The sequence below is a fragment of the Accipiter gentilis genome, chromosome 3 (genome assembly GCF_929443795.1).
Source record: "Accipiter gentilis chromosome 3, bAccGen1.1, whole genome shotgun sequence".
Classification (NCBI taxonomy): domain Eukaryota; kingdom Metazoa; phylum Chordata; class Aves; order Accipitriformes; family Accipitridae; genus Astur; species Astur gentilis.
The window spans coordinates 33,813,335-33,957,513 of NC_064882.1; the positions used below are offsets into that span (position 1 = coordinate 33,813,335).

At 40.0% G+C, this 144,179-nt stretch overlaps 2 protein-coding genes across 4 annotated transcripts; one reads left to right on the forward strand and one right to left on the reverse strand.

Annotated features, from left to right (window-relative positions):
• Nucleotides 1–45,955: 45,955 nt before the first annotated feature.
• CLNK (cytokine dependent hematopoietic cell linker) lies at nucleotides 45,956–75,936 on the forward strand. Its single transcript, XM_049797889.1, has 15 exons — nucleotides 45,956–46,030; nucleotides 48,460–48,622; nucleotides 50,394–50,473; nucleotides 50,780–50,825; nucleotides 53,607–53,635; nucleotides 53,977–53,996; nucleotides 55,474–55,602; nucleotides 58,729–58,756; nucleotides 62,429–62,447; nucleotides 63,642–63,717; nucleotides 64,891–64,931; nucleotides 69,034–69,167; nucleotides 69,541–69,618; nucleotides 69,747–69,902; nucleotides 75,458–75,936. Exons 1-15 carry the CDS (start codon nucleotides 45,956–45,958, stop codon nucleotides 75,602–75,604), a joined length of 1,221 nt encoding a protein of 406 aa, XP_049653846.1. The 3' UTR covers nucleotides 75,605–75,936.
• A 1,615-nt stretch (nucleotides 75,937–77,551) lies between these two features.
• ZNF518B (zinc finger protein 518B) lies at nucleotides 77,552–89,676 on the reverse strand. 3 transcript variants are annotated; one of them, XM_049797836.1, is made up of 4 exons: nucleotides 89,576–89,641; nucleotides 88,817–88,996; nucleotides 87,108–87,183; nucleotides 77,552–82,743 (listed from the first exon to the last, which is right to left on the reverse strand). In XM_049797836.1, the coding sequence occupies exon 4, from the start codon at nucleotides 82,533–82,535 to the stop codon at nucleotides 79,296–79,298; it is 3,240 nt and encodes a 1,079-aa protein (XP_049653793.1). In that variant the 5' UTR covers nucleotides 82,536–82,743; nucleotides 87,108–87,183; nucleotides 88,817–88,996; nucleotides 89,576–89,641; the 3' UTR covers nucleotides 77,552–79,295. The 3 variants fall into 3 exon arrangements, with proteins under 3 accessions (XP_049653793.1, XP_049653790.1, XP_049653794.1); XM_049797833.1 differs by lacking the exons at nucleotides 87,108–87,183; nucleotides 88,817–88,996 and having other exon boundaries at nucleotides 89,576–89,676; XM_049797837.1 differs by lacking the exons at nucleotides 87,108–87,183; nucleotides 89,576–89,641 and having other exon boundaries at nucleotides 88,817–89,114.
• Between the last annotated feature and the right edge of the window lie 54,503 nt (nucleotides 89,677–144,179).

A 144,179-nucleotide genomic window follows, 5' to 3' on the forward strand; every position in this document is an offset into this window, starting at 1 on the left:
AGCATGTAATCTGTTGTAAATAAACTTTCCAGATTTTTCTTCCAAATATTGAAGACAAATAGACATCTCCTACCAGACCTTTTTAATGCCCAGTTTCTCGTCTGTCTTCCTGTTTCACAAGCAACAAGTTATCTGCTTCACATTAGCAGTTAAACAGGTACTTAACTTTTCTGTGAAAGAGCAGCTATCAGAAAAAATAAATTGTTATAACATAACCCACAGTTTGGAGGATAAAATATGCCTAAAAATTTTCAGTCATGGTACAGCATTACAACTCAAAGCCAATGACATTTCACGCAAGCTTAAAGATGTGTCTGTGTTAAGAGTGAGCTGAGACTGGGACCACAAACTGCAGGACTCTGAATCTATTTTAAAATGATGTTCAGAAGAAATTAATTTCCCCTGTGATGTTCACATAGGTTGAATATGCAAACAAACCTTGCTCAGCATGAGCTCCACCCACATGCAACTAATAAGAATGTTAAAGTTGAACATGTTTCTTTCCATATATTCCTGCTAGATACTTCTGTCTCTCCTGATTGCAGGATATAGGTTATTTCTATCCCTACCGTTCACTACAGATAAACTTGACTAACATGGCAGCTTTTGGGGTGAAGGTATATCATGGTATTTAAACCATCAGCTGTTTCAATCTACAGCTCTATGAATTTGTTTTCTATCCGTTCTTCAATTAGTTGTCCCCCTAAAGTCAGCTTCCCAACAAGATATGATTCCAGGGAGAATTTAGTACAGAAGCCTCACCCACAGGAATGCAAGACTACTTCTTGTGGCTGGCTCAACAGAACCTCATTATGTTCTGACAGCTCCTTAGGTACTCTTGTTTTGAAAACACTGGGAGATAGGTTACATTTAAATATGTAGCAGTGGCTGTAAATGCAAGTTATCCAATTTCAACCATCTCCGACTAAACTCCATTGACTCCTGGAGCACTGTGTTAATTTATCCGCATTTTGAAGTCTTTGTGAACATTACTCCAAAATATGAGAAGACAATTCTTTATGAATATTGTATCAGGCATGGTCTCAAGTAAGAGGAAAGCCAGAGAAAAAAAAGAGGGAAAAAAAGAGCTACAAAGCACATCCTTCTACCTCAAAGCCCATGTCTGCATTTCCAGAATATGCCTTTTCTCAATAAGAGTACATGAGCATTACAGCTTTTATCAGCCTGATTCAAAGCAAAAGCAACAAAATGTCAAAGCCAGCTAATTTTAGTAGAGGTAAAACTGAATAGTTTTAAACTTCTTATCTTTTCAATGCTAGTTTTTCAGTTTCCAGCTCAGCCTAGATCCATTCTTCACCCTCTTTTTCCTTCTCCAAACCTTTACTCCTGCTTATCCCTGCCCTTTTATTTAAAAAACACCCACAGAAAAACCATGCTAACCTCAGCTCCAGCACTAAACTCAAGCCCCAGTGCCACTCCTCACTTTCTTGACAACTAGGAAGCCCAGTATGGGCGTATGCAGTACGTGTCTGTTCACCTGTAGGTAGCCTCACTGATCTTCATATCTGGCCATTCAAAGCAACATTGCTAGATGAGACCATTCAAGAACTGAAGCATTTGGAAGGATTTTGGATGGCGAACAAATCACTGAATATTCAAGGCTGCTGGAGTAGTTTGTAATCCACTTCAAGAGAATAGTTTGTTGAGGGTTTTAAAACATTTTTAATTCAAGTCTCCAAGTTAGTACACCGTCCCTTTAACAACCACTAGCCTGATTCTCTGCTCAACCCATCTGCATACAGCATTTTACTGCCTTTTTGCATAGCTGGAAATGATTTAAGAGATATGAAGTAGTAGAAAATCAAGCTCCATAGCCCAGATTTCTTCACCTATCTATACTAAGAAAAACTTAAAGATGAAGTAGAAAGAATATTATTTCTGCTGTGAGTTTATTTTCCAGATTTCTCTGTAACTGAGCAAATTAATCTTTTTAATTTTTTTATTTTATTTTTAGGGTCTCTCTGTGGCTAGCCTCATGACTGTAAATATGTCTGTCACTAAAATTGTATTCCATTGCCTTTAAAATTTTAAAAAAAAAATCTGTATTTTTTTTTTATTTTAAGAACCTTCATTATTTAGTTTGGGGTGTGTTGGGTTTTTTTAAATAATATAGGCTTTCCCCTGAGAGTTAGACACATAATTCCCTTTTAAAGAAAAGCTGAATCTCTCATAACCACATGACTTTGGGGCTATGGCCTGTTAGAGAAAAAATAACACATATTGCAAGACTCACCCGTGAGAATTGGCAGCAGTGAGTGCAATTCTGGTCTTTCAATCATCATAACAGAATGTTTGGAATCATATATATAAAATCAGAATTAAATGTGATAAATATTTCTATCAGTCTCAATTGTATAAAAATCTGTTCATATGCAGTCTACAAGCCAAATCTAAGTTGGCATAGTCCCTGAAAACCAGAATGAGGAAGAAAGTTGTAGACAAATATGAATAATATTTGTTTAAGAGGAAAAGCCTCTCTGAATCTCAATAAAAGAAATTCTGTTGGAGACAAGATAAACATAATTTCTTATTTTATTTCCCTCATGTCATGTATCTCTAGTGATTATTTAGTAAGCTGTAGAAATGGATTTTTAAAGACAGCAGTATTAACATGTAAAAATGAATAAGAAGTGTGAGGCTTTGCTATGCTTCTTTTCATAATATAAAACATAGTCACACCATAAAATAATAATTGTAAGCCATAACTTCTAAGAAATTGAGAGTCACACTCTATCTTTTTGTCCATAAGATAATGATGTTTTTCTTACAGTACTTAACACCATGATGCCTTATTGCGGCATGCAGTAAGGAGTTCACTTTTCAGTGATTTCAGTGTGCTGTGAGCTAGGTTCTACTTGAGAATCCCAACAAAATACATTACATTATCTGAAACAGATGTATCTGTTGTTTTGGAAATTCCAGCCACTTATGAAAGTGATTATTTGAGTGCCCAGAAGCAATAATCATTGTCTGGGAAAAATATACTGAAAAAGATTGGTATTATCCAAATCAGTCTCTTGCATTCACACACAGCAGTAGTGGAATGAAGTATTTACTGGAAGTTAGCTTGTGATCAGCCTTCCACCAGTAACACTGTTCATTGCTTTAACTCAGTTCTCATTCTGCAGGCTACTATTTCAGAGAAATCTTCATAGAGTCATCTGTCTTAAAACACCTGCTCTTTTCTATCACTATTTCGTTCCATGCACTTTAAGGAAACATTCCGTGGGCTATCTGAAGTAACCGTCTGCATTTACACTATATAGGTAGTGGTAAAGTATGCTACTGCTCATTGGTGTATATTCCTGACGTGCATATACATACACATGCTGCCCAATTAGTTGACACAATCATTCAACTCAAAGCATCTGACATCAAGGTCCTAGAAAACATTTGCAATAAATTTGTCTCCTCAGCAGCCTTGTGAGGTTCAGAAATCGCTTGTTATTTGGGAAAGGTTGGCTTTAGGTGGAGGATGCTGTTGAATTACACCCAGTCAGCAGGATGGACTGTGGGTACACTGGGAAGTCTGGTCCAAGATGAAAACTGCTGCGGTAACTGCACAGAAGCAGAGTCTTATGTGATCAGTAGTGATAAGTAATCCTTCAGTGTCTTGAAGGACTAAACTTATAAAAAGAAATCTGAAGAACAAAATAAAAACTAAAACCACATATGTGACATCAGCATATGAAGACACTGACACACTCATTATTCTGGTTTATACTGAAGAACTCATTCTCCTTTGGTTTGCTAAATGCTTTTGATCTCATTTAGTATGATGGTAGGCATTTTTAGCTGTTGCACTACCATGTTAGAAAAAATACTTTTCCTGTAGTATACAGGAGGGAATTATATACTGGAGATTAAAATAATTTACAGGCTAATTTTAACATATTAAATATATAAAGAAAATATAACTAAAGCAAATGCAAAGCAATAATAAATATATAAAGCTAACCTGTAGATTTGCTTGCAAAATAGTGAATACATTGCATACAGCTAGACCCCTAGAGTGGTATTTCCTCTATATTTTAAGAGAGGAATATTATAGAAAAGTTAACTTGGAAATTATTTTATGTAACAACACTAACAGTACATAGGAGACTCTGCCAACAGTGACAGACTAATTAGAGGCTCTGTCGCCAAACAATTATGGACCAACACCCAGTGTTAGGAAGACCACTGCTAGCAATGCTGTACCTTCTCTGTTGTCCACAGATGATGGATGTGAAAATACAAAGGCAGTTCAAAGGAGGGCCAAAATAATGAACTAGGGGATAGGAAAAATAAGCCCCATGATATGAGACTTAAAGAGCTCAACTTACAAAATAAGTGCTTGATCATGAATACATGAAATAGCTTCTTGATAGTGGGAGGCCTTTGAACCTTGCTGACAATGACATAACAAGATCCAATGACTAGAAATGGAAATTAGACAACTCGACTTCAAAGTAGCTGAAATTTCACAAAAGATGAAATTTCAGAGAAATGACAGCGATTAAATACTTCAACTTAGCTTTACTAGCACCTTGAGCCTGTAAAGTGAGATTAGATATATTTCTCCAGAGCAGAATTAATTTCTCTTTTGGAAGAAATTCCTTGGCTTGTGATGATCGTATGAAAGGAAGAGTAAGGCTGGAGAATCTTTCTGGGTTTGAACTCTTTGGATTGGATTAATATCAGTCATGTCTTTTATTTCTGAGCCCCAGGGAGACCAAGACTTGCATGCACATCCCCCACATGCTCTGTAGTTCTGCATTAAGATAAGGATTACAAATTTCATGCTTTGGGATTTGTCAAAATGCCTGTAAAGAATTGAAAATAACAGTTTTTCCTTGACACGTTATTTGTTGCCAAGGGAGCAAGGGTTCTTGCCTCCGTCAGAAGCAACAGAGTTTAGCTATGGGGAAGGGTAAGACATGGAGAAGTATGAACCTCTGAGGCTCCCAACTAGTATACTTTATAAATAAATAAATAAAAATAATTTAATTTGGTGTAGGGAAATAAATTTCCTCTCCAGCAGGACTGGTAGAAACCTTCATTTTTCACAATTTCTGACTTAAGAAGAGTAACTCTACTCTCTCCATGTCCTTGTCACTGCAGAAAACTGACTTCATTCTTAAATGTGGTAAACATTTATTTTCTGAGTACTGAAATACTTGGTCTCGCCTGATGATCTGTAAAATAAACAAGATCAAACAAGACGTTCTCATGGACTACTGGTCTTTTGCCTAATTAATTCATTTAAATTAAATTAATTAAAAGTAATTTAAAAATTTAAAAAACTTAAATTTACCATCCGGCCAGTGTAAGCAAAAGGTGAGGGTTTTATATACATAATGTCTACACACATATATATGTATGCAAATATGATTAATGTGCCTAAATCGAGCAATTTTACTAATATAGCCTTCTGTTTCTTTGTGCTACTAAAATATGATCAGATTTCTGTATGTGCTATTGCTAATCCATTTCTTACCATTTTTATGTTCCTATTGCACTTAGAAACTCAGAATCCAAACCAAGAAAAACATTTTTGTCATTTCCTGCCTTGGCCCAAATGACTCAGTTATTTCTAAGATGGATACTAAGGATGATTATAATATTTTGCCCATGTAAAAACACCTTTAAATATATTTTAACTGTGTGAAAACAATTTTCACCATTTTATGTACAAATCTAGTATTCCAGCACTCAGACTCTAAAGAAAGTCTGGGACACAGAAATGACATTTATGTTACAGATGTTTTTTCTACTGTGAAAGAATACCTATATTTCAGAATTTTATACAAACTAAATAGTCCCACAAATCTATAGTTGCTTAGATAAACTGAGATTCAAGTTTTCCTAGTGACTTCTAGGGGCATCTTGCCAGCTGTGACTCTGAGAAGTCCCCTCCTTGCAGGCTGGAGTCCTCCAATGTCCTAAGTCGCAACGTCACAGCAAAGAATCTAGAAACAGGGAGATGTGACTTTTACACTGAGTTTCTCAGTGGTCCCAGGCTCCCTTTTGTGAAGGTGAGAGCTGAGCTGTGTGGCTAGAGCCCGGGTTCCTCAGCCAGAGAGGTTCTGTTGAAGTGGTGCTGCCTAAGGTGGTGGCCTCTGGACTCACATGAAGCAGGCTGCCCCAGAGCTGGGTCACCAGAGCTCCCAGGCTGCCTGCCTCTGGGAAGATCTCAGCAGAATCGACCAGTGTTTCCAGAATGCAGTGTTTCCCTTGGGGAATAAGGTACTCAGGGATTCCATATTCAGAGCTGCCAGCTATCTTGTGTTAGAGCATCCAGTGCAGGTCTCTCCCACAGCCGTAGAACCACCATGTAACCTATTGTAACTGCAGGAGAGATTTTGTCCACCTTCTGTTGCATTCACTGATATTTTCTCAAAGATGAGAGGTTTCAAATGAGACCTTTAGGGGAACAAGGTTTTCTTGATTTTAGAAAAGAAAATTGAAAACGTGACTACGTTTGTTAACTGAATTCAAAGAGAGCTGTGCTTTGGAAAATAGAGTGCTATAGAAAGGTAAGCACTCTGAAAAATTAGATTTTTGTCACCTTAGAGTAGACTCCCAAAATTAATGGAAGCTTTTTACCTGAATCCCTCAGTTCCTCATCAGTCAAATTTAGATAATATCATGCCATCACCTCCCAAGGGTGCTGTGAAGATTTATTAGTTAATGTTTATGAAGCACTGCGATACCACAGTGATGATGCCATAGGAAGGTCTGTCAAGACTGTCAAGAAAGTAATTACTCTGTCTTCAAAGCAGGTTCCCAACAACATGCAGTAAAAAGATGAGGCACAAACAGAACAGTGAAGAAAGAATAAACTGTTTCTGAGCAAATCCCACTCACTGAATGTATTTAGCAAGGCATCCTAATGCTTTTTTTTAAATCTAAATAAGAAATTAAACTGGGGAAAAGGCAATCGGAATAAGTTTGCCCACACAGAAATTATGGCATTTCTTAAATTCTGAGTGCTGACTGTGCAGCCTCCACAAGGCTCTTCTACTGCTGAATCTTTGTGTAATGTCTTAGAGATTAAAACACAGTTAGATGTGTTTTACTGTATATATTTAATGTATAATACTTCCAGTGATGTGTTTTAATCTCTACGTTCACCTAAATGAGAATCTAGGCGCCAAGCTCTATAGTGAACGTTCTTTCAGCAAGTATTTTTATTAACCGAAAGCTTAATTCTGGTAACCTGGTAATTGTTCCAGGAAATATGACCAACCACAACAAGTTTAAATTGAAAGAAAAGTACCTACCAAAAGCAGGAGCATATGCAGAGGTCTTCACATTTTTTAACTACAGTGTGAGTTTTTGCTGACTGACTTCTCTCTTTCTAAAATTGGTCAACTCCCATTTGAATTGGTTAAATGTATCACCAATAAAATTTTGAAGTACTCGGTCTTGGATCAGACTCAAGCACATGATATGTTAATTTTGTTAAGAAAAAACTCTAAAATTACAGTGCAATCCTACATCACAAAGGCAGCACTCAGAATTCACTGTCTCAGCCATTGACTTAGTCTTTCTGCGCAGAACATCAGCTAAGTGCCACTTCTGGTGGAAAACACCTGAATTGGGAATGTGTGCAGGAACCCAACAAGAGGTACTGAATTTTCATACAGACAGGCCAGCTCAGCTTATCAAGCGTTACATTTCACAAAGGAAAAGATAAGTGATCACCTGGTCAACAGTATCTTGTCTTGCTTTCTGACTTGTGCTTCCTGCTGAGCTTTGAGCTTAGCATCAGCTGAAAGTCTGTTGTGCTGAGGGTGGACACTGCCTTTTGGACAGGCAGCAAGTCCTACCTAACTTTTTTCCAACTGCATGCCAGGCCAGAAGCCCATGCTCCTCAGGGTGGCAAAAAGTCATTAGCCAGCTACCGTCACGGTGATCACCTGAAATGCACAGGTAAAATGCCTAATAAGAGCTGTGCATCTATCCTGGACAATGTTAAATCAGTGCTATATTGTATTTATGTCTTCAACACTTGATGCTGAGGTACACAATGTACTGGTGAGCTAATTTTAACTGCTTGAAAACCTTCATATGAGACCATTTCAGAGCTGGCATAGGAAGTAAAATTTTAAAAAAGAAAGAAAGAAGCAGGGGGGGGAGGATGGAATGACACCATGCTTGTCATCTCTAGAATTTGGAGTCCAGGTTAGCTTTGCTTTGGAAAAAAATGAAAAGACAGAATACGACATGTTACTTTAATACCTGAGGAGTGTGATAGTGACACTAAAACATAGATGAGTGAAAAGATACAGAAAAGCAACTGCCCCAATTGCTCAGTTGCTCCTTCATGCCCCAATTAGACATGGGACACTGAATAAGTTATCTTGTCATATCAGCTGAACTGGAAGAGACAGAAATAAAGTAGGTTTTTTCATGGTTTTAAAGGCAAAGAAATCAGTAACGCTTTGCTGATCCTTTTGGCAATCCCACATTAACACCAGGCAGCCATGTGACAGGGTGCATCCTGCTCCCAAAAGCATGCATACATTGATGGGCAATTTCAAAATATTTCACAAAGGTATCTCAGGGTTTACTTGAAACTTACCATTAAACTCCTTTTCCCCAAACTCAAGCTTGATCAGAGATATTCATTGCAATTTACGTGGACTGACCCAAACACCCTACTTTCTGCAAAAGAATTGATTTCAGCAACTTTTATCTAAGCCCATATTTGACAGCTGTGTTATTTAAAACCACAAGATGAGTACAAACAACTACCTAAGTTGAAAGGAGCTAAGGTGCTAATGATTTGTGCTAAGTTTTTAGATTACCATACTCTAGAGGTAGCTGAATTGGAATAAAATATGAATTGACACTGTTTTCATTGTTCAGCAGACCTGATAGGTTTTTATTTCTTAAACAGTGTTAAAACTTTCATCTGATTTAAGTCAGGCTTCCTGGCAGCACAGCGTGCAGATTTCAACTACTGTGTCTCTGGAAAAACAAACCAAAACAAACCAAAACAAATCCCACACAGGTTAGTTAATTGGCTTAATCTGAATGAAAACTTTATCTGTTACCAGTCAAAACCTGTGTTGTTTTTTTCAGTAAATTTTTGTACCTCACAGACTGACATTTTTGCTATATGCAAATACCATAATACCACATTTCTAGTCGACTTGGAGGAAAGTGGATTGACTGTAATGAAAAGAATGAGACCAAAAGTGTTTATAAATTTGATCAAAGTGTGATGTCCTGGTCCAAAAATGGTAACATTTCTTTTTCCAAGAAAAAAAAAAAATGCAATTTAACAAAGCAAAACTTTTCAACACTTAGGGAAATGAGTAGAAGGGATTTGTATTGACCTACATTGGAAATTTATGTTCTCTCCAGGTTCCCTGTACAGCGAATGGAAATAGTCAGAGCACTTCAGAGAGCATAAAAAGATGCTGCTCTGAATTGTTAAGAAAAACTCAGTCTCCCTCCATTGACCATAAAGTGAGCAATCTCCTATTCAGTCATTAAGCTTGGCACCTAAAGCTTAGATTGTACAAATGAAAAAGGTTAAACAGTTACCAGCTGAAACAAAGCTAAACATGTCATTGTGCACCAAAATTTCAGCTTTTTCACTTCTCCAGAAGTAAGTTACTTTTCTTTCATTTTGACCTGAATTGATCCTTTTTTTCTGTTTATTTTCATTTATCATCCAGTCCACCAAAGCAAAACCCATTGTTTTTCTACCTCTGTTGACATAATTTCCCTAACAAGCTATATGAAACTACAGTAGCAGTAGTGTACTGCAACCTCACCTGACCACTAATTAAGCAAAGGTTCCCATAAGGCTTCCCTGCTATTATGATCTTTTAATTTAGCTTGGAAGAAGAATACATTTAGATTAAAAAGATATGTTCTGACCTCGTTTATTTTGGCAGAGTTTATCTATTGCTGCAGACTTTGTGATCTTGATAACACATAGACATTTTAATATGGAGGTTGTCTCCATTCAAAAAATAGCAGAGGCACATTTTACACAGAGCTTGCCAATCAGATATGCTAGCCTTATTTATATTAGCATAACATACAGGAGGATTTACTGGTCTGTCATTTGGCCTTGTAAGTGACACTGAGGAATATATAAGAAAGAAAACTGAGAAGTCAGCAAAATGCATTGTAAATAGAAGGAAATACTTTGTTTTTCAAAGCAGTATTACAAGGAACAGAATGGCCAAAAAAAATCTATAAGTGATTGAATAACCTTCCTAGAAAGGTTTAAGTATAATTCTGTAATGCTACAGGCAGCTTATTATCGCTTCAGGAAAGCAATACACAATATACACATTCCATGTTTATTAGAAATTCCATTATTATGAATAGGATTTATCCATAAAACCATCATCAAAACATAAACTGGAAAAAAAAGGGATGGGGAAATGTTGTGGGGTTTTTTTCATTGACCAAAACATAAAGGCAATGTCTGTCCTACAGGATGTCACCTCTAGGACACAAACATATAAATAACAGGTCTTGCCCCACCATTTACTCATTTCAGTTTTCCTCAGCGCAGAGTTTGGAGTACCCAGGTAAGACAGAAGATTCCTCCTAAGCATCTATACTCTTAATCCTTTTTTTAGCCCTTTCACTGACATGGGAAATGCAACAAATTTTTATTCCGTATATTTCAAAGCTGAGCTTATTCTTTATTCCATTTTCTCTAGGTGTCTCTAAATTGTGTTGTATAAACTGTCTCTTTGTGTTTATTTTCCCATCATATTTCATCAGCACTCACACACAAAAATAATGACATTGTTAGAAACTGGGTTTGGTGACTCTGGCATTTCATCCTGTGTTGATGGCTACCAATACTATTTCAAAATGTGAGGGATGTCCCTATGTAATGACTAACAAAATATTGACTAAAAAGAAAAAAATAGGTGCAGAAATGAAAGGGAGGTAAAATGGACATCTGAATGTAGGGCTTTTAGTTCTTCATCCAAGAACTAAAGGGAATAAATGAAAGGCAATGCCCTGCAAAACAGAAAAGGCAATGTGCTCCAAAACAGAAAAGGCAATGTACAATCCATTCTTCTCTACCTCGTAGAGAAAAATGCTCTATGTCTATGTAGTTCATTAAAGGGCACTTCTACTGGCCCTGTTAAGCCTCAACTCTTCAATATGGTAGCCCTGCAAGAGCAGCTTTACAGGGGACAGGAGAGCATCCTCCACAGTACACAAGAACTGGCAGGTCCAAGGATGCCCAGTGTATTTGTGTGCATTAAGCCTGTCCCGCAGGCAGTCTACAGGCTGTGTACCAAGGCAGCCACGCAGCTGGAAAGCTTGCAGGAGGCAAATCATGCTGTGTTTACATCTGTCCTGGGATGCAGCTCTTTCAGAAGCATAAAGACACGGCCATTGAGTCCCTCCACTGTGAATGAATGAGACATTTTCTTACAGTGAACAGCCTGGATATTAAAGTAGCAATGTACCATTTACTAAAGACAAAGTAATATCAATGTCAATTATAATGTTAAAAGAACTTTTTCTGAAAAAAAGAGACTTTGAGGGAATTTAGCAGCTAACCACTTCAAGATGCTGAGAAATTTTCTGAGGAAGTGAGATTTTTCAACTTCCCCTGATTGAAAAAGAAGATCAGTGCTTACAGATTTAAGCTTTTGTCAATGCCTGTTTCTCTAGGATGATGGTTACACAAAGAAATGTTGAGACTGGTCACTCGTCAGCAATGGCATGTATGTTGCTGTTCAGCCTTAAACAAGATACATATTTGTCACAAATACTTTTGTATGATCCACAAAGTCATTAAGGAAGGTTTGTTCCTTTGAAGTCAAATAGTGCGTTTATAAATGGTACCTATGTGAACTTTCTGAACATAGTCCAAAAAAACAAATGTTTAATTTCAGAAATATCAAAATAAACTGTTTCAAGATGGCTGATTTTGTTCTTTCATTTTTTTCTTCAGCTGAATTATTAGTGGGGCCCAATGGTAACTGAGTCTGCAAGTCGACATGGGTCAACTGAAAATATTTTTATCAGCAACTAAAGCAAATAAATCTAGGCAATAAAAAATACCCTAGTCATAGAGTGATAAGCACAGCACAAAAGACCCAATCCCACCAGAAAGTGCCTCACAGCTCCAGAACTTTCTGTTCTGTAAAACATGACCAAGGACAGACTTTTGGAATAAAAACAAAAGTCATACTAGCATTGCTTCAGTCAGCTAAAACCCTGATGTGAACAGAAAGCAAGAGAGGATGAACAGCTGTGGAGGCACTCCTGCAATATGCAACCAGAAAGGTCCATCCTGCAATGGACAGTATTAGTGCCATCATGCCATTGTGTTTCCTCCATTAAATCTCTTCCTAAGAATTCCTGTAGTCACTCCCCCTCAGCAGGATAGGTAGGACTGCCCATAGCACAGTAAGAAAAGAAAGAAGAAAACTGAATTTGCAGGTTCTTTTACAAAGGAAGTCACAGGGTGCATCTTCAGTCTCTAAAAGAACAATTAAAGAGGACAATAGGACTCCTGTTGACTCCAGTTTATGCTAAATGAGGACTGTAGTTTTGCAGCATATTAATTTCTCCATCTGCCATAATGATGGCTCCATGCAACATTGTAATTATAATACTTTATTTATACACACAGTATCATAAACACTATGGCTTCAAATGTTTGCATTAAAAATCCCAAATAAAAACATAACATGATTTCCAAATACAGCCAAAATAGCTATTGGTTTGTGGGCCATATGCTGAACTAATTGAGAATTGGAATTACCTATTCCACTTTTAACTAATTCCTTGCATGAAGAGCAGATTTTCAGATAAAATACTCTTTTTTCCTGAGAAATAAAACAAGCCTGCAACAAAGCTGTTGTAAGGAAAGTCAGCTTACAACAAACAGAAGTATTTGTTTTGAAAATTCCATTACAAAGATTTATTGGGGCTATTCTTGAGTGCCCCATGTATGCTGATTTCTGGGCTGTCTCAAATGCTGCTATGCTCTTATGCTGGACGCCATTCCTCACTGTATACTGTGGAGAGATGTTTTCAGGATGTACAGCTTCCTCCCACAGTAACTTTTTTTTAACAAAATGTTATTTTTAATAGAAAAAATATATTTACTAAAGTGTATCTTTTTAGAAATCACGTACATCTTTTCTATTTACATATAGGTCTTACGTTTTGCAATATAAAGAAAAAACATTCTTCATCTTCTACACAGTAGTCCTATACATAGGTACAAAAATCTGCTGAAATCCCTTGAAACCATCATGTAAGAGTAAATACATTGTTCCCAAAATATTAATCTATTTTGAGAAATAATAATGCAAATAGTTAAACATATCTTAAAATAATTTATAAGCTCTTTGAAAATCTGGAGAAGATGAGAAAATTTAAAATCAGTGTCGTGGCTTAACCCCAGCCAGCAGCTAAGCACCATACAGGTGCTCTCTCCCCCCTCAACCCAGTGGGATGGGGGAGAGAATTAAAAAAAAAAAAAGTAAAACTTGTGGGTTAAGGTAAGGACAGTTTAATAGGACAGAAAGGAACAAAATAATAATAATAATAATGAATTTGAATATACAAAACAAGTGATGCACAATGCAATTGCTCACCACTTGCCAACTTGTGCCCAGTTAGTTCCTGAGCAGCGGTCTGCACCCCCAGGCCAACTCCTCCCAGTTGATATACTGGGCATGATGTCACATGGTATGGAATACCCCTTTGGCCAGTTTGGGTCAGCTGTCCTGGCTGTGTCCCCTCCCAAATTCTTGTGCCCCTCCAGCCTTCTCGCTGGCTGGGCATGAGAAACTGAAAAATTCTTGACTTAGTCTAAACACTACTTGGCAACAACTGAAAACGTCAGTGTGTTATCAACATTCTTCTCATACTGAATGCAAAACATAACGATATACCAGCTACTAGGAAGAAAATTAACTCTATCCCAGCCAAAACCAGGACAATCAGGAGGAATAACTATTTTCCCCCATTAAAATTAAGCAGCAGCCTATCGAAAGAAATTTATTTTCTCTGTGCTAACCTTTGAAACGGCTATTGCCATGGAGACAAGGATTGTTGAATATGGGTTAATGTAGACAAGAGTGAGAGAGCATGTTCTGTGTCTTATCTCACTTTGAGGCAGATTCATAGAGAGGAAACTATGGGTATCCACCGGTCAGGTCTCGTAGCGCTGATTGGTGCCTGGGTGCATGGTAGCCGTCCACAGGAAACTCACCAAAAACCTGCAGAGTATTCTTCCACTTGCACTGTTGCAACCCATCAGTATCACTGACCTTCAGATAGCTTTGTGAGGCACTTAGCAAGGGTGCACAAAAATTGCTTTACAGGGGAAACCATCTTGGCGTTGTGCTAGCTCCGAACCCACACCCCCTGACGGAAAGCATCTGTGAGTTGCCCTTGTTTCTTCCTATGCTCTTCTGATTTTAAAAGGTTTCTGCTGAAGAAGAGAGTTGTAACCAAGGGATTAGCTTGTGTTCCATAGTCTGCTTTTGTTCCAGCCGATGCCTAATATGACTTGAAACATGTGGGTTGCAGGGGGTGCAGGTCCTAGAAGTAGCCTGCCACCTTGGGCAGCCTCGTGGCATACAGCAAAAGCTCGTACCTGCCTTTTTAAACTGTTTTCTTCCCTTCTCCCTTAAGCAAATCAATAGAGCCTCTACCAAGCAACTGGGCCTTTTTTGCCTAATTCCACTGTATGCGTTTTCTGCATTGCTAATTTATGTTTCCGGGTAGAAGTAATGTATTAAAACTGCGTTATAAAGTTACACTTAATAAACCAGTGCAAATAGTTTCCTAAATAACTGTCTTCACAGAGAACTTTGGCAGCTCCTATTAGAGATGTATTTTGTTACTGTGAAGCTTCTGGTTGCATTTCAGGCAAGAGAAGGCATCAAATTAATGTGCTATTAAAATAAATTGAGCAACGTGCTAATTATTGCCAGAAACAAATTAATGAAACCAAGATTGTATTAATTTAAATCAGATAAATAAGTACTTCCTCTTACATATGACTGTTTGCTGTTGTTGTGAAGACAGACTTTGAAAATAATCTTGACAAAGCCATTTGGCAGCTGCTTTACACTTGCTGCTAAAATGACTGTTTCTGTTTCTACCACCGTTCCCTCTTGTACTAAATACAATTGGCCTGGTACTACAAAGCACTTCAAAAGGAGATAGAGCAGGACACTGGCAGCATAAAAACTAAGCTTCCCAACATTTCCTGCACCTTAACTGTAGTCTTACAACTGATTTTCTGAACCGAGCATATAGTAGTGTCTACAGCAACTTTCATCTATTTCCATTGAACTACTGTGAGAATACAGAGCAAGGATAACCAGTATAAAGTTTACACAATGCCTCTGTAGTCTTGCAATCTCTGCATGAAGATCTGGTTTCTGGTAGACATTTTTAGCTATTTATAGGAATTGATATGAAACAGATTGAGTTAATTATTTACAGAACTGAAATCCAAATTCTTCCATTCTTCCTCCAGCGGTGCCTGACAAGGAGTCTGGCTATGCTGTCAGCTGGATTTTCAAAGCTGTCTAAAGGATTTAGAAGCTTATGTCCCATTTTCAGAAGCAAATTATGTGCTTGCTAACTCACCTTTGTTTGGAAAAAAAGTGATTTTTTTTTCTGCACCAAAGCCATGTAGGTTTTGTTTTAGTCATTTTCTGTTGGGTTTGGGGGGTTTTTAAAGAAAAATTTAAATGTCGTGCAGAACCTGTAGATTTTCTTCTTATTCAAATAACAATGGCATAAAAAACTTAAAGTACTAACTAGGACGTACTGTCTAGCAAGTTGTTCATAGAACAAACTATCACTATCGACATAGACAGTGAACTTCTCAGTTCTAAAACGAAACATCTCTGCTCAGCATTTTAAGATACTGGGTCACCCCAAGGAAACTGCAGGTTCCTGTGATTTGCTCCATTCTGATGTTTGGGCAAACAACTCATGAAATTTCCTGCAGCAGCCTGGAATCTGTTTGCATTGTGCTTCCTTCTTCTGGAAGTAAAAGACCTAGGAAATCTGCTGCATTTTGTGCAACAGAGCTGAAACAAAAGCAAAGGTACATGTTTTCACTTTTTTTTTTTCCCTGACTTTCATTTTGAAATTTCGTTCAAGTAGCAATATTTGAAAGTTTTTGGTCAGTTTTCATTGTTCTCAGCAAATAGTACTTGACTGGCTTTTTAACTATGCTTCATATGTTGACTGTAGTTATTTTTTCAGAGAGCACATAAAAGCTAATTCTCATTTTTCTTATTACACAGTTATGCTTTTTACAAACTGTTGGTGGCTTGGGGTCTTTTATTTTCCTTGCCTCTTTTTAAGTTGAATGGAAGCATCCCATCCAAGCCCAGCTTACAGGAGAGTAGATTTTATTGGATATTTTGACTAAGATGGTGCTCTTAGGACGGGGGCATGACGAGCATGTGCTCCTGCATCAGTTTGCTTGGCAAGGGTCCTCTGCACCGCAGGGTGTTAGCCAAAAGAAACAGACATTTTCCTTGACTCCTGCACAATGTGCTGCATGTCTCTGTGTCACCATGTTAGACAGAGGGAGAAAGGCAGTGTAAAGCATACCATGAGACCCCAGCATTTTGGCCACCTGCAAAAGATTTTTGTGGTCCTGCTGAAAAGCAGACATGCAACTACGGTTTTTCGATTGTCACTTACTCCTCTTAATCCATGGAACATCTACATTTACAATTTGGGCCATGTTTACTAGTCTAAATCATTGCAAAACTTCTTCTTAATGAATAACAGACATGTCTGGCAATTTGACTAACTGTATTTATTCCACAAATTTTATTTCAAAAGGCCCCCACACCCACAGTAAAGGCAGCCACCCAAATTCAGTAGGTGTAGACTGCCAAAAAAGTGGCTTATCACAACAGTTGTATAGGGGAACTTTGTATAGTGTTACTGCCATGCTGTGAGTGATTTCCAGTTAGGTTTAGTTACAAGAAATAATGAGGTATTTCTGTGAATTAACCGAATAGGATTTGGATGATCCATCAGCTAAGTTCTACTTGGAGCTCCCTGGCATCTTTTTCTCAGTTGAATCTGCTAACGTTTTTGAAGTTTTCTCCCTACTTCATCTTACATCCCCACTACTGAAAACTTCAGGCTTTCAAAACTCTCAAAGCAAGCCTTAGAAAAATTGCAAGGTTTGATTTTTTTCATTGAGTTTTCTCTTTTTGTCCTCCCTCTAATTTAGGCCTTGTACTTTTAAGCACCATTCTACACCAAAATGCTTAGAGATATTCCAAAAAATAGATTATTACATAACTCTATGTAATTATTAAATTCGTAATAATCCCCTCATTTGCAATACTGTGAGTTACTGGTAATTGTTGGAATTATTATAAATTTACAATTTGGCTCATGCTATATTTGAATATTTTGAAACAAGTTTAACAAGTGCAAAGACCCTAACAGAGAAAATGGGGGCCAAACTTTTTCATGAATGATCTTTTGATCCTGTATCTCACATTCAATAGCCAAATTTCAGGTAGCTTTCTTCAGAATATTAAGCCCTTTTCAGATATCTGAAGCATAATGTCCAATATTTAAGGCAGGAAAAAATAGCTTTTCTTCTCTTGTTACACGATAAGACAAGTCAACACTCTCTGGTGAACTTTTTAAAAAGCAGTCATTTAGACGAAAGTGCTGTTTCTTCCACATCTTCCAGAATTTTAATCCTGTCTTAATTTTAAAAAGAAAATAAGGAACCCTTTCTCTCAGTTAGATGTCCATCTGCTTCTACTGTGACTGCTTACTGTAAACCACAAGCTACCGTTGGCTATTTCTGCTATCACAAACACTTTATTGTGATTTCAGATGAAAAGCAACCTGCCATGGATATCTACCAAGATTTCCACAAACACTGAATAAATATAATCAGTACAGAAAAACAGCAGGAGAAAATTAACTGTAGAAAAATAAAACATTTTGGTTCACAACCAATGTCATTCAGCAATATCTAAAATTGGGTTAAGGCATTTTAAACTAATCTGAATGTGCACACTCCTCTGTAAATAGAAAGCTTAAGAATTTTTGTCTGTGAATTTAAGGCCAATTTAACACAGAAATGTGAAATAGGGTGAGGATAGTAAAAAGCTGGTATAGAAAGAGTTGGTATACATGAGGTTGCAAGGCCCTGCCATTTAACAAGTAGCTGCACATTCGGAGAGAAGACAATAAGACTATTTTTTACACTCACTACAGTTATTAAGCTGAGAGAAAGTAATGGCAGTGAACAGTGATAGAGACACAGTAAATGGAAAAGTTATAAATTCCATTTTTATGTCCAAATTATGCGACTACTAAGGCTTCTATTAGGAAGTATCAGGCAGAGACAAGCAGACAATTGGAAAATTCATTGAGTCATCAGCTTAAAAGACTTGGCAATGCAATATCTGACAACTCTGAAACAGCTTTTAGAATTTTATATTTCTCCAACAAAACTGCAAACCCAAACTTTTAAAAAGTATGTGTGTATATATACGTATATATTTTAATTCCCTCATTTATGACCAAGGAGTTTCATAGACCCATAATGTTTAGATTTGGCTTTCAGAGATCCTTTTCAAAATTTATTCTTGGTTTGTAAAACTTCGATCTTACTTCACAATTTCTCACATAAATACAGATCTGTATGTACAAATTCCATTACTGACTGCACAGATGGTAATGGTAGAACAACATATGCATAAATGAAAACTTGTCTATGTACAAGTGGAGATATCATTAAGGCTACCTTTAAAAATGTGACTACTCTATATACTTTCTGATTTTGGTCATAGCTGTCATCACATCTTCAAACAGACTAGCTCCTGTCAAAATCTAAGCATTTTCTCCTCAGAATAGATGATACCTCAAATTAAGTTCTTCTCTAGTTTAGCAAAAAGTATTCAGGGGAAAAAAAAAAGGCAGGGACTACAAATGCATACATTAGATTTTTAAGACTCTAAATAAACAATATATTTACCTTTTCATCACAGACTCTTTTGAAGATTTGCACTTCCATGAGTCAGGAATCATGAATAAGGAGTAAGTACTGTACCTGAATGTTTGTCAACCTCTCTTTGGCACTCCATACTTATCTGTCATTGCATTTGATTATTGATGTTAATTTTATGCTTCACTCGTACTAAAGGTTGCGTGGCAGTCTCACAGTTTTTCCACATCTTCTGTAATCTGTTACTGCCTTCTACTTCTGTCCTTTCTGAAATCGCCCTCTCCTGCTTTATCTCCGAGTTCTCAGATGAGTCCTCCAGGATGATTTCTGAAGGGTATCCTTAACTCCACTATAATTACCTCTAGTATTCAGTATATAAACCTCATCCGTCTTTCTAGCAGAGCATTTCAGGGATTTTAAAGAAGGCTAAAGAGCCATCAACCTGATGCTAGTCATACAATGCTACTGCCAGTGCTGATGGGATGCAGGGAGGCAGTGAAGCAAGGAACAAATTACACATACGCAACCTTGAGCAGACCTCGGAGAAAAGGAAACCTAAGGATCTTCTGATACTTGGGAAAACAGCTGCAGCACTCTAGAGTTAGCTTCTAGGAACCTCTAGTAGTAACAGTGTGGATGGGCAACAAAGGCTAGGCTTGATTTTGAAGCCAGCTAAAATACACTGAATGCATGGCCAGAGTCATTTACCCAAGGTCATATAGGGATTCAGTAGCATGTCCTAGCAAGGAAAGCAAGCTTTCCGAACCCCACTCTGATGTCCTTCGCTGAGAAACGTTGCCTCCTGTGTTTCTTTTCAACAGGGGCATTTAAAGATAAGGTTTTTCAAAGCAGTTCCAGAGTCATATATTAGTGGATAGCTCTAAGAATATGTTTTAAATAACCTGGAGCCAATGGGTTTTTCCATGGGTAATAAATAGACTTTAAAATTATTACTGTGTCACAAATTAGCCCTAAAAATATTTCTCTTGTGTAAGCATCCAAAGTGAACAACTCATCTGGGAGATGGAGTCAATAACTTTTCACTTTCTTTATGTGTGTTTTTTTCCTTGCATACTTTACCAAATTTATATCTGTGTCTTGCAAAAAATATTAAGATAGAACTGAGAGGCAAAGACTGAAAAGGACTTCTTGTTTGCTGTTGAGATATTTTCCCCAAAGGAAATCTGATTCTCTAATAAGGTGACCCATCTTTCTTCTACTATGAGGCATCTTGCCTCTTACACATAGTGAGTATGTGCTCAGGCTACCTCACTTACACCACTTACATTGGTGTTGCAACATTGTACCACTGCAGTCTCTCTATCTTCATGTTAGGGTGGCTTTGCTTCTGGGTAGCATCACAAAATCACTGTCCATTTACTGCTCTTAGCAATCCCCGCCCTATTTTCTTCTGTAGTGAACATCTAACAGCATATTGACTGCCTCGAAGTGCTATGTACTGCATCAGGATTCAACAGCACACGCAGAAAGGAAATATTCAGTACTGAAATTTATTCCCTTTGTTGCAGACCAATTCAGTTAGAAGGAACAGAGCAACTCAAATGCTGCCAGGAATGTATTTTTTTATTTCAAAACATGCCTTAGGTAATTGAGAGTAATTACTAAAACTGACAATGGGAAATGACACCCCAAATTAGTCTTTGGTTTTACATCTTTGTGTCTCAGACTTTTCATAGCTTTACCTTCTTTCTCCTTTATATTTCTCCTGCTCTATCCTTTGCCTCTCTTCACACACTGCCTCTTCTCCATGGGTTTTTGCATGTTTCCTCCAGTGCTCCCAAATGACGGGAGCCACCATGTAGGGCCTTCCTTTAAAGACACTTCCATTCCTTTAACAGCTCCTGTGATTACTAACATGAAAATGTATTTCCAACAGTTGGAAAGCTTTAATGTGCTGTAATATGTAAGTGGACAAAACACAGAATGATTGAGGTTGGAAGGGACCTCTGGAGGTCATCCAGTCCAGCCCCCTGCTCAAGCAGGATCAGCTAGAACAGGTTGCTGAGGGCTGTGTCCAGATGAGTTCTGAATATCTCCAAAGATGAACTCCACAACGTCCCTGGGCAAACTGTGCCAGTGTTTGACCACCCTCAGAGTAAGGAAGGGGGGTTTTGGATTTAAATGGAATTTCCTGTATTTCGGTGTGTGCCCATTGCCTCATGTCCTGTTACTGCAAACCATTGAGAAGAGCCTGGCTTCCTCTGTACTCCCTCCCGTCAGGTATTTATAAACATTTATAAAATCCCCCCAAGCCTTCTCTCTTCCATACTGAACAGTCCCAGCTCTCTCAGGCTCTCCTTGTATGAAAGATGCTCCAGTCCCTTAATCATCTTTGTGGCCCTTCACTGAACTCATTCCAGCAAGTCCATGTCTTTCTTTTGCTGGTTAGCCTGAAGTTCCATCCTCAAGGTGTGGCCTCACCAGTGCTGAGGAGTCACCTTCCTCAGCCTTGCTGGCAACACTCCTCCTAATTAATGCAGCTTCAGATACAGCTGGTCTTCTTTGTCACAAGGGCACATTGCTGGCTCACGTTTAACTTGGTGTCCACCAGGACACCCAGGTGCTTCTCTGCCAAGCTTCTTTCCAGCCCCAGCATGGACTGGTGGATGGAGTTGTTCCTCCCCAGGCACAGGACTCTGCATTTCCTTTTCTTGAGCTTGATGAAGTTCCTCTCTACCGTTTCTCCAACCTGTCGAGGTCCCTCTGAATGGCAGCACACTCAACTGCTGTATCAACCACTCCTCCCGGCTTTGTATCTTCTGAAAACTGGCTGAGGCTGCTCTCTGCCACATCATGTGGATCATTAATGAAGATATTAAACAGTATTGGCCCCAGTATCAACCCCTGGGGTATACCACTAGTGCCTGGTCTCCAGCTGGACTTCGTGCCACTGATCACAACCGTCTAGGCCTGGCTATTCTGCCACTTTTCAATCCTCTTCACTGCCTGCTTATCTAACCCACATTCAGCTTGTCTATGAGGATGAATTATATACGTATATGCAAATCCTACTTTACTGCAACTCTTTTTTCCTATTCTTTTCCCATTCTTCTAACAGCATGTTAGAAGGGATTTTATCACAACCCGTACATACTTTAATTCCCAGAGTAGGGGGCTGGGGGGTGGGGGGTGTTTGGATGGAGGAATCCACCCTGTGACTGGTGTAAGAGCTGTGCAGTTCAGATAGCAGTAATAGCTGATCGTCTAATTTTGCTTCAAGTTCTGAATGTTGCTAATCGGTAGTTTTCTCCCAGGGACGCAACCACATTTCACTTTTTTCATCTGTTGGCTTCAGGGTAGAACTGAAATTCACAGGGAACATAAGGGAGGCCATGTAATTTCTTAGTTACAGGCTTGCAAAACCCTCAGGTTTTGCGTGTTGCAGAGGCTACAAGAGTAGCCGCATTTCAGAAGACATTATTTTCAGCAGTAGCAAAAGGCTGTGGTTTGGGGGGTGATGGGAGGGAGTTGTTGGGGTTTTTTTAAGCTACAGTTTTAAGCTTTGTTCAGGCTTGGGTCCATCAGTCAGGATCACCTCACAACATTTCTATAAAGAGCAGGGTGTCTGCAGCTTCTGCTTACCACCACAGTAGAAATGATAAGGATCTGCAGAAAAGTTTTTTTCTGTAGAAAAGCTCAGTCTCTACTTCATTTTCTGTTGTGGTTATTTTTAGGCACTCCAAGAACACCAAGAAAATGTTACTGCAGAAACACCCTGTAGCTACCAGATCTTGTAAAGAAATAGCGAACTTAGCTTAAACTAGTTAGCTCACTACTGATAGTAACATACTGACAGCAGCTTACTGCTCAATAAAACAAACCACTGGAGTATTTACCCCCATGAGCAGGCAAGGCCTGCAGCTCTCAGTTTAAAACTAGATTTATTAGATTCACCTTGGCTGAAGTCCCTCTAGTAACTAAATTAAAGATATGCAATTAGGTTTTATGCATGGGGTGGGGGTTGAATTTGTGGGTGTGCAGGAGCACTAACATAATAACCTACCACAAATTCATGTTCTGGCAGGTAACTCTGGTCAACTTTAAAGTAAAAGAAAAGTTGTGTATATAATAGCCAATATCATGGCATTCTGCCTGAAAAGTGATACCTATGCTGCACTTGCAGATTTTTTTCCTGTTCAGTTGGGGTAAGGGAGACTTTTTTCAATTATCAGTTCTCAGGCTGAGCTAAATGAGAAGGCCTTATAAATACCCATTTTCTGAGCTATCACAAAAAATACAATGCATGTTTCAGAAAGTTAGACTTTCATGGGGCATTGGACCTAGGAACAAGAAGGGGCAAATCTGATTTAGAAAATTAAGGACAGTTCCTGAGGTCTTGCCAGGTTTATCAGATACATACTTTGCTATAGCTTTTATAGATGTCAAATATGTGGCTAGTCAGCTCTCCTTCCTAGCTTACCTACCTTTTTGAGACTGACTGATCAGTGGCAGGACTCACCCAATGTAAGTCTATAATTCTGAAGGTGTTTTAAAAAAACATCCAAAATTATGATAATGTATGAGTTTGGACCACAACACACAGCATTCTGTAAATACAGAAATTCAGTAATCACTGAATGAACTACTGTAGTCCCTAGATCTGCTGGCAGTAAAACACATGCCTATGGACCTGATCAGTATAATTTTTTTTTAAAAAACCCATCTGCACAAGGTCACTTAGAATTTGTCTTATCAGAGTTACAGTCAGTAAAATAATACAAAACACTTAAGAGATGCACCTGCTTTTCTCTCCTATCATAAGAGAAACAAAGCCATTTATTCCCTCTAACTTGAAAATCAATTGGAAATAAGTTCCTAAATACCTTTAAATCCATGATCTATGTTAAAGTCAACATTCTTTTCCATCCTCAAGAAAAGACATTCCCCAAATCTCTCAAAACCCTGCCACAGTCAGTTCTCTAGCACAAAAAGGACAAATATTTTTAACTAGGACCATGAAGGAAAATAATGTCTAAAACGGTACTTTCTTTGTACTTCATAAAATAACATCAAAGAGAACAAACAACCTTTGTGGTTCATGCTTCCACATACTGTCACTCTGTGGGTGCAGTATAGAAATGGGGTTAACACAGTTTCTGGAACAGTGCACTCATCCTCTTTTCTGGCTTTTTTTTTATTTCATTTTCTCACAAGCTGACCAGAGGGAAAGAATGTGTGGCTACTATTATCCTCTTCAAGGTCTTATAACAGCCATGCAATATATCACTTCAGAAAAAATATTTTTTTAATGAACAAGTTGCCCTCGAGGCTGAAGGCTCGCGAAACCTCCCATGCTAGATAAACCCACCACTTTCGGTTTCAGCTACGGCCCCTGCTGCGACTGCTCTTTTGAAGTGCTCACAGGTAGGGGCAGCTCAGCAGAGAAAGCCCTGCTGTTTTAAACCACAGAGCCTGAACCCAGAGAGCTTACTTTCTGCTTGTTCTGGAAAAACTCCTGCTAAGCTGCAGGCAGAGGTATTCAAATAGGAGGGTGATAGGTACATTAGAAATACTGCAACTCACGAAATGACATTTTGCATGGAAAAGAGGCTCAAATTTAAGCTAAGGTCTTTGCACCTAACTGTAACCTAGCTATAAACTGAATTTTAACCTGTGCTTTAAGGCTGGTGGCTTACCTTTGCTATGGGAGTGGATTTTTAAATACACCTGAGACTGAAGAGGTTGTGGTATCACCTGCCTCTGAAGTAGATACAGAGATGTCTCTCTGCATTGAGAAGCAAGTCTTTAAGTCAAGTTCCAACTAAGCTACAGCAAATTTAAAGCCGATGTTTTAAGCCAGTGGGTTTCTTTGTCTGCAGAGGGGAGCTTCAACCCCAGCTGTGAGTACTTCAAAGGCATAGATGCCACAGCTGGAACTAGAGCTAGAATTAAGATGCCAGCTTCAATACAGGCGAGGTTTTATGATCCAAAGTTTTTCAGCATCAATTTTATGAATGTACACATTTTAACGAATTAGAAGTCATCTATAATACTAATTTGCAATTTTAAATATAGCTACACTCTAAAATATTATTTAGATGAAGTAGATGTTTTAGGATTTGCGAATTATTTACATTTGTCAGAGGCCTTCCTTTCCAAAGGATCACAAATATATTTCCTGTAGTTTTGTAAGGTGCTGAAAGTAAGATTTGTCTTTATTAGCATGTCAGGTAGAACTGTTCCTATGATCAATCAAGGCCTCTGAAATATTTATATAATATACTGAGGAATGACTTCACAATCTTGTCAAGTACAGTATTCACTGCAAAAACGCCAGTGCTACTATACGGAGAGACAGCATTATTCCCCAGACTGTTCAGAAATAACCAAAACACTTCAAGCACACAGCTTGGCACGTGAAGGGAGAACTAAGAGCAAGGCCGTGGCTTTTGCTGCTGTAGGTGTGGCAAGGTGGGTGAGAACAAGCTCCTCGCTACACAGACACTGCATTCAGGGGAAGCTCGGTTTACACCAGGGAAGAGCACAGATTTTATAATATTGTTTAAAAAAAAAAATCCCTATGATACATTTTTAAATAGTATTTCCTAGGTTAATCCACAGACCCCCCCATCTTATACCTGATGCACAGATATGTAGCTCTACCATCCTCTGTCTCCTGAGTTTGGAGTCTAAAGAGAAGATCTAGGCATGGGCAAGGGACACAAAATGAAAACTCCCTGCTGATCCATTCTCTACTGGGGGGTATTGAGCCAACAGGAGGAGTAGAAAACTATCTTAAGAACAGGCTTTGGGGGGGGATGTCAATTCCATTTTTTTAGTCATGGGGTTTATTTCCTCTGAAATGAAGCTCTACTTTTAAGAGTTTGCCCTTTTATTTTTAATTAAAAAGCTAACTCAATAATTTACAGCCTTGCTGACAAAAAGGTCTCTTAAAGAACTTCATAAGATTTTCTTGGTGAAGTAGTTTTATTTTAGTTTATCTTAATTACTTGATGAACAAAGGATTCTAGTTTATTTGGCTTTATTTATATGATTCCTCTCCTTCAGAAATAAAATTAAAAGAGGACAAAAATGTAGAGAATGTGATGAAATCAGGAAGAAAAACTAAATGAAACTGGAGACAGCTTGGTGCTTCCTGAGAGTCCTTTTTACATAGTCATTACACCTCCCATTTCCTCCCTTCCTCCTCTGGGCAAGAGGCAATACTCCATTTTACTAGCCCACGATGAGAAGCAATACAATGTTTGCTATCTGGCCAGTCTGGAATTACTGTCAATTAAGCTGCTCTGTGCAAAAGACATTAAAGAGTATCTCTTGTTCCATACTGGGGTTTACATTTTGTCTACAGCTATGATGCTTTTTCAGTCTTTCTAACAAGGTCAGTACAATGTCTTTGGAGGGATTATATGCTTGCCTTTTTCTTAGTGCGACTTAAAGTATAATAGAGAGCTATGGAGTAAATATAATGCTGTAATTAACTGGAGTGGCTCTGCTGATGTTATTAACCATGAGCATGTAACTCAAGTGGCTTCTGAATAGCCACAAAGCCCCAGGAGTGAAATACAGCTCTGTATTCACTTCATAGCCATCTGTTATTATTAAAGTATGTTGGATTTTCCAGTTAATGCTGAAAGTTTTAAAGTAAGGCATCACTATGAGATGTTAGAAAATGCTTTTCTAGACGGCACTTGATTGGGGGAGCAGGCAAAAATTATAATATATCGGTACTAAACATTAGTTTTATTTTACTGTGTCACAGCAAAGACATGCTTGTAATGCTGATTACCCAATTTTTTCCCCCAATGCAATGTTCTTTTTCATTCTAATTCTTCATTCTGAGCAGTTTCTGTACATCCAGCATAACTATAGCCTGCATTAGGGAGGAGTGGAAAACGTACAGTTCAAAGCCATTATGGCTCTCCCTGCTCTGTGGTACAGAGCCCAGCTTGTACGAGTTGTTGTAGCTTTATTAAGGTCAACTTTCCAGCAACTGCTAGAGTGTCTGATGCTCCTGTGGTTTTGATCTGAACACACTCATGATTTCCTTCTCATCCACCTTCCCTCGCATACTAAAGATTTTTATTTCAAAAGTTGTACGCTTAAAATTTCACCTTTCAATTCACATGCAAGCACTTAAAAGTTTTTATTTTTAAGGTGTTTATCCCATCTCTGGGAAAGCAAGACAGGAACCCTGGCTGGGAGAGCAAAGCTTTAGGAGGGATCAATATGTTTTTACCACAGAATTGGAATTTCCTGATTTTTTTTTGCTGTTTCCCTTATTACATGCAACATCACTCTAGTTCTATTTTTAGAAATATAAGATATTTCAGGACAAACTATTGAAAATATGAAATTGGTCGTGACAGGGAGCTAATCACTCAAAGGTATCCAATAAACTGGGCAAGGTGGACCTCACCTTTTTCCTTCATAACAATACTGTGGCCAATTGTCTCAAGTGCAGCCAAGTATCCATGGGTCTCTGTCAAGCCACTGTAGTTGTGTGGAAAGAACTGGGGGCTGAGATGAAAACAGTCAGTAGAAGTGTGAATCCAGTTACTGATGGGTGGGGTGTGGAGATGGGATTGTGGAGCATTGTTTAAATTTAGGACGCAATCAGATCTAGGACTGGAGTTTGAGACTAAAGTAACCAGAGCTTGTTTATTACAGGACTCTGCAATGCATATGGGGTTAGATGAAGGCTGCTGCTGCTGTGGACAAAGAGCTTATGTTTGTCTGAGGCTATATTAAAACTAGTACTAGAACTGGAGTTAGTGCAAAGTTCTCACAGAGTAGGAACTGAAAAGATGGTTGTGTTGCTGAATGCCAGTGAGACCCACAGGGCCAGCAAACGCATATTATTGAAGGTGCCTTTACAGGTAGATATGGTTTGTTGAGGCGCAGTAATGTCTGAGGCAAAGGTGAGGCAATTAGATGAGCACGAACCGAATTTAATATGCCAGTGGATTTGATCGGGCCAGTAGAGTTAGGATGAGAACTGCCCCAAGGGATGCAGAGCCAGGAGCCAAGGGGGATGGTAGGACCATTGGGGCAGGGGCCTTGCCAGCCAGGTGCCACCATCCCACCCCAGTGGGACAAGCAGGGCACACCCAGGGATGGTAGCCAGCTCCAGCCAAGGGTCCAGATCAGACAAGTCGATGGCAGAGAGGCAGGGCTGAGGCCAAGCTGGGAAGTCAGATTGCTGGTCAGGGTTACACTCATGTCTGATGAGAGTAATCAGGGTCAGACACAGCCCAGTGGATGCTGGGCAGGTTCAAAGTCAGGCTGGAAAGTCCTTTTGTGGGTTGGGGTCTGAATCAACAGGGTCCGTGGCCAGACATGGGCAAGGCTGTGGCTGAGCTGGAGACTGAAACTTCTACGAGGTTGTTTATTGGGTAGGGTCTGACGGCCACCAGCTGAGCCGAAATGGGGCTCCTGGGCCATGAGCAGGGGTGGGGAGATGCCCCTGGTGAAGCTGGTCAGGGCCATTAAAGCCTATTAGTGCCCTCAGGGCCCTCACAGTAGATGATGATGAGTAGTTACAAGAGGCCTTGAGCTGCCTGTAAGGTTCAGAGTTGGGATTGAGGCTCAAGATGTAGATTGAGGAGATAAATAGCTTTAAAACTCCTGTCAGATAAACTCCACAGAATTAGGATGTGGGCTGACAGCATTGGCATGGTTAGGTCTAAGAGGGTTTTACTCAAGTATAGTTAAGGCCAAGTTCCACTCAGGGAATAAGTAAGTGGTGTAGTAAAAGGCACGGTTTAGTGCTGGATCAGTCAAGGCTAGGATGAGAGCTGTGGCTGCCTAAGTGAATGAGTTATGTTTAGTTTTAGGATGAGAATAGATTGTTTTGCAATGTCTCTCTATAGGGCTAAGACACATTTTCTGCCAACTGGGAATGAATGAAAATCCAGGTATTGGTTGAGCTTACTAAGAAGCTAAAATGGCAAAAAAATAAAAGAAGAAAATAAAATGGGAGGGGGGTGGGGGGGTGGCTTTCTGGAGCTTTTTTTCTGGGTGTGAACAGGAATAAGTTGCAGATCGGATGAAAGCAAGGACGGGGGGCTTGGTTAAACTTATTGCTTCAGAAAAATAGTTGGTTTATTGTGTGCGTGTGTCAGTGGTTAATTTAGCATAGACAAATACTGAATGTGGATCCCCGTTCCAAAGAGGTTTGGGTTGTAATTGACACTATTGAGTGTTAGATCTTACCAATATTATGTTTGAAGCTGAAACCAGAGCATCTGGGCTTTAGCAATTCCAGTGATCTGTTGACCTAGATGGAAAACTGGCCAGGCTTTCACAAGATTTTTCTTAGGTAACCACTTTGGGCACACCATCATAATAAAGCTACCTGGGTACAGCCTACTGACCTTATCCTTGAAAGTAATTCTGCTGGTAGCATTTTGAACATCAGCAAGGACAAGCAGCAAAGCCTGCACTAATACTGTGGCAGCGGGGTAATTGAAAGTCAGAGGGCCCTATATAGCCAGTGAAGAACCTTTGAGTCTGCTGTCACAACAGGAAAAATTGATCAAATTTTGCAAAGCCTTCCATTAAAAAAAGGCATGTCTTTAAACAAATAAAGTAATGTTCTCTCCAGTAGGGAAGAAAGGAGTAGTTCCTCAGACTAATCTAGCCTTCCAATGGGGTCATCATGAAAATTCAGTCTGTTCGTTTTTTACTGTAATAGATATTACAGAAACATTAAAGACAATTGGATTATAGGCCTATGTTACGGGATTAATAGTGCAAAAAAGCATTATTATAAATCAGTTTTTAGTATGTTAATTCATGTTAGTAAAATAAAATCATCTTCCCTTCTTCCAGCACATGGTCACTTTTGGCAGCCTTTAAGCTGCCAAAGCATTCCTTTTCCTTTCAGTAGCATCCTGATGCTGCTGCTAGTGACATCTGTAGAGAAAAGTACAAGACTTTTGCAGCCCTCTGTCTCCAACTTGAAATGTCTAGTGCTGTCAAAAGAGAAAATCTCTATGGTTATCATTGACACCTTGACAGCAAGAAGGAAAAAAAAAAAATATTGACGCACATGAATACAAATGCAAAATCAAACAACCTGAGAATAGATGTTTTTATTAACAGAAAGTAATTCCTTTGAAAAAGCGTATACACATACTGAGCAAGGTATGAAGTTTGTGGAATAGTTTTGTAGTGATGGCCAAGACAGATGTGGATAAACGTTGCTTTCCTTTTGATTCTCCTGGACCTCTTTCTCGAGGTTCTGTTCCATATTCTAACTGGGGCAAGAATACCAAAATTGGTCAGTTTGGATGTATAGCTGTTATTGAATGAAACTTTCATTTTTTGTAAATGGATTAAGCTTTACTTTAATACCTAGCATAATTCTCTTCAGCTTTCACCAAAGATACTGCTGAAGTATCTTTTTCCTTTCAGTGGAGCCTACCAGTTCTTATTTGACTGCCTTTCCCAGCTTAAATTTTAATTTGCAGATATTTTGGACATGCTTCCTTGACATTTAACTTTGCATTGTTTAATTTGGGCATGGAGGTTAGAGTCTGATTTCACCAGGCACAATGTCTGAACATTAGACACTTGGGATAGCATTTTTTTAAGTGTCACGTTATGGCTGTATGGTGAATCTCCAGTCCCTTTTGCTGTATTCCTTAATTTAGCCAGAATGTATATCTACGCAATAGCATGTGCATAAGAAAGTATTTTGCAGTATGCCAGAATAAGGGCATGCAGTAATGGTATCACTATTGAAAATGGCAAGTTGGAAAAGCAGTATATTTACAATCCTGGTTTTTGACAGACCTTTATTGCAAAGAAATGAATTATAGGAATCTGATCAAAACCCTTTTGAAATCAATGGGAATTTTCCCATAAACTTATTTCATTCTAGGTCATTCATTAGCTTATGAATGAGCTTGCTGATGGAATGATGTAATGTTAATGATTCTGCCATTAACTGCAGAAGTAGCAGAGGTGAAGGGGATGTTTTGAGAAGGTTATGCCATTAAGTTAGCACTGTTGATTTTTACCAAGTAGCCTAACCATTGTGCTCTCCCCAGGTACAACAACACTATGTTTGGTCTCTCTAAGCAATGTCTGACAGCAACTAAAGTTGCTGCGTGCAAGCAATAAATACAGAACTAAAAAAGAAACCATTGAGTGTAACTGGAAGAAATTAACTAGCCCAGTGTGGAGCGAAGCCCCATACCTGGTCTGATTCAAAGACCACTTCATGCACAGAGGATGGGCAACTTGAGGACTGTTCAAGTTTTATCACCTTCAAATCCCAGTGCTTCACAGACAAACTTGACTTAAAAGTTTGTGCTGATCCATTATGAAAATCCAGAGTGCCCAGTTATTCACAGAACAGTTTGTTTGTTTGTGGTTCGTGGACTCTGCCTCTGCTTCTGCTGAATGGCCTTCAAGGACAGAAGAACTGGGACAAAGATTAAATATTAGGCTGCAGTTGAAAGTGATGATTTAAGAAATCTTTTCTAAAAGGACATTGTGCTGCATGTGAAATATGTCCAGTTTTCATCTTTGCCAACTACCAGAATCAGGCACTTATTCACAAAGGCTTCAGAAACACAAGGTCTATTCCACCCCAGTCCCTTTCCTTTAGTAAGCTTTTCATGTAGACATCCAACGTTTCACCGAGGTACATGTCTGTAGCTGTCAGGCAGCATGAACTGAAATCCCAGGAAGCCACAAGGTTGGGTAGCTGGCAGCGCTGAGCAGATCGCCAGCCGTGACTTCTGTAGGGTTTACGCCCTCCCGAGTGGGGTACAACTGTAGAAGAGTTGTCAAAAGCAAGAAGAGGGTTAATCTGGGATTATTCAGGAACAGAGGCAGATGGTAATCTAGGACTGGTCAAGAACATGAGTTTTTACATCAAGTTGGATAATTGAGAGAGAGAGAAAAAAAGAGAGAGAAAAAATATCTTAAGTGGAGGGGTTTTTTTCATTTTCAGGGGCACTTAGCTAGAGCTAGAGAAAAGCCAGTCTGATCAAACATGAATCCTACACTGAGTCAACAGCAGGTTAATTCAAACATGTAATTTATATTTCAGGACCTCAGTCTGAGTGATGTGAATGTTTAAATAAGCAAATATAACCTATTCAGCAAAGCCCCTTCTTTTTCTCCCAAATTGTAGCATTTCTTACATTTGATTTTTCAGTGTGAGTTCTACAGATTCCTGAATCAAGACACCAAAATATTCTGTGAAATTTACAAGTCATTAATAGATACTGTTTTCCAGTCAGACCCCTACAGAAACCACTAGTTTACTATTTGCTGTCCTCCATAAAGAACTTTGTGTTTAGGAAATGTTGATGGCTGTTTTTCTAACAGAACACAGGTAACTTAAAAAAAAAAATAAAATTAGAAATCATCAAATTATTTTTTTTTTTTTGTTATTTGCTGATGATTCAAAAAATCCAACAATATGCATATAAATGAAAGAGCCAGCTATGAAGGTACTTGCTTGCTTTCATTCTTACTTTGAAGAATGACTGCTATACTTACCTCTGATGCAGCATGGAAACCACTCCTGTGAGAATACTTGGAGCAATCATTTTCATCCACCTATAAACTGGATTTCACTGGCAGCCTGTAACTACAGTGTAATGCTGTTGGGTTCATAGATACTAAGGATGTGGATATAGGTTTACAGTGCAGTAGCTGTAAACTGTAGTGCTTCAGTGTACGCTGTTCTCTTCTCTAGATACATATTTCTCTCCTACCTTGGGCAGGGTAATTTTATTCTCCCTGGATACTAAGAGCCATATTTTAGGTTTGACTATGTCTGTGAGGCAGGGATCAAGCACTTGCAATATTATATTTATATGCAGATTACTCCACCTTAACTCAGATAGAGTGAAATTAAATTAAAAGCTGCTTACCTATTAGCTCCTTCCTGACAGCAGATAGCAAGGAAGGACAGAAACGGCATTTTCTTTGAGTTCTATCTTGTTACTTGCCTGTCATGTGCAATAGGTCTGCTCAGGTTATTTTATGATTTGCTATTGTAGAGAAGCAGCAAACCATCAGCATAAGAGGAATAAGGAGGGAATTTTGATTCAGGCACTTAACTCTGAGTCAAATGTCTGCTGAAACAGCAGGTTTGCCTCGGGCTGTAGGGAAGATTGCCAGACTCTGGTATATGCTAGAAAGAGCTATACATGTAATGACAACACCCTGGGCAGTGCTGGGTTGCACAGCACCTCTCCAGATTCTCTGGCAAGTGTCTGTAGCCAGCACCGCATCCTCTGAGATAAGCTATCATCTGCCTGGCTTCTTGTCGGCTCCCAGGATGTTGGGCATCTGCGGAGGAGGAGTGAGATAAACCTTCAGCTCCTCTGACCACCGAGACTGGGATGCCTGAGTATTCTCTAGGCAAGGGGAAAGCTATAAGGCTTTAGTTTCCTTTTTCACACCAAGCTGTCCCCAAAAGGTCTGGCAGATGGTAACCCCAAGATCTCAAGCTCTAGTGAGAGAATTGGGAAGTTAAATATTTTTCCCTCTGGCTTCTCCGGGTGAATAGGGATTTGCACTCTTCATTACAAGATGCAAGGGCAGGGATAAGCAATGTATCCCGATGTATGGACTTAAAAAGCCAGTAAAAATAACTTGGTAGGTAACAATACAGAACAAGTCTGAAAACTATACTGCTTATGAGAGGCAAAAGAGAGAAATACTTTAAAGTATATATTTATATGAACATTTTGACAGACATATATTGCAGGCAGAATTATCTTTAGGTGGAATGTTTTCAATTTTTGCATGACCCCTGAGAGTGTCTGTGTTACCAGGATCTTCATGAAAAAGTAAAAACGCATTCGTTTCCCATTCACATCTTTGGTCTTTATTCCAGAAGAAACTCTACCATTTAGATGTGGAAAAATCCTAAGAGGTTGCACAGAAGCTAAGAAATGTAAAAATGAAAATAGTCGCAGTGATGCAACCCTAAACCTCTACAAAATGCTAATATCATCCCAGGACAAAATTCAGTTGAGGCATTGTAATTGAAGGACTCCCATTTCTATGGTGACAAACCACAGTGATTCAAAAGCATCTTTTTATTATTATTATTATTATTATTATTATTATTATGTTACTATAAACCATTTTAGATGCATTAAAGACTTCCCTCAGTCATGCCTACTTACTTCAGTATTTAGCTGCTTGGACTGAAAAATGTGAAAACCCTAACCACATGACAGATTTGGTTCATTTGTGGTTTTCCTCATCTTCTCATAGAACACATGATTTCAGGTGAGTTTAGCAAAACTTACCGAGAGAGCATTTCTATTCACACTTAATAAGCATTTTTATTTCAATCCACTGCTTGCCTAATTTCGCTGCTCTACACTGTACCATGGCAGAGCTGCTGTTGTAGATAAGCAAGTGCTTGGCATAAACGTGCACAGTAATGTGAACAGTAACCACGGGCACCAAAGACGCCTACTAGCATTCTTCCAAGAGTCAAATGTCTACGGTTACCTTTCAGGTACACACAGCCCCTGTCTCTCCTGACCGCATCTCTTCAGCCAGCAAGTCACTGCCTGACAGCTTATTAGTAGTTCAAACTACATGAACCTGACTAAATGCATGCTGGTCCAAGTGTGTGGACTGAGGTGGCAGATGATACCCTTAAACAAGTACATATTATTAATGAAGCTGCGTGATACTGCCTTGTGCAATATATACCATTAAGGAGACATACAGGAAGGGTAAGGCAAGGAGGAAGCAGGCTCGTGGTTCATATTATTTTATTCAGGGGCAAAATTTTCATGCCACACCTCCCCAAGGAATCTTTGCCATATGGTTCAGATTATATTGCAGCATTTGGCTTGAAGTGTCCCAAACCACTCTGTTGCTGTGTGAATATGTTTTGTCTGATGCGATAGGAGAGTTGTGGGAAGAAAACCCTGCCAAACACCAGATCTTTTCCAGGCATTTCTCTGCACAGCATGGTGTCAGGCACAACAACAAAAAAACCCAAATCTCAGTTTTGCAACAGTAATGGTTTAAAAGGGCCTGTCTCTGTGAGTATTTGCAATTAAGGTTGAGTAAGATATTTTCTTCTGCTACAAGATCACAAACACTGGGCTTGAAACATGCCTTTGTAAAGTGCCATCCTTTTCTTCAGCCACAATGGCTTATCATTTTTTCTCTTTTCAATCTCTCCCATCCAGTGCAAAGTCACCTGGCTGGGATTCATTACAGCAATTCCAAACCAGATGAGGCTGTAATACAAATGAAAGTGCATTCTGTGTATCCTAATTGTCAGCCTGAATACCTGTATTAACCAGTACTAGTGAGGTGGGATTCATAACACATTTGCCAGGGGACCTGTTTCCCTGATAAAGCTAGTTTTAATATCTTTTAACATTTTGTACGTGGACTGGCAAGGAGCTGGCATTTTGCAGCTTGTTAATGCAGCTTGGCACTAAGGAAATGTTTCTATTCGACATTTCTAAAATCTGCATTTAACCAGTACGGTAATTAATTAATGTTCATTGTATTTGTGTTTCTGTGGAGTTATTGGAACTGATATTATGCTGATTGGTTGGTGTATTTGTACATACCATTTTAAAGGTTGCCAGGGAAACCTAGAGCACTCCTTTTTGAAGAAAATAATTCAAATTAATTGTACCACTCATAATTTTTAAATAGTTTTGCAAGTGATCAGTTACATAATTATGCTAAGAGAATATAGCCTTTAATATTTATTATTATGTTCTTAACATTTACTTTAGGTAAAAAAACAGAACAAGTCTCCTCCTACATGACACACTTGGAGGACCACAGCTGTAGTAGTTTAAATATGTTAATCATATGAGCATCTGTTTTATGGAGTTTTTTTCTAATGTCACAACACTGAGTACAATGCTTCCGTGGATGATCTTATTACTGATTCATAAACCTGACCTTTATAAATTAAAAGCAAAAAGAAAAGCGCTCCATTTTAGGGCAGTATCTGGGACATACTTCAGAAAAGTGGTTAGGCCCTTTGCCTCAGACCCGGACGATGCTTCTATGCCTGTGTCAAACCTATGATCCTGAAACCCCTGTGACAGCTGAAAGGTCAAACGACTCTCGCCTGCCTTCCCTTGAGCTCTGCCTGCCTGCGTGCGCATGGCGGGCTGACCCTGGCCAGCAGCAAAGCCCTGCGGAGCCGCTCGCTCCCTCCACCCTGTGGGATGGGGCAGAGGCAGAAGAGCAAAAGTGAGAAAACCTTGTGGGTTGAGGTAAAGACAGTTTAGTAAGCGAAGGAAAGGGAAAGAATTAAAACGAAACAAGTGGTGTGAAGGCAATCCCTAAGTTGTGACTGCCTCCAAAAAAAACCCCTCCCTTGGTTTTTAGTGCTGAGCACAATGTCCTGTGGTCTGGGATATCCCTCTGGTCAGTTGGGGTCAGCTCTCTCAGCTGTGTCCCCTCCCTCCCAACCTCTTGCCCACCCCCGCCTGCTCCCTGGGAGGGCAGAACAGGAGAAGGAGAAGGCCTTGATGCTGTGCAAGCACTGCTCAGCAACAGCCAAAACACGGTGTGTTGTCAACGCAGTTCTGCTCACAGATCCAAAGCACAGCACCACAGGGGCTGCTCTGAAGAAAATTAACTCCATCCCAGCCAGAGCCAGTACAAAACACTGCAAATTATCTCACATAACATAGAAAGGCAACTCTTTGCCTGTCCAAAACTACCTCAAACGGGCTTAAAAACTGAGCGTGTACCACAGGCAAGTCAGGGTATGGAGGCTCTTTCTCAGCCTGTTAAAGCCCTGAACAGCCTTGCTCAGATGTGTACGCCCCATGTGGACCTCCCATCCACTGGCAGGATCAGTCCCAAAGTCACCTCTCATTGCTGCCCCATAGGAGGGATGGGGAAGAGTAGCGACACCCTCCCACTGCCCTTCTGTACGAGTTACAGCATACGGACAAAGGAGGGTTTCGGCTCATGTCCTTGGGGAGGACAAGTCCAAGCCCCCTTGTTGGAACGCACCCACAGAGTGAGGACTGCAAAGTATTTTGGTGAGAAGCACTCATCGCCTGCCCGACCGCCATGCAGAAAAACCACCCCTCCTGCATCACACGTAGCAGAGCAGGCTGTAAGTGAAGAGCCCAGAGGTGCATGTGCTCAGCTGGGGCGCTGGAGCCCACGCCAGGTTCCTGTACCTGTGTTTTCTTTTCAGTGGAGAGCAAATATAAGCAGAACACAGTAGCGATCGAGGTACTAAGCTACATACCTCCTCTGGTCACTAGACTATTTCATACAAAATATGGGGGGTTTTAATCTTTTCCTCGGAAGAAAGCATCTCCTGATGCTCCCAGCTGCATACTGCAAGGCCAGGAATGCACCTCCTGTGCAGCCTGAGCAACGCTCAGGCTGTGATTCCAGGCAGCTGCTCTTCGCTAGCTCATGGAAGCTTCCTGTTCAGCAAGCTTGAGATTTTGGACCCTTCTTTGAGGTGTGTAACTCTACAGGCACTAGCCAAAGAAGTTCAGTCCGAGATCCACAAAAGACCTAGATCCCTCCCGAGCAGCACCTGGAGGCCAGGCAGGATATACCCAGGCACCCAAAATGGCAAGGCACACCTGTGTTCAGGCAACTTCAAAATCTGAGCTTATCTTCAATAGTGAGACAGCCCAATCCAGCCAGGTTCATGATCTCTCTTACTTGCCTGTATCACTTCCAAAAGTGAACTTCCAAAAGGGTCTTCTGGCAATGTTATCTGTTGTTAGATTTAAACTGTTTTAAAAATACTTCTGCCTGCTGACTTCAGTTTTGCTTAATCAGAGCCACAGCAGATGTGGCTAAGCCTCCTCCCAACCCAAACCCCACTATTAAGTAACAGCATCTACAGAGACAGATGTTACCAGAAAACAAAATGAACGGTACAATGCACTTTCAAACCACTGTGTGCGAAGTCCCCCAAAATCCAATCACACTGCCACATGCAGTGCACATAACACCTTTAGTCACCATTTCAGGAAGCAAGCTGGTTTCTGAATGTTAGCATCCCTTAATAATCACCCTGGTAACCATTTATTCAGAAAATAAGCTTAAGCCATGTATCGCGATAATCAGTGATAAATAGTAGGATCCTTTTGTCGTATTAAGTAGACCATAAAATGTAATACTGACCTCTTTCAATAGTACTAATGATATAAAGATGGTTTTCTCTCTCCACGGGCCTAACATGTGCCTGGATTTTCAAACTAGGGACTGACCCCCTTCAGATGTCTACAGTCAGCACAGAGTTGCATGCTCCATGTTTTATTCCTTTCCTTCTAGTAAAACTTTTTTTTACCTTCAGCTTGTTGTCTTACCCCTCACTTGTTAGCTGCATCCACCTGTTTTCTCTTGGTTTATGCATCCTTTGGACTGGGATTGACTTTACGATTGTGAATCATCTGGCACAAGGAGAATCTCTTCCATGATAGGAGCTCTCCAATATTCTGCAAAACCAAATAAATATGCAAATAACTGCAAAAATAAGTAACTACAAAATGAGATAACCATAATAATGTGTAACCAATAAGGAATTGCTTCTGAATATTTTGGGCCAAGTTATTGCATTTACAGTATCTCATGAAGAAGGATTTGACACGAGTATGGCAGGGCCTTTGGAATGCAGTAACTGATTGAACAAAACGTTAGGCAATATTTAACTGTTTACTCATGTAAAGTATTGCAGTCAAAGGAAAGCTATTTAATATGATACCTACTTTTGTTGTTGTTGCTGTTTCACTGTTGAAACAGAACAGAGAGAATAAAGATAAGAAAAAATGGACTTTTCTGTCTTTTAACCATCTGTACTTCTGTTATTGACTTAGCCACCTTTTATTCCTGGCAAGTAAAATTTACCCTAGTAATAATCCCCTTAAATGCAGTGAAGTAAATAAACTTTCAAATTGAGTAAGTGTCTTACAATTTATCTAGTAAGTCTTGGAAATTTTAAGATTTTTGAAACAGAAACTTTTATACATCTAATTCATCATAAATTAATCATAATTTATTGCAACAGAACCCATCAAGATTAATTCAGTTGTCACTAATGTAAATGTCATCCTTATTTCTATAGGTGCTCCATTACAATTTGTCTGCAGTTAAATATTTGTCAATCATCACTTAAAATTAAGCCTACCTTTGATTTTTCTCCCCGGTATATCTTCTGGCCATACATAATGTAACTTGAATCTTGAGCTGAATTGCTGCCCTGCCTGTGCCACTAATCTGCACTATCACAGACATACAATTTAGGGGTTTGTATCTGGTCAGTCTGGAATGAGTATCATAAATGGAAAAAGTTATAGAACATAGCCTGTTAAATGAAATTCCACATTCCCCTTAAGTTAAAAGTGCTGAAAGTCTCTTAAATTGCATAGAAAAAAGTCCCACCTTTTTGCAGAAGGAGGGAACGATGTTGCTGTAGCATTGACCAGAGAATGAAGAAAATCCTGTGAAGGAAAAATGATTTGGCCCTATAATTAGACATGGGGATTTTAAAAATGGCATAGCTGTGCTTTAAAGCAAAAATGGTGAAAAAGACTTTTTGTAATCTTTCTAGGCAAGGTGGGGATTTTATTAACACAGATCACTCAAAAGGTGCCGAATGTCCTCACAGTCTGAACCCATGATTAAGTTTCTGACAAATCCCGTATATCTGAGCCATTTATGCTACTAGTAACATGTATGTAGTCTGAAGGACTCATGGAGGTAGCCAGCAAAAGAGGTATTCAGCCTCAGTGCTGCATCTCACACACAGACAAAACCCAGACTAAACAGACTAAAATCGTTCCCTGCTGCAGGCAAGGGAGAACTTGGAGAAGGACACTTTTCAGGGCCATGTTGGGAAATTCACCACCATGAGGGTCAGGGAGGAATGCAGTAAGTTCAAACACACAAAAATTACATTCACTGTATGTATAATATTCGTATGCAATAGACTTTTGCTTTTGTAATACACACTGCCGAAGGGGGAGTTGGAGGAAGAGTTTTGCAAAGAATGAAATTGTTATTTTAAAGGACAAAAACAATTATACATGAATGATGAAGAGCATAGAGATGACAGAAATCAGTTACCTGTTTGTATTCCTGATGCTCCAGAGAGATAACTCGGTAGTATAGATTTAACCATTTAATCAAAATTCTTTATAGTTATAGCAACTGTTCAACCATACCTCTTGCACTAACTCCACAGCTGAAAATAAAAGCATATCTTCTCATTCTTCTAAAATTTGCACTTTGCATTTGTGGCCTTTAGTATTTCCACACTGATTTAGAGAAATTAATTATCAATATGCACATTCAATTTTTATATATTTTTAATAGGATTTGGGGGCATGTTTACAAAGAAAAATTGTAACTTGATTTGGCAACACTGATTATAGGAACTGTGAATTTAAAGGAATTTGGGAAGGACTAGGTCCAAGTGACATTTGTTCAAGAGAACATGACCATCTTTACAATCTGTAGGAATTATTTGTGAGATAATCCTAACTCCTTTGCTGCAAACACTGAAGTCTCTGGTAGGCAAGGGGTAAAAGTTGAAATCATCTCAGTGTTTGTTTCAAGGATTTACAGATCACTATTATTTCACATGAGTAAAATAAGGAGTTCTCTTTCTAAGTGGGGCTCAAGAGCAACCAGCATTAGAGAGCCTAAGAGGTCTGATCTCTGTTGCTTTGATAGCTACCTCACTGGTGTTTAGCAAGTATTTTACTAGCAGTAGAAATCTTGGACAGGTGGGTTTTAATTCCTATTCAGTTGTACAAGAATTTAGTAAGTACCCTACTCCAAAGAAACCAAAACAGTGGATGCAGGAATTCAGTTTCCAGCTTTTCCTTCTCTCAGCAGGGAACCGTTGTTCTTTTTTCCAAATAGTTGAAAACAAGAGAATCAGCAAAATAGTCAGAGAATGGAAATGTTTGAGGTAGAGAAGAAGGGAATTATTTACATATATGTATTTCCCAGATTTGAAAATTTGTTTTTCAGCTCTACTCGCACTTACATTTCTTCCCTACTTACTGCTGCTTGCTAACAATAAACTTTGTTCAATTCTGTCAGAGCTAACAGGAAAACAATAGTACATCGCCCAGCAGATTCAGATAGCAGGAAGACAACTTTGCCAAAAAATAAGTAAGTAAATAAATTACTTTTTAAAGCACTGATAAGTAACATCAATAAAATGTTTATTATTGATGTGTCCATGCTCTAAGCAGCAGACAGCGAAAGACCAGATGACTCTAGTGTGGTTTACAGCCTGTTCACTGAACAGGAAACCACTCAGCTTCACTCTTTGTTCAAAAGCTGCTGCTAACCTAAATTATTTTGCAATCTGAAGAGCGGGGCAGTTAAAACTCAAAGATTTTGTTGGTATTTCACAAACTTCAGGCAATTCCAAGGGTGGATGCTTAGATACTAGATACAATAAGTGTGCATTACTGCAATCCTAACGTGATCCCTGGCTACATCTTCATTGCAAAATATTTCTTGTTGTTGTTTCTGAATACTAAGTACTACTACTGCAATGATCCATAAATGTTGCTGGACGGGCTGATACAGAGCTAAGGTCCAGTGGGTAAAGAGGGTGATAGTGAGAGAACCATCATCCAGGACACCAGAGTAAGGTCAAGATCCATTTATGTGTTTCTTCCACACTCAATATATCTCAGATATTTCCTATGGCAGAGTAGTAGCAGGATGGAAGAATGCCACATCAGGACCGGGAGAAATTGTTATACTTATTCTGCTGGCTGGCAGAATGGGAAGGGAGCCATGTGCAGTGGCACAGCTGCATGCTAAAAGAGAGGTTTAGCTCCTATCTCCCTAAGCAAATTCATCCCTCCAACAATATACTGAATATGCTAAAGCATCAATAAGGCTGTTACAATATTTATGTCTAAAATGAATGTTTGCAAAAAGAGTAGGGCTTTCTGTAACTGCACCAAACTTGGAGCTGTAAGTGAACAAAAATGCAAGGTTTGACCCAAGATTGTTGAATTTCCAAATCTGCCAAATCATTTTTCAAATTTAATTATTATCCTTGCAGCTTTCAGTCATTCAGTTAAGTTAGACTCTTTGAGAAGTTTCATAGAACAATAGCAATTTCTAATATTTAAGTGGATTTTTTTTCTTTTTTTTTTATGTCTTTAGATCTTGCCCAAACATATGTGTAGCGATGAATCTGGATGTACCTCCAAAAGGTAAAATTCTTTCAGTACTGAAAAAGGAAGTACAGTAGCATGTTTTTTACCGTACTTATTACTCAGAGACAGTGATAGTTTGTAACATGCAAGGTGTGACAGATAAGAACATTGTAAGATCATAAAAGTTAAAATGAATTGCAAGAAAAGAGGAAAAGAAATGGATACCCACCAAGTGGAAATTGGATACGCACTAATGAAGAAAGCAAAACGGTGTTTACTTCCAGACTGCCCCCAAAAATGTTGGCTTCACATTATACACTGCAAAAAGCCATCAACAAGTCATCCTCTTGCTGAAGACTGAAAACATTATGTTGGCTGAGGACTTCTGGAAAGCAACTGAGGGAACTTCCCTTTTTCCTCTCCCACCGCTTGTGAAGGACTCCCCTCTTCTTGCTGTTTGCTGTTCCAAAACAATGGGACAATGAGACAGGATCTCTAAATCTGATCCTATGACAGATTATGGTCAGTAGTAAGCATGTGTTTAAATCACACTGATTTCAAAAGTAAAACCCTGCTCCTACTTAAATCAGTGGAAAATGATACCATATTTCACAATGGTAGCTGAGCTAAGAGATATTTAATGCAAAGCATATAAAATTATCTAACTAAATAGGGGCACAACTAGCCAGACAAATTTATTTGGTATACCATATGTTTATTGTGTTAAGTGAAGTTTGCTTAAATGCATTCAATATCCATATAATACAGAAGATTTAGATTTAGGGCTGGAAAAATCTGTTCTGGAAAAATAAAACCCAGCAGTCTATCACCTTATTGCAAATCTTTTATTGTCTGTGGATAGCTGGCCATATCACAGAAGCTCAGCATAATTGGCAATTATTCACATGCCCTTTTCACAATCTCTGAAGCAAAGCCTGCCTAGCCTTTTGCTTGGTCCTGGAATTAAACCTATGCAATTCAGGAAGTTTCTACTTGTCTTACCTAACCCCTTTGGAGGCTAGAGGAAGATGCCTATATACTTAACAGGACAAGGTTTTACACGATACTTTTGGACCAAACAGAAAAAAAGTGACTCTGAAAACTTCTCTGGAGGTGCTTCCTTGCAGCATTGCCAGCCTCATTTTTTTTCTACTGAAGTGGTTAGGAGACACCCTGTCAGGATCACAAGGTTTATTAAAACACAACCCACAATACTTGATTGCTTTCTGTTACTGGCTGAAACACCAAAAACAGTGACTAAAAAACCACTGTGCATTCATAGATTTACAGAAGTCAGTGGGAAGAGATTTACTTTCTTTTTTCTCATTTAAAGAAAGGCTATGTTTCTGACGTTGAGTATTCATGTACAAATTGCTAACCTGTCACCTTTTGAACAGACTTTTTTTTAGGTCACTATGAAAAGCAGGCAAGGTTGCCACAAAATGCACACCATTTTATTCCCTTGCAAATTAAAGAGAAATTAATTTCTTCCCTTTTGTCCTTTGACATCAGGCATTCTCTCTCAACTGGCAGAAACACACCCATGCATATGCCAGAGAAATCCAACACCTTGCTATTGTTATAACTGATATACTCCATTTATTAATTTCACAGAGGATGTAGCAAAGCAACAAAAAATTTTCAGACTGAATAAAATATGACCAGTCCCTATAGCTTGAGGAGACTGACTCCTGCCAGCTCTGAGTCTTTAGCTCGCAGTGAAGAAATACTGATGCCAGAAGGTCCAGCTGACTGCAACTACCTGGCACAAAGATTCTGCCCTCTTTCATCCCTGTACAACAGCCAGTGCGCCAGAAGGCAGAAAATTGGATGTTCTAGGGTGGTATATATAGTAAAGAGCAGAAATAGACTCCCCCAAAGTGGTGAGCCTCTTCAATGGTCTTCCACTACCCGGATGGCACACAGCACTTCTCATTCTGAAGGCCCAATAAGTACAGCATAGCTGACAGAGTGAAATATTCATCTTCACTACCAAAATGTCATCCTTAAATAACAGGAGGAGCGGTTTCTCACCGATTTGCACTCCTCAGCTAGCACAGAGCAAATATTTGGGCATTCACCTTATGTAAAGGGAATGCCCGAAGGAGAGCAGCAACGCTGCCTCTCCTTTCACTCGTGCTGTGCAAAGGAGGCATTAGAAGAAAAGGAGAGGGAGGGCTGGAGTTCCTCCAAACTCTGGTGATCCCTGTGGAACAGAATAGATTATAAACTAACCTGGACTTCAAATTGTAAACTGATGTTGGATAGCAATAAATCACCCCAAAGTCTTGTGTCACAGTCCTCTTTTAGCATTAAGCCATGAAATGCATGGCTAATAGCTTCGATGCTTACCACTGTTATTCATTTCTTATTGTTGAGGATAGAATAACCATTTTTTATTAACAGAAGTAAAAAGGCTACAGTTTAAGACACTGACTGCCTTTTTTATTATATTGGTACCACCTAGTTATCCTCATCTGCATCGGTTTTCCTTGGTAATGTCATTGATTTAACTGGGCTTACTTCTGATTTGCACCAGCAGAACTAAACAGAAAATCAGACAACCAGTTTGCATGAGCAGCTCCCCCCCGCCCCCCACCACCACCACCACCACCCCGCCAATGACCCTCTGAGCAGAGATAAAAGTACTACATATATTGAATAAATGAACATTCAATGCCATCTGCTGGGGTATACAAAACTCTGCAATACCAGGCTCATGCAATATTCAGACCTTAAAAGAACAATAGTGACAAATGTAAAGAGGCTGTTTAAGTAAAGACTGGCTCTTTTCAAAACACAGCTGGAAGGGAGGGTTGTGGGATGCTGCCCATCCTTCACCCACTTCAACACAGGGTGCAACACCCAGGCAAGAAGTGGGTCTGGTTTTACCTCTCTCCTTGGCATAAAAGGGTTTCAGTCCACAATTCGCCCTTTCTCCTAAGCATTAGAGCATGCTATAATTATATATTCTAGGTTAGGCTTAATAGAAGGACTTTCACGCTCTGCTTTTGAAATCAGGCTATTATGTAGCCACAGCTGAAAGATTGGTGAGGCTACAAGCAGCCTAAGCAAGGATTGCTTCAACAGTCCAGAACAAGAGCATGTACTGGGCAAGGACATACCATGGCTGTTTTGCATTAAACAGTCACTGGATTAAATGTGTGAATCAGGTTAAGGGCAGAACTTGGGAGTCTCTTCTCAAGTAAACTCACTCTCCTGTTCTCCTGTCCACCAGCTCTTTGGCCCTGTAAGTCATGCTCTCCTGGCTATACCATGAGACAACTTCCATGGGCAGACAGCCACTACCTACAATAGTTTATAGCCTGTTAGCTGGAGTGTTCTCGGGTTTGGGAGCTGTGAATTTGGAGCTTCTCAAGCTGAAACCAGGACTCCAATGTCCTGAGCAAGTGCTGTGCAACTACACAACAGACATCAGCACGACTTATTTCCCAGTTCAGTCTTGAAAGCAGGAGATCAGATTTTCTTCTGCCACTAAAGGAACAAGGTATGTTTCTATTCAGAAGAGGAATTTCCAGACCAGGATCCCCAGCTCACCAGGGTGAGCCCTGTTTACAGTTCTGCACCAGGCAGCAAAACTCAGAAGAGAGAGGAGTTCAAGCACATCCTTCTCTGGGTATTTTCTGTGGGAGGGCTTAGACATGCTAGTGGTTGTGAATCCCATTTCCACCCGGCTACTTCCTCATGCACTGTATAGGTCAGCAAACTCATGGGTGGATTTGCTTCATCTCCTTTGCTTTCGTATCTGTAAAATACTGTGCAGTTGGCAGATTTTTGTTCTTTTATATAAGTTATTAGTTATATCATTTTCTACAGAATGACACCTGCTGATATTTTTTCTCCATTTCATACAGAAAAGAGAAGAACTATTCCTGCTAATGCCTATCATTTTGTAAGTACCATACTGATCCTCCTAAAATTTTACTTTTCTTTCACTTCCTGGTGTGTGTTAATATCGTCTTGACTATAATGCTGGTAACAGAAAATGTAATCCTCACTGCTTGTTAATGCAAAATAAAGCACGAGAATTTTGAAGTGTATATGAAAACTTTGTTTTAGTAGGAGCTTGATTAAAGAAGTGACTCTCACTAGTCAATTCCTTATTTATGGTCTGAATCTAAAATGCACCTTTATCATAAAATCATGTGAAAATAACAGAAGTCAAGCTGAACAAGTATGTAAGTCATAAACCTCAAGGTTTAATATGTAGCCAATGCAAATGAAAACTGAAAAGCTAACAGTACGCATTTCAATGTCTTCCCATTTGTATCTGAAAGCTGCTTTGAGTTTCAGCTCAGCCGTATAAGAAAAGACTGCAAATACCTTACAAGTCAGAGAAAGATGAAAAGAAAGCAGAGGTCTATTGCTTAATAAGCAAGTTGAACAAGTAAAGGGCGACTAAAGAAGGTTGATGCAATCAATACTTTGGCTGCTTCAGTTTTCATAGAAAGGTTAATTACAATCAGACACTATATGGGATTAATACCAACTAGAAGGCAGTAATAGCACAGAGCAGAACAGGGAAAGAACATCCAGGATAATATTTACTTATGCTAAAGCACTTAAGGAAGTATTTGAAGTAATTTCTGAGAGATTAATTGATTATCTTTGGGAACTTTCCAAGGAGTTCTGAGTTCCTAAAGCAATGGAAAAGAACAGTAGTAACCTCAATTTCTTACAAGAAAGCAAGCAAATCCTGAGGGTTCATTGGATACCTGGAGAGACTATTAAACAAAGTCAGTCTGAAAGCATCTTTTGGAAATAGTAAGTCTGATTATGTAAAAAATTGCTAATGTGAATATGAAGAACATCTCCTCAACTTCTCAGACCAAAGTAATTTCCTTCTTGGCAGAAATACAATCATAATGGGGAGAAAGACGTGATGTATCTTGATTTTTGTTAGGTCTTGGCATTTCCTAGAAGACAGTCTCACAAGTAGAAATCTGGAAACCTGGTCTAGATGAAAATGTGTGAAGTGTTTGCACAATTGACAGAAAAAATATCCACTCTCAGCCTAGTTGATAGTAGTCTGCTACTGAACTGGAAAGAATTATGCAGCACAAGAGCCTGCAAACCCAGTTATTCTGCAGGGGTCTGTCTGGTGTGGTGGTATTTTTTTAAGTACTGTTATAAAAAGACAAACCTCACCCTGAAATGTACTGTCAAGAACACTTCCTGGAGGTCTGCTTGATGTTGTAATCAAGATGTGTACAACCTGGAGAGAGTTCACAAGAAAGTAATTCTGTGCATATGAGGTTCAAAATCTTTTAAGTTGGTTGAGAACTTGGGAAAGCTTTAAAGAATTGTACTTACTTAGAAGACTAAAAGGAAATATAATTATAGGCATTAAACATAATAAAGGGTGAAATAAAGTGGCTAGTAATCAATTTTTTAGTGTACTTGGAGGGTAAAACAAATTGGTTTAATTTGTAGCACTCAAGAGAAAAAGCGTGAACTGAAAGGACAGTTAACTAGTGGAAGAAGACACCTCAGGAAGCTATTGATTCCCCATTACTAGTGAGTTCAAGAAGAGATTATAACAAACATTGGGGAAGATCCAAGCGCATGGGTGCACCTGTACTGTCTCTGGTAGCAAAATATGACTTACAAAGACACTGGGTACCCTCAGCTGAGTTCAGTCAGCAGTAATCTCAGCTCTGTGCTGTTAGTGCACGTCTCCTCCTGAAAGAAGCCAGCAGTTAGGTTCCAGCGTGTAAACAGTCAGTATAATGGTGGAGCAGGACCCCAGAGAATAATCTTGAACAAACCTAGTACAAATGTGTAGACATATTCTGAGTCACTCTCAGCACCACATTTCTGCGGACTCCACTTTTCAATACATACTTGCAATCGCATTCACATGGACTGCACATCTGCTAGCACAAATTCCCCCAAACACTGCATGTTTATATTTTAACATGTGACATTTGTGATGAGCTAGTTAATATATTCTTGCAAGTAACATATGTAAACAGTCAGTACAATACAAATACCACATGGATAATATTATAATGAAAGGCACAGTTTCAAATGTCTGCAATGATCATAAAATGAAACACTCTCATTATATTTTCAAGAGTGGTGACAGGCCAAATTCAGAGAGAGAACTAAACTGCCTCCTGAATGGATATTTTATGAATCTAAATCAAAAATTTAGATCCCTAAAACCCTTGCTCAGCTACTTTCCAACCCTTCAATTTCCATCAGAGAATTTCCTGTGCACCAAAATGTCTAGTTCTGCTCATCAACTATTTCCAAATCTGAAATTAATCCTGAACTTAAATTTATTTGTATTATCTTTGTATCTCTTCTTCTATCCAGAACAAAGATTTGACAACGAAGGGCAAGAGTGACTTACAATCATCCTCCAAGGTATCTGAAGAGGAAGAAGGTGATTATGAGACTGTAAGTTCTTCCACTCTGGAGGCCATCCATGCTTTGAGAATCCTTCCTGCCAAACCTCTACAAGAATCTGAATATGCAGGTAACTTTTGCTGTCTGCAGAAAGTGAGATAAACCTAGAAGTAAATAGGAACAGTACAGACTTGGGGTTTTCAGTCCAGATATTTTTTAAAATTAAATGGCTCAACTGCAAAATAAAACACTGGTGGGCAGGAACAAGAGAAGAGCTTTGTCTGCATCTTCATATTCAACAGTTACCCTTATTTCCATTAAATTATGTTAAATAAGTAATTACATGCTGCTTTTGTAATTTTAATATTACCTTCATGGGAGAAATTCTATGATCCCATGCCACCTGGAATGTGCAAAAAACTGACTGGTCAAACCCACAACCATTTCAGAAAAGCCCACTGCTATTTAAGCCTAGAAACATTTAAGATGGAAAACATATTAAAGAACACAGGAAACTTTCCTCCAGATGATAATTTGCAGACAAAGAAATGTAGTATTCTTTTTTAAGGTGTTCTCTGCCACTTCCAATAGCAGTAATAAGCGATTACTTTGAGTGTATTTCTCAGGCATTCTTAACCTTGCAAGGTAGCTGCATTAATCAAGCTTTGGTTTACTAAAGCCATTCTAAGTCACATTTAATGCCCAAACATACATAGCCAATTAATATCCTGTTTACGGAAGTGAAATGTCATCCCAGCTATCCATTGCTTGAAGCCATTATAAACACTCTGAGGAGGTTTTAAATCATTAAAATTTGGGGGGGGGGGGGGGGGGGGGAGGAGCGGAATCCTAGATGAGGAAGAATGGAAACCAGAAACCAAAACTATCTGAAAATACAGGATCAATATATGTATGAAATCTTGCTCCAGTTCACATCAAAGTCAGCAAAGATTTTTCTACTGATTTTTGTGGGAGTTAGTTTGATGCCTAAACAAATAGATGGCTTTGAATGTGAATAAATTTATCGGTGTGCGAGCAGATCACAATCAGTCTGAACATCCAGATAGTGTACATTATGTTCCAAAGCTCATTTGTGCATTTTATTTGGAAATCTGAAGTAAATTCCAAGTGCTGTTTTTATCTTGGTTAGCAATAAAGACTTTCAGTCAGCATTCAGCATCCTTTGTTTATGTAAGACTGTCCTGAAATACCAAAACCGCATCATTTTTGTTTTCTGATTTCAGAGAAAACACATTAAACAAAAAGCTGCTTTTTGTCTGTGTTTTATGCCCAGTAACTATAATGTGGCAGGATACAAGAGTGAGGAAAAGTCTGAAAACATATTTCAGAAAGGCAAAACTCAATGCTAACATCCCATTTTGCCATCTTTCCTAGACAAATAACAATGCCCTGGAGATATAAAATTAATGACTCGAAAACACATGCTAGCGTACAACCTCTGCATTTCTTTTAGAGGGCCATCGGTGCAGTATTTTTTAAAATCTAAAGTAAAAATTAAAAAGCTCTCTAGAGAGTAAACTCCCCCAGAACAACACAACGGTGGTTGCCAAGAGCAAAGGTTCAAATGAAAAACAGATTCACTAATCTATTCAGTTTAGGTTAAATGTCTGCCTTAACTGTGTAACAGCTTATGAAGGCTTTTTTTTTTTTTTTTTTTTGCCACAGTGAGGAGGTTAACTGTAAAACTATTAGAAGGGTCATACTTATGTCCTCAACACAGCTACTAAAATGATGGTTAGGCTCTGAAAAGGAAAAAATTAAAATGCTATAAAAATGGCAAGATCTGACCTGACAAACATATTCTGAACATTAAAACCTCTTCTTCTTAAAACATAGTATTACTGAATTACTCAGTCTTGCTTTTTCTTCCTCTTTTACAGATAAACGTTGCTTAAGGCCTTCAAGTACCACTTCCCCAATGAAGAGCCAGCACACATCTCAGCCCCCTCAATATTCAGCTGTAAGTAAAGATCTTAAACCCTATTCACAAAGAGATTTCCCCTTTTCCTGTAATATCATTTAAAGTTAAGTGCAGTCTACTCAAAGTCTTAGCCATGTAACATTCGATTGTACAAGGTCACGCAAGTTCCTGTGAGCCGTTCCTGTTTCACTTTGCGCCAGTGTCCTCGCCACTTGCCTTTACTTATTGACTGCTGGGGATCTACCAAGTGTTAGAGGCATCCCGGTCAGGAGCAGCACCATCTCTACTAGCCATAGTTTCAAGGATGATGACTAACATCACATCTTTATTTTGTTTTATTAACAGAAACACACATCTGTTCTGGAGGGGCGAAGCGTGCCAAGTGTTAGAGGTATAATAAAAAAATACCCATTTCTGCAAAAAATAGAAATAGAAATTGCCGCTTCCACATTTTAGCTTTTGTAAATAAGCAGAGATTACAGGTGATAGAATAGACATGGTTTTCAGAACAGCAGCTGCTTTCCAAAATAATCATACTGCAAATTTGCAATACTGTTTCAACTATCTATCTAACATCAAAGTAATTATTTACAAAAGGAGATATATTTTATCTCATGAGCTCCCTGTTCCTCAAGGGGGAGAAAAACAAGCCATTCCATTTAAAAATCAGGTTTTCCTTTTCCCTACAATCATAAAGACAAAGCGGGGGGGGTAGGAGCCTGTGTCTCCTGAAGTGTTCCACCAAAAGCTGCAAGATCCCTGCTACGCTTTTTACTTCTCAGGACCTCATGCTTTTTGGCTCCCTATCCTTCTCACACATTTTGTATGAATATATTGTAAAGCATAATCTAATAACTATTTTTAAATAGTAATATCAACTTTAGCAATTCTTATTAAGGATTTACATCCTAGGGTAACTATTTACAAAAGCTATCTGACAATGTTCTCCTATTAAGAATATGCTAATTATGCAGTATATCACCTAGCATATATTTTTTCTCCACTGCTTTACCTTTAACTGCAAATTTGCTTCAAAATCCTATAATTTTGAGTCACAAATGTACCTTTAATTTTTCTTTGTTCTGTTTTGTTTCTTGTGGTGAGATCAGAGACAGACTGCTATCTTATTCTTCAAGAATCTAATGAGGTGTCCAACTATTAAATACTTTAATTGATGGGTTTACTCACTCATTATTTTAAAAGTAGGTTTCTATATACTTTTTTTATATATTTGATATACTTTAGATGTAGCAATATCTCATGAAGTCAACTACTGAAGGATTAAATATCTGATTAACCTTGAAAAGGAATGGGGTTTTTTCTTATCATTTTCAAATCTTTGAACCATATGCTAAATATGGTCAAAAATAATGCAATTGCCAAGCCAGGAAAATATGTTCCATTCTATGTTTGCTGCAACAGCTGATTTTCATAGAGTAAGTATTATATTTGACCAGCCAGAAAAATAATGCAAAGAATTCCATGCAAAACAGAATTGGGGGGGGGGGGGGGGGGGGGGTGTCCTCTTCGTTCATACTATAATACAAAACATAGAGCCAAATAATTCCTACAGATTATGAGAAAGTAGGCACTATAAAATGTGCAAAATGAGAGGTTAGATTGCCTCTTGTGAGGCAAACCTGATGCAGCTTGTAAAAAAGCTGAATTGACAGAAATTCGAGTAAGCCAGCTTCAAAATCTGCAGAAATCAGTAGGCAAGGTCCCACTGACAGTTTACCAGTTTACACATAGCTTCATATTCCACCAGGATTTAGTAGGTTGGATTTACATGTTTGTCTGCCTCCATGAGATGTGTGCTGACATTAAGAAAGACGAACCAAAGACAGTGCAGGTAAATTAAACTGCAGTTCGAGAATGCAAATTATACATATTTTTAGTACATCCTGAGCTAACAGTGCTTACAGAGGACTCTATTATTTTTAGATAATAACTACACTGTTATTAAATTTATCTCAATGTTTACTCTCACACCCAGTGCTATTAAGTGGTTTTGCCACAAGATGGCATGAACAGCACAGAAGAATTTTTGTCGATAGTTCTTTTCCAGAATCGTTAAACATTTAAGGAACCGTTCTTTTAATCAGAGCCATTTGTTATGGTTTACTTGAAGGAGAACTTAAGATATATTGCATCTCTTTTTGCATTACTTAGATGTCCTATGTTCATTTAAATAATCAGTCATATTTTGGTAAATTTGAAAACAACAAAAAATAGATTTACTTTCATTGCTTTTCAAGATTTTTATAAATGTCTGTACAAAAATCAAAACAGACAAAAAATGCATCCCAAACAACTTGATAAGCATATACATAAAGTCTCTGAACAATATTTAAATTTACAATACCTGAATAAATATCACCCTCAAATGTTTCATTCTGAAAGGCAGAGGTAAAACCAAAGTTCACTCTGTTTTATCAAGTATCATGACGAATTTTTATTTCCTTTGTTTTATAATTTAAGCTGAAAAAAACCAAAAAAATACTTGTTTTTTCCTGCTTTAACTTTAACTGATTCTTAGTTATGTCTCCTATTGAATGAATGTTTGTGAGTGATATTAAAAAGATTTATTTGCTACAGCCCAGGAAGATTCCCAACACTTCTATGATTGCTATAATTATCCAAGTACACCTAGGGTTGTGTTTTATAAGGAGAGAAGAACAAATGGTTAAGTTGCACCTGAATCCATCTGTGAATCCACCCTAAGAAAGGCTAAATAAACTACAGATCAAACAAAATCCACTCCACTTCCAATAAGCCTCATTCAGAGCCCATTGGCCTCATGTGCCGAACAGCTAACAGAAGAAATACGCACTTCAGTGGCTTCTGTCTCAAGTCTAGGCTGTGACTTGCCCAATTCCCACACATAACAATCTTCCGCTGAACCTCCAAAGCTTCCAGCTTCTCCTAGGTTCACCGAAATTAATGCTCTCCATTCAGTAGCAGGAAAAGTTATGGAGATACAGATGTGATAGGTAGGATGAATGCTGTGGGGACAGCAACATGACTTTGAAGCAAAGAGTTCTGGAGGTAGAGCCAGGGCCGAGGGGAGGATGGTCAATAATGATAACAACAATACCAGAATAAAGCTATACCTTTATTTGTGAATTATATGGGTAGCTCTCTACTAACAATTATTAATAATTATTTTTAGGAGAAAGAATGAAAATAGATGGACCCCAGGTAAGCAGAATCTCTCATCAATTAAAATTTCTACTGGTCATTTTGCCACTTAAAATATTTTTAAAAGCAGGCTGCAATTTTGCTAGCACTAACTAAAGGATAATAGAATTCATATCTGCAGTCCTACATTATCTCACTTACTTGCATTCATGGTTTATGTAGACGTCTTTTATCCCTTAGTGATTTTAAAACAGCATGTTAAAGTATGATGTTATGTGCTATAGAGTACATAAACCCTTTGACTGTTGACACAGGCATGGCTGCTTAATCTAAACTCTACATTTCTCTTAGTAAAACAAGGAAAAAAGCTTACACAGATTTTTGTTTCCTCTCTTTTCCAGCACCCTGTGCCTCCCCCACGGTAAGATCGCTTAAGAGATCGCTTACTTACCTGCGGTCCTCGGGGAACTCAATGCTAATGAAAGCTCACATCCATCTGTACCGCTCATGGTAATGAGATGACTGGAAGTGAGCCGGTATCCTTTTACTATCTGGCTCTCTTTGGACTTATTTTATGTTCTGATATGAAATTAGGGAGAACAAAACATGAGTCGCAAGTGTTCATAGCAGGAGCTCAGGCCTGCATCTTCAAAATCAACTTGGCTGAGCGTGGAACCCAGTCAAAAGCCTAGAAATCTTGAATCTGGTTCAACTCAGATATAAATTGTTGGGAAAAAAATCTTCCATCAATTTGTACTGGTGCCTTAGGCTCTGTTCACCATAATAATATTGACTTCATTGCCTCTTAAATCCTTCTGCCAATTTTTTTTGCTACAAATCTAAATCATGTCCATAGAAATCAATCTGGATATTGCCACTTACTCCCACAGAAGATGGACCCAGCTCTATTCCACAAATATATTTTTCTGTGATATGCCCACAAACAAAAAATTAATCGCTTCTTGATCTTTTTCGACCCCAAACAAAAACTGCTACAATTAAGACATCCTTCCAAAAGGTCGTCCAGGACTGACAAGCTTATTCCTCCGTGCCTACACTGACTGCCGTAAAAGCTATAAAGACGTTTAAAATATGATTAGCATTACAGACAGATTCAGATTATTCCTTAAGTTAAAATATGAAAGAAGAGCTTAAAAGGACAGTGTAGCTTCACAAATCCAAAACTGTAAAAGCGCAGAAATAAGAGCATTCCATTATTCTACAAAATTTCACTATTTGTTTCCGCTTGTATTAGGGTAGCGAGAATGGTTCTTAATTCTCTCCGCTGACTTAATTTTGGTCTGTGCCACGCAAACACCCAAGGCTCGCTCCCCAGGAGCCCACCGCTGAAGGGCAGGTCTGCAGCGCAGCGGGGATGCGCCTCCAGTTTTACTCCCCCAAGCTCTCCGTGCCACAGCTTCCAGTGGGAGCTGGGCTCTGACCGGCTGGTCTCAGAGCACGGGCAGAGCGTGCCCCCATCTGCCAGAAAACACTGAGCACGTGTTAGCTGTGAGTTTTCTGGGATGAAGAGCATTTTTTTCTTGTGGGTCTGAACTGCATTGTGTTCCCTGGCTGGGCCTTATACACAGCCATATCCACCCAGAAATATCAACACTGGAGAGCTGTACTTGGCACATACTGGTAAAGCACACAAAAGCGGTGTTGTGGCACATAACACAGTGCAGCAATGTCTTGCAAATGTAGAATATTATCCAAAATTACTGTTGCTGTTGAAGGGCCCCAAGAAGCTTCTGGACCTGAGCTAAGCTCAGCACAAATACATTGAAATGCTCTCGGAAAATTCCTGTGTTTTACTTCTTGAGCTTGCACTTACAACACAGTCCCTGCGCCTCCTTTATTCCCTAATAATTCTTCAAATTCTCCTTTGACTTCTCTAGGCCTCTGAAGACGCTGCCAAAGCAGTATCAGCCACTTCCTCCAGCGCCGCAGATAAGCAGCCAGTTCTTTCATACAAGGAAAACGCTCAGCCAAGCTCACACCTTTCCAATATCAGCAAAAGTCACAAGGTACGGGTGCATTCCTCATCCTCATTCCCTGAGAACCAAAACACTCTCCCCAGTCAAACCACAAGACTTTACCTCCATTGCACTGCTGCTTTTACTTAAGAAAAAAAAAGTTATTCTTTAGACAGCTGTGAATAATTGAGAGAAGTGGTATTTAGCGCAATGTGAGACTGGAATGTTTTAAAGAAAAAACTGCCAAAATAATGGTAAAGAAGAAAAGGAGTAGAAAAGTAGTCAGAACTTTCATGAACACTTTAAGGTTTGTCCTACTTTTTCTTACTAACATTTAGAGGTTTTGCGGCCAGTTCCAAGTAGAAACAATTGCCCTTGCTTAGTACAGTTGGTGAACCAAGTGAGGGGGAAATACACTGACCACACCAGAGATACAAAAATACGCTCCACAACGCAAGGATGTTACATTCAGCAAAAGGAATGACTAATCTGTAGCCAGAAGTCTTGTCCAGCCCATGAGACCAATGAATCCAGACTACAAATCGCTTCTTGTCCTTTCCATCTTGCCCTCCTCCATCATACGATACCCACGTTCATTCAGCATCCTGACACGGCAGCGTGGATGAGCGCTCAGTCCTGAAGCACAAACCACTTGTGTCCGGCTGTATGGCTAAGCATGTGCATATGTCAGGTTATGAGGCTGGTTGCTTTTTTCAGACAACACACATATCTAGTCAGATGAACATGTACGTACGCTGCTTACCGCCATGTAACCAGATGCATACGTGCTCTTGCTGTATGACCAAAATGCACATTCATAAATGGGGATGGTGGTGGACACACGCTGGGAAGAGGAACGACACACATCCGGGGCCCACAGGGTATAATGCTCAAATGCCTCTCAACAAAAACCTATTGCAGCCAGAAGTTTGGGCACAACCGATCTGCGTCAATTCTGTCCATCCTTCCTTAAATAGTTTTAGTTTCAGTTCATCAGGATGGAATTTTGCATCATTTTACAAAGGTCACTGCAAATCCCATGGGGGGGGGGAAGAAAACTTGCAAATCAATGATATAATCTTCTGCTTAGAGTTAAGTATATACTTAAGGAGTGAGCTCTAAGTATGGCTTGGTGGTTTTTTTCCTGAATGGTGCTTAAATTCTTTCATGGATTAGGTTCCAAAAGCTGTTGGTTGTTAAGATATTTTATTAATATGAAGGAGCTTCATATTCAGATGTGTGACCTGACCTACAGCTGCTAAGTTCCAAATCCCACGACTGATCCTCTCCCTCGGTAGGGCAGCACATACATTGAAAGCTGTGTGAGATCTGTTATAAGCCGTGTTTGCCAGCAGACATGAGTATGCAGAGCACTTGGATTTGATAGGTCCCATTAACAAAGCCAAATTCTGTAATATAAATACATGTCATTTCTCATGCTAGAAGTAAAAGGCAGCAGCAAAAATCATAACCACCAAACTCCGCTCCTCATTGCAGTTATAGATACCAAAATATTTCTAATAGTTTCTTGGTGGGGGGGGGTATTGTACTAGGTTTTTAAATCACATGAGTAAGAGAGGAGTGGCACAGACTAAGACCACACATGATCTGGGGAAGGCACTTCACGTATTTCCCACACAAGCACTTCACACAAAATATTTCTCACCCATTTTCAGTCCAGTCACAGCTTTGTAAGGAGAAAACATCCATACGAGCTGCAGTGTGAAGGAGTACGGCACTACAGCCATTATCTGCTAGACTGTAAGCAAAGCTGTCAAACCGCAGATGTGATTTAAGAGGGCAAGTCCTGTTTTCTAACAAGATTTGGAAGATTTATAAAATTAAACACATCATTATTTGTACACTCTATAAATAGCCTCATAAAAAAAAAATAGGCACATGAAGGATCTTGGAATGTATCTTAGAAGCTTCGGTGTGATTTAAACTTTTACATGCCTGTGGTAAGCAGGCCATGCAAGTGGCATGTCCCCTCGTGATGGAGGCCAGCCCTGCAAGCATGGTTTTATTACTGCTTAACTTTACCATGCACCCAATGTCCCGAATATAGGCTTTCACACGTCAGATAACAACCTTGGAGACCAAGCTAACAAATTGCAGAAGCCGAAACAAAAGCAACGATCCAAACCCCAGTTCCTCTCCTTTCTCCTAACCTTCCTGAAACTTTCCCCTAACAGATCATTCCCAAATTTCTTGCCTCTTTAACCCTCCATGCTGATGTTTTCAGCACAGGCAAAAGGAAAAAAACCCTTCTCGCTGACCAAGTGTTGAAAGGCAGCTGCCAGGGTTTTCTATACCATCTTCCTTTTGCATTCTTTCTAACTGATTTAGCAAAATAACTCAGTCATATTTTCTCAGTCCAGGAGGTAAGCTAAGCAGGGACTAAATCCTGGAGCCTTCAAAAAACTACCAGATGCCTATCCACACCTTATGTTGCTACATAACTTCCAAAATCTGGTCCTCTATCTTTTTTATTATGAGATACATGCTGCTAAAAACCATGAGTGTTCATCATACTCAGGACATCTAACAAAGTATGTCAGACTCAATATATTGTCCCTTTTTGCAGGGAGAATATTTTCTGACAAAACTCAGGAAAGGAAGATACTCCTGTTGATCAGGCGTATCAGGAGAAGGCAGAAAAATACCTAAACACCTGCTTGAATCAGGACTGTGAGGAGCATTCTCCATTTCTCTTTTCTGGTTTGCATCTCCTTTCCTCTACACCTTCCATTCTGCTTCTGTGAATGTTTCATTTTTGAAACTCTTCAGTCTTCAGGGAACTTACCTTCATTTATAGCTGACTTTAAAGTTCATAGTAAGACTTTCTGGCATGAGATGAAAAGCATTGAAGAAAGCTGATAATCATTCACATCTCTTCTCCCCTCCTCCCAGAATAAATCCTTAGCAAAGACTTTCTCATTCACCATAATGAATTCAGTGGATGCCATTCTTCTTTATGGAAGTCCATAACCTTCTCCTGGAAATAATTTATGTAAAAAAATATCCAGCCTCTGAATTTCTATAGCAGTAATAAAATCCTTTCCTTGCCAAGGGCTGTTAATTTTCAGTGATGATGTAATCAAAGTATTTAAGTACTCAAAGTGATTTGTATTTTATGATAATGAAATGTTTTGCATATAATTCTTTCTTTTCCAGACATATATCTGTTAAAGAACTAAATGAAGTAAGTAATCATCTTTGTATATATTAGGACCATAAAAACCGTACACATTCCATGGCTACACAGCCTCTCTTGTAACAGTATTTTAGCCTACTAGGCAAAAATACTATAAGAATCATATTAGCTTTGGGTCATAAATGTATCTGTCTTTAATGTGTGTGTGTAGCATTTTCAATACCACTACTTTCTGAATGGCAGGTAAGTTCCTGGAGTTGCTTGCAGAAATAAAAACATACATACATTGCAAAGCTACCTTCCCAAGCATCCACATAAAAGCACATCTCGTAACTACCAGATGCTGCAGATGCCTATGAACGGTGAGCAGCAGGAGAGACGCTCTCTTTCAGAGAAATAGAGACTCCACACAGATTTTTAAAAGCAGAAAACTGAAATTATAAGGCCAATAGCGGAGTGTAATAGTATTACTGTGGTATAACTACAAGGCTACCTCAAAAATAAGATGACCCTTTGCAATAAGAGAAACAAAAATTGACAAATTTTATATCCAGAATGAACTTCAGCTATTATCCCCCAGCTCCCTTCTCCCTCTCCTCCCTCCGCTCCTTCCCTAGGGCCTCTCACAAGCCCTGCAAAATCTGTCACCTCAGACAAATGGCAGCTTTGCCTGCAAAATAGCTCCGGCAGCAACTGAGGGGGCCACCCCACCGCTGCTCAGGCGCCTGCGTGCTCCTATGCCTTCGCCCAGCCGAACCCCTCGCCGCCCTCCCCAGCACGGTGGGGACCCCAGCCAGAGCGATGCCCCCTCCTCGCCGCCCTCCGAGCCCAGCGCGGCCCCCCACAGCGCAGCCTACCCCTCCAAGCTCCCCCTCCGCAATGGCCTCGAACCTCCTGAGCCACGGGCAGCCCTGTAAGCCCCAGTACGTCCCCCAGTTCATCTCCCACTAGCCCCATCCTCCAGCTCACAACCTACCTTCCTCCCAGCCCACCTGCAAAGCTCCACCAAGGGCAGCTCTAGGCTCCAGGCACCGCTGAGACGTGTGTGGTCTCAATCCCAGCGATGCTGAAGCGGCGGCTCCGAGTTCCCTGGTCTGACAGAGGCTAAAAGGGCTCTTCCCTCCCTCCCCGTACCTCCGAGCTGACCACTTCTCCTCCCAGCACGGCCACCTGCAGCCCTGCCGCCGGCGACCCCTGCACCAGCCGGCTGTGTCCAGAGGGCAGAAGCTGAGAGGGGCGATGCTGGGAATGCACCTATAGGCATATATAAAGCAGAAAGCACTAACTTTTACAGACAGACTGGTAAAGGCAAGTGATTTTCTTCCCCCCCCCCCCCCCCCCCCCAGATCCTAGTTTCTGTAAAAAAGGTTTTAACAAGTTCCTTCACTTTCTACTTGGGCCAGTGAAGTAAAGCAGAGGAAATGGGTTTAGCAATAAAGGGGTTTAGTTATGACAAATGGTTGCCTAGAAGATGTATTAAGAGATATAGTCCCTACAATAATGAAGAGTGTTTAAGGATGTTTGTAAAATTCAGAGATAGGTCATAATTTATGGCATTTTGTGTTTCTTACTGAATGTTCTCTTTACTGCACTTTTCTATTGTATTGGGGTTTTATCTCATTGCAAGAGAACAGAGGAAAGAAAGGAGTCTCTACACTAGTTAAGCCCAGCTGTGTCCTACCACAGTGGGCTGTAGCAGAAATCTATAGACTGGTCTAGCTCTAACTTTCAAATCCTTTTGAGTTTTTCTTCTCCACAGTTCTGACTGGGAGGCTGTCCCAAACCTCACTCCTCCTGTGGTTAGAAACTCTATAGTTTGAAAGATCATTAGAAAACATGGTTTGATTGCAATATTGTAATTAACATTTAATGCTAAAAAAATTATATATTGGCAAGAAAGATAATATTTTAACACAAAAAGCTTTGTCTTCTCCTAGATACTGACTCATTACAAACCAAATATGAAAACACTCCCAAGGACAATAAATATCTTACATCTGTAATTAATATTTCTGGCTGGGTACCGTACAGCTGCACAAATACTGCAGCTTCTAACAGGCTCTTAGTTTGGCTACACCTTAAGGAAAAATATCATATATTTCATAATACAGAAAAGATAAAATTTAATTTGGATCACTTCCCATTCATATAGATCTGAAGACATAAATAGTTTCAGCATGACCCGGAGGAGGAGACAGAGCGTGCCCCTGTCAGGGTTTCGGACACCGAACAGCGGGTCAACAGGTTTGAGAGCAGGACTGCCCTTTGCCAGGACCCAGACAGGCTGCAGGATTGGGTCAAGAGGAGCCTCCTGAAATCAGAAAGGACAAATGCAAAATCCTGCCCCAGGATGGACTCACGCCCCTGGCAGCAGCTCTGCTCAAAAGGACGTGGGGACCATAGGCTGAACGTAGGCCACTGGTGTGCCCTTGGTGGCCATAAAGGCTAACAGCATATCGAGCTGTATCAACACAAGCCTAGCCAAGAGACCAAGGGAAGGGACGATTCCCTTTTACTCATCACTCATTAGACAACACCTGGAGTACTGCGCAAGGCTGCAGTTGACAGAGAGGAATGGGTCAGCAGAGGGTCATCAGTACAGACAGGGCGTGCAGTACCTGCCCTATGCAATGAGGCTGATGGGGCTGGGCTCCCTTAGCCTGGAGGGGGGATGGCTCTGGGGGAACCCAACAGCAGCCTGCCAGTGCCTTAGAGCTGATTATCAAGGAGGCAGAGCATGGCACTTGACAGAGCGCACAGTGAAAGTACAAGGGGCAACGATCTTGAAATAGGAACGTTTCAACCAGAAATAAGGAAGATAAATTAATTATGAGGGTATTTATGAGGGTGTTGGAACAGGCTGCCCAGAGAGGCTGGGAAATCTATGTTCTGGAGGTTTGCAGGACCCAGCTGGTCAAAGCTCTGAGCCCAGGTCTCATCTCACAGTTCACTGTGCTTTAAGCAGGAACTTGGACTACAGACCTGCCTAGGTCCCTTCCGACCTGAATGAGACTAGGAATTCCTAAGTAATGGATAAACATTATTGAGGAAGTAACTTTTAAGGAAGACTCAAAGTGCAACATTTACAAAGAGTAAAACATTCTTCTCTTTGATTTTTATGTATTATAGTCTTGCGTGTATCAAATTAACAAACAAAATAATTACTATTCCCATGTGAATCAAAATAATACAGAAATACAGTGAAAGTTTATGAGTCAAACTCTGGTCTTTAGACACCTGCCTACCATTCACTTCTTTGTAACGTAATACGCTGAACTAAGACTCTCTACACAGTGATATTGAATGAAGTATCTGCTGCAACAGTAAAAATAGTTGTACCGTCAGTTAAGGAGCCAGAAAAGAAAGGACTGATTTTAATCTTTAGATAGTGTACCTCCAGTCTATCAAAATCAATCTCTTGATTTAAAACAAGATCAATGAAGGAAAATCATATTGTAAGTTAAACTGATGCACAATAGTCATCATGAAATGGCGATCACGTATGATCACTCTATGTTCACCTATACCCCTAAAAATTCAGTTCACATTGATGCCAGTGGACTGAATCAGCATTCAGCCTGAGTTTTTGACAAAGTGATCAGGTATTGATGGTTGAATGTCTATAAATTGTTTTAAAATTAAAAGATTGTTGGGTCTGTTGGGGTATGTTTAAGTTGGTAATTGAAAAATATTTACTGTCTATGTTATCATTTTATATAGGCACCTGGAAGAGAACAAGGTTAGTATTTAATAATATGATATTAATTTGTTGTCTTTACTTCATATTGCAAGAAGAAAATATTCTATCATTAAAATTCCAGCTGAAGTAATCGGTATAGGAACCTGACTTCTATCCTGCCAAGTAGCATCAGGCCATCTGGCTCTATATTTAAATGAGTAAAAGACATCCCCCAGGCATATGTCTGCTGAGAACAGAGAGATTTAGAGTGACCTCAACAGTTGTTGAAGATGTAGCAGAAAAAAGGAATTTAACTTGGCATTAACTATAGCTGTTTGGGGAACCAGGGTATCACATTTGTTCTAAGCAAATCGAAGTCTTAAGGTTCTGGGGAAAAGAGTGCTGGAACCTAAAAAACTGAGGGAAGGATAACCCCAAAAGAAAAGACTGGATTAATCTGACTGCACAGAGAACATCACCCTTCTTTCCATCTTGCTCCTCTCCCATGATTCAAGGGTGAGACTTTTGAAAGAAACCCTTTTAAAAAGAATTAGGTATTTAAAGCTAAAAAAACAGGATTTAAAAAAAAAAGTTTTAAAAACATGTCAATTCTTTAGATGTATATACAGCTCTGAAAAACCAGCTTAAGCCACTCGCTGTGTATGTGCACATGAAGGTCCATGAAAAAAATGTTACTGTGAAATATTTTGAAGATAGATACAGGCTACGTGATATTTACACTGTTTATACCTTTGTGTTCAGAGTTCATAATTTCCTCTGGCATTTCCTTTTGCGGATTAAGGCACAGTTTCCTGATTTTCAGCTAGAAATAGCATTGACTGCATTAATACAGTCAATGCCTATCTATCCTGTCCTGTAAGAAAGATTTATGAACCTTCCATATACTCCTAGTACAGCATTCTACATTATTTACCATTATGTTAAGCGATTTATGAACCTTCCATATACTCCTAGTACAGCATTCTACATTACTTTCCGTTATGTTAAGCCATATTTGGCATCAGCAAAACCTGTAACATTCACCATGTAACATTCACTACTAGTATAAATGTTCCCCACTGAAATCATTACCTGACTCATTTAAGCCAGACTGATTGCAGCCTATTAGGTTTTTCTATTGAACTGCCTCCCCCTTACATACAAATTTAGTTAATTTATTTCACAATAGTTGCTAGATACTGTTGAAGTTACACATAAAAGGAAATAGTAAGTTCTTATTCTTTTTATTAATAGTTACAGATTTGAGGGAGAAACCTGAAGCATCTTTTCAAGCACAACAGTATAAACCAAAGCATCATCCTGAAGCCAGGTAGGAATATAAGAACTTAATGAGTTTGTACTGGATGCTTCAAGGACTAAACATTCTGTGCTAGTAAATGATACTTCACTATGCAATAAAAGCAAGATGATATCACTTTCTGATGCCAAGTAGTGATATATTATGTTTTGCCCTGATGCATGACAGGAACCATCTTTGAGAATTGCTTTCAAGGTATTGTAATTGCACATTGAATTTTTATCTTTAATAGCATATTACTATATTACATTTTTGCCTCACTTTCTGTGACCGGGTGTTAAAATATACTGTATAAAGCAGCTCTGCCATCTCCAGCCTCAGCATTTCCTCTCCCCCTTATTTTCTATTTTTATATACAAAGAATACATACTTGGCCTTTCAAAGGCCAATTATTCTTCTATAGAAATCTGCCACAGTTGCTCCTATTTTTCTTTTCTAACCTACACAAATCTTTCTTTTCTAAATGTGCTCTTAAATCTACATCCTCCTAAAGTACTCAACAAAACCCAAAAGTATGGGATAAAGTATAGGAAGTATAAGAATGATTCAACATGTTTCCTAGACAAATACCGAATCTCTCATCTAGCCTTGTTTACAATGATGCCAGTTCTCCAGGATAAAACTATTGTCTGGAGTAAATGTGACAGTATTTGTGACCCCTAGTATTTTGCTGCTTCTTGTGTGGTACCAGTGGCTCTGTTATGTGAAGTTACTTGGTCAATGCTTTTCCCAGTGTAACCATTCTTATTAATAGCACAACAAAATACCAGCTGGGTACTCAGCAGTGGTCTAGAAAATCAGGGCAGGAAACAATTGCTCCCTGGGTCTTGCAATAGAAGGACTGGGAACATCAGGTAAAATTAGCAGGGAACAGGCTCAAAACGAACAAAAGCAAATTGTGCTTCACTACACATGGAGTCAAAATGTGAAACTCTTGCCAAATAGTCTTGAGGAGAGTAAAAATTTATATAACTTCAAAAAGTGGCTGGAAGAGAAATCTGTCAAAAGATGCTAAATACAAAATACCACCCAAAACCCACGAAGGCCCAAAGCTGCAATCAGTAGAGGAAGGGGTATTCTGGGGAAGCACAGCTATGCATTGCTCTATAATTTTACTGTTACTTAAATACCGCCACTAACAGAAATTTTTTTCTGACATTACTTTCATTCATTTCTTTTTCCTAGCCTTCAATGTACACGGAGCTCTAAAACGGTTTGCAGCTCAGGTAAGAACCAGAGATTGCTTTGAAAACTAAACCAGGCATGGATAAATAAGAATAAGAAACAGAACCACGTGTCTATGTGAGTATGAGTGCACCGGGGCTTTTCAGTGTATGGAGTTAGTGCAAAGGGATTGCTGAAGAAAGCAAGCAGAAAGCAAGGGAAACAATGGCACAGTCAATAGTAGTGGAGAAACAAGCAGAGAGTTACTTGCTTGGCTATACCCCATGCCTGGTTCAAGCTAAGTAATGTCAAACCTAGAACGCAAGTGTTAAACCACTGCAGACCTCCGCACCCAGAAAAGGATGGGGATTTGGACAAGCTACTGAAAGATGATGGGGAGAGGAAGAAAAGGCAAATTGCTTGGGCATACAAAGAGACACCCACAAAGAAAGAACATGCTTGTGAGCACAAACATCTCTGCTTTTCCAGGCAGAGATGCAGTCAGCTGGGTTAATAGAAGCTACAAATGTTCACGACATTATAGAGCAGCTACTACGGATTTAACGCCATTGTGTAAACAAGTAAACTGATCTTTGAATAAATTGCTTTAGATTTATCCCAGATTCCTAGAGGGAAGGACTTGTAGGCGCCATTATCAGTCAGGTCTGTCAAATAATTACGGTTGGAAACAGAACTTCCCCTGGACTGTGTGGTTTTACCTAAGGGAACATACTGGAAGCAAACCTTAACGTTGGTGGGGTGCCCTGCCAAGAAAGGGCCTTTGGTGTGGCTTGCCCAGGAACCATGGCAATGTCCCTCTGCTCATTTTTCCTCGATTTCCTTAAGATTGCCAAAACTGAATCCAACACACAGTAGTTCCACTAGATTCATATGCAGTCTCTCTAATCTTGAAGACAATGCTTCTACAAACACTATTAAAAGTTGTGTTAACTTTTTTGCTGTCATATCATACTGTATCTGTTGTCCACCAAGCCCTCTACCTAATTTCTTCTAGAAAAATACGGCCTCATTAGTATTTAACCCCAAATTGCTATATAGCTCATCCCTACCTTTCAATATACTTTCACCTGCTTCAAAAAGTATTTCTTTCCATAAACCCAAAAGAGACAAAAACACCCCAGCATATACTTACAGACTTTTGAAAAGCAAAATCCCTTTATTAGCCAAACTTCACGGTAAGAATTGTGTAAGCAAAAGAAAACACTTATTCTGTTGTGCGAGTATGATTTCTTTTTGCAGAACTGCATACTAAAGATATAAGATGCTATAAAGGAAACTCTCATATATTTATCTGTCATAAAGAGATTGAGTGGTAAAGAGGTGTATCTATACCTTAGTTGGAATACATATAAATAACATGACCTTGGTCTTTCTGGTTTTTTGAATGCCATTAAAATGCACCAGCCAAGTTAGCTCATGCTGTATCTCCATTCCTCAAAAAGAGAGTTCGTGCCTTGGGAGACCCAGGGACTTTGGGATATGAGGGGCTGTAAGAATAACCCATGCTGGTAACTCCCTACTGTCCTTGACTACACTTATACTTTTATATTCCCCCTTAACTGCCTCTGCAAATGCCCTTTTGTATCAAAAAAACCCCAAACCCTTAAGCTGTGCCAAGAAACTGAGAGTTGCATAATGGTAAAAGCAAATATCACCAGGAAGAACATATGGACTGTATTATTTGTTTAGATAAAGTAGGAGTCACTTTAACTTTGGTTGCTGCCAGGCTAAACAAGCCCACCTCCCCCAGCTTTGTTTCACAGGCTCCAGCTCCCTGATTCTGGTGGTGGCCCTCCACTGAGCCACTTCTGGCTATTAATATCTTTCTTGGGCTGGGGGTGCAAGTCCACATACTCTCCTCTAGATACCTCCTAAAAATCTTTCTTTACATAATCCACAAAGCTCACCTAGGTCTCCATTTGCTGCTCTTCTCAGGAGCCTCTCAGTCTTTTTCCTAGGTGCCCTATACCCATCTCCACTTCAGACACTTCCTACCCTCCCTACCACTGTGCTTGGTCATTCAGGCTCTCTGGGACAGCACATTCTCCTTTTCCCTCTGTAAATTCCTTGCCCTCCTGAAACAGCAGGGAGAGAAGAAACAAGTAGCCTTTGCCCCTGCTACCCTACAACTGCCTTTAAAGTCCATGTTTGGATTAAAAAATATGTTAAGATGAAATATTAATTTTATTAAATTTATGCAAATATCCTTTATTTTATCCTATGTAAGTACATGAGTGTTAGGTTTACAGTTAGACTCAATGTTCTTAAAGGTTTTTTTCCAACCGAAATGATTCTGTGATGCTGTATTTCTCTCTCTGGTAGTTTTGGCTTGTATTGTTGAAAGCAAATTATTTGCTGTGCAAAAGTCTAAAACATTCTTCTTCAATTTCTCGACAAGCCATTGTTAACCCTATCCCAGCCAGACCCAGTACATGAGCATTGCAAGAGAATTTTCCACTTCGTGTCCCACAGCTTAAGGCATACCACCAAAAATTCTACAGAACATACACAGCACTGATCATAAAGCAAACATGGTCCTAGCTGTGGGGTCTCTTTTTAAACACAAAGTGTCTGGGGATAGCCACCAAAAATGCAATGTAAACACAAATGCCAAAATCGGGATCAGATAAGCTGAACGCTGACATATTGGCATTTTGACAACTCAAATTGTTTGCAGAAACAAAATGTAGATGTCTGGTCCCAGACCCTTTGAACAGGGATTTCATTTCTGAGCGGACTGATTGCCTGCTGAAGATCGTGGCTGTTTGTCTACTGAGATCAGTGGATGTTGTTTACTGTCTTAAAAACAAATGTAATGCTGTTATAAACCAGAACATGGTACATGTATGCATGAAACAGTGAAACACTGTGAAAACTATTATTTCTCTGTAAAAGAATGTCTTCCAAGTAAAATTTCTTTAATATTCTGTCATGTGCTATGTATAGGCAGAAAAATAATAAACTGATAAAGCATGAACAATAGATAAAACATAATTAAATACCGCTTTGGCAAACAGTACTGTCTCTCATGACAGTAACCAGAGGGAAAAGATGGAAGCCATTGATAATCACATTTTTCTCATTCACTCTTACAACAGACACACCAGGTCATTTCTCCCACCAGCACTGCATGAAACAAACAAAACTACTTTCTGTTGTAGAGCAGGCTATGATGGTTTTTATCTTCAATTAACCATTTTTTCACCATGTCACATACCTGCAAACTGCATCTGACCTATACATTGAAAGCAAGCCCTTGCTTTTCTCAGGCTGTTTATGCTGCATCCTAATTGGACTCAGTCCAAGCCTCCTACATCACCCCACGCTTCATGTTCCTGCCCCATCCTCTGCGCTCATGCAGCTCCCCGGTGACGTGGCGAGCTGGGTCCAGCTGGTAAACAGCAGCCCTAAATCTATAGACAGCAAATCCCATTTACTTTGGGAGGATGGTTTTCAGCTATGTAGGCTCCCTCAGTCAGCCGTCTTCTCAGCAGAGCAGTATGGAGCAGGAACATGCAGCAGAGGACCACCACCTTCATCTTTTTCTTAATGCAAAAGCAACTGCAGTTCTTGGTCCTAAATTTATTAATTGAAACAAGTTGCAGAGCAGACAAATTCATCAGCAGGGCAGAACCTCTGAACCTTTTAAGGTTTCAACAGCTTCGCAGAAACAATGCTAGCTGGCAATGGGATAATAAGGGGCTTTAATATGATCCAACATAACAGCAGCTCTGATCCAACTCAAATAAAAGGGGCTCAAAAGGTGAAAGTAGAACAGAATGAACCATTACACTTGTCCCATATTTATTATTTTATTTAGCATTTGCTATTTTATTCATAGTTTATTTTTAATATTTTGTGATGTGTGCAAGAACCTGGCAGAGTGATGTCAATTAAAAAAACATCAGGAAACTAATGTGTTAAATCTCTTGGGGCATGAATCTGAAATTGCTGATGCTGCATTAGCACAAGACCACTCATAACTGACAGCTCTAAATTTTAAATGTTAGCGTCACAATACTGTATTTCTAAATGGTAAACGCTATTCTCAGACTTAATAAATAAAACTAATAAGGTAAAATGAAATTATAACTTAAGTTTAAATAAAATACAACTTTTTTCCTTCTGAATTTACTTTTACAGGGTCCATGTTAAATGTGGAGAATTTGTCAGTGAAGAAGTCAACACCTCCTACGCGATATGCAGCATTCAAAAATAAATCAAAACATTCACTTGTAAAACAGGAAATGCAATCTCTTACCCAACCCACTGAAAAGGTAAAGAACACTTTGCTTCATAAAGATACGGGTTTTTAGAAAACAGGATTATGACTATAGGGCACACACAAAGAGCACAAGAACTGCTGTTTACTGAAAACGTTCCCCCAAGATGTTAAACAGTCCGAAAGCTGTGGGTATTCAGCACCCTTAAAAACAAGTCCAGTATGAGCTCTTGAAACCATGGATAAGAATTTAAATGTCTAATTTGGTTCAGATTTCCTAACAGAACTTCTCAATATAAATGCATTACAACTATTTTTATAAACTCTGTTAAACTTTCTTTAAATGCAGATTAGATATAACCTGTTTTCACTGGCTTTTGCAACTGTGGTTGATTTCTGTACTCTGATAATGCTATCTTAAAATCAAGGATTTAAACAAATATGAATGGTACATTGGAGAATATGACCGCCATGAAGCAGAGAAGGCACTGTTACAGGAAAACACTGTAAGTACAATTTATCTCAAAACCTGGGGTGTAAACTCTTAGAGAAAATGTCTGTAAACTGTCCACAATGGCTTCCAGGTTTTGTTGTGAACTAACCATACAATCCGTAATTTAAATGTGTCATACAGGATGAGACATTCTTGGTTAGAGATTGTTCAAAGAAATCAAATGCTGAGCCATACGTTTTGGTTGTCTATTATGGAAGAAAAGTATACAACATTAAAGTACGTTTTCTGGAAGACACCCAACAATATGCACTGGGAACAGGGCTCAGAGGAGATGATGTAAGTAAAATCCCATCTAATATTACGGTCTATTGCTTTTATGTCACACTTCACAAGTTCTTAATACTAAAGGTTAGTTACAAACTCTCCCACGTAACAAACTTGCTGTTTCATTAAGGTTTGTTTTACAATACTCTCATTTCAAGTATGTCTCAAAGTTTCAAGCAACTTCAGGATAATAATTTTAAAAATTAATTTTACATACCATGCTCAGATTCAGATTTAAATCAATGTGAAAATTTCCTAATTACTTATAGTAATTCTACCTACTCTAACACCTGCAAAGTAAAGGGGAAAGAAAAGTCCTCCCTTTCCAGGTATATGTATTATTTTAGCATATTTTTTAACTTGTAATAATATAAGCATATATTTTAAAATATATACAACTCCACATATCTGACAGTATGGCCTGTTGCTGTTATTGCTGCATAATGTCTCTTATTGTCTGTCTCTCATACAGCAAAAGTGGAATTAGTATCTTTAAAAAAAAAATAAAAATGAGGAAATAGGACAAAATTGGTCATGGATATTCAGAAGCAATTAAATCATGTGGGTTCCCACCAATCAGTCTTTCAGATACGGTAAATTTCAATTAGAAAATCCCTTTAGATTAGCAATGGTTTTTTGCATAATTAAAATCAATTCTATTCATAAGAGTCTAATTCTTATTCTACCAATATGGTTAAACAACAAATACTGTATCTGCATGTCCTTCACAGAAGAAAAATGTTAAAACTGAAACAGTCATCTCTATAAAGGTGTGATACTCACCAAAATAAATTTAAAACTTAAAAAATGCTCAGCTGTGCAGCAAAAAAAGCAAAGCAACAACCTACTATGAGGGTTATTAGCTATGTAAGTGACACAGAAATCCAACTAAGGTGAAACAGCAAAGCCTCCGTAGCTGAATCTTCATCTTTTTCATGCATGTCAATACTTCCCAAACTTATCTTTTCTATAGATACACTCAAAAAATACTGAAGTCAAAACTGGCCCAAGCTAACTTAGAAATTTGGCAGGTCCAAGATTTACATTTGGATTCTTACTAGAAAACATGGGAAAAGATTCATGAGCTTTCAAAGATGAGGGGCGAGGTTTACTGGCAAGTTGTTCTTCAGGAACATTGGTTTAATAATGAGGGGAAAAATATATCCTTCATTGTTCAAGCACACTGGAACAGTTTGGGAAGCAGAAGGGTAAAACAAATAGAGAACTGTACTGCAGGTACTAGTAAACCATCAGTCTTCTGTATAACATTGGCTGCATTTCTGAACTGAACCTTCCAGATAATTTCCTGGAGTTTTAGTATGATTTAGGAGAAAGCAACTTTAGTTGTCCATGGTTCTTGCATTGTTTAGTCTTCCTATAATGGCCCTGATAAAAAAAAAGTTCACGTTAGAAAAAATGAATGACTAAAATGTGGAATGGAACTGAAATATGGTACACTACAGGATAATGTAGTATATGCATGGTGTGCTACAAATAAAGACATAAAACTAAATTTTCATCATTTTAACAGATTTAACAATTAAGGCAACTAGAAATTAGCTGAACAACATGTGAACAATTTTTACTGAACTAAAAGGGAAGAGAACACAATCCCTACCATCTCTGGAAATACATGACTTTGTTGTTTGTTCCAACTTGCGCGCACAAAGAACATACCTTAAAACAGCAAGTCTGGACTGACAACAGTCAAACTGGAAAGTTACAGTTCCAGAATAAGGATTTCAAGCATCTAGTTACCAACAGTACATCTTAACACTTCGGTCTACCACGCCAAATCTGTAATAATGACATGTTACCTTAAGCCTTCTTTTTTGAGTATTGTTTCTCTTTAACTCAGAAATCCTCCTGTAGATCAACTACAACAGGAAAATTTCAGAATTGTTTTGCTAGTCAGTGATGTGTAGTACCAGGGAGCTACAGAGATGACAGCCTCCTACTTCTACGCATTACTCTCAGCAGCAGACATGAAAATAGAATTAACTGGGCACAGAGCACATGTGCAATAATGAACAATCAGTGGCACCAACCTTGCTCAGAAGAGCTACTTCGATCTCAGGCAAAGGATCCCAAAAAATGCTCTTTCTTGATAACTGTCACCTCAACTTCTGCAGCTCACTTAAGGTTCTTATATGAGAAGGGTGAGAACAATTTGTAAGGCTGTGAATTACAGCAAAATTGCTGCCAATAATTTTCTGATGCCTGTTAAAATGCTTTCCAGAGTGCTCTGCATTGTCCCTCTGCAGGGAAACCCTTCGCTACACCACATTTTGCAGCATGCAATGCAGACCAACCAGCTGCTTTATCTACATTAGCTGAATATTCCCTCTTCACCTGCCAAAAAGAAACCTAAACAACAACAACAGGTGCAGACCTATTACATTTCTCCCTAGTTGGTGATTTTATTCAAAGGTTCAGTCTTACAGATTTTCTGCAGTGTGTTTTCACTTTTGGATTAGTCTATTTTCATCCGTTGAAAACAGAGGTTTCCTTACATGTAAATGTAATTAATCAGAGTTTTCCCTATTCCATTGCAACTTTTGATTTTTCATATACAGTTTACGAGTTGTTAACACTTTGTATCATCAAAGAAGGTTTTCAATTATTTTTTTTTAAATGTTTTTAATTCAACTTTCATGAGTGCTTCCATCATTAATCCTCATGATGCCCTATAAGGCCATGGGGGGGGGGGGGGGGGGGAGGGGTGGAGTGTTGATCAGACTTTTATGTTAGAAGTAACTGAAGTTCCATGCAGCTACATTAGCATCAAGCTGGAATATAACGAATACAAGTACAGGAAAAACACCCCACCACTAACTCTGTTAGCGGAGCTGTATCTTTTGTTAGCAATTTAGCCACAGATGTTCACACCTACATAAGTATTTAATATATTATACTGAGCTCACTAAAGGCCAAATCACATAAAGCTTTAAAGACCAGATCCCCAAATGCGACATAAATGGAATTTAGTAATTTACTTTCAAAACTGCTGTCCTGAGCATCCTTTACTTGACGGTTGCCTTCCTCTACTCCAGTCAGTTTTCAATATTAAAGATCCAGAGACACCTGTAACGCTGTTTCTTTTCACATACATAGTTCCTTATCTTCAAAAGAGATCAAAACCTTTCTCACATTTATAGCCAATTGTGACACAAAATTTAAGTATTTCTCTTACTCCCTTTGCAAAATTAGATCAGCCACATACAAAATACATGCGTTTAGCGTGTCTGCAGCATCAGGCTCAACTCAGTGCAGTAACTAAAAATCAAAGGCAGAAGTAGGCTCTTCAACTCAGTGCCTGTTTTACACAGAAGCTCAGAGCACAGTCTGATGTGTATCTCTGGATCTCACCGTTTCGGCCACAGATGTTTTCTCCATCCTCACCACTCCCTATCGCTATTTGCAGCTAACTTACATTTTCAAACCATCGGTCATACAAGTCACACCATTTCAACTCAGTTAACTTCAAAATTAATCAAATTGATTAGCTCCATCTACCTTCATCAGCCATTAAACTGTCCTGACTCATCAGAGTAAACGAGGAAGAACTTCCACAATGCCTTCCAGTGACAGCATTGTCAAAAGTTGCCGCCAGGAAAATGGGCACAGTGAACACCTGTCAGGGGATGTTAATGCTTTCAACTGAGAGAGATGTTTACAAGGTAAACATCTTGTCCACATCTTAAATGACAGTTAAAAAATGAACTGTTCTTATTCAGGATGTGTGACATACCCCAATGCAACTCAAAACTATACCTTTCATGAGCAATCCTTGAGACCCTATTTTTATCTCCCCAGAACAGTCTGGACACCAGCAGATAGGACATTCCTATGACAGCAGAGATCAGTTTGAGTCTCTTCAGACAGTGAAGGGAAATGAACAAATCTAAGTATTAAATTTTCTTCGTCTTTATGTCTTTAGGTGTCTTTACACCAAACAAAGTGTGAGGTTCCATTAAAAGAGCCAGAAACATGAAATTCTGGAACATCAGTGCTCATCACTATGATGTCTAAGTCATCTTCATGTTCTAGCAGCCATGAAGAGACTCAAAAGCTTAATATTTTAGATCTCACTAACTTGAATAAGAGAACAGGCTGAAATAAAATAGGAAAAAAGATCTAAGTAACACCTGCGAGGTCTTTCTCTCATTACCAAAGAGCTACAGCTTAAAGGTACAGTGATGAAAAACAGTGACATTAGCCAAATGAAGCCAAGTTAAATTTCCAGACATGAACAATTACAGTAAGACTTTTTAACTTTCCAACCAACAAAAAAAAAAAAAATAAAAAATTAGAAAACTGGAAAAGAACTGGTGCTGAAAGTTTAGAATAAAAAAAGTTAGGATTACTTCAGTATGGCATGAAATACAAACCAGAGTTTTGCCTAGATTTCTAGTAGCAACAGTGACCTTGAACATAAGGCAAAGACAAAAGAGCAAAGTGGAACAAATGCATACAAGTAAAAATTATCAAAACAAAACTTTAAAAAATTAGCACACTGGTTTTGAGATCAAATAATTTTCGTCTTAAAATAATACAGGAAAAGTTTCACCAAATCACAGATTTTATCAGATTCTCTTGTTATAAACTAGGTGTGGATCAGGTGGAGATGACAAAGACTACCATGAGATATCATCACACATACAATGAATGCCCATGCTTACAGTAAATGTGATGTAATAGATAAAAGATAAATATTAATGTCACAGTAGTCTTGCATTACTGTGTACAGTTCTAGTGATTCAATGCCAATGAGTCCAAAGAATAGCTCATGAGAAGGAATAGTGATGTGATGACAGCTTAGTGGTGTGATGAGAGCTTAGAAATTACACACAGAGAAGAGAACCATTTCAACTGAAGGACTGCTAACCGTTGGAATGGCAGGATTAAGAGACTCCCACCAGGACAGATGAGGATAAATACCTTGGATAGCTTTCCGTTGCCGTTTGATCAGTTTGGGAATCTCGAACCACACCTTTATCATTTTAGGAACAGGCTTGGAGGATGTCATTGTTTGAACACCAGAGAACAAGACTAAAACCCTGCTGAGACCCTTCTTGTTCCATACTTTAAAGGGATTTTATAGCAACTTTCTCAGTGAATGGAATGGGAAAATAAAAGCTACATTTAAAAAGGTACAAAGAAACTCGCAGTGTAGAGTATCATGTACTACTACTTAAGTGTAACTTTTGACAGGGTAAAGTTAGTAATGATTTACAGTTGCTTCATCTTTTCAAAATCTATCATCACATCTGCCAGCATAAACTTTTACAGGTGGTACTGCATTCTCAGAGCTTAGACATGCTCCCCTTCTGCCCTAAGCAGCCAACTGCTTTCTCCTACATAAGACAGGGACACATAAAGGAAATAAGAAGATTAAAATCTGGTCCTTTTCCTTTTATGATTGCTTCCATCTAATCTAATCATAATTCTATGCAAAGTATTACCTATTTCTAATACTGCCATTTGCAAGTCTTTTAATGTTATAGATAAAACCACCTAGCAATTTCATTTTCAGTCACTGACTACAATTTTTCTTTTTCCCCCAGAAATTTAATTCTGTGAAAGAGATCATTGACTTCTACAAAAATGTTCCTATCACACTCATTGATGGAAAGGATAAATCAGGAATCCAGAGAGAACAATGCTACCTTACATATCCATTCAAGTCGTGCAAAAGATGTTTTCTGCCTTAACGTCACTTGATTTGTTTGTATAGATGTAAATAGAACAATTATTTAAATGTCTCAAAAATCAGATCAGCCTTTTGAGTGAGGGGCTCCCCATAATATTATGAAGCATACTAAATGCTCCACTAAAAAACTTCTCTCCAACTGAGAATACAGATCTACTCCATTTTTTTATTCTTGTAATTTAACTTTGAGTATACAGTTAAAGTATATGCCATTGTATTAATTCACAGAAAAGTGTCAAGAGTGACTAGTCCTGATATCTTGACAATAACTGAGCAATTGCTTATTTTACACTCTACCTTCTAACACAAGACGAAAACCAAAGTCAATCTTGCTTACCTAAATGTCACTGAAGCTCAGGTATTAGCAAAATCTAATAAAGCATACTATGGTTATACAAAAAATACTCTTGCTTTTAAAAATACACATGAAATGCTATTTATCCGAGTGCTCAACTCTAACAATTTCATTCAGTGTGTGTGTATGCGTTTGCACAACAACAAGCTGTGCTCAGCAGCCACTGAAGTCAGTGGGCATCAGCTGATGCTCACAGGTGTTGAAGCAGGTTATAAAGCTAGCTTTAATTATGTAAGTTCTATTACTTAACTAACACTTATTCTTTAGCTTAAGTAGCAGATATTTGTATTCCATACCTAGGCCTTCAAACGTGCTGTAGGACCATTATGCAACAGTCCCTTTGAATTCACACCATGTGCAAATATAGAAATAAAAATGAGTAGGAACAGTAGATGTGCTTCAAACTCAGCAAGAAAACATGTTCCAGTGTGTATCAAAGAAAACAAGAAGGTAATACTTTTTCAGAAAAAAATATGGTAATATTTATTCATATAATTTGAGTTTTGGAAGGCTTAACTAAATTCATTATAAATATGAAAGGCAAACTTGAGTATTTTTCTGCAAAGCATCCATAGTCTTCCTTTCTAAGCACACTCAGAAGTTTGACTAGGTAATTGGAATATACCAAGAAAGGAACCTCAGTTACTTTGTCCTTACAGAATAGGAACAAGAATAAAGAACATTCAAGCCCAAAACATGACATTCCAACCCAATTTATGACGTAGTATGTAGTGGCACAAACTAACTCTAAAATAATTTAGCAGTTGGTTTTTACTTTCTTGCAAACTTTTTATTTCTCGATGCTGCATCAAAATGCAAGAGAACACTCATTATAATTTTTTCTCTCAAACCACTAAGACTGTTAAAATTGAAGGAAATTATTCTGACATAACATTAACTAATAATAGGAATGAAAAGTAACAAAACAGAAGCTGCTAAGTAGAGTTTAGCAGAGCTTATAAAAAGGAAAAGAGGCATGACATAATCTGCTTTAAGAGTTTCATAGCCACCATACAATTTAACTTACAAAAGGTTTTCACGTTAAAAGAAAAAAATATTTTCTAAATTAAACCCATGAAAAAAAACACATCTTAACAATTTAGATAGCAGATTATGGCAGTGACATACAAAGCTTTGCAGATGTTTACTAAAACAGTAAACTTGCTTACAAAAGACAAGCATTACTAGTATAATTAAACCACCTAGAGTTTATAAAGCTGAGCAGCAACACTTCCCCCATCCCCCCCAGTACAGCTTTCATGGGGAATGTTCTAATTTTGCCAGTGACAACGATTATGAAGCAGATTCAAAACTATTTATTTAGTAGCTTCTACAGAAACAAAATTAATTTAAACAGTAACCTGGACTGAAGGAATTAAAACAAAGAAAGAATTTTAACCATGGTTTTTTTCTTATGTTAAGAATTTTAATATTTATTGTATGTGATACGCCAGAATTTTAAAATGGAAGCTATTTTCACAACTGAAAATCCAAATAGTACTGTTAGGTTTGGCATCAAAGTATATGAAGTGAAAAAAACCCCGCTAGTGTACCCATCTAAAAAAATATAATTCCATTTGAATACAAAATGAGAACTGTCATTTCATTATTATTGACAAAACCGACAAAAAGAAGTTTGTTCCATGGAATAGGCTAGTCTGATAGAAATGATACAAAAATTTTCCATGTGTATATGATGAAAAAGATATGACTTAAAGCACCAACTATCTGAAGGATTTTAACACTGTATTGCAAAATGATGGGAAAGCAATGTTTTAAAATATTTACATTTCAATGCAGATACGATACATACTTTATCAAAACAATGTATAATTTGCTGGAGTATATAAAAAAATATTCCCAGCTTAAACTGTTTACAAAAATGCACTAGTGAAAAGAGTTAGGGACTAACAGTTTTTCAAGAGTAGTCCCAGTTCGAACATAGAACACACATCCAGCATTAGTCAGTATTGATCTTCTTATCTGTAAAAATGTAAGATGTGATTTTAATTGTAAATATGTGCTTCAATATAATTCAGATTTTAAAATTATATAAAATTGACAAGATGAAGAAAAACATCTATTGTTCACGTACAAAAACATTAGACTTCAGTATCATCCATCCCTCCTCTTCACTAAAAACTTGAAATTTGGCCCTAATTTAGGAAAGTGTTTAAGCAACTGAGAAATGTTTAAACTGCACTGAAGTCAGTAGATACACGTTAGATGTACATTGTAACTAGGCACATGCTTGTATGAATTTAGGCCTGCAAAAAATATATTCTAACATCTAAAATCTTAAGAAGGATGAAAGATTGCACTGAAAATCTGGTTCAACACTGTCAATGTAAAAGCTGCGCAGCATGGTTTTTCATTTTGAAAAAATCTTCATCTCTAGCAAGTTCCCCCTGTAAATAAGCATTAACTCGCCAACTAGAGTTCTAACCAAATGCCCAATTCTGCAAACGTGTTTCTATCAGGCTACACACACATGGTGTGAGGGTTTACATTTGGCTATTACATCCTTAGATTTCAGAACAGCCTTAACACCATATAGAGAAAAGCTTCTCTCTCCTATTGCTCCAAGTCTGATGATGTCTCCAGCTCTGCCTGTCCCAAACAAAGATGGTACAGAAATCTGACAGCGTTCTGCTATCTCACATCTACGGAATACAGGCTAGGTAAAGACTAAGTACGAAACAAAATTTACCTTTTTAGTGCTATCTGACCTAGTGGGAATAACTCTGATCCCACAGATTCCTTGTTTACACCCTTGTATCTCCTCTGAAGTCAGCAGAAGTGGTTTTGTTTCGCTGAAACAGTACTTGCATTTAAGTTTTACTTCTTATGCATGGTGCTTAACTTGCCACTAAAACCTATGATACACACTTGCTGCCCACAGAGGATCAAAGGTGCTTTTCAGGACATGTATGCTCACTCTCTGAACCACCATGCTATAATAAAGCAAACTAAACCCTGTTAAATTTACAAAGATCTCATTGTCTAAGATTTTAATCCATACAGACCTACCACAAACGAGCTACAGCACAGTATCCTAGCACAGAGAATGGTTAACTAGAAAGATGTTTGCATAGCAAATCTTTTTCAAATTTCTCCTATGGAACAGATGAAGTTGACCTCCAATACAAATTTCAAACATAAGAGTGCAAAGTAGTGCTTAATCCTCACTATCAGTTTCTCTGTATCTTTTTAACTCTGCTCTCCCACTTCACTAACAGTAGAGACCTTTTGGCAAAATAAAGCAGTTATTTCAATCGTCCCTTCCAAGCAAGTTAGTGGCACTCTAAAAATAAGAGGGGAAACCTCCCCTAGTCTCTCAATGCTTTTTTGCTGAAAGAGAAAGAACATCCCAACCCTTGGTTGCCTCTATCAAGTGCCTCTGTCCATGACTTATCCATTCTTCTTGGTCCATATATACTCTTCCACAAAACCAACACTTAAACAGACACTGAAGTGTTTCAGCTGGTGAAGTTTCCACCACCTGGTAGTTGTTTTTATGGGTCTTTTTAAGTTTCATTTTTAGCATACTCTGCTTTTTTGCTTGGTTTCCTGTCTCAACATTCTGAAGAGTAAGACGCTTTCGGTAACGTTTGACACCAAGACAACTACTTGTCCTTTCTGACAGGACTACTTTCAGGACTTGACCTTTATACTTGTTGATAGTCTTCATGACATTAATTATCTCTGGTGAGTCAACATCAGGATGGTTTAGTACCACAACTGGCTGGTTACGACGAGGGCATTTTATCAACTGATTCGTTCTCAAAGGGACAAGCCGAAGACGTCTTGCAGTCAACAGATATGACATGTCAGAACTTGAACTGGTTTCTGACTGAGTTCTTGTTTTCCTCTTAGGAAGTTCCCTGAAGCTTGCTTGTTTTGCCTTATTTTTGGGACCTAGTTGACTTTTTGAATAGGGTTTGCTTTGCTTACTCACATCACTGCTTTTCTGAAACAGTACACCAGTTTGTTTGCTATTATTTTTAACACTTGCCTCTCGCTTCGGTCTTTGCCTGAGTGATACACTTCGGGACTCCGCAATCAGTTCACTCTGATTAGGCAAACATGGCAAATTACTGCTAAGTGTCTCAGAAACACTGATGGGAACCGGGCGAGGCAGAAACATTTCATTGCAATACATAGAAGGCGCTGATGTTTCACTCCTGTCTTCTGTTCCGTTTGAGTTTTGACTGCTAGTAGCATTCAGTACTCTCAGCATTGTCCCTTTAGGGATAAACACTGGAGTAGCAACATGGGAATTTTTAGTTACCCTGCTTTTAGATGTTCTTGCAAATGTAAGCAACTGATCTTTACTGTGTTCTTCACTACTAATCACACTGTTTCTACCGTGCACTTGAGGCAAAGATGTAGACTGTTCCACTTCAGTGGCAGGAACAACTCTCTCGCAGCTTGCTGAATTTTCTTGAGGGAAAAGCACCTTTTTACTAGAAGCTTGGCATCTCAAAGGCATGGATTTCATGTTAGATTCAGCAGCAGACATGAGCTGAGCAATCTTTCTACAGAGCAACGTTGCTGACTTCTTATTGCATGTTGTGTTGTCCCATCTGACACCCTCTGGAACGTTTTCAGCCCCACCACTAAGAGAAAATACAGATGAAATAACAGGTCCCTCAAAAGCGTTGCCTTTATTTTCCATCTTCTGCAGTTCTAATGATTCCAGAAGGTGACTGTTCTTTTGACAATTGGTTTCAGCTCTCTTTACTTTGCTAAAGCCAAAAGTCATGTTCTTGCAAGGTGGAGTTCTAGTGACATTAAAGTTTTTTCCTGCTTCAGAAAATGTTACAGATTTTTTATCAAAACCCTTACCAGCTAAATGTGTTTCTGTAGAGCTGACTGGCAGACTCCTACATTCGTTGTCATCCCTCTTTAGAGGCAATGTATCCTTTTGTTCAAGGACTGCAGACGAAGAATTTTTGCCCTTCTGAGCAGCCTCTACTGACATGTTCTTGGAACTTTTATCTTCAGAAATAGCAGCATATTTTGGATGGGGTATATCCACACCCTCTTCATAACAATACAAGTCATAATGCAAGTTATTTTTTCCATCTACTTCCCACCTTGAGGATTTAAGATTCTTTTTTTCAGTAGTATTCATCACCAGAGATGGAGAACAAAGTTCTATAACACCTGAATGGACATCAATACCTTTCACCAAATGAAAGCATAATTTTGATGCATCTTCCCTCTGTACAGATACAGAGTTACAGTCTGAGAGTTGAGAATCAGAAAAACAAAGACATTCAGAATTCTTGTCATATGTACTATCCAGATTAAGCTGGTTACTAACACTGGATAATTTGTCTACATTCACTTCCATGGTTAGTAACTCATTCTCAGACACAGACGATGTTATTTTTCCTTCTGCAGATCGTTCTATACCTTGATTCTCAAGTTCCTCTTCGGCACCATTCACAGGTTTGTACGTTGCTTCTTTCATAGGAATTAGTTTAAGAACCAGCTGTTGTGCACCATTCACTATTTTAATCTCTACTATCTGAGCTAAACAGTTAGAAGGAACTACAAGTTCAGACGGTGCAATTACTGTTAAAGGCATCCCAGGTTGTAAAGGCTCCATTTTTGGAGAATAAACCTCAACTTCCACACTTTGATTCTCACATACACTTATTTCAGATGCCTCCAATATTGTTTTATCCTGAACTGATGCTGTGTTTACGTTACATTCTACATCATGAGACGAATAGACCGTTTTAGTTGCTTTACCTGGAATCTCACAAACCACACTTGCAGATGAATTTGAGAGTTCATTCCGAAAAGGAATTTTATCATATTTCTGCTTTTCATATAAAGTGCTTGGACTCGGCTTCTTTTGCTTGTGGTTTATGGTGGTATTTGACAGCCGTTTTGTGGGTGTTTCATGTACTCTTCTCGTATGTTTTACTATATAGTCATGTCTAACAGCACCATATTCACAGTATTCACACTGATATGGAAAAGTTCCAGTGTGTTTCACCAAATGTCTCTGGAATTCTCCTTTGGTGTAGGATACATAACTGCAGTGGGAACAAATAAATTTAATTTCTTCATGTTGACCTATATGCTTTTTATACTGCAAAGGATCCTTTGTTGAAAATCTACATTTATCACAATAGTATTTACCTGGCAGAAAGTTTTTAACTTTAAATGCTTTCTGGGTTTTACTTGGGGATTTTTTTTCACTTTTTTCAAAGTCTACAGCGTTGGCACCCTCAGGAACAAAATGAAAAGCTGGTGGTGTAATATGACTGCACTTCTTGCAGATGAAATTTTTGTCTTCAGTCCACCCAAGCTTCTTATGCTTTTCTATATCTTGCATTGAAATTTTCTGAACGTTTCTGCATTTTATGCAGCTTATCAGCGACAACTTACTGTTCTCAGCCTCAGTCCCTTGGTAACAGCAGTTTTGGTCATCATCCCCTTTTGATGGATTTGTTTTATCCTCAGAAGACTGCTTTGGGGATGTAGTTAAGGAATTATTTTTATCATTAACTTGGCCAGGGTACAATCTTGGTAAAAGTTCCCTCATTTTCAACTGCATTTCAGAAGACGTGACTCTGCATCAGTTTTGTCAAACACAGTAGCAGCAGACAGAATATTTTCTTGATATTAGTCTTGTGTATGCTGCTTGTCAATCAATCCTTCAGGCCACCAATCTGCAGAATATACACTTTGGAAGAAATGGTGCTCAAGCAACTGCATCCACATTATATTCCATGTTCTTAATTTTATTCAATCAACTTGCAGCACTAAAGAATAAAAAGCAGAAGATTAAGTCAGTTACGATTCACTGATCACTGAAATACAATGAACTAAGAATTGAACTATTAGTGGACTACAGCTGAATTACAGAGTGCAAGTCTACTGTGAATATACCACTGATTGTATTCTGCACATAGAACCATTAACTCTAAGCAAAACATACCAAATCAAATAATTATGAACATTTTGAATAAGAGCAAATGTTAAAAAATTCATAAAATTATCTGCTATGCATCAAAACCTAAAGAGTTCATGCTATTTCTTCCATGTCATGAAAAATTTTACATTTAAGAAACGTATTTATAAGCCTAACAAGAAAGATACTTGGTAACAAAACTGACAGCAGAATATGATTTTGGTTCATATACAGCCATTAACTCAGGAAAAGATATTATGAAACACTGCAAGTGCCACTCATTTGTCAATCCCAGCAGGAAAAAGGACAGCGACTACAATGGTTACGAGAAACACATAACTATGAGTTTGTTTTTACATATAAGGATTTTTAAATTAGCCTGGAAATTCCTGAAGTACAGAAGGAAGTTCTTTTCTAATCAGTGCCAATGTTTCAGTTCCAAGGAGTCTTGTACACTAATTCACAACAAGATGCAGTTTATATTTCACATGTTCTCAAAGTAATGGAGTCAAAACAATCTGCGGCTGCAAAATTAATTACTTTCACTTCTATTAATATCACAGTGTAATCACTTCTGTGTAAGTGGACAAGCATATAAATAATTCACTCCATCCTGATAATACAGAAAGTGTCAATCAAAATAAAAACTGCAACAGAAGGCAGAAGGCAAATAGTAATATCAGTGTAAAACCACCACGTTAACTTCTGCAGTATGTTTAGCCCCACAGGTTCCAGTGCTCTTACTGTCTCTTTTCTATATTGAACATGCACAAGATCTCAGCCTTTAAGCTTCTGCCAAGAATATGAGACCACTCTTATTTGGAAAATAAACAACTAAATCAGCCTTTTGAGACATACATAAAACAAAGTCCAAAGCTAACAGCAACAAGTAAAATCTACTCAACATCTTTCTTCCTCAAACATTCTTACTTACAGGCATACTGTTGCACAGATCTGCATTCATGTATACACCCTATTTCATAAGGTTACTTTTAGATTCCTTTAGATTTTAATATATCCTACAGAAGACTTCTGCTTCTGAAATCCAATTCCTCTCCAAGTCTATCTAAAGAGAGCAGGGCATGATTTAGGCTCCAAAAGCTCAGTGCTGAGATCACCTAGGTAGCATCCTATTACAATAATCCTACACGAATGAGGAAAACTTTACCCTATGGTACATCTCCACGTTGGCTTGACAAGAGTAAGCATCTGATCCAGAAAGTTTTTCTTGCATCTCCCTGTGCTCCATCTGCCAATATCCCTAACTGCTACAGGAATGCTGCCCTAAAGATGGGACTCTGCAAAGAGCAATATACTGATATAACCTCAAACAACAGTAAAAGTTAGAAAAATGGTTAGGGACAATATAATGGGCTTTTCACTCCTTAGCAGATGGATGGCTGCACACCAGTAAATTTCCTCAGTAGGTAGTTCTTCGGACTGTAGTAATCTCATCTCATTGCAATGCAGACAACTGTACAACCCTGTGTGAAAAACCTCTATATCCCGATGTGAAAAACAAATCAATGGCAGTTTCCCAGGAAGGAGGAAAGTATACATGACCACTGCATCATGATCTTAAAATTATTTTTTTTTAAGCAGTTCTAATGTTGGTAACATTATGCCCTCTATTATCCAGATTCTAAAGAGGAAAGAAAAACAAATATTTGTGGTAGTCTCAGATGGACTATTCTCCCCCTGCTAATATCACTTCTTAGACTTAAGATGAACCTTGTTGACACACAAGTGTGATGGTAGGCCTATGTCCAGGAGATCCACTATTTTATTTCAGGAGAAAGGTAATAAGAGATCTTGATAAACTTAAGATCCAGACCAAAGATGCTTTGAAGATTTCTATACAGCTTTAAGAAAGAACTAAAACTGCATTTGAAATTAATTTAGATCAGTATTTGCTTTTTGCTGTTAACAGCTATCCATTGATACTGAAACTGCTCTCCATATGAACTGACCAAAAGACAAGCATAGAGCACTTTATGCCATCAACATCCTTGACCACAAAAAAACAATATTAAAAACACGGTGTGTTTTCTTATATTTTTTTTTTAACACTGTAAACATCACCTTATGAGACAACATGAAAAAAGGATCCACCACCTTTAAAGAGCAAGAAAGTACAAGAAACACACTGTCAAATATTTTAAGAATGCTTCAATCTACCAGGCAGAACTGGGCTGCTCAGTCCAAGAGGACACTAGAAAAATTTGACAGAGATGATTCAAAGAACAGGCTTTTAAGCCTTCTGAACTTTCCTAACTCAAAAATCCTTATATATGAAAGTAAAAAAAAAAAAAAAAAAAAAAAAAAGGTATATAACCCCAAAACCAAGCTTTCATTCAGACCTGTGACAAATACCATGTTGACAGAATCCAGGTTTCCCTAATTACTGCAACTGCATTTCAGACCTGCAGTGGGTTGATCCTAGCCAGCAGCCAAGCAGCCACACAGCCACTTGCTGGCTCCCCACCACTCCCTGAGTAGGAAGGGGAATGAACTGGAGAAAAAGTGCAAGAAAGCTTATGGGTTGGGACAAAGGCAATTTAATAGGTGAAGCAAAGAGGTGGGGAGGTGATGCACCTTCCACAAGCAGACCGATGCCCAGCCAGTCTCCGAGCAACAGCCGCCTTGGAAGCCAACCCCTCTCTCCCCTTCTTCTTCCTCTACTTCCAGTTTTCATTGCTGAGCATGACATTATATGGCATGGACTATCTCCTTGACTGATGCTGGCCAACTGTCCCAGCAGTGTGCCCTCCCAATCTCTTGCCCACCCCATGCCTACTCACTGCAGCGGAGGCGGGGGGGTGGGGAGAAAACCTTGACATTGTCCAAACACTGTTCAGCAACAATCAAAACACTGGTGAATTAACACTGTTTTAACCACAGATCCAAAACACAGCACCATACAGGCTGCTATGAAGAAATTTAACTCCATCCCAGCCAGACCCAGTACAGGGTGAAAAAGAACTGAATAACCAGGTGATACTGAAGTGACACTGCTATTGTCTCCTTGGCTATTTCTGCACCAGTGTTTCCTGAACACTAAATAGTTAACAAGAGAAGTTTTTGATGCAAACAGGCCCGCTTTATCATTATTTTGGATAAAACAAGTCCCAAAGTACATTGTAATTTCATTCTAATATTTGAAAAAATTATTTGCTTTTTCTGATTATTTCAGAAAAACAAGAACAATGTACGCAGAGAGGTGGTGCAATCCAGCATCCATTCACTCCATACCAGGAAAGGGGTGGGCGGGGGGGAGGGCGAATATGCTTCAGAAAATTTTTAATTAAAAGATACATACTCGATTTTTCAAGTTACAAATACAGAGCACAGAGACCAATCCAAAGATATTGTTAAAGGAAGACCTGAAAGTCTACAAGGAGCCTGAATGGCAAACACAAGAACAGGATGGATGAAGAATGGAATAAGAGATACTAGGAGTGTTAATATCAATTCCAGTCCCTGTCTTTACAGGAATGGATTCAGGAAAAGTTTGTAAAAATACTTTGAAATACAATAAGGTACCTGAATTAGGAGAAATTGAAAAAAATTTAGAGGCCCTAGTTTTGAAAAAGACTGGAAGCAGAAACTTGGAGGTACATGGAAGAAGAACAATAGGAGGAAGATAAACCAAACTTTCTCATCCACTCCTTCTACCAAACACCTGCAATTCAGTGACATTTAAAAGTAGGGCATTTAATAAAAGGAAATACTCCTGCCTTTCACATAACACTAGTATATCTTGGACCCTGCTGCTCAAGACACAGAGCTCAATAGATGCACAGGAGTCAAAAGGCATTCTAAACAGTGGGTATCACATTTACATAAAGGTTAAAAAACAAAGACCAATTAAAAACAAGAAAAATAGGCAAAAACATCATCTGCAGCCTGACTACGCCAAATTCATCCAGTACAAGTTTTTTGCACTGCAGTAGATTACAGACCACTGATGTGGCCACTGTCAGACAGGAATTGCCAGTGTCTTCCCATTATTCTATAATCCTGAAATTTCCACTTATTTAAAAATACATTAATACTTCATTCATCTTTTCAACGAAAAATATTTCTTTTCCAGTGTTTTAGATCCCTTTTTCCTCTCAAATTATATGCTGCTATCAATGAAATGTATGTGACAAGCAGCATGCATTTATTGTATATGATCAAATAAGTAAGACCTTACTTCAGCAAAGCACCCACCTCTCACACACTAAATTCAAAGACTGCATCCAAGAATCAAGGCCTGCTTTGGTACTGAAAAGCTCATGCAAGTCATCTCTTAAGAGAAAAGCTTAAACAGAATTGGAAGACACTGTGCATCACTACATGATGAAAATACAGTGTGTAAAATCTGAGTCTCTGTGTAAAACTTAATCTCTGTGTAAGCTTAAAATTATCTTGTTTGTATTTTACAATTATATATATGCATAGTCAATCAACATTAAATGGACAGTATATCTCTGTCAAGTAGAGTTAACTGTTGTACTGATCCAGCTACATAGCCACAATTATCAGTCATTAATTTTAGGCCTAATGACTAGGAGAGATCCACAGTGCTTCACTCAAGTATAACGTATTGTACTAATTAAAAGAATTGATTTTGTACTAAAACCAAACTATTCAAATACACCAAAGAAATTTCATCTACAAATATTTCTTCTTAAAAAGACATTTTGTTTCACAATAACAGCTAATCACACAGTCATAACACTTTTTAAATCTGAAATTCACATGAAGTTTTTCCATCAGCATAAACAAGGAATGTCAGTGCAGAGAATTAAGAAGAGCAAAGACCATGCACCAAGTTTTCAGAGCTTACTTTTATTACACAATATACAGGTATTTCACTCTACAGAAAAAAATTTAATTACATTCAAAATTTTTACTATTTATGATATAAAGTTATGAAAAATATGGATTAAAAGTAAATCCCTATTTTTAGAACGCATAGGTAAAAAACTGTCCAATTTATCGACATTTATTGACATTGTAGGAAGTCAGGTACATATATGGACTATAGAGTATTCTACTGAAATGGAGGTCTGCTTCTCTGTGGCTCTAGGACTGAGGCCTACCTTTATTTGTATCTGAAAGACACACATTTCTAACATATCATTCAATTGCTTGGCGGTCTTCTTGCAATAAGCTAAGCAAGGCATTCTCAAATAACTACTGTATCAAAAGCAGTATTTTACAGAATGCTCAGAGATGTTGATACAGTTGTTTATCATTAGATGTATGATCAACTTCTAAAATTATGGTGCACATTTCATCATTTCACACAATTTACAACCGTCTTCAAAATCATTCTGTATATCCAAAGCATACCGACTAGCATTTAGCATTACCTTACTCTAAGCTTTAAGGCCTGTAAGCAATAAAGCAAGTATGGCACTGAAGAAAATGGGAGAGGGGGGAAAGTCCCATTAAAAACACATATCCCTCCGTGCCCAGTGCTCAAAACACTCACATAGATGCTAAAATTCATTTCTACATATTTAATTCCTGCTAAAATTAGCCACATACTATCTGTACGTGCAATGAAAGGGCCTTGGCTGTAACCATTTACTGTAGAAACAATGCAGAACAGAATGCTAGCAAAATCCCGTAAAAGAAAACTAGGCTTTTTTTATAATAAACCAAACTTTTTTTATTAAACATGTATTTTCAGGACACTTCGGCTACATCTATGGTAACACTGGATCATTTACTTCGAAGAAATCCAAGTCATTTTATACGTCTAAATTATACTAAGTGTCCAGTGTAATACTTTTTTATGATCGATTCTCTTGCCACAAAATTGAATGTAGGATTTAATTAAACGACTCTTATGCCCAAACACTCTGGAGAACACAATTTACGTACAAAAAGCAGGATGATCTATTTTGCTCAGTAATAAAGTTACTAACCCGAAAGCTTCTTTTCTTCGGGAAGAAGACCAAGATGACAAACCTGGACAACAGCTTTACAGTCCAGGCGAGTCTAAAGCAGTCTGATGGCGCCCACGCGACAGCAGCGCCCGCCAGCCAACACCAAAAAATCCCATCTTCTTGGGCATCCAGCCCACCCACGCAGAAGTGTTGCCGCCCCTCCGGAAAAAAGAGACCTCCCTCGCTCAGGGCCCATCTCCGGAGGCCGAGCCCTGCCGCTTCCCGGGCGAAGGCGGCCGGGCGGCCGCCGGACCCTCCGCAGGCCGCCCAGACCTTCGCCCGCCGCCGCCGCTGCCGCCGCCGCCGGGGAGGCGGCTCCGCCCGCGCCGCCGCGCAGTGCCGCCGCCGGCCCGCAGGGGGCAGCACCGCGCGGGCCCGCCGGGCCGCGGCCCGCGCTCGCCGCTGGGACCCCCGGCCCGGCCCGCCCGCCCCTCCTCCTCCTCCTCCTCCACCGGCGGGCAGGGCGGCAGCTGGCCGGCGACAGCCGCCGTGCTGGGCCGGCTGGCAGCGGCCGAGGGCAGGGGAGCCTCACCTGTGCTCGGAGGAGGAGGAGGACGAGGAGGAGGAGGAAAAAAAAAAACCAAAACAAACAAACAAAAAAACCCACAAAAGGGCTGCCTCCCTCAGGGGCAGACCCCGCCAGCCGCTACCTCGTCTCCAGAGGCAGAAAAAAAGGCAGCGCCGGTCCTTCCCGGCCCGCAGCTCCCGCCCCCCCCCCCCCCGCCCTGAGGTACTTACCTCAGCGACGGCGAAGGCGAGCCCCCCTCCGTCGCCGTCGCCGCCGCCGCCGCCTGCAGCACGGCCCACCGCGGCAGCGGAACTGACCTCAGCGGCCGCTGCGGCGCCGCGCCGCCCCATTGGCCAGCGCCGCGCCACTGCTCCCGCCGGCGGCGCCGTGTAGAGCTCTACTGTAGGCGCCGCGGGGGCGGTGGCGGCGCAGGCGCGCTGCGCGGCTCGGCTCGGCCCGGCGCCCCGCGGGGGAGGCCCCGACGCGGAGGTGACGCCTGGGGGAGCCCCGGGGAGCGCAGCCCGCACCCGGGTGGGGAACGAAGGCGGGCTGGTGTTGGAGCACCTGCAAGATGGCAGGCGGGGGTATGTAGGAAGGTGCGCCCTCAGGTTGTTGCCCGCCGGTCGGCCGGCCCTCGGGCATCCCGAGAGGACAACAGGCCGAAGGAAGAGCTGCTGTTCCCAGTAATCTCTCTACGTGCCCCCTGATACCACCGTGATTTATGAGCGCCTGGTGTGGGCACGCGTTTCGCAGGGATTGCTCAGTTAAGTAGCACGTCGTCGTCGTCGTGTGTTTTCAGATGCCTCCTATAAAATCCAAATTTCTCATGAAATAAACTCTTCTTGGTCAAATCTGAAGGGAGAAAAAAGGATTTTAACTGCCAGCATCTTGCCCTCTAAAAGTACCTTTGACGTCACTGCAGTATCTAGCCACGCTGCTTAAAAAAGGAAACCAGATTTAACATGGGGCCCAAAGTTTTTCCAGGTGGCACCTTTAAAGTTGAGCTTTTTGGTAGGTGACTTCAGAGTTAAACTCTGTTTTGCTGATTGTTCTGTTAGCATGGATTCTGTGCGATAAGAGGAACCACAAGTAAGTTGCATCTTCCGAGCAATTCTGTACTTGAGTGATCGGGAACAGGGCTTGACCTATCCTTACCATTGTCTAGACATGAACACAAATCATCAGGGATCTTGGATTTTGGGATAGCCTCTCTGGGTCACAAAAGAAAGGGAAAGCTAAGGCTATCAGACAGGGAACTTTGGGGAAAAAGAATCCTCTGAGCTATGAATTCTAAAATGAGAGGTTGCCATCAGAGTCTGTTACATCTCTTGATCAGCAGTGTAAGAAAACACTGTTAATGGCGGAGTTTGGAATACTGTAGTTTACTGAACATTTTTAAAACTTGTTAAGAAGGTCTTCTGGCTGATAGAGCCTGTTGGGATTTCTAGAAGGCTTTTGACAAACACCGTCAAAGAAACCAAGCAGTAATGGCATAAGACCAAATGTCTTGGAATGCATAACTGGTTAAAGATGGAGCACAGGGGGTGGGAGTGAGTGTGTGGTAATTGTCATACAGAGGTCACAGGTGCACTATGTACAGTCTCTGCTGGGACCTGTTCAACATACAAGTGACTCAGAAAAGGAGCTGGGCACTCAAGTGGCAGCCTTCTGATGATACCAAGCTATTCAGGGTCTTAAGGACAAAAGCCTGCTGAAGATCTGCAGAAGGACCTCATGAGACTGAATAACTAGGTACTAGAATGGCAGATTACATTTTGAGTAGATAAAAGTGATGCGCAGTGGGGAAGAACATCCTAACTTCAAATATAAAATTATGAGCTCCAAGCTGACTAGTACTGTGCAGGAGGAAAATCTTGGAATTACAGTACATTTCGGTGAAAATCTCACTTCAGTGCTTAATAGACTTCAGAAAAACAAGCCGTATGCTGAGATTTGAAAAGGAACAGAGAGCAAAGCACCCTTATGCTACTGTGTAAATTCATGATTTGACCACGTCTTGAAAGCTGTTTGTGGTTCTGAGTTTCCTCAGCTCAGGAAAGACAGAATAGTAGTGGAAAAGGTTCAATGAAAGGTAAAAAGGATGAGCAAAGGCACTTTGCTCTCAGCTTTCATGTAAGGAACAACGAAGTAAGCTTCTCTCGGGGAAAAAAAAAAAAAAAAAAAGACTATTTATATAACAAAGGGCTAAAAATCATGAGTATGCATTGTAATGTAAACCATTACATGTGGGAGTTGTGTATGTGGATCCCATGAAAGCCACCAGGGACAATTTGCACTTACTGACTTGTGTCAGCTACTCTGCAAAGGTGATCATGCGGTGTTAAGAAAATCCACTTCCCTAACTATTATATCAATCACTTTTTATAATATTAAAGTCTATTAACTTTGTTAATATGTATTAGTTCACATTACACACTGCAATGTAATGAGGCAGTGGAATTTTACTGGAGTCTTTGGTATTGTTCATGCTCAACTAAAACAAACTAAAGACCAGCCCAGCCCTGGAAATAAGGACGTTGCTTCGTGGAAGCATAGAGCTGTCCATGAAGGATAAAGGACACCCATGGGCAACCCAGATAAAGCCAGCATCCTAGCCCCTCTAATACGTCTTTGAAACCCTCCTGGTGTCTGTCATCTGGCATCATAGATAAGTAACTGTAGCAAGACTGACTTCAGGGATATCTGGATCAATAGACAAGCAGCAAGAATGCTGCAGAAATAGTTACTTTGCAAAGTTTTACTATGATTAGTAATCAGTAGTGTGGGTCTTAGTAATTAGTCAAATCATGTGGTATCTGAATGGTTGAAGGGTGACCCAGTTTGTCTGGGACACCTCATGCACACAAATAAATACTTACCCTTGTAATTCTATACTTTGTTTCCTAGCCTCTCTCAGTCTGCATGGGCCAGTTGCAAATATTTGTTAACAGTGATCCACACTTAGCAGATTGTTTTCTTCAAAACCAGGAAAAAATAGAAACTTTCCTAAAATAAAAAATTATATTCTGTAAGACAAGTAATAATTCAATAAATAGTTTTCTGGTGAAAGTGGGTTTTTTCAGCTCATCTATCTGTATCTGAAACAGTCCAGAGTGCGATAAATATACTTCATATCCGTAAAATGGAATCAGTTATCTGATACACAACACTGATTAAGCACTTTCACCACTCGTAGGTATGTGTAGCTAGCCTGCTCTGAAGTTAGAAAGGCAATTGCCTGTAACAAATGCAAAGAGATTATTCAGTATTTAAGTAAGGCCAGACTAAACAATGTCATCCAGAGGAGGCTTGAGAGTCAATTTGCATCTTCCTCAGTGTTTTCCAGCTACATAAATTCAGTCCTTTCCCTGCATTTTCTAACTTTGCGTTCAAAGGTATTCCATGTTGTCTCCACAGAGATGGGTCAGATCAGATCAGAGCTCCTCTTTCTCACTTAGTCTCCAGCCCTGAACCTATTTAGACTACCAGAAAGGGAGTAATTCTGCTGCAACTACCACCTTACCACTCGCCTTTTTGCCATTTGCCAGTCGTCTTTAGTGACCTCTGAATTCCCAGCTCTGGCGAGGTCTTTTATTCCTTCTCAGTTTGTCCTGTGACTCACCCACACCGCAGTGCTAGTTAGGCACTTGTGAGCATCCCTGATGAGGACCCCGAAAGGAGGGTCATCACTTGGTAAGTGTTGTTACCTAGGTAGGAGATGCTGGTGGTAACGCTACTAATTGGCAAATAGAAGCAGCATCCAAACAAGTAGCCTATTTAACTTCACAGCGGGTCTTAGTTTCTACAGCAAAGACACAATGCCTTTACTGCATCCTTTGTACCATTGCTATCCCCTGTGAGACTGGTCCTGTCATGCGCTGTGGGACACCCACATACCAGAAATTCACCAGAAATTCACCAGAACTCCTCTGCTGCTGCTGCTTGTCCTGCTGTCAGCCTGCGTATCTTTCCACCCTCTAACAAGATTATCTGTCATGAAATGCTGACCATGGCTTCTAGAGCCATGAGAGCCACAGGGAGACAGTTGCTGCTGTAGAGCTTCAGCTTTGCAGCTCAACTGCAAAACTGTGAAACAGCTGTGTTTGGAGAAGGGTCAGGAGGAAAGAGAATAAAGAGGGTGAGTAAATGGGCTACAAGATAAATCGGCTTCTCTTGGAGCTTTTCTTGGAACAGTTTTGCTTTGCACATTACTAAACTCACAAGCCCTCCCCCAAAAGTAAGAAAGCAACGTACTGGAAAACCTGCGAAAACAAGCAGTGATAACCCAAGATGAAAATTAAATAAAGCACTTTTTGGTGACACACAGAATTTCTCTCTGAGACGTTGCAGTACCCTCACATAACAGCTTCTATCCCCCTTCAGGACACTATCATAACTATAGTCAGGTGGATATGGTTTTTCACTCTATAGGCTGCAATAATACAATAGCGCTGTGTGTTGAGCTCTGGGAAAGCAGAGGGAAGAGCTTCTTTTGGGTATATATTCTATGAATACACTTTGTAGATCTCAATTCTGTTGAGTGGAACATTTTGGCTTCCAGGATGAAAATACACTACTTTGTAAGCATTCAGAGTGCTTAGAAAAGAAAAATGCAATCTTTGTTTTCTGAAATGTGCAAGCACAAACTGCGTACAATGACAATACTCGGGATTTAAAAATAGCAGCAAAAGAAGTTTCAATTCTGAAGGTTTCCCAGCCCCTGATAATGCAGGCTTGGACTGGAGACTGAAGGAACCAGCTTAGTTATTGCTCTGCATTTCTGCAGCTGATCGTAATGCTGTATGATACATTCCCACTTCAAGTGGCTAAGAAAAGTGCATAAATTACATGATACATTCTAGAGGTTTCTTTAGATACAGGTTGCTGCTAATTACTAGAGTGCTCCCTCTTGCTATTTTGTTTGATTGGAGAGCATTAGGACTATTAAGAAGTGTCAAGAGGGTAATTTTACATTCTGACTTCAATTTCTGCGTCTGTATTTTTAAAAGCGTTACATGTCTATAGGGTGCTCAGATTTTGCTGCACCGAGCATACGACTACTGGTTATCTATTGCTCTCTAGTGGCCAACATGTAACCCTACTGCTACACTCTCTATAAAGACTGCCTTCCTGTTTTGTTATCAGACTGTACTGCTGTAACATCATAAACTCGTCTGCAGACATTCACCTTCAGTTTAAGGAAATTTACACTTCGAGCCTTGGGGAAGAAAAAATACAAGTCTCTTGCATTTTTCTATCTTCTCTTGCCCCAACATTTCTAATCTTATTTGTCAGCGACCTCGCCAACTCACAGATAGTTATCTCTTTTCTCCGCCCCCAAACATACACAGACAAAGCCTCGCTCCCCTGTTCCTGAGCTACGTGGCAGTGCCTCATTCTGCCTCTCGCCAAGCAAAACATGTTTTGATGGGCTAGTAGCAAGCGAGGCAGAAGAGCTACTAGTTAGATTAATTTAGCTGTTGTTTCTCCAGCAAATGACCAGGTTTTACAGTCTTACAGGGAACTCATTCTCATGTAAACCTCATTTATCAAATTGTTTAATTTTGGAAAAAAATCTAAGCATGGGGGTAAAGGTTGTGGGCTGTGTGATCACATAAGCCTTGTTCCCTTGGGGAATCGTGTTAACAGATGAAAGTTAAAGGCAAAGAAAAGAGAAGCCAGTCGAGAGTATGGTCAGGGCACAAACTGAAACGACGTTCTGAATTACTGGAGATGGGAGCTTCTGCAACAGCTTTTCAACAGACAGACTGAGCAATCATTAATTTGGAGGTGACTTGGGCACTTTTGTGAAGGGCAGCACGCAATGATTACCTGCAAGAAAGAGACCAAAGCTGAGCCAGAGTCCCTTCTAGCAAGGCTGCTGTCAACTGGCACATCTCCAGTGGCAGCCCCCAGGAAGGAAGCCAACAGGAGGCTGGGGGGGGGGGGGGGGGGGAATTCCAGTGCACCCCACAGCTTCCTAAAGGAGAATGGGGAGGAAATGTGAAGTGAGTGAAAGCAAAAATTAAAAGTAGATCAAGTAGATTAAAAACACAGTTAAAAGTGACCAGTTCTCTCTCACCACTTATTTTTGTGGCTTGAAGATATGCCTTAAAAACATTTCAAACTACCTTAGGATAGAATAACAGTCTTAGTCAAGCAAAAAAAAACGTATCCTGTAAACTGATACAGTAAGAGAAATCTGGACTAGTCTTGCATTTTAAAAGGATTTTACCTCATGACTTTTTATAAAAGGATTCTAGTTTCATATTAAAGAAAATATTCAAAAGTATTATAAATCCAGAAGAAGACTGCTCAGTGTGTGCCTTTTTCTTTAGAATAAATGAAGGGCAAAAGAGGAGTTTGGGGCCATTTTTTGTTTTGTTTTTCTCCAATAGCTTAGAAATTCAGGTCATCATTATTGCTTGTGGTTTACTTTTGTATCTATGGGGTTTAATTCCAGAAGAAGTAAAGGTGATGAATTAATGGAATGAAATGTTTTTAGTAATTCTCAAGGTTCTAGCATTAGTAAATACGTGTTTCGGTCAAGCCTGAGAACTGCACGTTCTTTCTCCTGCTCAACACCCCAAACCGCTGGAGCTGCTCTGTCAGCACAGAGCACTGAGGATGGCATCAGGCAGGGCTGTGCTTTATGAAATACAAGCCCTTCAATACAACCCTGAGACACGATGTGATATCAAAACTGCCTCATTCCGGATCAAAATCACATTTAAGGGGCATCTTTTAATTTCTTATCTTAGAAAGGGATGAGGAGATTAAAAGTTTATACAGTTTCTGGCTTACTTTTTTCCTGAACCTGTAGGTTGCTGGAAAGTATCTCAGACATCAAATAGTTAAGGGTGCCAATGCTGCACCCATACAATTTAAGAGAGAAGAGTGTAGTTTTTAGGACAGTCTCCCTGTCCTACAGCAAGTCTACTACTGTAGAACTTATTCCCCATTTATCATTTGATGCAAAAGAGCCTGAATTTTAGAGAATGCTGCAGAATCACAGATTTTCCATACTTGAGACACATGGGGTTTTAAAGTTTCCTGCTGCTATGGCAACTTTAGCAATAAATGCATTTTAAATACCCCTTTGATGAGTCACAAGTGTCTATTAAACTCTCTTTGTGGTGAACTACCATTTCCATTCAAAGAGTCTCATTGCTCTTTTATAGTAATATTAAAGAAGAAAAAAGCAATGTTCCAGATTTGTACAGTCACAAAATAAATCTTACCAAATTCCTTGATCATAGAATCATAGAATGGTTTGGGTTGGAAGGGACCTTAAAGACCATCTAGTTCTAGAACTTCAGACATAGTCCCAAGGGTAGTGAGAAGAAACATTGTGTCACATTACCAAACAGCTCTAAAACAGAGCCTCAAAAATCTTGGTTATTCACAAATCTGAAAAACAATTTGTTGAGCATCAAATACAACATACTGAATACTATACACTCTGGGTTATCATCTCTACTGTTTATCAGAAATTAGATCTGATAAGTACTATCACACTTGCTCCGTATACACTACAAACTATAGGTATTTTTATTTTAAATGTGCCCAGAAGAGAAAGGTGGTAAACAATAAATTACTTTAGATAAGGCTAAAAATTAAGCTGTTTTTTAGTATAACCACTTTCAGCCCCACATACTTAGTTACTCTCTCCACTTTGGAACTTTAAACCTCCTTTGTTCTTTAGACAATCTCAAATGGCCAAACATAATTGGTGCTGTGCAAGACCTTGGATGAGTAATTGAGGGAGTCAGAGTCTCTTAGGCTTCAACATTTAGCTGCCTAAGTCTAGTTTGATGGCACCAGTCTGGACAGTTCAGAGAACAACTCAAATTCGGAGGAGAACCATGCTGGCAGAATATTAGATACCCGGAGACTCCTGTTTGAGGACTGATATACCTCATTTCTTTTGCAGCTTTTACAAGCTACATTGGAAGGAAATAGATTTAAGCAGCTTATGATGAGGAGAGACCTAGCTATAAATGTATTCTGATATTTTATTACTTTTTTACTTATGTTTAGTCTTGTAATCATCACTGAAAAATTGTGCACAGTTGTAGAAAGGATTTCTGGTTTTAAATAAAAGTCAGTTAATTGACTTTGAACAGAAAATGGATGCAGCTAATCTTTTGAATACACCTAATGAGCTTATTTGGCTTTTCAAAGTCAATTTGATGTCTCAACAGGCAACCTTAGTGATATTTTCAGTTGCAGTAAAAAATTTCATAAAACAATGAGGTTTGCAACAGGGAAACCTTTAGTCAAATTAGAATTCTAAGACTAGAATACATTTCCTAGCAGCTGCAAATTGGTGTTTTTTTCAAGAATGTAGTCTTCCGTCTCTGTTCCTGGAAACTGTTCAACAGAAAGGGAACCAACAATAAGATTCCAATGGAGACACTCTTTATGGTGTTACTTTACCGTAGAGCATTTTATTCTGCACTGGTACTGCTAAAACATGGCCCTGAGTTAAAATTGATGAAATTCATTAAGTCCTTAAAGTGAACTATTCTTCTGCATAAAATCTTGAGTTTAGACTTCTAACTTTAAACAGCAGTCTTACCTTAGCAGCAAAGCACTAGTCTGGTTTCATGCCATTACTGAGAGTTTCTGGGAGTCTTGCCTAAAAAAAAACCCTAAAACTGTACAGCAGTCTTCAACAACCACAGATTTATTTAAATTACTGTTTTGGGCTATTTAGAGTTCCAAAAATTGTTTACTTAAGGTCTTTCAGTGCTTATATATCTAAATGGCCCCAAGACCCCATCTATCTCTTTAGCTACCAACAGAACTTTAAAGCCCTTGCCCAGCACACGTCACTAACTTAGTTATTTAATAACACAAAATGCTCTATTATTTGCTAGTGCCTTTAACTATAATTCTTCAGAACTAAAATTAAGAAGTGCAAATGACTCCTCCTTTTACATTCTGTCACCCAATTTTAGCAATATTAAATTTATTTCATTTATATTTCTATTTTCTTTATAACAAATGTCTATCAAGATGCTTTGTAACACAATCAGAAACATCATGAGGTCTGTATTCAATTCTGTATTTAAAAGTCAGTCATTAACTGATCAAAACAAAATATGGAAGTATGATCTGTTCTTTTTATGCTCAGAATTGGATACCTTCCTCGCTGTCATCTTTATTCCAGGCTCCGAAGGCAGGATTCAAAATCCACTAAAGCTGATGGAAGTCTTTCCACTGATATTCAGTGGGCTTTGGTCAAGCTTCAGATGACCTAGATAATTATGTCAATGAACAAGCTGAAACTCATTGAGTCTGCTTGTTTACAGAAGCAATGAAGTAGGTCAAAATTCTCTTTTAATCTCACTGTACTGGATAGACCACTGATAAAAGAGCACACCAGTAAAAGGCAGATTTTAAAAGAGACAGACCTGAAACAGCCTGCCGTACAAGAGTCATTTAATTACCTTAGTTATTTGATCTTAATTTGTCTTGGTACAACCTGCTACAAACTGAACATTTTAGAATTAACTTAAGAATGCTATTTCTGTTCCCTGTCTTTGTTTTCAATTACTTTTTATGTTGGTAAAATGGATGCACGCACACGACATAGAGCGCAGTGCAAAGACCTGTAAGCTTGAAGGGAGTTTCACCCCATCGGTAAGACTACGTGGTCCTCTCAGACCGCCTGGGGAAATCCTTGCCTCCAGCTGCTTCTCTCTGCCCAACAGCCCAATGTCTTTGCATTGCACTTTCTTCCCACTCACAGGCTTCTAGGTTTGAAGTCACCAGGAACTGCACTGACTCAGGTTTTTTTCTTACATACACATGTCTTTCTTAGAAGTGGATATATAACGCGAAGTGACTTTTTAAAGGCATCACCAATGTTTGCTATGCTAGTGGCCACATCGTTTTAATGTTCACAGGGTGAGTCTAAGCCTCCCCACGCAGAGGAAGAGACACCAAACTACAGGATAAGCACAGCGAACAGCCGGCATGTGAGCAAAACAAAGCTGAATATGAAATAGGCATTGCATGGTGGGCACACCAGTTCTGAAACACAAAATAACAAAGGATGAAAAGAAAAGACAAGCTATTACCTTTGCAGACCATTTCTAAAAGGAACCATAATTCTCACACATTCATAAACCTAGATGAGACTTTGGGTGAGAGCCCTCATATGATAAACCATCACAGCTTTGTTGTCTCCAGAGCACTGGCCATTTACATTAGCTGTTAGTACCGAAAGGTGACCCAAAACTTAGGATGGTAAATTCCTCTGAGGGTCAGTACAGAAGCCTTATGTGGGTCTGGTTGATGTTCAACTCTAGGAATGTTATCATAACATTTGCAACTAGTAAATATGTTTGGTGGTCTATTCATAATCCCAGCATGATCTTCAATTTACGCTATCTCTCATGAGTAAAAATACAAAAATTATTAAGGACTCTGGTCCCTTCTTACAACACACACACACAAATACTTCTACTGCAAATGTCACATCTGTCAGCACAAAAGGAGATACTAATTATTTCAGAGTCAGTTACCAAGTATGTTTCTGTGTTTAGAATTCATGATAATTTATTCTAATTAAATTTTTAAGAATCTATACAAATCATTTGAAATTTCTATTTGCTCTTGTATCAGCTGTCATACAGATTGTAAGACATGCAAGAAAGGCTCTAGACATACTGCTGATTTTAGCAACTGAATGCTTGGATGCAAAATGAGCAAACTCACTGAAGCAGATGAATAAGCCTCTACAGAACACCCACACATTACAATACTTTCCTCCATGCTACTGCAAGAACAGGAAGAGGAAAAACAAACTCAATAGAAAACAAAATTAATTCTCCTGGGATTGTTTGAATCAATATTCTAAGTGGCCTGAAAACTGTTAAATGGAAAAATATACAGGATTGATACTGCTGTACATCCCCACTGGAGTACTGCAAGTGGAGAAATGAGATATAGTCATAAAGAAATTTAAATCTATTCAAAAGCCTTTTTGCTGCCTCTTTTTCTTTAGCGTATAATTGCACATACCATCTGAATCACATATAACATTGTTTCAGTGCACTGACTCTTATCCACCACCACCAGGACAAGAAATATTTCTTTTTTTTCCTCTCTTCTCCCTATCCAAACATCACGTGTTGTGCCTTCAAAATTGCCGATAGCCTTTTTCCCCAGAGAGGTGTCTTTAATGAATGTTTACTAGGATCAGCAAGCAGTTAATGATGAATTTTGGTCAGAACAGAAGGTGTTTGTTGCAAAAGAAGACAGGACAAACAGAAAACACATTTGCTGCAGTTTCCAGCTCTGTGGCACTGACACAAGAGAGTCTTTTGCACAACAGAAGAGCATTTCTAACCTTAAGGGATTAAGTGCACAAGATAGGTAATGACAGGAGAATTAGTGACAATACAGAATGTTGTACAGGTCTGTGAGCTCTGAATTGCTTTATAGATGCCTAAATCTCAAAAAATATTGCAGCATGACCAAGTGCAGTTTGTCAGATGACAACATAAGTTTTGTAAAAAAACAATCCAGAAATTCAGGAAATTTCATACCCAGTGCATGCCACATGGAAAATACATGCTACTGAAGGAAAAGTAGATAGTTATGAAGGAATTCCAAGGAATGAGAAAAGCAAAGTGGAATCAAAATAGAGGGTGATAGATCTAACTTAACACCAAAAAAAAACCCAACCAAAAAAACTGATGAAAATTTCTTTGTGAGAAAAAGTATAAGGACATTTTATTTTTTAAAAAGAACTGCATATGGTCTAAGGTAGAAATCTTAGGACTGTCTTGTGTGAAGAAAACCTTATTGAATTAAAATATGTCTCTGAATAAAAAGAGGGGATATTAACCTTTTCTATTCAAATTAGGCATGGCTTTGGCGCAGAATTTAAATTGAGTAGTAGCCTGGAAGCTTTGATTTACATCAAATAATTGGATCTGTACTTCCAACATGCAAAGCAGGCAGCAGCTGAAAATGATCTGAAGCAAAACAAGATTTTCAAAATCATCACTGAATTATTGGTAACAAAGGTCAGGAGTATTGGCAACAAAACCAAGAGTGAGAAAAGTATTAAAGATCAGATGATTCACACAGGAAAACTTTATATATAAAATAATGGCCTCTCTGACTGCTAGTATCATTCAGGGAAAAGATCTTTTCATTGGGACTGAGAATTTTATTAAAATGTCAACTAAGTGCTCAAGTGCTCAGGTCAAACAAACACATCAAATGCTAGAAATTACAAAGAAAGGAACAGAGAACAGAACTGGGAACATTTATATTTTTTTCTCTGTATGAAATTTGTGTGCCTGCACCTTGGGTATTCTGGGATGTTATGACTCTCCCATCCCAGGGACTAGAATGGGTTCAGAGAAGGGCAACGGGGATGATCAGGGTCTGCATGGGCTTTGTGAGGAACAAGTGCTGACATGAGAAAGAAACCACAGAGGAGGGAATACAATAGAGACCTCTGCAGCCATTAGCAACACAGAGAATAAATAGAGGACAATTGTTTTTTACAATCCAAGAGACAGCGGTATCCTTCTCAAATAAAGCAAGCAGGCAGCAGATGCAGAACAAACCACAGGAGGTGATCTTCCACACAATGAGTAAATAAACTACAAAATTTCTAGTGGTAGTGTTGTTCATTGTAAAGGTGTATATGGATTCAGTAAGTGATTGGGCAATGCAATAAGAAATTTCCACGGGGGTCTAAGTAGAGGGACATCACTCTCAGAAAATTTCACTCCAGTTACTGGTTTTTGTACTCTGCACTAGGCATTTGCTGTTGGTTGCTACAGGTTGCTGGGTTAGAAGGACCTTTTGCCTAACGTGCCATTTTTATACTCTCGTGTTGGAGCGGCGGAGGAATGCACATAAGTCGACCCAATATGAGTGATAGAAGTGATTCAACTTTATTTGCACGGATAGCTCATATTTATACAGTTTGCGATAATTATGCCTACTAGTCCTAATATGATTGGTACATTGCTAATGTTTATTCATTACTAAAACACACCCACTTGTGGTTGGCAGCTACGCGTGTTCAGTAACTTTCTCATGAGAACTTCTTCAAAAGTTACTTGTGAAGTTATGCCAAGGTCACACCGTCCCTGTCTTTCTCCTGATAACAGCGAGACCAGCTGTTGTTTTTCTCCCGATATCAGTAAAGCCAGCTATTTTCGGCCAAGGCCTAGTCTTGTTGCTCAAACTGACATTCTTTCACACAGAACTCTGCTCGCACAACTTTTCCACAGGCCCATATCCTTTTTCAGCAAGCCACTTCCCAACAATTCCCCCTTTTTCTTTTTGTGCGAGTAGAGCTTGGTGTGTCAGCTTTGAGACTCCTCTCATCATGTACCCATACGCAATTCTAACTATTACACAGATTAATATCAATATACCCAGCCATCGTAAGGCTTCCTTAATCAATGACATTAGCCATGGTGTTATCCCCCCGAATATTGACTGTAACACCCCATCAAGCCAATTAGTTTCTTGCTGGATCTTTGTGTATGTTTCTTCAGCCAATTTATCTGTTTGTGAATAGATTGAGGTAAAATTTTAACACCTGCTGTATTGCCCTTTGCAAAGATCTGTGAACACAACTAATTAAGCACAGTAAAAACAACATTATACGTAAGAATAAAATACATAAGAATAAAAGACTGTTCAGGTAATGCCAATGACACACAAAACCAGATTTGATTAATAGCTTTAGCTAGTGACACCCAAACATTCTTACTGTCCCATGGCGTTAACCGATGTGGATCAATCACCGGTGTCACTGTCATGCTGCTTACTACAGTCAGTGTGTTCCATATCAATCTCAGCATAAGGTTTCAAATTTATGGGTAAATCAGGAACGTATCTGCCAGACATGGATGATGTGATTTTTTTGTCCAATTGCTGTCAAGGCTTGCCGTCCCGGTGCACTTAGTTGTCTTGTAGAAGTTAAGCTATCGCTGCCCCTCAATAAATCCAGCAGCGGCTGTAAGTCTGTATTTGTAATACCACAACAAGGTCGAATCCACTGTAGGTCTCTGTTTAAATCTTTCTCCCTCTTTTTGTTTTTGAGCAATCCAGGCTTGCTTAATCCAATGTCTTTGCCTTTCTTCTGCAGCAGCTATTACAAGCAACTCTGCATCTATCACGGGTGCGGTTGGTTTCCCCGTCTCTTTTCCGCATTTCCTTTAACAATTCTAACATTGTCTCTTTTTGTTCTATTATTAGAGTAGCCAAGTCCTTGTTTGCGTTATTCGAATCAGGGTATATGCTAGGTATAATTTGTTCATGTTGAACGGTGGTATCTGAGGGATGGTTTTTCGTAGGCAGATTTTTACTCACTCCCTGATTCTGTAGGGTTTCCTTTAATCGTACGGTTAGGGAGGCTTGGGAACTGTCCGATGGCTGATTAATATCGGCAGTCCCAGGGAGTGGAGCAGAAGTCAAGGGCACAAGAGCAGGTGAACAAGCTCCAAAAAGTCTCTCTCGCTGCATTATGTTTTTCTCCCCGCTTTTCCCTTTCGCTTGCGGTTGGAGAGAGAGAGCAGCAAAAGCAGACACAGACGCTTTACGATCTGCTTTCATTTCTTACAGAGTTGTCTTAATCAATTTCCATAAAGTTGCAAGACCTTTAACTTCTTTAGACCCGTCACTAATTTCATCCCATAGGGAGGTTCCGATAGCATTCCAGGTACTAAGCTCAAAAGCTGTACCCACACTAATTGAAAGGTTTCTGTCCTTGCTTCATTAGTTTTTTAGTTGATTTATCATCGTCAATTACCATATCCCATAATACGTCTCCTAATCTACGCCATTCACTCTCCTCAAATAATAAATCCGGATTCTTAAAGCATCCCTTAACGCGACCCAGCGCGACTAACCCCGAAATTTGCTTAATGCAATTTACTCCCTGCTTTTCTAAAAAGCACTGTAATAATTTTAGGGCTACCTCTTGATCCATTGCCGGCCGGCTTCTTGATACTCCGTGGTGCTACCTTGATTAAGGCACCTCGGTTAAAAAGTCTTTGCAGCCTTTTTCCAGTAGCCCTCACTGACGGCGAACCCCTTTTGGACGGTCCAGGCACGAGAGTTAACACACCAACCAAGACGATCAGTGTTCGGTTAATCTTTTGTCCCCCGGTCGCTGCTACCGGTGCTTCTCAGTGTCCGTCGCTCCAATTCCCCTTTCTTCGGTCCCCGTTCGGGCACCATTTGTTGGAGCGGCGGAGGAATGCACATAAGTCGACCCAATATGAGTGATAGAAGTGATTCAACTTTATTTGCACGGATAGCTCATATTTATACAGTTTGTGATAATTATGCCTACTAGTCCTAATATGATTGGTACATTGCTAATGTTTATTCATTACTAAAACACACCCACTTGTGGTTGGCAGCTACGCGTGTTCAGTAACTTTCTCATGAGAACTTCTTCAAAAGTTACTTGTGAAGTTATGCCAAGGTCACACCGTCCCTGTCTTTCTCCTGATAACAGCGAGACCAGCTGTTGTTTTTCTCCCGATATCAGTAAAGCCAGCTATTTTCGGCCAAGGCCTAGTCTTGCTGCTCAAACTGACATTCTTTCACACAGAACTCTGCTCGCACAACTTTTCCACAGGCCCATGTCCTTTTTCAGCAAGCCACTTCCCAACACTCTCGGGCTGCTGCAGTTATGTGCTTGTGTTTTAAAAAAAATTAATTTGTATTGTGCATCAGGTTGATGCACAATACAAATGATCTTCCACTCTGTCAAAAAGAAAGGACAGGAGCAACAGAGAGCTGTTGCTAGGGATCAGTACACTGTAATTAAATTGAAGATAAGCTATTGATGGTTATTTTACCATTGAAAACAGCAATAGGCATGTCTTACATAAGTGCAGGTTTGTTACCACATGAGCAGAAGTTAAAAAGTGATATAATAAGATTGTAACTTAGAAGTCCAAAGGCATTTGGGGTTCTTTAGCATGTGGGAATTCAAGTTACCCATCGATATTTGTCTCGGGTTTCAGAAAAAAGCATAATTACTTCATAAACTTTATATACTATGAATACCTGCCATATATTTTTTTTTATATTATTCCTCCATAAAACAATTTTATAATCCACAAGAACTGATCCAAAGCTTGAGATGCTATGGTTGTGGACTTTGGATGTTAAAAATGGTGGAAGCTTAGGTGGAAGCTTAGAGTCAGAGACAAGAGTTCATTAATTAAGCATAGGAATGAACACCAGTGGTGTGAGTACTCTTTAGGAAAGTATGCTATGAATAAAGTGAGAAAAGCTCAGTGAGAAGGTCTGTCCAAAAGATCTCTTCAGATGTAGCAGTAAGATGACTGATGAGTGAGAACAGTTAAGACAAACCTCTCTGCCCTTGAAAGGTTCTCCAAGAAGACTTATAAAGACTGTAGTGATACTATAACAATACCAGATGGAAAAACTCACTCCTTTGATTTTACTGGGATTAAAGTGTATCCTTCAAATGTTATTGTTCCTCTCTGTATTTTCAATAACCGAATTCAGTTCCTTGGCTGAACTAGTATATGGGAAGATTTATTGTTCATATCGCCTGTGAGTTCTGCACAGCAATCCCACAGTGATTGCTCCTCAGGACTATTATGCTTCCTTAGCAAGGCTGTGAAGGCAATAGGTGGGGGATGATGGATGGCGGGCAGTATATTCAAAGGCTGATATAAACTATTGAGACTGAACATCTTGGGCTTCTTCTAGTGTCAACTGTCGGAGATGGGGTCCTTCAGAAAGAGCTTCAGAAGGGAGTGAAACTCCAATTTCACCACTTCAAATTTCTCTCTGGAAAGCTTATCTCTCTACACTGACTGTGCAGAGAGCTTGAGCAATGGGGCTTATTGTGCTAGTATTGAACTTTGGGATGCTAGTCCCCTTTGAAGATCTGGCACTGTGTGCCATAAGCCTACTGGACTTCACAGTAGCGTTGCAAAGGCCCCTGAGAGTGCAGGAGGAGGATAACAGCAGAGGCCAGGCTCCACGCTGGGGTGCAGACACAAACCGCAGAAGGTCAATGACTCATCAGTGCAGGAATGCAGCCAGGCAGAGCTGGTTTTAGGGCATCACAAAGAGAACAGAGATGTATCTAACATATGTAAAACATCCCATATACAGTGAAAACACAAAGAAGTTAACAGTGAAGTGTAAGTAACAGTCACAGTCCCTACTAGGGAACAAAGGAAGAGCAGAAATAAAGGAATTGCTCCAGTATCCTCTCTTCCAGTTACAGAGGAGTAATGTCTGAGTAACGTCACTGCTCCACCACAGCTGCCACCTCCCTCACCTTTAGTAGAGAAGGAGGACTTTCTGATTTGCCACCCCCCACATTTTGCTCCTGTGATCCAGCAGTTACATGTAAAGAGTTTTCTTTTATCAAATAATAAGGTTAAGTAAATAAGTATGTTGATGAGCAGTTTGTGTGTCTCTGTTTTCTGCTCCAACTTTCCCACAGGACAGCATGATTTATTACCGCAGTGATTTATTACCAAACCAGTGTAAAATAGGGTGTAATAGTCATGATGGTGTGCATGCATTGGAAATGTTTAACAGTTTAACACTGAAATTAAAATTATGAGATGGTGAAGTAAACTGTGAAAATACCTGTTAGAGGAGAGAGAGAAAGATGAAGCAACGACTTAATAAATCTCACTGTTTCTTTCATAGTGTTTAAAAAACTGACACTTGGACACACACACAAAAAACATTTCCAGAGTAGATAACTGGATTCTACCTATCTAATATACAATAATCACCAGTGAATGACTGCTGAGCTGTGAAACTGTTGCTGTATTCCTTCATAAGATGGAATATGCCATAGATAGTGCATCCCATTGCTGAGTGGACAGGATTTCATTGCCTGCCTAAAAGGCTTCATATGTGTCATGGAAAAGTCATCCAGATGAAGTAAAGTGAATTTTATTTCCTCCTGTATGACTATTCTGACAGTAGAGCAAAATATTCAGACACTTCTTGAACCATGACTCTCTTCGAGAGCTTTAGTAGCTAAGCTCCTAGAAAGTTCCTGCACACCCTCCTTTACAGCACCCATCATTATTTCCCTAGTTATATTTCTTAAGGTTGTTTCTGGCACTATGCCTGATGCACACCTAGAAGCTTGCTTCATTTGAAGTTATGCTATTATTACCACACCTTTTGAAAGATAGGATCTGGATTTCAGCCATCACAATGCTAATATGACCCTAAAGTAGATGACTCCCATACTGTCTGTTCTCAGCTAGAAGCCAGTGATGTACCGCATGGATGAATCTCACTTGCGTGTTTGTATTAAGAATGCTTGTCAAATACACAAACTTTATACCTCATCAGATACACATACTTTGTACTGGAGTAGAAGTTGGGTAATGTTTACTTCTTTATAAAGAACCAACATAACAGAACTGCCAAAATTACCTCTGTTGAAAGAGATGAGACACTCCTTAGTTTAGGGGAGGAGTGTCAGAGCAATCTCCAAGCATGTTAGAGATGAATAAGGAGAACTTCAAGAAAGGGGACAATAAAGGAGATTTGTTCTGATAAATGTAACTTTTGACAGAAAGCCTGGATGAAGAGACAAGTTCCTGACTGTGGGCCAGCAAAGAGCCTACAATAGGTTGGCTGATTGCAGACAGACTTGAGATTTAATTTTTTGTATAAAAAGATTAAAGCGCAGCTTGCTTTCATTTTTTCACTGGTGCCTTTTACAAACACTTGTAACTGTGTAGCTGTCCTGGCTGTCTGAGATGTTATAAATACATACTTTCCACTCCACTTACTTTAACCTAAATCAAGTGAAATGGGATGTCAGCCTCTGGATACTATTACATAACTTTAGCCCTGTGGTGGTTATACTCCTTAAAAGTAGGAAACTGGAATTTTCAATGAGGACTTTATTTTTCAACAGACTATTTTGGGATATTCAGATGGTAATAGGATGTTTTTTCACAAAAGCTGCTCAGGCCAGTTTGAGATCTAGGATCACATGGGTCAAGAAAGACATTTCTTCTGATCATTAGCTGAAGCTCTCTGGGCTAGCACAGTCCTCCACTGAGGACTCTGCCTGACACTCAGCAGTCCAGTCCCTAAGGTATATTTAGCAATTGTCGGTTCTTCATACAGCTTACCACACTTTATTCATTAATTATCAGAAAGCATTAAGAATTCTTCTCCTGCCTTCTATCCACTAATCATTATTATACTCATTACTGAGTTTATTGCAGTAAGCAGTCATGGTTTTAATAGTTATCACATCATCTCTTCAGAAGAAGTACATATAAGCATTAAATAATACAGCTACTTAGTAACAGCATTGGAAAGGGAATTCAGATATCTAATGAAATTATACTACTTTCTAAGCTCACAATGTTAAAATGCAACACAAAGCAGAATAGGTAATTGGAATGTAGGCAAAAAATTGTTACATTTAAATTAAGGGACATTTCTTATAGCTCGAGTTAGACTAAAACCGTAGAAAAATACAGACTAAGCTAAAACTTCCCATTGCTTCTTATATTAGGTGGAAGTACAACCTGAACTTAGCATATAAACAAAAGAATAGAGCATGTGCCTCAGCCAGGGTTATATAAAAGAGTGGACAGAAGAAAAGAGCCAGCGTGTTAAAATTGAGTGACAGTTGTTATACTTCTAATGGTGAATGAAGTAACTCAGAACAGACGCAAATTCTAAGAAATATCACTATTCAGGTGCTTTCATCATGATTAACCTTTTTTCTTCAGGTGAAAGAAAACACTTCTTGGAAAAGAGGCAGTTAAATAGGACAAAATCCTTTCATACACTTCATATTGAAGAAAAAAAGAACCAAAGTTCCATTAGTTCATAAGAAGAATGCTAATCAATAGGAGAGAAATATTTGGAAGGATAAAGGTCATATACAGTCAATACACAGCCAAATCCTTCTGGGTTTCACCTTATATTTTGAGCAACATAAACACAATTTTACAAATGTGTCCCAGCTCACACCCTGTTGAAAAATGGCAGGAGAAAAGGTGCAGAGTTGTAGTGGGCCACAAGGATGGTTTGTGCCTGCACCTCTGCCACTGCACTGCTGTGTCCTGCTTGCACTCCAGGCTGTTTGGAGGACAGTGGGAATCCAAACCCATGGTTTTTGTTCTCTGTCTTCGCGTCTTTTTTTCTGGTTTTACTCTTCTCCTGCTGCTCTGAGGGATGCTGCTCAGCCCTGCTACCTCAGCAGCGCAATGGAGTTCCCAGCAGCGCAGGACCTAACAAACCCATGAAGTGAGATGCAGTGTGCTGAGTATTAACAGAGCCACTTAACTGTTCTGTTATGGCTCCAGCTAGGATATTTCCTAAAAACTTCCTACCAGGGATAACTGCAATAGTGAAGACTGCAAATGTATTACAACTGTCAGCCAGCTGTAAATAACAACCAGTTGCATTCAATGAGTCAGACCACTGCAAGAATAGAGCTTGCGGAATCTATTTTTGTTTGGAATAGAACCAAGCCTTTAACCATAGTTCTGTTCAAATGATTAAACTGAAGCTGCAGTGCATTTGAAAAAGAAATTGGGATTGCTATTAAATAGAGATTGAATATTGAAAACCTTCCTGATGAGGACAAAATGTCAAATAAGTGTACACTTGCAATCAGGATGTAGCTGTGGAAAGTTACTACAATTTAAGTCACTGATTGAGGTATGGGAAGTAAAACAGAGAATTCAATTACTTCCCCAAAGAGGAGACTGGAATGAGAAGTCCATATATCAGAAGTCTTTTGTTTACTCCCCAGCAACAGCAAATAACAAATCATGGCTCAAGCATAAGGCAAAATTTGCAGTTAACGACCGATGATTGAAAAAGTGAAAAACAAATCTAAAACTAATGTAAAATGAAGCAGAAATGAGAATGCACTATTTGGAGAAGATGGTCAAGAAGATACAAATTAGCATCACAATGACTAACTCAAATGGCAGCTGTAGCAGCAGTCAGTTGATCTGCGGAGGCCCGGGATGTAATACTGAAGGCAGATTGTTCCTTTGCCCAGAGAGTTGCGGATACAGACTTATTGCTAGAGTTCCCGACAAAGCAATACAACTTTTAAGAGACATCAAATGATATTTCTAGTGATTTGAATACGCAAATTATAGAGCCTGATGTTAGATTATTCTGCTAGACATCAGATGATTTATAAAATGCCTGAGCTCCTTCTGAAACTCCGGGACTCCCGGCAGGAAATGGGCTTGCCCTGGCAGCAGCAGGATTTGATGTGTTACCAGCTGTACTGGAGCCTGCTAAAATAACAGCAAAGACTTTCAGATGAAATAGCTGACCTTCAGTTACTCTTATGATGCTTTATTAAAATTCCAGCTGGAAACATCAACCATCTCCTCTCTTGCCAAATCCTTACCAGCTTCAACGAACACAGGAAGAAAAAAAACTTCAGTGGGCATTTTTGGCTCATGTATATACCCAAATATCAATTTCTGCTACCAACAGAGGTTGAAATCAAGGTAGAAGTTAGAGTAACATGGCCTTCACATTTTACAGTTGAACTCCCCCATGAATGTGTCTATATTATAGTTTATTTTTTCATTTGATAAATGCTGAAATCTTTCTATTGTTGGCAGGTTTGGACTGCGGTGAAATGGAGATTTTGCGTAGAAAGAAGTAGATAACTTAGCAGAAGTAGTGTTTTAACCTTAGTGGAAAAGAGAAAGTTAAAAGGGGCTATTTTTTCCTGAGCTTTGACAAGAGAATTAAAATATGTGATGTTCCTTTCTTTAAAAGCTTGTTTGGAGAAGTGCCATCAGAACAAATCTTTCTACATCATTCTTTACCAATAAATAAACATTCGCAGCATTTAATGCAGTTAACAAACAAGTTCCTTCAAACTGGAATTCAAGTTGCTGTTATCTTCCCAGACCTCCTACCCCCAGCCCATCTGGAACCCATTCTGGCTCCGTGTTCTGTAACGTATAATACAGCTATTGATTAGCCATTTCTTAAAACAGCACCATTTACAAGACAGTAGTAAGTGTCCCTTTCACACAAGGTTAGACATTTGCATGAACTGATTTTTCAGAATTACGCAGGATGGATTTGTCATTATTTTCTTGGGTCTGGTTGTTAGCTTAATTTCTTTCCTATAATGCCCCAATTCTTCTGGAATCAACAACACTCAGAGGGTTTGTTACACTGCAACACTCAGCTGAAATGCTCTAAAACTGTCCAGGATTTCAATTTACTCAAGGACAGTATTTTAGTTCACAATTGTATCTTTGAATCTGACATTAGCCATACATCAAACAGTGAGATTTACTTACTTCTTAATAGGAAAAGATAATCTCTGTCTGTCCTAAATCATTTCAGAATAGTAGAAGTTATTACTATGATTTGAGCTTTTCCTTTTACATGACTTACAGCCTGTTTGCAAGCCCAGACTAGGCAGAGTTTCTCCATAGCCTTTGAAATCTAGTCCCTTTCTTGTCATAGGACTGTGGGTGGATTTGTCTACAAAACTTCTCGATGATAGATATTGTTGTACTGTAATTTCATTCTGAAAACTTACCAAAATTTTCTGCCTAGTATTCCTCCTCTTGTGGATCCCCATTTGACAGCCAGGATTTTCAAACTGCTATTAGTCTTGCCAACAATGTGTTTTATTAAAATATTTAATCACTTAAAGGGAATTTCATTCAGATAATGTGAGCAATGTGAAAGGTAGTTCCCTTGTTAGCCTCCTTTTAAAATAATTTCCTTGCAAGTCTAAAGGCAATGAACCAATGTCTCCTGGATGTCACTTTGCTCCCTATTTCCAGCACAGCAACAAAACATAGAATTGCATGTATTAGTACCAGGAAGAATCATAAATGCTGAAGTTGTAGGAAACTAAAATACCAAATTTGAGATCCACCGGCCGCTTTTTCCATAGAATGACAATGCAGTCTAGTTCAGAGCTATTTTCTAAAAGCTCAGCCTGCCATTCCTATAAATGAAAATAACTTACGTGCTGCACTTGTAGCAGATTTCTTGTAAATGTCCTGAATAATAATCACTCTTGGGACAATATATCTGCTTAAATTATCCTTGTGTGCCATGGGTTGATTTCTCAGCTTCGCAGTTCTCCTATTTGTGTGGTTGTTTACTTACTTTCCCTTTAGCAGAAAGGGAGTGAGCATACGCTGTGGCCTCAGTATGACACAGGCAGAGCATGTTTCAAAAACCATATGCATATTCTTTGTGGAGAACTCACACATGCTGCTACGAGGCACAGAAAGCTGGTTTCCTGCTAAATGCCATTCTCTTGTCCCACGGGGCAAAAATAGAGAGGCAGGGGAAGGGAAGAGAACCGCGAGCTGCTGAAGCCTTCTCCTACACCCTTTTTCATTATTTTGCCGTGCCAGAGGCAGGTAGCTGACCCACCTTGGGTAGGTGACCCAAGCTCAGGGAGAATAATTGGCAAGATGACTTTCACAGACCTTGACTATGCAGATGATGTGGTAAATTGGAAGAACATCTGAAATACTTGAATACTTGAGTGCAGACTGCCCTGGTGAGGTGGTCTCATCTCCTCACCTCACCTCCTGAAATGAAAACAATTAACAGGCAGGTGTAACGCTGCTCCTCCGAGGCCTGCAATCCTGCCCTCCTGTTTGGCGTTCACACTCCTCGGCTACAACTGCCTCTGTATCAAGACTGAGCTGCAATACGTGTCCCACGGCTTCATCACGTATAGCTGTGCCTTGGATGGTAAACTGATCGAGGGATGTTGCTGTCTTCTGAGGGCATTTAGCAACTGCTCAGTAGCCATCTCACTGCATCTCGTGCCTACATTCAAAATGGCAATTGTATTAGTGTCAGCATTGCATGACGGATGTGGTTCAGAGCAGAATTCAAAGCTTCCCAAAAACGTGCAGTGGAAAAGCACAAGAAGGAACAATGCACTGTCAAGTTACTGAAGCTTTCTGAGAGAACGATTAATTTTTTTGTTGAGTCTCTGTCCTTGTAAGAACCCTGAATGCTGACTGCAATTTCTTAAAATTATGTCTCTGTCTTTTTACAGCCTTTTGAAATTTCACAAGTGTCTGTCAGTCCCTCCGTGAGCCTCAGAGCACCAGGACTCACCGCTGAAGAAGCACGGCTAGGCAAATTCCCCTTTTGGTTATGTGCCGGGTGAACACAGAGGAAAATTTCCCCCGGATGTGCTGCAACACCGGCAATAAGCAGCTCAGAGCAGTGCAGGTAGCTGGCACGTATCGATGGCAACACTGTGCAAGCTGTGTCTGAAAAATGGTCTGAGCTCCCACCCACTGCAGTGGGGGTCTTGTAATCCAGCCTAGTCCAAGGGGGTTCGGGCACAGTGGTCGCTGCTGCTTCGTACGGTAGTGACAAGCACTGAAACAGGGCTCACGTACGTGTGGGTTTATTATTCACTTTCTCTCCTAGGAAACTTAGGGCTGAGACAACATAAAACAGCATTTAATGTAGACAGCTTTGAGTTTGCGTTTTAGCTTGTTTCCCAAAATTGTGACATTCCTTTACCATTACACTGGCAACCACTTCAGTTACGCAGGGTGAACTACCTCAGCATCTTGAGTGTGAGAGCTGTTAATTTTACAGAACCATCCCTTAACTCACAGGAACTAAAGTATAAACACATAATACTGGATCTACAGAAGCTACCTCAAAATCAGTGCTAACATCAGTGCCAATTACTCTTGGAAAAAAAATTGGCTTGATTCAGTGTTTAAAATACTGTCTGATAGTAATGCGTAGAAATGTAAAGCAGGCTGTGCAATCTAGTCATTGAGACTCTATGCACAGGAATCCTGGGGACTGTTTTCCTCTCTCTTACGGGCTTGTAGGTTAACTTGAGCAAATCACCTTATTGCTGGTACTGCGTCTCCCACAAGAATGCCTGAAATATTAAGTTACATACTGGCAGAAAAAGGAGCAGTGTGTAAGAAGGTTACAGGTATCTTAATGCAGTAGACACTTCAATGAGAAACCATATATCCTTGTAGCAATGCTAAGTGTATCTGGTTAGAGTTCCTCAGCTCCTCAAAGAGGCAGCTAATACTGTGCATCAATACTTATCCCTGAATCTCAAGTTGAAAGTTTCAAGAATAACTCATGCAGGTAATAATTATTCTGCACATGGTGGAGATTTGACAAACAAAAACAATACAGTGGACAAAGTCCTATTAAAACAAAGAAAATGCTCCGTAGCAAAATGTCTCTTGTATTATTTCTATTCTCTGCATGACAGAAACACATTGTACCACCAAATGTCAAATGGGGATAAAAAGACTGAACTCCTCCAAATTTCTTTAGGGTGTCTTTCACAAATTAAACATGCATGGAGTTTTGTAATTTCTGATCACACTCCAATACATAGGGAAGTACAGACATGAATGAAGATCTTCCCAATCTACCCATGAAATTCAATAGCACATTTTTACAAGATCAGGGATGTGACTCATGGAAAGAAACATTAAATATATGCTTAGAAACTAATTATAGCTACTTGTTGTTTTGGCTGGCAATGAAACAAGTCTTGCAGTCACCTACTGTCCCTATTCATGCAGGCAGGAGCAAAATTTTAGACAAACTTAAACACTCTCTATAGTCTAAGAAACATAAATAAACAGGTAAATGAGGGAGAATACTGAATCAATTGCATAAAGAGATCAAAAGCTTCAATAGATATGAGAGAGAGAGAGAGATGCAAATATATTGATATATGGAGAGATATATGTACGTATGCATATACATGTATTTAAATAAGCCAACATGCCAAATTGGTCACTGATTAAAATACACAAAATTATAAATAAACCAGTATTTGTAGAAAACTCTGATACAAAACTAAGAATATGAAATAGGACAAATTAAGACAAGTGAGTAAACGTTTCTTGGGCCAAACTGCTTTATCAAAAAAGCTTATGGCATGAGTAAAAAAGTTAAAAATAATAACTGGGGGTGGGGGGGGTTATATCTCTGAGAAATGACACTACCCTAATGCTTGCATCAAATTCAGTGCAAAGCTGACAGCTATAGTGCTAACCAATAAAAAGGGGGTGGGGTGAAAGCTTCTGATTTGTACATTTGAAGAATGTTAGACATCATGACCAATAAAGACCTAATACAGGATTTTTATTTAGAAGCAGAGATTCAGAAAAATAAAGTGACAGTCTGAAAAAGAATCAAATCAAACCTCTTTTACAAATACAGAATTCATATATAATCACATCTATAATCTCAAATATAACTCATACAACTGCAGAAAATGGTTTTGATTGTGAAGAGTAACACATTCTACTGCTTATTCATTGTTTAAACAGGGAATGTATAAAATGGAGCATGACATAATGCCAGAAACTGCCACAAAAATGGCAAACCTACAGTTAGACCATCAAGCCTGCTTGAGCCAGGCTTCAAGACACGCATGTATGAGCCAACTCTAGACTGGTAGTTATGTGGTTGCTCTAGTGTAACAGTTAACCATAAAAATAAAAGATTAAAACCTCCTCTGAGAAACATATAAACCTGGACGTGACATAACCCTTCTATTGTGGCACCTCACTAATTCAACTTGCTCCTCAGGTTAGATTTTTAATGAGAAACAATGCTTCTTAGCACTTCTGCTCCCTAAAATACCATTCTTATTTTGCTGAACTAACAAAATGCAGGCTACCCAAGAAATCAGACCAGTTATGTGTAGTATTGCTCTATAAATCAGCAGGTTTGTTCCTGGATTATCTAATAGGGGTCTTCAAAAGATAATAATGAAAAATAAATACATTTTCAGGCTTAAATCCACTTCAAGCAGCTCTCCAGTGCTAGAAGAAAATATTTACAGGCTTGCAAATTGAAAATGGTACAGATACTATAAGGAGATTTCACCATGAGACCTATCTTTGAATGAAACCGGGAAGGAGGGATTGCAGTGTTTTACACCCTTGGAGACACTACACTATCTTGATGCTGAAGTTGTCTTGGACTACACTATAGGGTACCGCATAGCCAAAATAGGCAATAGATTATTCATGTGTGCCATCTGTAATTGTCCCGAATACAACCAATGACTCCAGTAGCCAGTTAGCAATTACAGCTATGGGAATAATGACCATGGCAACTATGACAACATTCCTTTTCCAGTTAATGTTATACTATGACAGGAAAGATGCATTTTTTACATGCTATAATGGTTAATATGAGGGAGGTTTGGGGAGTCCATATATGTATGCTTTGAATTCAGGCATCTTTGGACCAGAGGCTACTACCTAAAATGCATCCTGCTCCTGCTCCACACTGCTCCTGGATAATAATATGACTTAGGATTCATAACTACTCATTAGGACAAAGATAGGCTATATTTAAAGTAATGAAGACAGGACTTGTATTACTCTCTATTGTTTGCTTAGAAATCTTTGGATTTTTCCATGTATGCAGTTAGGGCTACCTAGAAAGACATGCTTCCTAAAAGTCCTGTTGTAGCATCATCTCTTTCTGCTCATCTTAAGATTTTTATACACCCAAAAACTGTAAGCTACAGCCACACCACAGTGTTTGCAACATGTCTTGTTCCAACCAAGCGTGCATGAACAGGGAGTGCCTAAACTGGTCTTCAATACTTCACCTTGTATCTTGCACCTATCTTCTGTTCGCCACCACCAGCTGACATTTTGTTAGCTTATATTGGGAAGGAAAAGTATTGTGGACAACCCAAGTGACCATGCTGGCTGGATGACTTCCCTTCTATTTTTTGCATGGGAGATACCTGACTTCTCCAAAGATGAAAAACTCTAAAGTGAAAAAGACACAGTTAGAAACTCTGCACTTTTTGAAGAACACCTGTGTCTTCACTGAACTAATGTCTTGCCTTTCCAGAATTGTATTTGAAACATGAAACATGGGTCATAGTGTCATGAGCCATGACAACAGAACTGGAAATCTTACACATCTTCATTGCATGTACATCTCTGATTTTCACTACAGGAGTTATGCAAATGTTTCCTTACTCCTGCCTTGCCAGTTTCTTTTACTTCCCCAGCAATCCAGGGTATCAAAAACCCAGATGAATTAATTAATTAATGTTTTATTGAGACAATACTTATTATGTATAATGCATCAATTACAAAAAACAGCAACATGTGTGCTGTACTAACACAGGTTTATCCTCTAAACATTGTTTATGAGTAGTCTGTCCATTTTTACAATATTAATAAGCAATGCCACAATGGATTTCTATATAGATAGCTTTCTCTAAAAGCATTCAGAATATTTATATTCACCAAGACAGCACACCTGTGGAGATGCAGTACTTCAAAAAGAAGTGAACAAGAGAAGTGAAATTATTTCCAAAGTACCAGCTTAATGTATTATATACAGGAATAGGACTATCATAATTTTGAGTGAAGGACCATTAAAAGTACCACAGGTGACTATGGACATTTACAGATTTCCATACTATGAGATGCAGCAAGGGCAAGGAATGGAGTCCAAAGGGTATGTCTTCAACTATTTTTCAAATCAAGCTTGTAATACATAATATTACCCTTCAGTGTGTCGGACGTTTCAATCTATGAAAGAAAGAAGTATCAGTGCTTAGAGATTTCAGTTACTGAATTCTCTCCAGTGAAAATACACACATCATTCTCATGCAGCAGCTTTTACCTTAGAATTATCAACCCTAATATAATTAACGCCCAAAGCTCTAATTAATCTCTCATTCCTATTTTGTATGGCAATGCAAATCCCCTCTCCCAGTGGGTCAGGATACAGGATTCTTGCCACATAACCATTTTTCCCTGTCTAAACCAAAAGTGGTTTTTTCCCCCAGTGTTGATCATTGATTTTATAGTGAACAAATCATAATGTCAGCCCTAGCAGTGGATTTCTGGGCATACACTACGGCCGGGCACAAAGGAAGAACAGTGTTTGTGACTGGCCAACTGCTTCTTTTCTAAGCATCAGGCCCACCTAGTTTATTATTTTCAGGATCAGGGAGGAATTATTCTTATCCACACCCTTCCTCCTTTAGCAGACTGGCCTGATCATCAAGATTTCACTCCCCATAAAGCAGGGAAGGATTGAGAAATGAGGTTTCTGCTTGTCAGTGGAGTGCTGCTGCTGCTTTGCAGAAGGTAAAGGGGCTCACTCAGGGGTTGTGACTGACTTTATGAGATACATGGAAATTGTCACTGTAATCCATTGGCTTGCAGGATTTCAGGCCTTTCTGTTGTCAGTCACTAGTCTGCTATAGCTATGGGCTCTGTATGGCTAATTTCCTTCCAACATCCCCAGCTGAGGTGCAGCAAGCTGACTGGTATTTTGTGAGACCTGAAAACAAACTATCTGACACTGCTGGATGAGATCAAAGTGAACTTTAATGCATCAAGGAGACGGCCGAGAAGAAAGGAAAAGAGGAAGGGTGAATAAATAAAAAAACCAAAGCCAGAAAACTGAGACACCCCCGAGGGCACTAACAGGCTTTAATTGCCCAGACCAGCATCACGGGGGACCCCGACCCATGCACCCAAGATCTCCAATTCTGCTCAGACGTGGGCACCCCGTCCTTGCCCAAGCTACATTGCTAGGTGTGCCTCTCTCTGGTCCCATCTCCTTTTGCTGCTCCCCAGACACCCGGGCTGGACCTTGGCCCTGGCTCACTGCTTGCTGTTTCTGGGACTGTCGATGGAACCTGTTACCCATCCCTGGCTCTGCCCCCTGCGTTCAGCCTCCAGGGCACTGTGCCCCGTTGGTGAGGGCACAGCCTCCCCAGGTCTGCAGAACAGCAGCGTGTGTCTGTAGAGAAGCATCATCACTAGGAACACTATAAGCTGGTAGAAGAGATCTATAACAGTAAAGGAGTGATGGGGAAGTGAGATATAATGATAATAATGATATTTCTTGCTTTTTCTGGGTGTATTTCTTGCAAACTAGTCTGTTTCCTTCATTATTTTTAAGAAAAAAATATGTAATGAAGAAAGAACCTAATGAAGCTTGTGGTCATTACTGGGCCTATCATTCCTTATTTTATTTTAAAATTTTAGATTTTTCTTGATCCAGACAAGGTAAGAAGGCACTTATATTTAATTCCTGAGGTCAGCAGGCAAGGCTATAAAAAGTTCCAGTGACTCGAATTCAAAGATGGATTTTTTTTTTCCAACTAATACAGGGCTTCAAAAAGTGATTACTGTATAACAGAAGGCAGGTTTGATTTGTCTACAGAGCAAAGGCAGCTCTGCTAGAAATATTCCTATCAAGTGACTGCAGAGTGCTATTGTTTCAATGTAAGCCCATCGGCAAATACTATGACTAATGAACTAAGGCAATTGCAATTATGTTTGAGGAAAGCTCTATTACTTGACTATTTCGTGGACAGTTTTTTCCACCTCTCCACTACTTGTCCCCACCCATAAGCAAGGTACAAATGATAATTTCAAAGCCACAAAGATAGACTATTTTTAATTTCACAGAATGTACCAGTTTATATAGTCTAGCAAATCTTCAATGTCAATAATGAAAAATACTCAGAAAGGGTAAGAAAGGGAAGACCATGTCTTCCTTGCCTAGTTCTGGGAAGGTTTGGCACTAGGAGACCATTTGTCCTTTTCACAAAGCATACAATTTTTCTTCTTCCAAATATTCAATGACAGTTTACACAGTTTGGAGAACTTGTAATTTAACTGGCAGAAAAAGACAATAATCTGCTGCAAGAATGAGGCTACATCTGAAGGTGTGTTAACATATGATTCAGGCATTTCATTCCATTCATTCTTGTATAACTAGCCAAAACCCTACCCTTTTAATGCTATTGTATTACTTTAAGGAGAGAAATAATTACAACTGTATGTCCAGTGATCAAAAATGGCAGTTATATCTCTAAAAGAAATTATATTATTGTGATTCGAAATCTATATTCAATACAAAAAGGTTTTTTTCTTTTCTATCCAGCTGTCTTTCTATTACTTATAGTATTTTCGGAAATCAGAATTATTTTAAGACACTTCAAAAGCCTAATGGTTAAATCTTCTTATCCACCCTAACCGATTAGTGCCAGCTAAAGAGACTAGGGTGATACAAGCCTTCCTTCAAAAGCCACTCTTTGCTCTCGATAGACTCCCCTGGCTGAAGCATCCTGTCAAACAGCTGAGAACCTGCTTCTTTGGGGTCTCCTTGAAGGTGAGGTGTAGAGGGACACAGCACAAAAGCTAAAGAAACTTACTTTCTTAAGTATCTTCAGGACAAGGGTATATATCTCTGCTTTTGTGCCAACCTTATTCTAACCTTAAATAGCTGCTCTCTTCACCTGTGAAGGTTCTACAGCATGCGTTCATAAGCAGAAAACAGTGTCCTTTAAGCCCTCCCTTCCCCAGCTATGTCAGTACCCTCTTCCTTTCCCAGTCCTTTTGAAACTTGAGTGATCCTGCCAGTACAGTCTTCCAGGAGTCTTACCAGGCCCTCTCACACTACCATTTGTACCAGCACTGCTGGAAATGTTTTTCCTTGTACATTCTGGAATTACATTCACCCTTTTCATGGCAACATAAAATGAATGAGCGATACCTAGCCTGTGATCAGCTTCTGTTTTGACAATGCATCCAAGTCCAATGCAATCAGAAATTTTCATTTTTAAGCACTTACTGAGTCACAGTCATCAGAGACAACTTCAAACAAGAGCAGTCCTACGACCGATGCTCAAGGAGCTGTCGTGGTCACTGCTCCGTGACCTGATACCTTCCTTTGCAGCACAGCCCACTGTTGCTCCTTTTTTGTCAGTTCCCTATCCATCCTGATACTAATTCCCATCTTCTATACCTTAGTTAGCTCTTTCCCATATAGTGCCTTTGGGCTATAGGAAGGCTACTGGGAGAGTTCTTAATTAAGATACCCTGACAGCATCCATCCATCTAAAATTTAACAACTTGAACAGAAATGTCAAGCACATTTCACAAAAGAAATGAGTTGATAACACAGTGCTTACAGAAAGCCATATGAGAACCATGTAATTTCCTTTCTCTAGAAAACAAGAAAAAGCTATCAAGACAACTTGATGCTATCTATCCTGGTATATCTATATTGCGTTTTACCCTACTTTCCAGATAGCTTCATGTCTTTAATTATTCTTTCCTTTAAAATCTTTACAAAAGATTTACATGCTCCATGTGCTTCAAAATTGATGCACTTCTTTTCGTTGCTGTAATTGTCCTAATTCATGTGTTTTGCCAGGCTTCAAAGTGAGGATGGTTTTCTGAATTTGCAGACTTTTAAGTGTTTCAAGAAACGCCCCCCTCAACACAAGCAGAGCAGGCAAACAAAAATTATCAGCTGTGTTTTGTTTTATTTGTGGTTTAGCATACTTCAGGTGAATTAAAGAATTAAACTGATGAGGCTTGGAAGAATTTCTTTTGATCCACATTCATCATGGCTAGTGCACACCACCAGCCAGTTCTGAGGGGAAGCATTATCAAATGTGACATGCAAAAAAAAGAAAACAAGAAGTTACATTGTACAGATAAGAGTGTTAGCAGGCAGCAAGGCAGGCATTTGAGTATCTTTGCCCCTTTGACCATGCCCAAATCTGCCTCTTTGCTTCCCAACACAGGACACAGACCCAAGGATGATTCCAGGCTGTGGGGCTCTGAGCTGGCCCTCTGTTCCTTACCGTGGGATCCAGTCAAGGCCATATTTCAGGAAGGTCTCTGACATTTTCTCCTGACATCATCAAAACCCCTCCTCATTCTGTGGCCCAGAGGAAATCCAAATTTAAATCTAAAAGACACCACAGCATAGAGTTATGGTATTGTGTGGGGTCTGGCTGGAATGGATTTAATTTTCTTCAGAGCAGCCTGAATGGGGCTGTGTTTTGGATTTGTGACCAAAGAGCATTGATAACACACCGATGTTTTGGCTGTTGCTAAGCAGTGCTTGCACAGCACCAAGGCCTTCTCTGTTTCTCACTCTGTCCCCATAGCGAGTAGACTAGTGGTGGGCAAGAGGTTGGGAGGGGAGACAGCCAGGACAGCTGACCCCAAGTGGCCAAAGGGATATTCCATCCCATATGATATCATGCTCAGCAATAAAAAAAAAATGGGGGGGGGGGGGGGGGAGGATTTTTCTGAGGCGGCTGTTTCTCGAGGGCTGGCTGGGCATCAGTCGGTTGGTGGGAAGTGATTGCTTTTGCATCAGTTGGGTTTTTTGGTTTGGTTTGGTTTTCTTTTGTTTGGTTGGTTTTTATCCCCTTACTTCTTAAACTGTATTTTATCTCAGCCCATGACTTTTCTCACTTCTGCCCTTCCAATTCTCTCCCCCATCCCACTGAGGATAGTGAGTAAGCAGCTATGTGGGGCTGAGCTGCCATCCAGGGTAAGCCCACCACAGTCCTTTTTAGCACCCACCATGGGGCACAAGGTGTTCAAGATAATGACAGATTTGATCACAGCATGCTAGAGGGAACTGTTTAGGAGTTGCTGGTTGCAAAGTTGACTTATTTGTTCTTGATACTGGCTTGTTTGTTCCCTTACCTGCTCTGTGCCAGGCTCCAGCTCTTGCTGTACGTCAAATTTGAGAGCTTTTTAAAGGCTGGTTTTGGCTTTTGCAGTTTGCTGTGCTGTGTAGCACTTGGTCGTGTTTTGCCTGGGACAGCTATGCTAAATGTTCACTGGCCTTGAACCTATTCTGGTATTTGAGCCCTGCACTGCATCCATCCCAGTACCTCGGGAACCATCTCGTGGAGACAATTAACAACTACACCTTTTCTCTCCTCTCCGAGAGCCAATTTATGGATGAAATGAAGAATGGCACCTTCCCCTTCTTCTCCTGTTGGGAGATGCTTTCTGCGTTGCTACAGTGGCTCTTCAGTCCCTTCGGCATCCTTGGATAATCAGAATGCCCATACTGGTATGTCTCAACAATTTGTTTCTGGCTTTTCTTAAGGTTAACCAAGTATTTAGGGATTTCACACAGGGATATGGCCAGACACAGTGTGGTCATGGGTAGCAAGGTTCATGGGAGAATATGGACAGGTACCTAGAACGGTTTTCACCTCTGAGGGTGTGGAACTTCACCCCGAACAAGTGCAGAAGGATAGGGAAATCTGATGTGTCCCTCGAGGAGAATTAACCTTGGGTGAAAATAACCCATGATTTCAATTACATGGTGCCATTGCTGTATGATGCCATTGCTGTTTGACGCTGTACATCACCATTAACAGCAAAATATCTTCAGGTAAAAAAGGCTAGTTTCGTCTAAAACAAGCAGCAAGCGTACAGTATATGAAAGAGTGGAGTCTACCTACAGGACCTGGCTTTGGAACACTTTTTCTTTAAGCCAAAGTGACTCCATGTTTGACCCATCAGAGCACTGTTGTGTTTAAGGTGCCTTGCCTACGCTTGGCCCTGCACATCATGAGAGCTTGTGTGCAGCAGCAGAAACTGGCTGGCTCCAGCCAGTGGAGTGAGGCAGGGCTCCTGGGGCTCATCACTCCCCTGTGTGCACACTCCTGTAAGAACAGAGCCAAACCCAACCAAAAGAAGAAGGAAGGACATGATTACAAACCCAGTTCTTACCTTTTCTAAAACCAGATCAGCCTGTTAACCCCATCTGCCCAAAAGGAAGGCCACGCTACCACCTGTCCATAAGGAAAATCCATCTGGACCAAGCAGAGATGCTTGTTTGTATAATAAATGAGTTTGCATTGATTATACGACTCTGTCCTTCTGTCTCACTTTTACTCACAAGCCAGCACTGTAATCCCACATGTAATATCAGGCCTACATAATGACACACAGGACTGGTTTGATAAGCACAGTACGTATATATTCTCTCATACACACAGTTTAACTCTGTGTTTTAAGATTGATTGTTTTTTCACAGCAGTAACAGCATACACCAAGTACCTTATGCTTTCTGCATTTTTATATTGAGAAAAACAAAGTCTAAAAAACAACTCCAGAACTACAGAAAAGTGAAGATATGAAATACATCCAGATGCACAAAATTGTTTCGAGTTGAAACTGCAGGCTCTTAACTGAGAGTGAGCTCCATATTTTATGCATTGTAAAGGACGGACCTATTGTTCACAGTTACTGATTGGCCTCTAGCAAACGGCATATACTGCTCTGGGAATGCAATTCACCAGGCTGGGAAAGCCAGGATTTTATAATTAAATTACAGCAGCTAGTAAAGAAAACATTTAATTGATCATTTACTGCTTTAATAGACATAACACTAATATAATATTAGAAACCTCTCTCTTTATATAATCAATGTCATATGTATATATATTCTGGATTCATATTCTCCACCCATAGCTGTATGCAATGTTGCCTTTCATGGCTGTTGATAAAATTCCTATTTGTTTCTAAACAAAACATATAAATAAAATACTTTTCATCCAGTTTAATTTTCATTTAATGCTGGTTTACTAGGTACATTGTAGGTACAAGCATAGTAACATGGGAATGTTGCAGCTAAATCAGCATGTATTATTTCCATTTGTGATAGTGAAATAAGAACCACATGCAAGTCTGTTTGAGCATGATAAGAACAGGAACAAACATTCAGTCCATGTTTTGCTTGAGATTGTCAGCATTTTAATATTATGTGGCAGGCATATCGCTACAATGGAAGTGAGAACAGATGGGGAAAACATTAATGCTTTCCTAGACTGCAGAACACAACTGGATATTGTACTTCAGTTGTCACCAGGCCTGTAACGTCACATTCAGCTGATAGGCAAAGCGATGAAAGGAAATATTTTAATAAGTTAAAATTACAGCATTCATGCTGCAAATGGGCAGCAGCATCTTCCTTAATGAGCAGGTAGCATCAGCTATGAGATGCATGTACAATGGAATCAATGGGGAAGAAATATCAGAGGACTTCACCCAAATTTAAAGGTATTTTAAGTAAAGGGGAGAGAGACCTCTCAGCTACTTCTCTGGAACACTTACAGACAAAAAGCCCTGGAGTTAACCAAAGCGACAAGTGGGCAGTAAGACATTTCTTCTGAAATTTGTTCCCGATGTCTGCACTTGCATTCCCAATTGCCATCTCAACACAGCAAGATACCTCACCCAATATTATGAAAAAGGTTGCTCCTTTATGTGATACAATAAAAAATACAGCTTGTACCTTAAAAGCTATAGCAATATGTTACCAGATTGCTCACAAAGTTACTTGTGAGGCATGGCAGTTAGGCACATAAAAGAGACAACAGCCAGAGCCAGCCCTTGTCTGAAAAGCTTGCAGTCCTACAGATGGACATAGGTTAAGACAGGGAGACAGCAGTCAGAGATTCAAGCCTTTATACTAGGAGCTTGTTAAAGAACTGGTAGTCTGTGAAGTCTTATACTGTATCTGTCAGCTTCCCAGAAATACTTTATGAAAGTATAATACTCTTTATGAAAGCTTTGAACCTCTGACGGCAGGTCTCGCTCTAAAAGTACAATGTGGAAGAAGTCCTGCAGAGAGGAATAAAGGAAGAAAACAATCCAGAGAAAAGACCAGAGCGATTACTGGAGCAAGGGGAGCAAGGTAAGAGAGAAGACCAGATTTCTGAATGAGGTGGAGCTACAAGGGCCTTCAAACAAAGATGAGATGTTGAAACTGGCCCGCGGAAATGAGCAAAAAGGAGAAATAGTGGCAGGTATAGCAGGGTGTTGTGTTTTGAGTGATGGGGAGTGGAGAGAGACAGTTCCCAGTCAGGCTGCAAGACAAGAAGTTATAGCAAGGGAGGAAAGATACCTGAGGGACAGCAGGTATAGTTAACCTGAATGGAGGGAAGGAGCAGAAAGACATTCACAGCCAAGTCACAATGTAGAGGAGGGAGGAGTCCTTACTTCACGTTATGAGCCTGAATGATGGGATGGAGCTGTTGTCAGCAGCAACGGAGAAAGGCAGCAGCAACAGGATTAAGGACAAGAAATAAGGAGCTTGGTGTCACCAGTGTTAAGCCTGAGCTGCCAGGGAGTCACGCGCTGCCACGCAGGGAACGGTCTGCAGCACAGCACTGGACACACAACACAAGGACAGGTGTGGATTCATGATTCACCAGTGAAAAACTAGTAACTGAAATAGTTCGAGAAGTTGTTCAGGGTTAATACATAAAACAGTGAGTTGAGCACCACACCACAAACTCCTCTCTTCCCTCCAGAACATTTGCTCCCTTTGGTCCAAGCCGTGTACTGGCTCCGTGGACTGCCTGCATCCTTCCCGGGTACCTTCAATTTTCCATTGCCTCTTGCAAGCATCCTTTTCTACAGGCTAAAACAGTTTCCACAGTTTATATTTAAAGCACGCACACATCTACATGCCAGGTCTTCACTACTGACCAGGAAGATGGTGCTTGCTTCACGTTAGACTTCTGTACCTCAGGTTTTTTGAGTCTTTAAAGCCTTGTCACTTCTTAGAGCTTTGGTATTTTTGATCTACCAGTTTAGTCTCTTACATTTGTCTATTTTGCAAAATTAGCAGGAATCTTTTCACCTTAAGACTTTGCTTTTCAGACCTGTGTTTTTGTATTCCTGAAATTTCGGTCTGAAAAATGTAAAAGCTTTTCTTCAAAAAATATACCGAGAATAATGTTAGTAATCCTGCTGTGATCCAGCTCCAGCTTTTTCTGGCTTATTTTCACTTAGGCTGTCTGATATAAGTAAGACGGATTTTGTTTCCTAATGTGAGTCTTTTATTTTGCCTTATAATTTAAAATGGATCAGGCACTCAACAGATATATAGGAAAACAAGTTACCTGCACCACATCTTATATATGAAATGAGAAAGTGTCAGTTACGAGAAAATTCATGAAAATATTTTTTAAAATCAAATGCATGTATCTATAGTAGGAAATTGTATTTTAGGATATTCCTATGAGGCAGGTTTTATTAGCTGATAACTATTGCTGCCTAATTTTTTTAAGATAAAAATTATTTGTAAAAAATTAATAAAAGAACAGAAGCAAATACTCAGAAAGAGAATTAAGCAAACTTGTTCCTCATTCAGTGAAATATGATTAGTAGTATTTCCATGTCTTAATCTGCCTTCTAGAGGGATGTTTTTAACACATGCAGCATGTAACTAGGCATTAGTGAATGTAATCCTGACATTTGTCCCTACAATAAAACTTAAGAGATACCACTGTCCCATTCTTTTCAGGATAACTTGGAAACCTGAATTAATTTAGAATTAACAAATACTATTACATAGGGGAATGCATTTGACAAAGCTGTCATTAATCTCTTCTCTATGGACCAAGGCTATTCAGACACTACTCCAACTATCCAAATACCAACCACCCAGAAGCTTATGGCTGGCAGCAACAACTGTAGCACAGTTTAGGGGAGAAATCTCATACCTACCTGCAAACAGCAGCCAGCAGTAAAATTCTCATCACCTTCTGATCACAGTAGGACTAAAAAAGTTTTTGTTGGTAATTTATATAAAAGTATAGCAGATTTTAATTCCTGTACCAGGAAGAGAGATGGGTTGAAAGTAAGCATAAAGCCGGACAAGGAGAATAGGGTCAGAAGAATACCCATATCTTTTCTGCCCTACTAGAAAGAGTGGAATACCAACTACCAGGCAGTGTCCCCTGCCCAACACAGAGCAGGCAGCCTCACACTCTGCATTTAGATTAGCAGTTGTAACAAAAAGCCCTTCAAGCAAACCTGAAGCTGCCATTTCCACAAAGGGTGCAGAAAGCCCACTAACCAATAACAGAATATAATGCCATTCTAATACTAGAAGTGAAAAGATACAGTTAGCTTGGTCAAGAAGGCTAAGTACTTACAGACATGGCAAAAATTTTCTGTATTTTTGGTATGGTGTGTAAAGAGTAACAGTTAACAGAAGTTATCGAGCAATTGTTTCAGAGAGGAAATCTCTGCTACTTCTTGCCTCCAGGAAGCCAGGTGTACACTCCTGGGAGTGTGAGGAATAGCCCTGGGGACAGTGTCACAGAACATACGAACTCACCAGTTTTGCCTGGTAAGCAGGGCAGAAATTCCTAAAACAGCCTAAGACCCCAGGAGACAACATAAGCAGGGGTGAGACTGGCAAGTGAATGAGCAGCAGTTCAAAAACCTCAAACCTACTGGAATATCTCCATGTCTCAGTAAAAAGCGATGCAGACAGACACTATAAATATTTCATATGTAATTGGCTCTACATTTAACAGTGATTGCAGTGGAGAAGAGTAAAATCTGAATTTTGTCATTCTGAACAAGGACTCTCCCTGCAGACAGGCACTGATTAATGCTACCATTCTCTGAAACCTGAGCCACAGAGTCCTTCAGACTTCAAGAACATTTTAAACTGAATTTATGTGTCCTTCCCAGTTCACTGAACTCACTGTTTTGTGTCACATTTGCTTGCAAGAGAAGACTCTAGACCATAACTGGCTGGTATTTTTCATGTTTTCTCATTGCACATTGACATAACATTTGAAAAAAGTTGTATTTTTGAGCATGAAATTTTATAAGGAGGCAGTGGTCAGTCTCATCGTAAGTAAAGAAAAATTCATGCATGGTGGAGAGCTGTATGTCTTTGCCATTGCTGTTTACGCTTCTAAGCTATTTGCAGTTCACATTTTTGACCTGATCTTATCATCTGTGTATCATGCTGGTACTCTACTAATGAAACTAAAATGTATTCTCATCAAGAGAATAAGCCAGCCTTTGACTTCTTCTGGAGAGAGATTCTCACAGCTGGAGCATCTTCATTGTCTAGGAACATTTATAAGTGGCTGAAGAATTCCTTCCACTTCTTCACTTACTTAACCAGATCCAAAGCGCAAATGATGGCGAGTCCTGGAATCCTGATCACTGCAAAAAGCCTTCAAGGTCACTGCGAGGGATGAGCACTGGAAATTAGGGTGTCTGGCAAAGGGCCCTAGATAATGCTCAAGCTGATGTCCAAGCTTACACTTCCTTTAAATCTGTGGCAAGTAGATACAAGCAGGAGTATAATAACCTCAGTTGTCTAACTGCTATTTTCACTTTTTAAATTAAGGTTTTAATTTTTACTCTTTTTAGGCATAATCCCTAAAAAGTAAAACTCCAAGGAAATCCACATACTTTTATGTCACTTGATCAAGTCAATCTGTCTGGACTGTCTGCCCATCTCCAGGACAGGAGGAAGAAGAGGTATGATATTGCAGGCAAATATTTTGTGCCAGAGACATTTCTTTCCCTGGCGTGCAAAGGAAATAGCTCATAGAATCATAGAATCCCATAGAAAACACTACGTTTCTGCTGAGCACACAGTAAAAAGACTTTATTGTTTAGACATTATAAGGTAGATGTATCAGGTTAAAGAGGTTATAGCTTCCCAGCACATTCTTGTCTTGTGTGGTAGTCCTGCCACTGGAAAATCCCTTTCTCCACTTCTAAAGACAAAGCTCTCCTTCCTCATTGTGGATGTGGTCAACCCTGACACTGTGTCTGTTTGGGAAGATGATGAAAAATCCTGATAGATGAAAAGTTTTTATTTTTGTCTCCCTAGCTTGTGACAGATTAAATGGATAAAAACACTTAAGACCACCAACTATAAAACAGCTGGCAGAGACCAGCGAGATTGGCAGCGGGTCATAATTTCTATAACCAAGTGAAAGAGAAAATGTGTCATCAACAAAATGGATACTGAACCTGGCTAACTATCTGCATTCAGTCGGGGATGCACCGTGTGTCCCATCTACCTACCAAGCACATCTGTGCAGGCTATCAGTGCAATGCAACCGAATCACAAGTTAGGAGGACCCTTGCCACATACTACGGAGGTTGCAACCTCATATCCAATATCGGCTAGAAGAATGAGTTGCAAAAATATTCCCGGGGTTGGGGGTGGGGGAGTGTGCTACTGGGAAGAAAAGAGGACTAAATTAAAGACCCAGTGGAGCAGACCCCGGTTTGAAACCTCCTCTTTGAGCTCTTGTCGCTAGATGTCGTTGCCAGCGCGCCTGCCGAGGGGACAGCCGGCTCCTGCTGCAGGGCGGCTTTAGAGTCTCGCTGGCAGAGGCCCGTCATTTGCGGTATCTTAGCCTTTCTTTTGTTCTTGTTGCTGTAAATACACTTACTCTTTTCTTCACCCTTTTTTTAGTACTATCGTTTCAGCCGCGGACTGATGCCTGAACAGAGAGGGTCGGTCAGGAAGAGAGGCTATGGAGAAGCCTCGACTCCTTGGGAAAATCCCCAACGCCCAGCAAGGGATGTCACACGCCTACAACTCTGCCCCTGCCTTATGTCTGCACGTATAAAGATATACGTCGATAGATACCTCCGTCTGCGCCCATGGCTGGCAGGAAGGCTGGAAGGGCCTCCCGTTGTTCCAGTGTCACACGCGCGGTTGGTGGGGAGCCACGGGGCAGCATCCTCTTCACACTCGGCATGCCTTGCATTTTTCTGAGAGAGAGATGAAGGACCTTCTTCAGTCATGTCGGCATTTCATCGGTCCCTGCTTCGTTCACATGCAGGGCTAAAGATTTATTGTCCTTCAGCGTGGTGCAAAGAAAATTCCCCTGTTCTTTCTCATACTGACCCAGATGTAGCTGGGGAGGGGGGGCGGGGGGGGTGGAAATAGTGTATTAAGGTTGTGCCATGAAAAATGCTAGGGAATTAAAAATAAGAAACAACCCTACACAGTTGGGAGGTGGAGCATCATGTTTATGAGAGGGAAAAAAGCCATATTAAATTAGTGGAGCATTCAACTAGCCATCCATCTGTTCACTACCAAAGTTTTTCTAAGAAGGTAGAAAACAGTGATGCTCTTGATGATTAGAGAATTACTGATCTCGAGAAAATATTTCCATTGAAACCTCAAGAATTAAAGGTTGGGGTTTGCTCCAATACAGAGAATTTATATCTTTAGAAACTCTGGTCTTACAAACCAGAAAACTCTCTTGAGGTATTTAATTATTCTTAAAAACAACTCAAAATTTTGATTAGATTAATTAGATTTTTGCACCCTGCAAAGCATTGAAACTCATGGTTTCACACTGCAGTTCTCACCCACCTTTTGAAGAATGCTTCAGTAGAAGGAATTTCTTTAACTCTAAGTGGTGCGTTTCTGAATCCAAAGAATCTGAAAGATTTTATTGTGCCCAGTTTTGGGTCACCTACTACCAGAAAGATAGATGAGGCATCCCAAAGGAAGGTCACCAAGAATGTCTGGGGCTGGAGCACCTGCCCTAAGAGGAAGGGCTGAGGGAGCTGGGCTTGCTCAGCCTGAAGAAGAGACAGCTTCAAGGGGGGGCTAATAGCAGCTTTCAAATTCACAAGCTGTGCTGAGATTCAGCTCCATGTTAGTGCAGCTGCCTTGGCTTCTGGATAGCCTGGCACACAAGAGGGAGCAAGCTCACTTCTACCAGCACAGAAACAGAGTGCCACAACTCCTTACTTCCCCTGTGTTTTTACCCCTCTCTCTGTGAAAAAGGAATAACACAACTCCCTTTTTCACCTTTGGCATCTGTCCATCTGAGCTGCAAATTCTTTGCCTTTCACTATCAATGTGTGCAGTATCTAAAGCAGCTGATCTCTGTTAGGGTTTCTCATCACAACGATGACACAGATAGATAGCCAAAATCATTGGGTTGCTCAGTTAAATCTCCAGGAGTGTTTTTAGAGATTGAGGGCTGCCATCTGCAGTTTTCAGCTATGTTTTCAAGGATTAGGATTTTCATAAATCAGATGTCACCAGAAGCTATTGTTCTCAGAGACTGCTGCACCACTTGTAAGAAAAATTCCAAGTTATTTGTCATCTGAATAACAGGCATAATCTGTCAGACATGTCCATTTTCAAAGAAAGTGTATTGAGACATAAAGCAGGCATTCTTTGGCTGTAACAGTGGATTTTTTAATTTTGCCTTTGGATAGTTTTTCCTAACACTGTGACAATCCCATTATGCTCTTGTTAATTTTTCAGAAGACCTCTTTCTTTCATTAATTTATTAATGCTCCTTGATCTACAGGCAGCACTAGCAGAACAGTATTTTGGCAGCATCCCAAACTATATCTTTAGTTTCATGATGTTTATTTTTATTCTTAAAATAGTCCTTATGCCATAGTGTACATTTCTGTGTAACATTAAATGATTCCTAAAAAGGATTTTTTACCTTTTGGTTCTATGATGCTACTGGGTTTGACATTGAACTATATAAGGATGCAGTACATTAACTTTGCCAGATCTGAAGTACTGGCAGTGTTCTTCACTCATTTCTGCAGCTAAGGGAAGGGATTTAGTAAACATTTCCACTCCAGCCATGTACCCTGCAACTTAACTGTTTCCAGAAAGGTACAAGAGAAGTCATCATGGGGACTTCTTTCTTTGCAGGAATGAATCAGCTTAACCAACAGGATTTGTTTCAGTAAACTGTATCTAATTTTCTGTAGAGGTTCTGGTTTGCCAGAACAAAATGTCATGGTAACACAATTTAAAAAACACTCGTACTTCCTTCAAGCCTAAACAAGAACCAGTGGCTGTCATTGCGAAGCTTTCTTCTGCTGCATTCAGAGAGGCCAAAGAATGCATCTTTGATGCAATCCAAAAGGCTGCGTTTTCTTGTGCGGTTCCTGAGAGCATAACACATCAGCCCATGCAATGCTGCAGTATGACTGGAGGGAACATGACTGACCTGACTTTAACAGAAGGAAGAAATCCTGTGTTTTCAGCCTACTACGCTTTGCTGCCAGAAGTACACCAGCAAGATAGTTATAAGCTTACTCAGGAGTGTCTACAGAAGCCACGGTTCCTGCAGAAAAAACCTAGCCCAGTACACAGAGGGTAAGCCAGTTCCCTCAGATTTACACTGACCTTGTGGCAGAGCTGCTGCTTCCCAAGCACACTCACTCAGTTCTGCATTCTTGGCACCTGTCTGGGTCATACACACTTCATGTTCTTGCATCATCTGCATTTCTCAATCCCCTCACTCACATACAGACAGTCCTGCTGGGCTGAAGTTAATAATGCATGACTGCTTTCTGAAAAAAAAAAAAAAACAACAAAAAAACCCAACCAAAAACAACAACAACAAAAAACACCAAAAAACCCAAACCTTTCTTTTATTTTTAGACTATGGCACAGTTTCAGATGATCCTGGACTCATTTCTGTGTCAGCTGACACTTGCCATTAATCTCATGGATCTGTAAAGAAAGCAGTTCTAAAAAATTTTTTAAAAGCCTGTATCTCTGGTAGAAGCGCCCTGGGACTAAGCTGAAACCCAAGTCAGAAGCAAGAGCTGTGTCTCCCTGGTGCTTGCTCGCCTGTCAGCATTGCCTCTGCCCACTCCCCCAGAGAAGTCAGGCTTTCTGGAATGTGGGAGGTGTATCAGATGGTGTCTGTCTACATCAAAGACCAAATAATGCGGTTACACAGAATGTAGAGGTGTTGTGTTTTGGTCCTTTTCAATAATTCTTCCAAGAAAATATCCCTTCATAATCAGAATATACCTTTTATAAATGCTCCTTTAATAATAGCTAGTCTTTCTTTGGGAAACCATAACCACCCTACTGTTTTCTTTCACTTAGGAAATTAAATGTCCATCCAAATAGAGGTTGTTTATGCTTAGAAGTCTTTCAGAGTGCTAAGGCAGTGCTGCAAGATACTGAGGCTTCAGTGTATTCCGCTGGGTACAGACCAGCTCTATCATTTGAAAGTATTATCATCTGTAGGCTATGTATCACTGTTAGAAGACAATATATCACGCTGGATCTAAACAGTCCAAGAGAGGCAAGGCTGCAGCAGCTCTATGCCCCCAGGTCCAACCAGCAGCGAGGCTGAAGATGCATTCATAGTAGGCACATGCACACAGAGCACATGTATATTACAGAGGTACATGCCCAGACACACAGGTCACCGATACACAGAGCACTCAAATGGACACTGAGAATCCACAGGAAATCTGCCTTTCTTCCCTCTTTCTTTTCAAGACTCTCCCCTCTTCTCTCAAGGCTCTTTCTCCACTGGCAAACCACAGCACTGGTAACTCTCATGCCTCATGTGTCTGTGCACAACTTGTTCACCTATTTTTTTTTCCCAAAACCAGAGAAACTGTAATGCTTGTTCCCACAAAATGTCAAAAGTTACATTTGACTACCTCTATTTTTGCTAAAGTTATTAGTGTTGCTTTACAGTTTATTTTTATTAGTGATACATTGGGGCAGACTTGTTTTCTACTACTTAAATGTAAACAACCAATAAGTAAAGCATTTCCCTATTTTTAAGTTTTGGAAGAGACAAGTCATGCTGCATTTTTAGGCTTCAAACATATGCTTGAAGCAAGCCATCACTGCATTCTGGTTTCCTCAAAAATGGGGCTTTTGTGACTGTAATGTGCATCCATCCATCCATCCATCAGCCCCTCTCATGATATGTCAGCCATTGTCTAATATCAGTCAGGTTTGACAGACAATTGCAGTCTCAAAGATAATTAGGTTCCTACAAGTTTCACCAGTTTTCATGAAACCTGTAGGAACACAATTGTCTTTGAGGCAGAGGAAAGAAACCTAAATTAGTGTCCCTCAATGAAAGGCCCCAGTATAAACTCAAAAGTCTTCTCTTCTGTTTCCCCTACCAAAAGCCGAACAGCATCAAGTCAGCTCCATACTGGACACAGTTGCACTTAGGTAATGTATAAGGGAGACTTCTTGTGGAACTGATGGTTAGCTATTAAGTGAGGGTCACTGGAGGCATTACAGGTGCGAAGAATGTCACAGGGGACACAGCAGGAGAATCTTGATATGATATAGTGGAAGGACTGTAGAAAGAGTACACAAAGCCTTAGAAATCAGGCATTATTACTTCCATCATTAATGTAGTAAGCTGTTCTTCTGAGACTTCAGTGTAGAAGGTATCTCTTCTTTTTCCCAAAGAGACTAGGACCTCAGTCTTGCCATTTGAGAAAATTTCTAATGTCTGAATTTCCACTTCAATATGCAAAAAGGGCTCTGTACTTGTGCTGTCTGATCTGGGATGCTTCATGTAAAAGAGAAAAAAAGAGCATTTTGCATGAACAAGCTTGCCTAAAGTGTGCCTTGCTTCATAGCTTGTAGTCTTCAAATACTGAACTCTCTCACTGAAGTTATTAACATGCACAGGTGTGTTGCCATACAACTTCTGGCAAACAAATGTTAACCCAAATTTCAAAGGTCCTTTGGTACATATTAAAAAAATGAATAATTTAATATGAGTTTATTTAGCATGTTTCTCATGTGTGCACAAAAAACATTCTGCACTAAAATCAAAATCGTGTACTTACAAGTTACTGCTTCTGCACTGCTGTGAATGAACAGCAGCCATCCTGTACACAGAGTTTGGCTAAGAACCATTAGAATGCTCTTTGAAATTACTAAGATGTCAGTTATGAAATGACATTCATGCAAAAAAAGGAAAGCAAGGAGACTTGCAAAGCTCAGGAAGATGGGCTTATTAGTCAGTGCTTATTCATGCATTGACTAATGTGAGATGTCACTTGTACAGAACTGAATGTCTCTCCACAGCCTGCAGCACTGGAGGCCCACAAGTGGTCTCCAGACAGTTACAGTCTTTCCCTTAGATCAGAAAATATTATCTTTAAACTACGTTGATATTTTTTACAATGCACAGTTCAAAATTATAGCTTAGCCTTCCCTAGGGTGTTATGTCATTTTCCTGAACTCATCACTCTTTGGGAATTTGCTGTCTATGCTCTTTGCTTTCTTCATTCTCCCATTTCTTGTCAGTGCAAGAGAATAAAGAGGAGACCACAGGTACACAACGGACGATTGTGTCCTGGGGCACTTACAACACAAACTGCTGTCATAAGCTGGAATCTCATGTTTTGGGGGTAAGAGCATCTAGAAGTACTAAATAACACGATACTTCAGACTACCAACAAAGGGCAACTCTGAAAAAGGCAAAGGCAATCCCTGAATGTATTAATTACGGTATTTCAAGCAGAGATGGGAAAATATTGATGTTATTGTGTGAAGCATTTCTGCTGTCTTCTCTGGCATAATGCATATCATTCCATTCATACTCGAGAGGGACACAAACTGAAAGATGGCCAGGATGACCCTGAATTTGGAGACCCTATCACATAAAGGTGGCTTGGCTTATTTAATCCAGCAAAGCAGCACTAAGAGTTGGTTTGATCATTGATTACAAATACATTGTTGCATTATGAATGGAAAATTCTGTCAAAGTGAGAGAACAATTTGTCACTAATAATTATGGGCTTATAATAAATAGCATTAGGGTAGAAAATTAGAAAAAAGCACTGAAGAAGTAGTAAAGCAAGCTTCTGAAACAGCCTTCTAGCAGCAACAGAGGATGCAAAAAAGATGGCGGGGCACAGCAAGGGTGGGTGGGAGATCCCCACGGGAGCCATCACGGCAGGACCTTGGCAGCCTGGGAGCAGGGCAGCTGGGGGCAGCAAGGGCAGCCCCAGCCCCAGGCATCAGGCACCTCCCTGGGGATGGGGACAGCCCAAGGTCAGGCCAGGACATCAGCCCATGGATGGGCCTGGCTCAGGGGGGCCCATAGCTGGGCAAGGGAGCTGGAGACCAACATCCTACAGCGTCACTGGGGCAGGAACTGGTGGCCCCAAGTGGGGGCTGAAATGGGGTCCTGGGCCATGGACGGGGTGGGAAGGGACTATCAGGCCTCTTCCTGCCCTCAGGACCCCAACAAAAAATGACACAACCTAGCTGTTATTAAACTGGGTTTTGAAAGTCATTAATTATGCCATGTCTGTAATAGTAAAGGAGGATGATTGATGCACACGGGATCATTTCCAGTCCCATATTCCTATGCAGTATGAAGAAATGGAGTGGAAAAAAAGACTCCTAGGGGCAATTCTTCCCCAAATCAATGGAAAAGACTCGCCAGAAGCTGGATCAGACACCTTAGAAGAAAAGCAGGCAAAAAAATGGTGCCCCAAGTCCTATTTACTGCTTTCAGAATGAGTCACTCAAATGACAAATATGGATGTCAGCGTATAGGCACAGTCGCTAGACTACACGTCAGGGACACAGACCAGTCAGAAATAAGGTATATCATCTGCTGTCTTCCTAGAACTTCCAAAGTCTGCTAGTCTCCTTGATGCACAGGAGCAGTCACCTTCTGTTGACTCAACTCTAAGTCTGCCTCTGGACATTAAAGAATCAGCCCTCAGTGATCTGTCAATAAATTTCTCAACAGCTCAAATGATGCTACGCCAGTTTTAGCACAGCCTCTGTCTGGAGGTTCCATTATCACCAGAAAGCCTTCCCTGTCACAGTTCATTCACTCCACTGGAACTGTACAAACCCTAACTGCAGAGGGCCCTTGGCACTCCTCAACTGACATGGTTATTTTGGTCCATATTGTTCAGGTGAATAATATGCATGAGAAAGAGGGCAGAAAATCTACTGACTAGTGAAATCCTGTGAAAATATTCATGAGAAATTAATGAGCTGCATGTCCTGAAGGGGACATGTGGTGGTTCATGCAACTGTTTGCTTAAAAGCCGTATGTTCTACAGCTCCACTCTTTGCAAATTATAACAAGAGACTCAAAAATATTGGTCATTGTGACTCTAGAGGTTCACAGAACATGTGCAAAAGCTATAACTAGCAAAACCCCCTCTGTTAAGCATACTTCTACTCTCCTGTGAAGGTACCTGATTCTTTACATACTCAGTACTGCAGTATTGGCCATGTCAGTGTTGTCTCCATCTTCCCAGTGCTGAGTCCTGCAAAGCCTCATGTGCTAAATAATGGCTTTTAGGCACTGAAGTGCATGGCTGAGAACATATCATACTTATAAACTCACTGTTCTACATCACAAGAACTAGCATCTGAATGATTTAGCAATTCCAATTCTAGCATCTGCCAGAAATGTTTTTATACCATAAAACCTCAGGGTTCTTGAAATAGCAACAGAAAAAAAAAAAAATCAAAGCTTTTAGCACATAATTTACTGTGGTATATTGGGACTCATAAACCGGGTGATTTTAAAAGTTGTTTAAAATCAATACTGGGTGCCCTAGATTACAGGTGTTACATTAAGTTTGAATGTGCTGCCCATGTAATTTGGATTGAAGAGGAGTGGGGAGAATGTGCTCTTAGTTGCTTTCCTATGTGTGTAAGAGCTGGGTACAGCATAATGATGCAAGAATGGGTGTTTCCAGGCAAAACTAACTGTTGATGCAAAGCCAGATGAAAGTCCATCCTTTGAATAATTTAGTCTTGATATTAAAGCAACAAAAGTGAATTTACTCTAAGTTCCTTAAATGCCTGTGGTGTGATCCTGTGTCACAAGGCGCTGAGGTAGGTGCCCTTTGAGCTTCCTCCTTTTAAAAGAGTTCACCAAAACTAGGCTTTGACTGTTCAAATCTAAGTCGTATTGAAACATAGGCTGGATGCAATGTTACATAGGTATTAATAAACATTTCTTTGTAACTCAGATGTGGTCATCAACTTTGTAAGAACACATGGTGCTATTTATAATACCGTTGTCATGGTATTTATAATACCTTTTTCAGTGAAATGGCCAGGTATTTGTACATGCATGTGTCTTTGTGTCTCTGCATGCAATTAATATATAGTTTGCTAAAGGGTAAATAGTGTGTTGCTAGAATTTGGTATCTATTGTGGGTTAACTAGAGTTACACTAGCTGAGCCCACATTGACCAGGGAGAGTTGGACTAGACCATTTCCAGAGGTCTCTTCTAACCTTAACTATTGACCAGGGAGAGTTGGACTAGACCATTTCCAGAGGTCTCTTCTAACCTTAACTATTCAGCTATTCTGTCATATTTTATTCAAGTATTATGTACAGAATAAAACACACTTGCTGTCAGCCATTTGGTATTTTAAATATCATTAAACTCTTGGAAGCATATTAACTGAGATACAACATGAATATACATTAATGAAGTGGCTATAGATGCATTCCCATATCAAAGCACATTGCACGTTTGTTCAGTTCTGTCCACCTGCAATCTTTCATCATTTCGCTCTTCATCTGTGTATCCTCAGTAGCACTGACCCTTGTCTATTTAAATCTCTGGGCACACCCACAGCTCCATGTTGCCCTTTGGATTCCAATTCAAGAGCAATTCATGTATGGGAACACAACAGTAGTGTTGCCTTGCAATGAATGTGGTCCCACACTGAAATGTAGGACTTGACTTATTCCAGCAGAGAGCTTGTCCCACTGTCCTTCAGTAACTCAAGGCAGTCATACAAGTAGGTGTGAGCAGACAGAAAGGTGACCTGGTTAGAAGGGAAAAGTACTGACAGAAGAAAATGCCTGCTAGCCTGGGAACTAGGCATGTGAACCAGAACATCCTTGCTGGTGAAGCTAGCATCTTGAAGTTCAACTGGTTACCTAGAAACAAGAGATATCCCAAGCTACCATTGATAAACACAAAACTAAGGAACTATAACAGTAACTTAGCATCTGAAAAGGTGAAAAATAGTCTGGAAAAGAGGGAAAACATCCTGAGAAATTAAGAGTCGGTAGCTGCTATTGGATCTTCAACTGCAAGAGCTGTTAGTACAAGCTGCATGCACGTCTTCCTTCCCTAAACAGGTTTGCACAAACTTTCTATGAGATCTTGGACCTTGCCAGAGATGTCTGTCTGACTCCAAACTGAAGTGGATCATGTTCAAAGTGAGACTCTGCCTGTTATTTTATTAGTCCCCCTCCAGGGCCACTTGTGAGGTTGATTTCGTTTGTCCTCCCAGTTCTGGCTTGGTTGGATCTCCTTTTGAGATCTGTTTAATGCACTTGGTACTATGTATATATAAAAGTAATCAACCATAATCATATTTGCTGTTATAGTACTGATACTTGCTTCACTAGTAATAAGTTTGTAGTAACTTGTAATATTATATATCTATATATATATGCTTGATTGCTGCTATTATTGGTTGCTGCTGTAATTGGTTGTTGCTATACTATTGATCACTGCTTTAGTACTGATTTAGTAGTAATAGTAATAACATATAATATAATACTATAATAATTAGTACTAGGTTGCTATATATCTATTTGCTTTATTAATCATAGGTATACTTGCCAGTTGTAATTTTTGTGGTATTGGTGGTAATCTGCAATAAAGTAGGGAAATATTATGGAATCCTACAAAGCCACAGTCACAATCTCTATAAAGCTGTAGAGTGGGTAACCCTTTAGGTCATGACAGCAGGTATCCGGAAAATGGTAGATTACAAGGGAACAAGCAGTCATATTATGGACTTCCTGACTGAAGAACAATGACTGTAGTCTAAAACATCCATTGAACAAAGAACCAGATAGAATCAAAAGCTATTTCTACACTGCTGGAGGCTTTTTCCCAGAGACACTATTTCTGGATGCAAAGCCACATGGTGCACAGCCTTGTCTCCACTGTGCTCAAGCCCAAAGAGGACTTGCAGCAACAACTCAAACCAGTCCAAGAATACACCTGAAACTCAGCCAGAAACTAAAAGATGGTTGGGCCAGTTTCAGGATTTGAAAGGCATTCTGTAAGAAAACTTTAATGAATGAAGACCAGCCCCAGATACTGTAATAACGCTAACATATTGATTGAACATTTCTCACCATCATGGGCTCGAAATTTTTCCCCCATATACTCTGCTAAAAATAATTCTTCCACTTCCATACTCCATTTTTCAATAAATATATGAATAAAGGAATACAGTGATATCTTGCATATATTATATAATTTCAGAGCTTGCAGGGCTAAGTCCTGCCCCGGCAGAAGGACTCCGAGAGGAGAGGAGGGAGGAGGAGTTTCGTCTCTGCCCAAGGCCTCGCAGCTCTTCCTTTCAAGACAACTCGGAGTCAGACCGCCTGGCCCAGAAAACTTTGCACCTCTCTACCTAAGCCAGGGACATCCACCGACAGCCCCCCTCCGCATTTCAGTGACCGCTTTGGGGGGGTGTCTGCCCGCTTTCTCAAGAGAGACCCTGGGAGCTCACTCGCTCCTGCCGGGCGTGAGCCGGGTTGTGCTCGGTGGGATGCCCAGGACCCCCCGAGCCGGGCGGCGGGGGGGACGAAGGCTGCGGCTGGCCGGCGGGGTGATGCGGCTCTGGGGGCTGTGGCAGCACAGAGGACAGGTCACAACGGGACCTGTCCCTACGGACGTCAGCAGGCAGCTCCACGGCTGTTTGGCGTGGGCGATCGGTGAGTGCGGCACGCCGGGGGAAGGCTGGGCCGAATGGGGGACGGGGCAGATGGCCGGGGGGTTTCTAACCCAGAGCGAGAGCCGAGCGCCTCAGGGCAGGGCACGGGACTGAAGCACGCGGGACCCCCAGAGGCGGCAGGTGCCCAGAGAGGCTCTGGGGGTGTGCTGGGCGCCCGTGGCTCCGCGGGACGCTGTGGGGTGGGGTGGCAGGGATGGGGTGGCAGGGATGGGGCCTCGGGAGGCTCTACTCGCGTGTCCCTCGCCCTTTCACAGGGCACAGCCCAGCCCGGGGCTGGCCATCAGGGCGGCTTGGGCAGGATGGGCCCCACGCTGCCTCCAGCCGGGGCCTGCGGCCCCTTCCCTTCAAGCCTGTCCACACCAGTGCCCAAACGCTTTCCGGGGACAGCCCGTGGCTCCCATCCCTGCAGTGCTCACAAAGCCTGCCCTTGCTCCCTCCCACCTCCCTCAGCCCCTCTCCTCCCGGCCCCCAGCTCCAGGCGGCTCCTGCCCCGCTCCCCCAGCCCCGTGCTCCCTCCGTCCCTCCCACCCAGCCCTGCTCAGCCCCCTCTTCTCCCACCCCCTCCAGGCCACGGTTCCGGCAGTCGCCCTCGTCCTGGCCATGCTGGCCGCCCAGCACGGGCTGAAGCACGATCACGAGGCAGATGTGGTCGCGCAGCAGCAGATGCAGCAGCGCGAGGAGTATCTGCGTCAGGAGATGACTCGCCTGCTGCAGGACATGGAGGGGAGCGGCGGCACGGACAAAGCCACGCTCCTTTCCGTGTTGCGGTTGTTGTGGCCCTTCTGGGCCGCTGCCGGAGCCCTCGTCCTACTTGCTGAGGAAAATGAAGCTTGCCTCGGACAGCCGCAGCGAGCAGGACAGCTCCCGAAGCGAGGAGGAGGAGGAGGAGGAGGAGGAGGAGGAGGAAGACCTCGGCGGTGCGCACCACGGTGTCAGGTCTTTGGCTGTGTCTACACCATCGCCGGTGCAGGGCCTGCCCGACACGTGCAAGGTGCTGAAGGAGCTGGTGGGTGACCTCCTCGGTGTCTGCTGCGTGCTTTGCAAAAGGACTTTCACGCCGCAGATGCACCCAGCCGTTGGGATGGACGGCGCCTACGAAGCCTGGCGTGTCCACGAGAACAGCATCGCCTACCGCCTGCTCGTGTTCCTGCAGCCGCCCCCCGGGCACTCTTTTCATCCTGGAGCTGGACACCACGGGGCAGCTGCCAGCAAGGCGCTCCGGCGTCAGCGTGGCGCTGGAGTGCCTGTGCTCGAGGGAGCAGCTGCTGGGAGATATGTTGTGCTTCCTCCACCACCAGCACGACGACAAGCTGCCGAGGGAGCAGAGCTCCTACCTCCTACGCACCCTCTGCACACGCTCCCGCTTAGACGTGGAGAAAATCGCCTGCTGGGTCCAGCGGTTGGTGACATCGGCCTGGCTGCTTTTGCCTCAGTCGTACCACTGCCAGCTAACGGTGCTGCCCTCCTCCCAGTCCTGCAGGTTCCAGCTGACGAGCACCTCCAAGATCAACATCTGCACTAAGATGATCTTTGCAGTGCAGCAAGGCAGCTCAGGCGCCTACATGAGCCTTGAGTAGGCAGAGGCCAGCTTCACCAGCAGCGCACTGTTTCCGGAGAGCTGTGCCACTGCCAAGATGCTGCTTTCCTGACTCACGGCCAGGCACACCCGGCAGGACAATTTCCATCTCGGAGGTCTGCAGCTCTGCACCCTCATCCTGGCGGTCACAGGCTTTTCCACCCATGCCTGTCACCCTGAGGACCTACTTTCCTCTCACACTGGTGGGGCCCAGGGGACAATTTTGGACACTGGGATAGAGAATCTGCTCATCCCAGAGACTGCCTGGGGAGTCTGTGCCGCAGATCTGAGCAAACCAGGCATGGAGATGGCACCGCTCAAGAGGAGCTCAGTGTAACCAGAGCTTGGGGCATCTCTGCCAGTCCAGCTGAAGGTGCCATTGCTGCTGAGGCTCCTGTTACCACCTGCACCAGGATGGGACAACCCATCCTCTTGGAAGGAGTTGATCCCATCCGGGACCTTCATGCGATGCAAAGATGGCAATAAATTAGCTTGTTTTAACCAACACTCTCTCTGTGAGTGTTTGTGCAAAGGGCAAACAAGTCCAGGAAGGCTGGACATTCTTCAAGAAGGAAGTCTTAAAGGAGCGGGAGCAGGCCTTCCCCATGTGCCAAAACATGAGCAGGCGGGGAAGAAGACTGGCCTGGCTGAACAGAGCTTTGCCTGGAACTCAGGGAAAAAAGGAGAGTTTATGACCTTTGGAAGAAGAGCCAGGCAACTCAGGAGGTATTGTTAGGTTATGCAGGGAGGAAATCAGAAGGGCCAAAGCCCAAGTAGAACTTAATCTGGCTACTGCTGTAAAAGACAATTAAAAATTTTTCTAGAAGTACATTAACAACAAAAGGAGGGCTAAGGAGAATCTCCATCCTGATGACGGAAAGGCTGTGGATGTTGTCTGCCTAGACTTTAGCAAAGCCTTTGACACCATTTCCCACAGCATTCTCCTGCAGAAACTGGCTGGGGCACACTCTTTGCTGGGTAAAATAATGGCTGAATGTCTGGGCCCACAGAGTTGTGGTGAACGGAGTTAAATCCAGTTGGTGGCCGGTCACAAGCAGTGCTCCTCAGGG

Excerpts from the sequence above, each read along its gene's own strand:
- ZNF518B (XM_049797833.1), bottom strand. The coding sequence starts at position 82,535 with ATGCAGTTGAAAATGAGGGAACTTTTACCAAGATTGTACCCTGGCCAA.
- CLNK (XM_049797889.1), top strand. The coding sequence starts at position 45,956 with ATGACACCTGCTGATATTTTTTCTCCATTTCATACAGAAAAGAGAAGA. Across the intron at positions 46,031-48,459 it reads CTGCTAATGCCTATCATTTT|AACAAAGATTTGACAACGAA; the intron begins GTAAGTACCATA and ends TCTTCTATCCAG. Across the intron at positions 69,168-69,540 it reads TTACCCAACCCACTGAAAAG|GATTTAAACAAATATGAATG; the intron begins GTAAAGAACACT and ends CTTAAAATCAAG.